Consider the following 132,830-nt stretch of genomic DNA (forward strand, 5'->3'; position numbering starts at 1 on the left):
CTAATCTATAAACCAGCGAGGGAACCATGGGTTCACCAAGAAGGGGCTGAGAGTTCTGTTGGGGCCGGCATCTGGGGAAGGATTCCCTGAGAAGCGGGCATTGCAGTGGGGCCTGGATGGATGAGTAGGATTTCGTGCGCAGGCAGAGAAGAATGGGAAAGCGCATTCCAGGCAAAGCAAGAGCCCCCGGCAGCTGGTGTGTGGCCGCCAGAGCATGGCTGCATGTGTGTGTTTGGGGGAGAAGCTGTGAGTCTGGAAAGTTAGCTCGTGTCCAGAGAGTGTGCGTGGAGGGCCCTGTGTGCCAGGCTCAGGGTCATCCTTCAGCCCGACTGCCTCGGGAGGCTTTTGAAGATTTATTTAATGCTTTATTAATTGGATGCTTTTTATTACACAAGCCCTCATGACCACGGTAGAATGTGCAGAAGAGGCAGAAATGTATAAAGGACAAAACCCCAGAGATACCAGCTGGAGGGGGCCTGCAGGTTTTCAGGGAGACTCACCTGGTCTGTAACTTTTTCTAGCGGGCTGCTAAGGCCGGGGACTGATGTCCACCTTTAGAGAAATGCCTGGAAACATCCCAGAATGGGGGCAAGAGGCCTCTGGGACTCCGGAACAGAGGGGCCCAGGAAGCCCGACCAGTCAGGCAGGCTGTTACCAGCAGCCCCGCCCACGACACCCAGGCTCCCCCGCAGGGCAGTCAGAGGTCACCACCGGCCCGGTCCCCAGGCGGCGGGCACGCGCAGATCCCGGAGGGCGCCCAGGAGGCGGCGGCTCCCGGCGCCGCTTCCGCTGGGGGCCGGTTCAGCGGCGCGGGGTCGCGCGGAGCGGCGGGAGGGCTGGCAGTGCCTGACAGCTGTGGGCCGGCGGCGCACGGTGGCGGCGGAGTCGAGGCGGCAGCGGCCGGTGCAAGGTGTGTCCGGAGGAGGGAGGGAGGTGGAAGGTGCGGGTGGGCGCCCCCCCTCCCCTGCCCGGCAGCCAGGCCTGGTGGCGCTTCCTGCTCTCTGGCCTGCCGCGGGGGCCAGTGAGTGTGTGCAGCACATGGAGTTCCGAGGGGTGCGCCCCAGGAGCGGCTGGACTCCCCACCCCTGTCCCCAGGCCCCGCCTGGCCCTGGACCCCCTGATGCTCTGAACCCTCTGCGGACTAGAGGAGGGCCAGAAGCCCCCGGTCTGAGATCAGAAGGGACCTCAGGGACCCTGTCGCCACACCCAGCCTCTTCATTTCACAGAAGAAGAAACCGAGGTTCAGAGTGGTGAAGTGACTTGTTCAGCATGGCAGGTCTGGAAGCCAGAAGTCCTCACCTGGAGGTCAGTGCTGCTGGGAGCCCTTGCAACAGGGCCAGGACAGCAGGCTGTGACCCTGAGTAGAAACAAAGCGCTGGGAGAGACGGAGTCAGAAAGACAAAGAGAAAGAGAACCTCCCAGAGCAAAGGAGGGTCAGGAAATGGGGCGGCACTTCCTCCCTGGCCCCGCTTGAGCTGTGGTCTGGCTGCATGACTCAGCCAGCCTTGCTGACTCTGGCCTGTGTGTGTGTGCATGTGTGTGTACGTGTGTGCGTGCACGGGAAAGCCCTCTGTCTACATACGTCTGTCCACATACACACAGTGACCTTGCTGGGAGTCTGCCCTGGGTTTGGTATCTGAAGAGGATACCAGGGACCCCAGATGACTTAGTTCTGAGCGGCTCCAGACAGCAGGAAAGGCCCGGAGGGTGGGGTCCCCGGAAGGGGGGCGGATCAGAGTCCAGGAGAAGAGCCTAACTCATGAGGCGGTGAGTTCCCTGTCTCTGGAAGAAACCAGCATGTACCAAAGAATCTTTTTATCAAGGCTGTGGGCCTAGGAATATGAAACTTGCTAGGGCAGTGTACTCTGTATAGAATTGGAATTATTTTAGTTTGAGGGTCCAGGGTTCGTGTCCTTTTTTGGGTGACATTACCATGCATGGCCATGTTGGGTAGTGTTTGCCCATCAGAGCTGCTCTGTGCACAGTTTTGGGGGATAAATGAGAGGCTTGTGTCTGCCCTCGGAGGTCCCCTCGCCTCTCAGTACTGACTGGAAAGGGTGATGAATAACGTGATCTAGGGTGAGTTTGCAGGAGGGGGTGGTCACCTCTGCGAGGAACGGGGCAGGTGGCCCTCTGGAGGTGGCGCTTCGGCTGGGCCTTGAGGAGGAGGCTGGGTCAGGGCATTTGGGGGCAGGGACGTCTCAGCAGAGGCGGGGAGGTGGCGGTGTCTGGGGACCAGGGAAAACGCAGTGGGCAGTGTGGTGTAGAATGTTGTTTGGGACGAGGTCGGGGAAGGCCTGGTGTGTCAGGCCAGGGAACTTGCGCTTCTTATTCGGCCTGGGCATTTTGGGATGGGTTCTGAGAAGGGCAGTGAGGTCACTGGGGTTCAGAAGAACTTGTCATTTGGCAGCAATATTTGGGAAGCCAAGGATGCTGTGGGAGGGGAACCCGGGAAGGAGAGGAGGCTGAGCCGGGCTGCAGGGCATGCGGAGAAGGGCAGGACCTGGGATGCTGCTAAAAGGGGCGAGGGTAGGAGGAGAAACAGTCTGTTATAGGCCAGGGCCCATGGTAGGGCATTTCCACCCAGGATCCCATTTAGTCCTCCCAGCAACCTTACGAAGAGATTGTTACTACTGTCTCCACTCTGTAAAGGAGGAAACTGAGACTCAGAGAGGTCAACAACTTGTCCAGGGTCACACAGCACATGAGTGGTGGGGCAGGGACTGAACCAGAGAAAGCTGGAATAGATCCAATCTGGCAGCTAAATAAATGTCAGAGGCCTGAGCAGAGGAAGAGACCATGGTGACGGAGATTGGGGTTCCAGTGCTGGACAGGGAAGCCCAGGTTTGGAGCAGCGTCGGGTTTGGTGGTGATTGGAGATGTGTGAGCCTGTGATGGTCCCAAGCACTGGGATCGGGGCTGCAGTAGTTATGACTCTGCACCCCTGCCTCGAGGCTCCCTGTCATGGGTTTGCTGAGCCCACAGGCAGCTGGGGGGTGGCCGGGCTGAGGGAGTTTGGTGGGGGATCCCCCAGGGATCTGGTAAGTCAGTCGCTGAGTTCACGCCCACACAGAACATGCGTGCGTGCTGTGTCCGTGCTCAGGGCCCTCAGGCATTTGCCACTACTCCTTGGGCGAGAATTCGTTCAGCTTGTCACACTGTCCCAGGCCTTGGTTCCTTCCTGTGTTTCACCCATGAAAAGGGCTGGACAGACCCTGAAGATGGGTTTGCAGAATATTGTGGAATTCCACAAGTGCCTTTTCAGGATCCTAAGAACAGGGCCAGGCCTCTCACAGTGTCAGAGCACCTGGGTGACCTAGGGCCAAGTGTGCTCAGTTTTACAGATGGGGAAGCTGAGGCTTCAGAAGTCACGGTCCTTCACCAGTGGTGAGTGAGTGGCAGAGAGGGTGCTGACCCCTGAGCCCCTGGCCCTCTCCACTGCCATGCGGGGGGCAGCCTCCAGCCTCTCCCTTCATAAAGTCGCCCTGGGTGGGGTTTTTCACAGACAGACCCCCGCATCAGATGGACCCTTTCCAACTGTTATTCTCTTTTTCCCCCTTAAACAGTACACACTCACACCCATACGCAAAATGGAAAACGATTTCCATTCACCCGTCTGGTGGTCAAGTCATGTCTGACGTCTCAGAGGGTTTCCATTTCTCTAAGGGAAATGTGGTGAGACCTAGCTAGTCTAGTCAGCGAGCCAGAAAGCATCCCATCCCCGTGTGCAGAGCCAGGGAAGTCCCCACTAAAGTCGGAATGTAAATGAGGTGGCACCCGTAGGGAAGCAGCGGAGAGAACAGGCAGGAGACCTGGAGACAAAGGGAGGAGAAAAGGAGGAAAGGAAAACTGAGCAAGCTTCCGGCACGGGGCAGAGCTACCTTTGAGGACACACCCTCTGGGGACCTGGTTGTCCGATCCTCAGGCAGCGTGGAGCAGGGAGGTAACCAGGGGGACCTAAAAAAAGACAAGAGCTACCCAGCCTGACCATCCATCCTGCAACCCGTTCACGTTTGAGAGTGAAAGGCAGAGTGTTGGCAATGACGCTGGGACAACGGGCAGAAGCCAGGATGTCCTGGGCGAGTTGTCGTCCTGATGACAGCCAGCACACATCGAGCGCCAGACGTGCATCTGCTTGTTTAAGCCTCACGAGAACCCAGTGGCATAGGCGCTGCTATCATTCCCGCTTTACAGGAAGAGTACATGAGAAACAGAGAGGCAGAGCACCATGCCCAGGGTCACACAGCCAGTAACCGGCAGAGGCAGGATTTGCAGCAGGCAGTTTGGCTGCCCCAGAGCCGGGGCCCACAGCTTCACACCTCACTGGCCCTGGAGGCTTGGACGCACCAACAGCTTTGGCACAGACAACTCCCTGTCCCTTTCCACGACTCAGCTCGTGACCTTTTGGTCCTTGTCGTCCCTTCCCCGCTGTTCTCAAAGGCCGATTTGGCCTGACTTCATCTGTGGTTGAGCCCGAGGTGATGGGGAGGAAGTGCCCTGCAGGTTCTGTCCTCTGCGGCCTCTGCACCTGCTTCAGGCTGGTCTCTCCCTTCTTTCTTGCCTTGTAACCGCTCTGCCCGTTCAGACAAGGTCACGGGGACGGATGGACTGGGTCAGACACAGGAAGACCCTCTTGAAGGCCAGTGTGGGGAGTGGGTTGTCTGCCTGAGGGGACTCTCAGGGGCCACCATCTGGGGGGCTAAGTGACACTCAGGGGCCTCTCCCAGCTTGAGGAATATGAGCTTTTCTTTTGTGACAGATTCTTCCGAGACGTTGCATTCCCTTTGTCAGTTTGTTTTGGCTCCCAGCCCTGGTTTCTCAGAATGTCAGCAGTACTTTCTCCCCTGCCCATTTGTTGACACATCCTGGTCGGGCTGGCGTGGCCGAGGGGGCAGTCACGGGGCAGCAGAGCCTGACTCTGGTGACACTCCAGCGGTTCTGGAAGATGTAGGGAGGAGGGAGCAGACAGGTGTCCCACGAGGCTTAGATTCCAAGGGCCTCTGAACCCACTGAGCCTGTGCTGAAGGCCCTTTATTTGCATAGTAGAGCAGCCCTGTGGTTCATTGGCTTGGCCCCGGCCCTCTGCTCCCGGGACCCCTGGGTCTGTGCAGCTCCGTGTCCTGCTGGGCCGAGAGGAAAGCTGAGAAGGGCAAGACATAGTGCACACACTGTGGGTGTGCTGAGACCTGCCGGATCCAGGATCCAGCGGTTTTTACGCCCGCCTCCCAGACCTGCATTTGCATCTCTGGCCAGGCAGCTTCCTGAACTCCCTTTTTAACTCAGGGGAATAGGAGGCTGGCTCCAATGGCTGAATTACCAGGGCAGACAAGAGGAAAAGCTCCTATTACTGGGCGATTGGCTTATTTTCACTTTATTTACTTTAGAGATCGCTCCGTGTTGAGCTCCGGGATTTGGTGAATGGATGGAGCTTTGCCACACTGAAGCCGTGTAAACACAAACCCTTGCCCGCTGGTTTGGAAGGTTGCATTGGTGCTGAGGTGGGGGAAGGATACCAGCTTCCCGCAGCGCTACACTGATCCAACACAGAATGTCAGGAACCCCCTTCCCACCTGTGCCTTGAGGCTGGATGCCCAGAAATGCACCAGGCGTGGCTGAGAGCTTGGCTCCAGTGGACTCCCTGGACCTTACTGGTCCTTGCCTTGCAAGATAGGTAACTATTATTGTTATTCTCCCCATGTTATGGATGAGAAAGCCAAGGCTGCGAGAACTGGAGTAACGTGCTTGAGGTCATACGGCTCCTAAGAGGCTGAGCTGGGATTTGAACCCAGGCAACCTGGCCCCAGGGTCACGGGCTCAACCCAGCCTGCCCCTCGGGGTGCTGAGCGCCGGGAACAGTTCTGACTCTAACCAGCCATGTGTCGTTGGGATTCACTTTTCTGGCTGGCAGGGGCTGGGTCACCACGTCAGCTCTTGTTCTTGATGGTGATCAGTTGTGCTTTTCTGTCCCCTCTTTGTGTCTTGCTGTCGCCTGACCCTGCATCTGCTCAGGGCAAGGTACTTTATTTCTGGGTTGTGGTTGTCCTGCTACAAATGTGGCTAAGTGTGTTTCTTAGTTCTCCAGCAGGCATTCTTTCTAGCATTTTTATCTTCTGCGCTGTGTCTCTCTGGCACATTTCTTTTTTTGTTGGGGGGAGGGGCTCAGCAAGGCATTTAATTAATTAATTAATTAATGAACTTTTAATATTTTAATTTTATTGGAGTAAGTTGATTTACAATGTTGTGTTAGTTTCAGGTGTACGGCAAAGTGATTCAGTTATACGTATATATATATATATATATTTATATATGTATATTTATTATTTTTAGATTCTTTTCGCATATAGGTTATCACAGAATATTGAGTAGAGTTCCCTGTGCTATTCAGTAGGCTCTTATATATAGTAGTGTTTATATGTTAATCCCAAGCTCCTGATTTATCCCTCCCACCGTGTTTCCCCTTTGGTAACCATAAGTTTGTTTCCGATATCTGTAAGTCTGTTTCTGTTTTGTAAATAAGTTCATTTCTATCTTTATTTTTTAATTAGATTCCACATATGAGTGATATCATATGATATTTGTCTTTCTCTGTCTGACTTACTTCATGTCGTATGATGATCTCTAGGTCCAGCCATGTTGCTGCAAATGGCATTATTTCATCCTTTTCTATGGCTGAGTAGCATTCCATTGTATATATGCACCACATCTTCTTTATCCATTCATCTGTCATTGGACATTTAGGTTGTTTCTATATCTTGGCTACTGTGAATAGTGCTGCTATGAATATTGGGGTGCACGTATCTTTTCAGATTATGGTTTTCTCCAGATATATGCCCAGCTCTCTGGCACGTTTCTTGTTGCTTGTCATTACCCTCTCCGTGAACTATACTAGCCCCTGCTGTGTGGCCCTGTACTCAGGTTTTGGGGGTTCATCTTTGCTCGGGGCTCGGGGTTCTGGTTTCAGTAGATGTGGTGTAATTCTGGGGATGAAGGCAGCTGGAGAAGCAGCAAGGCCCCCAACAGACTTCCACAGGGACCCCTGCAAATAAGAGAATGTATTGAGTGCCTGCCGTGTGCCAGGCACTTTTTCTCATCTAGGACTTAGCATCCCCATTTTACAGATGAGAAAACCGAGGCTCAGAGAGGTAAATAAGTCGTCTGAGTTCACACACCTAGTTCTGGTATAGACACCTCCCTCAGGGACGCCCCACCATGCTGCTTCTCCCTGCGCCCCACGCTGGCTGCCTGCAAAGAGCTGCTCCGGTGGGTGGAGGGCTCTGCTTGGTACCAGAGCTCTGTTAGCACACCTGTATGATCCCCTGACTCCACACCAGGTGAGCTGCCCCAGGCACAGGCCAGTCAGAAATACAGGGGTGGGGAGGGCCAGTTAAAAAGTCTGCTCTGGAACTTCTTTTTAAGGAATGCAATTTTAATACATTGAACCACAGCTCAAATCAGAAACAAAGACGCAGAAAGGAACTGCTAAGGGAAATGAATGTTAATGAAAAAAAAAAAATGATTAGGCCTCCATTATGTAATCACACATTGCAAACTAAAAATATTTTTTTAAACGCACAAGTCCTATTTACTGGAATTAGAAATAGAATCAAAAGCTCTAATTTGTACTGAATAGTGATCATGTTATTCCACACACCACATCTGAATTTCCTGACACTGGAGGGACTAAATCAATGTGGTTTTATTGAATGTTAATGCACCCCCCCCCCCAAAAAAACCCTCCAGAACAAAAGCAAAATGGTTGAACACCTACTGTGTGCAGTGCGTTGTACTGGGAGAAAGAACAAAGGCCACAGTACTTCTTCTGACAGCATAGGAGACCCCTGCCAAGGGAGCAGGACAGACTGTATGTTCTCTAGAAGGACGTGGGCTTTGGAGAGGCTTAACTAGTTAGGCGAGGACAGAGCGGGGCCTGCAAGGATGGTGGAATTCAGCAAATGGGAGTGGTGGGGTCCTGGAAGAATGTTCCATGGGGGGTCTTCAGTCCGTCTTAGTAGGCAGCATCTGAGGACCAGTGTGCATGGAAATTAAACCGACGAAGTTCTGCCCAGGCCGGAAGATGTGCCTTGACCCTCCCCATATTTCTAAGGGTCACCTCCTCCTCTGGCTGGCCTCCACTGACGCAGGTTACCATCTAAAAGCTGTGAGGACCCAGGATGCGGTCCTGGGCCCTCTGAACCTTCCTGCTTCCTGTGGATAGAGGTTGTCGTGTAGAATCAAGCACAGCTGGCCCTGCCTGGCACACGAGTGTCTGCTCTGGAGGGGGGTTCTCTAGAGTCTGCATGGGTGTGGCTGTGTGTTACATGGACCACGCTGCGTCAGGAAGGAGATGGTGATCGGAGCCCCACAGAAGGTGCTGTGGGGCTGAGGGGGAAGCAGGTAGGCCCACCCTCAGAGACTGACTCCCTTCGTACAAACTTATCCACCAGGAAAGCCAAACAAAACAGACGGCAAGGAGAAGCCAGGTGATACCCTTTTAACAATAGGCCACTGTTGATTTCTTTCCTGTCTGCTGCCTCGTCAGCCCTGGTTGGTTATAGGGCCAAAGGCAGCTTTTCACAGTTGGCCCCGTCCGAGGTCTGGTCACAATGGCTGGTGGAGACCTCTCTGCCCCCGCCTGCCCGGGGCTGGGGCGTGTCCCTCACCGGGCAGCGGTGCCACGCTCCGTCTGCAGCCGGCGGAGTCTCTGGGCCAGGCTGTCCAGAGTCACTTTAGAAAGAGACGCTAACTAGCACAGGGGTGGTCATGGCTGACCGTCTCGCCATCACCGGGGGACACGTGTACCCACCCCACTGCCGACGGCAGGTAGCCTGACCTCCAGGCCAACTGAGCATGTGTTTTCTTTCCTGGGACTAAGACACAAGCTGAGTGACCAGCTCCCGTCCTCCGGCCCTGCCCCATCTGATGGGGTCCTGATGCGGCCCTCCTAGGATGCAGTTCTAGAACTCAGTGCCGGGGGCCAGAGCCGGCAGGTGGGTGAGCAGCTGTGCTTGGTGGCAGGTTCGTGTCGGGAGGAGCTTCTCCACGTGCTGGTGGTGGGCCTGGGCTGCCTCACTGATGAAATAGCTGTCCTTCCCGTCTCTTAGGCAGGTCATGACAGTGGGATGAAGCAGCGACAGGTGAAAGTGCGTTTACGTGGGGCTGCTTATATTTTTTTTCAACCCAGTGGTTTCCATCCATTCATCAAGTTGGGCTTAATTAACCATTTGCTTCGTAGGTCATCTAACAGGTCCACGTGGTGTCAGCTCAGGCCTGGGTGCCTTTTAATAGGGTGGCCCGCACAGTCCAGTTAGGGCACTGAGGCTTAGCCGGCGACCTATATTCCAGAACTCTCTGGCCCGCCGAAGCAAGACCCTCAGCTGGCAGTGGGAAGAGTCGGGCTGCCGGGGACCTCAGGGAGCCTGGGCTCTGCTTCCTTCCAGAGCAGCCTGGAGACACCCACAAATCTAGTGAGAATCTGAAGGCTGGTCGTCTTCAAGAAACCATCCACAGTGTGTCCTGTTGTTCAGAGCTTCTGCCCTCCCTTTGCAAATATTTGCCCAGGCGTGGGGAGAGTGGATGTAACCACGGATAAGAAAGGAAGGAGGATGCTGGGAGTCAGGGAGTGCGGATGTGTGTGGTCAGACACCCGCGGGCTTAACTTGGTGTCGCTACAGTCAGGTCTCGTTCCCGGAGAGCCTCCCGTGTTCGGAGCCCTGAGCTGCGAGATGGGGCTAATCTTACCATCCTTCACTTAGAAGGGAGGAACTGAGAAGCTAAGCAACTCGCTCAAGGTCACACAGCCGGTCAGCATAGAATCAATCCAAGCACGGGCACTTGGACAGCAGAGCCCCCACTCTTAAGAGGGTCAGTCATGCAACGCTGGTGATGATCCTTCACGCGGATGGAGCTCTTTGCCGTGTACACAGCCGTCCACGCTCTGCTTTTAAATCTTTACAGCAGTGAGGTGAGCATTATGCTGGGTATTATATACCTGACGGTGCATAGTAAATGAAATTATGACTGAGGAAACAGTTGGGAAATTGTAAAATGCTCTACAAATATGGAATAATTGTTGACTCCAATTTACAGGTGAGGAAAATAAAGTCAGAGAGGTTAACTGGCTTGCCTGGGGACACATAGGTGACAAAGGGCAGAGTAAGGATGTCAGCCCGGGTCCTAGGACCTCCTAACTGGTGCTATTTCTTTCCTTGACATCATCAGGGAAAGACTGGTTCTGAGTGTATCTGTCCCTTCTCCATCCCCGTGTCCCCTCCCTGCCCGCCACCACCAAATTGGTGCCAAATGAAAATTAGGCAGAGAATCTAAAGGAGACTAAGGTCGCTTTCCTTAGCTTGGCTTCCTTGCCCTAAATGAAAAGGAGAGTGAAGTTAGGGGTGGAGTTGGGGAGGGTATCTGTCAGCACGGGGGCGGGGGGCAGGGTGCAGAAACTGCACGGAGGGATCCTTTGTGTGCTGCTACCTCCTAGTTGGCGGAAGAGCCCTGGGAAGGGGTGGGCAGGACAGGGCACTTTGCCCCCATGGATGGGCCAGCATGTGTTGTATGATCTCATGAAGCTGTGAACACAAATTTATTTTAAAATTGTGAGCTAAGCTGGAATCCAGGGTCTATCCCTGGGGCTTGTGTGTTCACATGCAGTATTTATAAAATAAAGAAATCATAAATATTTTGTCTGAAAGATCTTAGGCTTGCTACTGAAAAGATGAAAAGAAAACCTCTAAAGCATCAGCTCTGCAGCGCAGCCTTTTACGACGTGGAAAAGTGCTAGAATTCTATCTCACACTTGAAGCAGAGGGAGGGATTCTTTCTTGCTAACAACGTCTTATTTACTTGCTTGTTTATTAATTTTTGAAAAGATAAGAAATGAACATTTATTTCACACCTTCTAAATGCAGAATCTATGTTCTGAGCATTTATATGTGGTGGCTCATTTATTCCTCACAGAGACCTTGCTTATGTATTTTTAAAATGAGGCTATCAAGATCCTGAGAGATTAACTTGATTCAAACTTCCCAGGTAGTAAGAAATGACAGCAAGATGGGAGATAAATATGGCTGACTCCCAACTGATGTTATTTCCTCAACAACAGACTGAGAAACTCTATTTTCATTTTCTTTGTTTTCCATTCCTTCTTTAATCTCAGATCTCCCATCTAGAATCTTTCCTCCCATCTGAAATACCCCTTTAAAAAATGTCGTTTAATGAGGGTCTGTTTGTGACAAACTAGAGTTTTATTTATTGGAGAATGTCTTCATTTCTCTTATTCTTAAAGGACATTTTCCTTAAGGCTAGAATTCTCAGATGACAGTTACTTTGGTTTAGCGTGTGGAAGGTATTCTACGTTGTAACCATTGAAAGGGAACTCTTTCTCTTTGGTTGCTTTTAAGAATATGTTAGCCTCTTTTTTCATGTCTCTTAAGCTCCCATATTTTTCTGAGTCTCTGTCTTTCTGGGCTGCATTTGGTAAATTTATTTTGACCTAGCTTCTAGTTCACTGCTTCTTTCTCAGGCTGTATCTACTATGCTATTGTCTGTCCACAGTTTGTGATTTCAGTTATTTAATTTTTATTTCTAAAAATTCTCTTGGGTCCATTTTTCTTCAGATCTTCTTGATTATTTCTCATGGTTTTTTTGTTGTTGTTGTTCCCTGTTCATATTTACCAGCATGTCTTTAATTTCTTTAATTACATTATAGTCATTATTATAGTCAGAACCTGAATATCCCATTATCTGAAGACATGCCTGGCCAGTGAGTTCCTTCCTTTCTTGCCAGCTTATCAGTACTTTTAGAAATATTGTTTTTTATCATTTATACAAGATTTTCAGTGGGAGGTTCCGTCTAAGTACTTAGCCTGCCATAACGTGGGAGATAGAAGTCCAGCATATTTATTTAGTATTGACAAAACTAGGAGAGGGAAAAGCAGTGCCAGTGGAGGTCGGCCTTCTGGACCTAGAAGCCCACCGTGTACTGAAGGCTTCTGTGAGTGCCCCGAGCAGCTCGTGAGGTACCTCAGTGAGTAGCAGTCACGGCGCGGCTCACCCAGCGGAGGTTTGTTCTGTTCAGCACCCACCCACCAAGGACGTGATGCCAGAAGGAGCATGGACCAAACAAGAGGAGGAGATTTTCAGGAGCCGTTTTATCTCTGAGAGTTTCCAGGATGGATGTAGAGAGGACCACGGAGTCCGAGGCAGCCTCCACCTCTCCTCCGCCTTTGCCGCATCGAACCCCTCCATCCTCTTGATCCCACTTCTAAATAGCCTAGCATCCATTCACCTGTACCTACTCATCTGCCTCCGCCCTGGTCAGGACACACCAGCGTTTGTCTGGACTGTAATATTCCCCTAACGGGTCTCAGTGTATCCACTCCCCCTCCTCCCCCTCCTAAATTCATTCCCACAAGGAGCCCAAGTCACCTTTTATTTATTTATTTATTTATTTATTTATTTTTGGCTGTATTGGGTCTTCGTTTCTGTGCGAGGGCTTTCTCTAGTTGTGGCAAGCGGGGGCCACTCTTCATCGCGGTGCGCAGGCCTCTCACTATCGCGGCCCCTCTTGTTGCGGAGCACAGGCTCCAGACGCGCAGGCTCAGTAGTTGTGGCTCACGGACCTAGTTGCTCCGTGGCATGTGGGATCTTCCCAGACCAGGGCTCGAACCCGTGTCCGCTGCATTAGCAGGCAGATTCTCAACCACTGAGCCACCAGGGAAGCCCCCAAGTCACCTTTTAAAAATGCAAGTCAGATCCTGTCTCTTGCAGCCTTTAGGTGTAGCTTCAGTGATTTCTCACGGCTGTGTGGATGGAGTCCCAGGTCAGCATTAAAGCCAGAGATCTCATCCCAGAGAACAAAGCTTAACCCTGCCACTTCCCTGATACCAGAGGAAGGTGGGCCTGCATCTCCCTTAGGGGCCAAGAAAACGTTTCCAGGGTCCCTCCCACGAAGCCCCTCTCCTGTCTCAGTGAGCAGAGGCAGGTCAGAAGCCCACCCCCGCCCCCCTCTGGCAAGGGCCTGCACTTGCTCTGACTGGATGGGGCCCTGAGCTGAGCAGGAGGTCGCTTATTACCCTGAGTGATGAACAAAATTGGCATCTTTTTGGAAAGGAGGAAGGGAAAAATGAGTGATATTAGGCAGGCAACCAGGGTCTGCTGCAAAACCTGACCCAGACCACAGCTGGCAGTTGATTTCAGGAGTCCCAGGAGGAAAATTAAGAGACTTTCAGGGCGTTCTCTATCCTGAGATCTATAATGAGTTACTTGAAGCCAAACTGAGGACACCTTCCCTCTGTGTGTTCCGCCGGCAGGTCCCGCCCTGACCACAGCTGCCCCTCAGGAGACTGGCCTGGAGCTACGGACGGGCCACTGGGCTGCTTGTCAAGGGTGGGGCAGCGGCGACTTGCCACCTCGCCTCGTCAGCCCGGCCCGGGGCTCCACCTGGCACTCAGCGCGCCCACGGCTCTTACTACGGAGAGAGCTGCAGGAGGAGCCCCGGTGTGGCAGGACCCCGGAGACCGGGATCCAGAAGAAACCGCAGGAGAGACCAGTCAAGGTGAGCTGCCCGGACCCCTGCCCACGCCGGGTGTGTCGCTGGACACGAGGCTTCTCATGGTGGGAATCAGAGGCTCCTAGAGGCAGGTATGGTGGGAGCAGCCGCCTGCAGGAAGGCTGGGCCGAACGAGCAGAGGTTCGGAATGAGGCCGCAGGAGAGAGTATCTCTCATCTTCCGTAGCCCCTCTTAAAAACTGTTGGCCAGCTTACCAAAGTGGACTCCCAGACCACATGGCCCTTGGGTTTTCTGCGTGCTGGGCTTGTGGAGGGCTGCAGGAAAGGCTGACTGTCCCCCCAGGGCCTGCCCCTCTGAACAGAAAAAGCAAGTGGGTGAGAGACCAACGTGAGAGCCTTCGATCAAGGGTGGCAGAGGAACGTCACGGACAGCAGTGGGCCTCCGCGGTGGGTGGGCGAGAAGTTTGAGTTCCAGGCCAGGAGCAGGGGTGACAGCTTCTAGAAGTTGTCTGCTAGCCTGGCATTCTAGTTTCCCCAGTTCTTCAGCCAAAATGCAATACAGTAGAAGACGGAGTCCGGATGGCAGCGCAGTGGGGTTTAGTTATGGGTGACATATGTAGCGTCCGCTGGGGGGTGAAGTCACGCTTATTTGGCCACTGTGATGTGTGTTGTTACGTTTTATGTGTCTGTCTTAAATCTTCAGATTGTTGACTCCTTGAGGGCAGGCACAGAATACTTTACTTCTCTTATGTTCTTCACGAGGTCGGTACTCAGTAATTGCATACTGTTTGATTGTTCGCTGTATACCTGTGCGATAAAACGTGATCAGTCAGGGCCTAGAATTTTCATTCATTGGGCAGAGTCGCCATCAGCATCTCCTGAGCACCTAGTGAGGTGGGAGAATGTCAGATGCCTTTGCCACTAGAGCTGGCCTGAGTGTATTCATTCCTTAGGGCTGCCCTAATGAGTGCCGCACACTGGGTGATTTAAAACAACAGAAATGTGTTGTCTCACAGTTCTGGAGGATGGAAGTCCAAAGTCAAGGTGTTGACAGGGCCCTGCTCCCTCTCCGACCTGCAGGGGAAATCCTTCCTGGCCTCCGCCTTGTTCTGGCAGTTGGTCGGCAATCTTTAGCGTTTCTTGGCTTGCAGCTGTGTAATCCACACTCTGCCAGCGTTGTCACACGGTTTATCTGTCACACGGTTTATCCCTGTGTGTCTCTGTCTTCACGTGACTGTCTTCTTCTGAAGACACCGGTCATATTGGGGTACATTCTGAGGTCTTGGGATTTAGGACTTCACTGTGCCTTTTCTTGGAGATCGTAATTCAACCTGGAACACTAAGTGAGCTCTTTTCAGCGACAAGACTAGGACATACACAGGGCCAGGGGTGAATAGTTACTATGTCGCTTGGTGCGGGTGGAAGGAACAAAGAGATGAATCAGCGGGCCGTGTCCTCTGTTCTCTCGGCATCCTCCAGGGAACGTGGCTGGGCCCAGTGGAACACACATGACGCTCTGGCCAGTGGAGGGACGCCACGCTCCTATCGCTGCACCTTTTTTATAGGACAAGTCAGGGAGAGGCCTCAACAGAAGGGAGCAAACAGACCATCTGGGTTCCGGTCAGCCTTAACTGGGAGGAAGGTGGAGAAACCCAAGCTCCGAAGGGGGTGGAGAGTGGCACCCCCTTCTCCTGGGAGAACAGGAGCTCCTGGGCCCAACCAGCTCATTGCCAGGCAACCCAGAGGGGGTTCCAGATGCCAGATTTGAACAGCCTGCTGGTCTTCAAACCCAATACAACTTGGACCCCTTGCTGCCAACTTTCTGCCTCCCGTTCGGGACCCCTTAGTGCAGAGGTTGTAAAGCTGAGGCCAACAGGCCATGTGTAGCCTGTAGATGTGTGTTGTTCACAGTGGCTGGTGTTCACATTGTTTTTATATTATTTTTGGAGTAAGTGCTATATTCACATAGCTCAAAAATCAAATCATTATAGAAAGATATCTAGTGACCTCTTATACCAGCCTCCATCTGCCCGTCCTGCCCCCTCCCCAGTAACCAGTTTTATTTGTTTCTTATACATCCTTCTAGAGTTTCTTATTGCAAAGAAGAAGCAGTACAAGTATACATCCTCCCTCCATCCCATTCTTTCTTACATAATTATAGTATACATACTATACACGCTGTTTTGCCTCACTTTTTTCGCTTCATTGATCTTGGGGATCTTTCCCTATCAGTGAACCAAGAGCTTTCTCCTTCTTTTTCACAGGGGTGTAGTATTCCGTTATATGTATCGCTATGAACGTCCCTCTAAGAACCGCTGCATCCCATAGATTTTGTATGGTTGTGAGTGTTCTGTTGTATGGATGCACCGTCATTTATTCAACCAATCCCTGTTGATGGACACAAGCTGTTTATAGCTGTTTGGTGTTTATTACAAGTAACGTTGCAGTGAATAAAACTGTATTTCGTCCTGTACCTGAACACGTACAACATTTTAAAATTCGGAAATATCTTTGAATGATCAAAAGGGCTGGAAACACTGGGTTCTAATGACTGTTGACAGCTGGTTGGATCGAGTGGCAGCTGTCTCTAAGGGTCCCTAACTGGGGACCAGCCTGCTGCCCACATCCAACGTTTTCTCCACCCCCTCTCTGTCTCTTCCACTAAGGCTGAGCGTTGACTCTCACTGAGCACATGAGGGTGCTCCTTTTCTCATAGTAGATTAAGAAGGAAGGGAAATTGCTCTCGTCCTTATGTCTCTTCAAAGTGGAAAATGAAAGCCAGGGAGGCTGTCTTTTTCCAGAAGAAAGGGAAGGGCAGACGTCTACGTGGATGTGATTCTGCTTCACTTGCACCTGATGGGTCGGCCCCTGTGTGTTATCGTCTGAGCGCTTGAGCGCATCCTTGCCTTGCTAGGCCCCTGCCTTCTTCTCATCTCAGAGTAGGAGGGAAGGAACTCTGCTCGCTGGTCACTTTTGCTCTGCTTGGAGAACTTTAGCTGCTCAGAGCCCAGCAGTAAAAACGAACAAGACAGTCAAGAGTACTGTTCGATGACATATATCATCGCACCAGCACCCCACGAGGACAAGGTATTCCTACTCCTGTTTTATAGACAAGAAAACAGTAACGGAGTGAAGTCGCTCGGCCAAGGTTCATAACTTGTACATGGCAGACCTAGGATCTGACCCAAGAATTTCAGGCTCTAGAACCTGTTGTTTTAGCCTATATATTATGCTGCCTCCAGAGTCTTAAAAAAAGAGGTGTGGTTTACGGTTACACCTCTCACCTTTGTGACTGCTGTCAGTGGTGGCATGGTGAGGACGGTCACGACAAAGAGAACATCTCTGAAAATGGGTGAGATGGCGACACGCCCCGAAGAAGGCGCGTAAGGAGGACGCCATCTTGTTCTCCTGACAAAGGCGATGGCTCATCCTTTGCGGTCCGTCGCACTGTATAGAGAGGAATTGGCTTCATTGCCCCCGAGGGTCTTTGATACCCAGACATCTATGGAGCTCCTTCTGCATGCCAGGCCCTGTGCCAGGCGCGAGAGATGAGACGGAAGAGCCACATCCTGGTCGGAGGGGCCGAGTGAGGACATGTGGACCGAAAGCTGCAGTGCCACCTGGTTACACGGATGTGTCAGGCTGGGTCCTGAATTTCTTGACAAGAGAAACAAATTCACCGTGGAGTAAGGAGGTGGGTGGTTTCCTGTCTTGGGTCCACCGTTGCCTGATGAAGGAAGGAAGCGGGGCCCGGAAGCGGAGGCTGTGAGTTAAGGTGTTGAGCCATCCTTCTGCCCGCAGCCTGGGGGGAGGCTGATGGTCCTACTCTCCCGAGGCCGTGGGCTCCTCGAGACGGCCTCGGCCGGGGTCGAGAGGCGGCCGGAAGGAAGCCTCCTTTCCCCTCGCTGTCGCCCAGCTCAGCTTTTCTCGTTCCCGGTCATTTGTTGAGCAGGTGAGCTGGGCTTACCTCCCTGTGAGGCACTCACTCTCTTCCCCAGTGAAGGACCAGCCTGGCCAGCCTGGGGGCGGGGATGGGGCCAGGAGGGCACAGTTCACAGGCCGCTGTATTGGACTTTTGAAATCACACCCCAGCAGAAGGATCTGCAGGCCGGGGCTTCTCGTCACTGGGACAGCCTTTCTTGGTTTTTTATTGTCACTGTTTATCTTTCATCTCGCCCAAGTTTGCAGCATCTGTCATCTCTGTGGTTATCTTAGAACAATGGGGTGGGGGGTTGCTTTCTATTTATTCTTTCTCGAGTGTGACGCTAACCACAACGGCCTACAGGCAGGGGGAGGGGGAGGGAGCCGGTGCCTCGTCAAACCCTGTGGTCCTCTGTGCAGCTGGGGCTGGTGGTGAAACTGACAAGACCAAGGTGGTAGATGTGCTCCAGTGACCGTGAGGGCTGGGGGCATGTGGCCTGTGCTTCTGTGGACGAGCAAAGGGAGCGAGCTGCTGTCTGGGTACAAAGGAGAATTTGGAGTCCGGACGGAATACAGACAACAGGCACTTCTAGGCCCACAGCTGTGTGGGCTTCTCTGTGCTGGCAGCTGGGTGGGCATTCAAGAGAAGAATCCTGTGTCCTTCTTGTCCTCAAGGAACTTAGTGACAAGGAGAGGAGATAAATAACAAGGATTTACTGTAGAGCCCAGGGAACTATATTCAATACCTTGTAATGGAAAAGAATCGAAGAAAAAAGAACATAGATATATGCATATATATGTATATGTATAACTGAATCCCTTTGCTCTACACCTGAAACTACCACAATATTGTAAATCAAGTATACTTCAATTAGAAAAAAAAAAAAAGAGGAGCAAAATGTACAGCTGACCTGCCCTCTTGGGCCTGTTTCCTCTTTGGAGAAATGAATGAGGTTGAACTTGGTGAGAATTCCTAATGGGGTCGGTGGAGTAGTGCCTCGCTGTGTTCCGTGAGTGGGTGAATCACCTGGGGGTCTCCTTATAAAAGGAACATTCTGATGCAGTAGGTCTAGTCCAAGGCTGAAGATCCTGCATTTCCAGCAGACTCCCAGGTGCTACTGCTGGTCCAAGGACCACAGTGCTTTGAGTGTTGAAGCCCCACAGGGCATTCTGGAAATCTGTGGGGTGGCTTTGAACTCCCGTGTGACTAAGAGATGCCCTTGGCATTGACTGGGTGCAGGTTAGGGATGCTCGTTTTGGTTCCATGTGCAAATCAACCCCATCAGTGAAGAATCGTCACCTGCCCTGCCAAACTCAATCCAACACAAAGAGAAATCAGTCAATACCTTTGACATAGTAGTGTGAAACATTTTCAAAGAAGTTATGCCCAAAGCCCAGTGATTTAGGAGCTGGTTGTTTTGGGACGAGAAGAGAAGCCTAAATGGAATAAAGGCAGAGTCCTGAGGTGATTGGATAATTTCCCCACTCCACGCGCTCTGTCTAGTGTAGAGCATTTCCAAACATACATTTAACTGAAAAGGGTTTCAGTGCAACGTGGAGTTACTGCAAAGGCAAGGGAACCTTTGTAACAGGAGATTCGAGACTCCATCTAACAGACATGGACATGGGGCAGCACATTATTAAGTTAGCAGGCACCTGAGATGCCACCATCGCAGTGAACTTCTTTATAGAAGCTGTTTTTGAAATAGTTTATATTCTACTGTATGTATATGTATAATGTAATCTATCTATCTACATACATATATCTGGAGTTCAATGATAAGAAACCTCTTGCAAAATTTACATATTACAATGATTTCCTTTGGGGTTGCCTGTGTGTTTCACTCTGACTCTGATGTTCTCATTAGAGATCTACAAAACAACTTTTTCCAATCCATCTTCCTCTCCCCTCTCCCTAAAGGAAAAGGATAATGTTTCCAAGACTTTTTTTTTTTTAATTAATTAATTAATTTATTTATGGCTGTGTTGGGTCTTTGTTTCTGTGCGAGGGCTTTCTCTAGTTGTGGCAAGCGGGGGCCACTCCTCATCACGGTGCACGGGCCTCTCACTATCGCGGCCTCTCTTGTTGCGGACCGCAGGCTCAGTAATTGTGGCTCACGGGCCTAGTTGCTCCGCAGCACGTGGGATCTTCCCAGACCAGGGCTCGAACCCGTGTCCCCTGCATTGGCAGGCAGATTCTCAACCACTGCGCCACCAAGGAAGCCCTCCAAGGCTTTTTTAATGCTAAAGACTGAATATTGGGATTGACATATATACACTAATATGTATAAAATGGATAACTAATAAGAACCTGCTGTATAAAAAAATAAATAAAATAAAATTCAAAAATTCAAAAAAAAAAAAAAAGATTGAATATGTGTGCCTACCACCCTCCATGGGTGGAGTTTCCAGGTTAGAGACTTGTTTTCCATGATACTTTGTTCCATGTCTCAGCACGCTGAAGTATATTGCATCATACTTGTATATAAGGCTTAGCTCATTCACAAGAATAATTTACTTCTTTGTTTTCTCTATTTCCACACTTGTAATTTAATTTCGCAGTGAGGTGATTTCCTTCCTGTTATCAGATGCAGACAGGTAAACGGGTTTGTTATTTCTCATCCTAACGTGTTTTATTGTGTTGTCCTCTGCTCTTTTATTTCCTTGTGCTCCTTATATGGATTGTTTAGCCTAACCTTACCCATCACGAGTAGGTATAAACATTGTCTGCCTCATTCTGGGTTCCAGAGCAGTCACGCATGAGTACTTCCTCACTGAAAAAGTTATTATTTTGTTAATAAATGGCATTCCCTTTTCTCCTTCAGATTCCAATTAGAGCTCAATGATGCATATGGGTCAACTGATTTATCTAGGAGTTTCATTTCTGGTGGCGAAGGGGGCGTTTCCAAATATTTGTTATAAAAATGGGGTGTTGATTGGAGAGGGCGGGGCACCATTGGACGAAATGATCTCTGAGGTCTCTGACCTTCTTTGTGCAACATTGAAAAAAACAATAGATGACAGGCAGTGTGATTTGTGAGTAAACTGAAAATCATGCTATCAGTGAAAGTTGGTGTCACCCATGATGTCTGCTTGGATGAGAGGCTGTGAGCCCTCGAGCCTGGGAAACTCTAAGAAACCAAACAACAAAACCTTGCTCCCCTCCGCGACCCCGCTCCTCACACCTTGACCGCACTCAGGATCATGTGAAACTGAATCTCTGGAGTGAGGCCCAGGCATCTGTCTGTCCCCAGACGATTCTAATGTACTTAGAGGTTCTGGTTGTCCCAACTACCAGAACCTATGAAAGTGAGCCTATCAGAAAAAGGTTTTTGCAGATGTCATTCAGCTACAGATCTCCGGGTGAGACCATTCCGATTATCCAGGTGGGCCCTAAATTCAATGACAGGTGTCCTTATAAGAGGCACACGGAGGAGAGAGCCAGAGAGGACAAGGCCGTGTGAAGACAGAGGCAGAGCCTCTAGTGATGGAACCACAAGCCAAGGGACACCGGGAGGCACCAGAAGCCAGAAGAAGTAAGGAAAGGACTCTCCCTAGAGCCTTCGGAGGGAGCACGGCCCTGTGGACACCTTGATTTAGGACTTCTGGCTTCTAGAACTATGAGAGAATACATTTCTGTTGTTTTAAGATACCTAGTTGTTTTTTTTTTTTTTTTTTTTTGCTTTTTTAACATCTTTATTGGAGTATAATTGCTTTACAATTGTTAGTTTCTGCTTTATAACAAAGTGAATCAGCTATGCATATACATATATCCCCATATCTCCTCCCTCTTGCGTCTCCCTCCCACCCTCCCTACCCCACCCCTCTAGGTGGTCACAAAGCACCGAGCTGATCTCCCTGTGCTATGCGGGTGCTTCCCACTAGCTATCTATTTTACATTTGGTAGTGTATATATGATACCCAGTTTTTGATCACTTGTTTCGGCAGCCCCAGGAAATGAATGCTCTGCCTATAGGGTGGATAAAATTTGGTGAGATGGGGCTTCCCTGGTGGCGCAGTGGTTAAGAATCCTCCTGCCAGTGCAAGGGACACGGGTTCAATCCCTGGTCCAGGAAGATCCCACATGCTGCGGAGCAACTAAGCCCATGCACCACAACTACTGAGCCTGCGAGCCACAACTGCTGAGCCCACATGCTACAACTACTGAAGCCTGTGTGCCCAGAGCCCGTGCTCCGCAACAAGAGAAGCCACCGCAATGAGAAGCCCGCGCACTGCAACGAAGACCCAATGCAGACAAAATTAAAATAAATAAAATAAATAAATTTTAAAAAAAGAACCATTTAAAAAAAACTTGGTGAGATGGAGGGAGTAAAGGAGTTTTTCAGAAATGGAAGCAAAATGAATGAAATTGAGAAGGCACGGCTAGAGGTAGAATAGAGGCAGAGTGGCTACCACAGAGGGCTGTTCCTAAGACGAGTGGGAACTCCTGTACAGAGCCCCCCGAGAGCACCCCAGAAGTTGACGATGCCTTTCCTCTCTGTCTCTCCTGGCACATTTCAGGGAATTGCCTTTGCCACACCTCCTTAGAGCACAAAAGGCCCAGGAACCCGGGAAGTGAGTTTGAACTTCCTTCCACAAGCATGGGGGCTACCGAGGGACGCTGAGGAGGGAGCAGTGTGGCTTGGAAGTTTGGAGGCCTGCCTGCCTGGGGTTGCACGGCTCAACACTGGGTCCCTTCTGCTCTCCGCCCCTCCCTGCATTGGGGGTCGGGGGGACCTCTTTCCATGGCGGCTTCGTGAGTTTGAGTGAAGCATTTGTTTCCCAGCCCGGGAGCTCTGGGTGACTTCACCCACATCAGTGGGTGGATCTGCCGACGCCTTAGAAGTTGATCCCTTCTTCAGACCCCTAAATAAAGCTCCATCACTTCTGATGAACCCCAGAGGGACCGTCCTTAGCCCACCGCACTGGAATGAGAGCAGCCAGCTTCCAAGCATGCACAATGCCAACTGTACTTTGTTAATAACCAGCCAGTTATCTTTTGGAGGCATCTCGTGGGCACTGCGTTGAAACCCAGACCCAAACCCTACTTTCTGCCAACAGAAGCAAGGGAAACGTTCTTCAGGGAGCCTGGGAAACCAGAGTCCTCCCTGACTCTTTGGCCAGCTCAGCGGGAGCTGAGAGTGTTTGTCCTGGCACTCACTAATCACGTGACTGGATCGCGTGTGTGCATTTCCCAGGCATTGTTTTGAATAGCAGACTCAGAAAGGACCAGTAGCACGGGAGCAGAGAGGTCACCCTAAGAATGATTGCCTTAGGGGTGGAGGAGCGATTAAATGCTGCCTGGCAGGAGCTGTCCAGGGACTACGGTGCCCTGAACTGGGGGTGGGCAGGGGGGCCTGGGTGGGCTGCAGAGAGAAGCAGAAACGGGAGCAGCCACCCATCAGCCGTGTTGGGGATTCAACGTCACCTGGTGTCCCAGATATGAAGGAAGGGCACAGGAACACCGTCATGTCATTTTGTGGCGATGAATGTCTTTAAAGAAAGCAGGTCACTTCCCCCATGGACACCCCCCTTTGACACTGTGAGGTCAGTGGCTTCTGTTTAACGTCAAGGGCGAGGCTGCAGAATGCTGGGTGCAGGTCGGAAGGCAGCTGCTGACCTCGGGGAGCAATGTTGGGGTCCCCTGGATAGGATGCTCTGGTAGAGGTCATTCTGGGCATCCTCCCGCTTCCAGGAACCCCTGCCCGTTATGGGTTGTGAAAAAGAAGGGCATCTTCAAGTGAGCGTGATGCTGAGGTCAGGGACGGAGGACCACTGCCGCCGCTAAGCCCCCCGGGCGCTGAGCCGCCCCCTCCCGAGCCTTGCTCTCACTGTGATCCTGAGAGAGGGCACCAGTGAAGATGCTTCCAGTCAAGAAGCAGAGTATTCTGAACGCAGACACACAAACTGTTTCCAAACCTCCACCTCCGATGTCGTCCTATTTGCAAGAAAACCGGAGGGATTTTCCCGGGGTGAGTGGAGGACACCCACCGATCTGACACTAACTGGCCCCCTGAACTGTGGGGAGAAACTGGACCCCAGGGAGTCATGCCTCCCGGAGAATCCCTGCTGGGACGGGACGTCTAGGGCTGGCTGCCTTCCCACACGCGGGGACAACCCGGAGAAGGGGCGGCCCCAAGACCAGCCACCGGTCCATTCAGTGGGCAGACACAGGGTGCGACCTCGGGCTGGGCACTCAGGACAGGGCTGAGGATGCTGCTGGGAACGGGCCAAGCTGCCCTCGGGGAGCTCAGGTCCGGCAGGAGAGGGAGAGGTTAACTGATGCTACACATTGTTACGATGGGCTTACACGCTAGAGAGGGGTCGAGGTCCCTGAGAACCTACAACAGTACACCTAGTCTGAGGGTCTTAAAGGGCATCTGCCTCTTTAAGATCTGCCCTATTTACAAATGGACCCTCCTCATTTACAGATGAGGAAACTGATGGGGGACGGGGGTGGGTGGTGGGGTGGGGAGGAAGTCGGTAAAGTTGACCTCTTTAGTCAGTGATCGAGATGGATGGGAAGCCACTTCTGGCTCCCAATTCTGCCTCCATCTCGGCCGGGGGAGTTCGTGTCTGCTGTGGTCGGGGCCAGTTTGACGGACATTGTCAGGACAGCGTCGAGGTCCAGGAAGTCGTAAAGCCCTGCGGTGGATGGGGAGTGGCAGGGGTGCCCGCAGCCCGGGCTGGCGAGGGGCTCTTTCCACAGGCCCTGTTTCTGAGAGGCGGGAGCTCTTCCAAGGGATGGGTGAGTCCCTGTGGAGCTATTTGTCTCTGAGTTGACATCAGAAATAACGAGCCTGCTTGGGAAGCAGCCGAGGCGCGGTCCGTGCCCAGGTGTCGGCACTGCCTTCAGGCTGCCCTCCAGCCTTTCCCTCCCCTCCCCTCCCCACTCTGAGCAGCTGGGCCAGCCCAGGTCACCAGAGCCCCTCACTGCTCTAGTCTCCTTGTTTGTACGAGGTTTCTGTTTGACTCCGTCCTCCACACTGTCTTCAAACTGTCCTGGTTCTCTTACCCTTGGCTGTATGACCTCAGGCAGGTGACTTGACCTTTCTGAGCCTCGTGTGTAAACGAGGGCGGTCGACATCACACAGGGTTGTAAGTGGGATCAGTTAGGACAATGTCCTTGCACCCAGCACAGCGCCTGGCATGTATTAGCTGCCTTAAGTGCGTAAGTTTCTGGAACCCACGATAAGTGCTTATCACCGACGAAATAAAGAATAACCCCCCTTAGCATTCAACTCATCCAAGAAGCTTCTGTGGATTCCTATTCTGTGCTAGTCATTGTGCTAATGCTATGGCTACAGAATGAGTGAGCCAGTATCCCTGACCTCCAGGAGCTAAAAATTTAGTGGGGGATAGATTTGAATAGAACCAAGTGTAACGCAGTGTGGTGAGTGATGTATTAACAGCAAACACCAAGGGCGATAGGAGCACAGAAGAAGGAACTGAGTCCGTTTGGCCTGGCCTCCCAGGTTCCCAGGCCCCCAGTCCTGCCTCTCTCGACGTGAATGCCCAGGCATAGTCTTCTTGCTCGCGTTACCCCAAATCGGCCTCCCCCTGCTGCAGCCTGCTGGGCCATTTCATGCTGCCCCCTTTGCCTGGAATCTCCTCCCCTCGTTTCCTCCCTGCCCAATTCTCCCTATCCTGCAGGGCCCATGTATGTACCCCATCCTCTGCAAAGTCTTCACTTCTCACCAAATCACATTTATGTTTATCCTAAGAAGAAAGATCTGAGAATGTAGCAAACAGTAACGAAGAGAAAAAAATCACCCATAAACCCAATAAACAGAGATAATCACTAGTAACATTGGGGTATATTTCCTTCCCATCTTTTTTTTTTTCAGTACACACTCACACACACACACACGCACACACACTTATTACCTTGCCCCGTTCTACCTCACATTTTAGGTTGTCACGTGCATCTGTCTGCGTTTGACGGTGAGCTTTCTGCGGGCCCAGATGACGTGTCACTCACTTTTTATCCCTGTCCCCTAACCCAGCATCTTGCACTAAGGGCCTCTGTAAATGTTAGCCCACGCACGAGAACTGCCAGGTGGATCCATTTGGCCTTGGGATGCAGCACATGATTATTCTGAGGAGGCAGAAGTGCTGCCCTGGGCTTTGCTGGTTGTTAAAACTCACGTGCGTTCCTCAAGCACCAGCCACTGCTGGCCCGTCAGGCGCTCTGCTGGGTGGCTGGGGAAGGGGATGAAAATCCGTAATGATTCAGCGGCTGAAACACGGGTGGGTGATTTAAGTGCGGTCTGCATCCCACATCGGGTTGAGTTGGAAGCAGCTCTACCCCTGCTATTTGATGGAGGTCCTTTTCTTGCATTAGAATGACACAGTTGATTCTGACCAATCTTTCTTTATTCTTTCTGATCAAAAATAGTGTCGGCGTGTCACCCGGGAAGGTGAGAGTGAGAGTTTTCTTCTCTGAGAAATCAGTTTTGGCTCTAAAATACCTTTGCTCAGATAAAACTCAAGAGACTCTTGAGCTGGGGTTGGAAGTGGAAACGACAGATGCTTCCAAGAAGCTTGGTTTTGAGGGAGGTGGGTGGCATCAAGTCAGGAGGGGACCAGAGGGGAAAGCGGAGCAGAGCAGAGCACACCGGAGGGTTTCACGGAGACAAAGGCAGCAGAAAATGTTCACAGGACATCAGGATCCCTTCAAGGCGTACGTGGAGAACATGGGCGGCTGGAGGTATATTGACTACCTTCCTTTTTGGGAATAAAATGTAGGCACTTCGTCGGTAAAGATGGCAACCGAACCGGAAGAGCAAATATAAGGGCGACAGACCCACTTGCCTCTGAGATTTGTATGTGAATATGGCAGGATGCTTGTTATTTAGATGTCTTTTTTCTTTCAAGGAGATGTGGCAGAGCAGAGGCTATTTCTAGAATCAAATACCTCTGAGGGAATTTAATGACAAGATCAAGGAAAAAGTCTGCAAGGTTTTGGCTTCTGATGAAAAGTATTGAAACCCAAGTAAAATGAAAGGGAACCTTAAGCTAACACATTATGGATATGGGTGATGTGAAGGTATCTCAGCCAGAGAGGCTCTTTGGGGGCCAAAGCATGGAGAGGAGAGTGTGGAAATATTTAGGGCTCAGCCTCTCTATACGCCAGGATGAGACATGAAACTGAGGGGCCCTGGTGGTTTACAAGCTGCAAAAGGGGAGCTCAGGAGCCCGAGGCCCAAAGCTAGGACATTGGTGACGATGGAGGGGAATGTGCTTTGTAAGAAAATCCGAAATCTAGTTTTCTTTCTCTACTCCGCGTTGCTGTGGGCGGTAAAGGGATTTAGTAGAAAGAACTTAGGTTTGGGATGCACTTGATTTGACTCTTGCCATTTGGGGATACGTTCTTAATATTTTTCCCAGACTCAGTGTACACCTGTGTACGACTCCCAAACTGCCCCCCCTCCTCAAGCTGACCTCCAGCTCTGAAAGCTCTCCTCCAGGCCTCACACCTCCCTGTGCTCATGCATTCAGGGCCTGTCCCAGGGGGCTGGGGACGCAGCAGTGAACCGGAGCGACAGAGCCTCGGCTTCATGGAGCTCGTGTTCCTGACCAGGACTGTGCAGCCGAAGTCTATGTGAGCACATGAACTTTCTCACATTCTAGTTGCCACTGAAGAAGAAGGAAAGGAAGCAGGCGAAATTAACTGTATTCACATTTTCTTTAACCTAATATACCCCAAGGTTATCATTTCAGCATGTAGTCAACCTAAAACGTTATTAATTAGACATCGCACGTTCCTTTTTTGGGAACTAGGTTATTCTTACAGCGCGTCTCGTTTTGGACCGGCCACGTTTCCAGTGCTGGACAGCCTGGTGTGGCTCGTGGTGACTGTGTCGGACAGTGTGGCTCTGGGGCTCAGGGGTGACAGTCCGCCATCCCCACCAGCCGTGAACACAGAGAGAAGCGCTTCACTGCAGGCCCTGCTGCTTGCAGGAGGATGCTGCCAGCCCGGAAAGGGGGGCCCCCTCCCTGGGTGCTCTGCCCCTCCCCCCGGCTGCTGATTTCATCCAGAGAGAGGAAGATGCCGTGCCCCAGGGTGCTGCCCTAGTCTGTGGGTTCAGGTGAAGAAATGACACTGAGCTCTCCTCTCTGTAATAATAATAATAATAATAATAATAATAATAATAATAGTAATGGTAATAATACAACTAGTACTTAACGAGCACTAAGCATAGGCCGGGCCCCGGGCTAAGCACCGTATCTTATTATCTTCACGACACCTTTATGAGAGAGATGCTCATATTATCCATGCTTAACAGAGGAAAGTGGCTCAGAGAAGTTAGGAGCTTGCTGAGGGTCACACACGTAGTAAGTCACGGACCCGGGGCTTGAACCCAGGGCTTCCTAAAGCCAAAGCCTGATGCTCTTAACGCAGAGAGAGCGCAGAATGAGATCCCGGATGAAGCCAGCTTCTCCGGCCTCCGCTGAAGGCTCTCTTCCTCTGCTCGCAGGCCTTGGAGATGAAGGTTTCCCCGCGGGTGACTCAGTGTCCCAAGGAGAGGTAGACGGGAGACGTCCAGCACCCTGGGCCTGGCCCTCCACCAGCTGTTGTCCAGAAGCCGTAACTGCTGGCATGTTCTTATGACAAATAAGACAGCACGAGCTTTGGATGCCATAGAGTCATGTCTGTGTTACAAATATGATGTTAGCTGTTAGGCTTAGATGACAAACATCTTTGTTGACTCTAAAGCACCGTGTGAAAGCTTGCTGCCGTTGTTGTATGGTTATTACCATTGTTAGGGTTGAGTCTATGTGGCTGGGTCACTCACCGTAGCCCAGATCACCGCAGCAGCGCCTGTAACGTCAAATGGCAACCAACACGACTTGAGTTGTCTGCCGCCGGTGGGTCCCAGCACCTGGCAGTCTGGCACTTCGCTCATGCATGTATCGCAGTAGAATCCACTGTGCAGGTGACCTAGTTAGCCAGGTGTTCTCAGCATTTGGAGCTCGCCCTGTGCGGAAATCTTCTCGATGTTCAGCCTGGGGTGTCTAGCAGCATGCCTGGCTCTTCAGAGCAGAGCGGGAGAGACGCTTAAAATCCCTCTGACGTGATGGAGCGGCCGGGAAGCCAGCCACCAATGTCTGGAGGAGAAAGGGCCCACAGGCTGTGCTGTGGGTCTTCCGGGCATCCTCGCGGCCTTGCTGAATGGGATGACCTTGAGGAACATCCAGATCCCATTCACTCTCTGAGGCCCACTTTAAATGTCCCCTCCTGCCCTGAAGACTTCCTTCCTTGTCAGCCCCCTCCCGTCCTGTCCCATCTCTAGTGTCCTGTAGTGCTGAAGGCCTGGACCCTCACTTAGATCTTGCATTGTCAGCTACACGTTTTCTGTATGGCCGTGCCCCTTCTTTCTGTGGCTTCTCCCAGTGACAATCCCGAATTGACTTGTGACATCCCTGGTGATCTGGTTGGTAAATTCTGCTTTGCTCCAGAGAGGGTTCCAGGGGCTGTTCCATCGCTGTGAGTGCCCGTGCTGCGCCCCCCACCCCCCATTTTTTTTTTTTTTTTTTTTTTTTTTTTTTACTTTTCGGCCGTGCCACACAGCATATGGGATTTTAGCTCCCTGACCAGGGATCGAACCCACTTCACCTGCAGTGAAAGCGCGAAGTCTCAACCACTGGACCGCCAGGGAGGTTCCCCCATGCTGCCTGTAATTAAGTTTTCAGCCGGCTTTGTGCGCTGCCTCTCCATCCAGAATGCACATCCTCTGAGAACTGTGCTCTTGTGATCTTGGCCTCCAATTAGGATGTCTGCCTGGCTTACCTTGCGGCTCAGTGACAATGTATTGCTCCATGTGGAGGAAGGGCGAGCGCCCTGATCCAAGCAGCTTCCTCTGATGCTAATCATTTGCGTAATACCCTTTACTTTTATTTCACTGCAATGACCATGATTTGTAGTATATATTCACTAACTTGGTAAAACCTCTCTCCTGCACTGGAGACCTTTTCTGCTCTGCCCTGTATCCCAAGACCCACTTCAATACCCCTAGAACCTGGTAGGAGCTTGGGAAAGACTAGTTTAATAATGCATGGATGAGTCAATCAGCTTGGTCACTGCAGGAGAGGCAAAGGCGGTGGCAGGGAGAGGGGCCGGAGCTGGGGTGCTCAGCGGCTTTTGGAGGGCTTCAGCTGTAAAGAGAAGTGAGGTCGGTTACAGAAGGACAGGTGGAATAACAGAAAACACATTGGCCTTGAAGTCAGGGCCCTGAGGGTCAGGCATTTTCCTGTACTGAAGTTTATTTTCTATGTAACCTTGGGAAGGTCTTGTGAGGGTCGAAGGAGGTATTTATTGTGAAATTGCTTTGTAAACCGTAAAGTGGCCTGGAAGGATGCTATTCATCACCCTGAGATCTGGTCCGTGCCTACCTGTCCAAACATATTTCTTACTCATTTGATTTAGCTAGAATAATCCTCTCATTTTTAAAAAAAAAAATATGTCTTTTCCTTTATTGCAAAAATAACACATTGAAATTACAAAAATATTAGAAAATTCAGTGAGGTACCACCTCACACCAGTCAGAATGGCCATCATTAAAAAATCTACAAATAAAAAATGCTGGAGAGGGTGTGGAAAAAAGGGAACCCTCCTACACTGTTGGTGGGAATGTAAATTGGTGCAGCCACTATGGAGAACAGTATGGAGGGTCCTTAAAAAACTAAAAATAAAGCTACCATATGATCCTGTAATCCTGCTCCTGGGCACATATCTGGAGAAAACTATAATTTGAAAAGATACATGCACCCAAATGTTCATAGCAGCACTATTCACAATAGCCAAGACATGGAAGCAACCTAAATGTCCATCGACAGATGAATGGGTAAAGAAGATGCGGTATATATATATATATATATATATATATATATATATATATATACAATGGAATACTACTCAGCCGTAAAAAAGAATACCATTTGCAGCAATATGGATGGACCTAGAGATTATCATACGACGTGAAGTAAGTCAGACAGAGAAAGACAAATACCATATATCACTTATATGTGGAATCTAACATATGACACAAATGAACTTATTTACAAACAAAAACAGACTCACAGGCATAGAAAACAAACTTATGATTACCAAAGGGGAAAGCGGGTGGGGGAGGGATAAATTAGGAGTTTGGGATTAGCAGATACAAACTACTATATATAACCTAGAAACTGCCATACAGTGAAGTAAGTCAGAAAGAGAAAAACAAATATCGTATAATATCGCTTATATGTGGAGTCTAGAAAAATGGTACAGATGAACTTATTTGCAAAGCAGAAAGAGAGACACAGATGTAGAGAACAAACTTATGGCTACCAAGGATGGAAGGGAGGGTGGGATGAATTCAGAGATTGGGATTGACAAGTATACACGACTGTGTATAAAATAGATAACTAATGAGAACCTACTGTATAGCACAGGGAACTCAACTCAGTGCTCTGTGGTGACCTAAATGGGAAGGAAATCCAAAAAAGAGGGGATATATGTATATGTATATAGCTGATTCACTTTACTGTACGGCAGAAACTAACACTGTAAAGCAACCAATAAAAATTGTAAAGCAACATTGTAAAGCAACCATACTCCAATAAAAATTTAAAAACCAAAATAGGTAATCAACAAGGCCTTACTGTACAGTACAGGAAACTATATTCAATATCTTGTGCTAAATAATAATGGAAAAGAATATGAAAAAGAATGTGTGTGTGTATATATATATATATATATTATATATATATATATAAAATGGAATCACTTTGCTATGCACCTGAAACTAATACAACATTGTAAGTCAACTATACTTCAATTTAAAAAAAAAGAAAACACAAAGAAAATTCAGAATAAAATCAAAATAAATCATCTCTTAAGATTATCATCTAGAACTAACACTATTAACATCTTATATACAGCCTAAATGAGTTTTTTTTTGGAATACATATGACCGAAGTTTGCCAGGTGTCAGCAGCTGGGAGCAGACACGGCGACACTCCTCTGTGTCCTCCCAGTGCCCTGGCTTTGCTGACGGCTCTGCCTGGGAAGCCACTAGAAGGAGGCGCCTCCCCACTCTGGTTTCTTCCAGGCTCCCGGGGAGCAGAGCTGGCAGCAGTGCCAGTGAGGGTTATAGAGAGGTGCTCTAGGGGTGGGCTTGTCTTCCTCCAGCACTTTCCATCATCTGAAAATGCTGACTGGGTTTAGAGATTTATTGTTTGCCTCTCTCCACTGGAATATAAGCTCCACGAGGTCCAGGGCTTGCTGGATTTGCCTGTTGCTGCCTCTTTGGCACCTAAAACAGTGCCTGCCCAGAGTAAATATTCATTGAATGAGTGAATGAGCGCACACATGCTGTACAGAATAAGAAGGATTTGATTCGGATGAATTGTGCATATTCTGAGCTGAGCAGAGGCCACAGTCACTGGGGATACCCGTCTGGTCTGCAGTTGCGGCTGTGGCTGGAGCTTCGGCCGGGGGTGACGGATCACCCTGGCCCCCTTGGCCATCACCACTGCCTCTTGCCAGTCATGCCAAGCGTGCACACAGACCCTGTGACTTAGCACGTGGCCAAGGCATTCTGCCAAGTCCCTCTCCAGGCTCACGGTCTCAGCATCCCCAAGCTGCCCCAGGCCAGGAGCCCCATCCTCTCCCTGTCTCAAAGCCTGGTCCAACCCCAGCATCCTCAGCTGGCTCTCCTCCTGGGGCCCTTATGCTCCTCTGACAAATACTCTGCACGTCTCACTTAGGTAGGGATGCCACAATTCTGCATCTCTGTCTTCAAGGGTGAGCTTCAGTGATGCAGATGACATTTGTGGGTTGGATGCAGAAAGCTTCACAGCTGAGAGCTGGGGTTTCTGGAGGGGATGTCTAGTTTGCCCTGAGGCCACCCCCTTCTCACGCACAAGGGTCTGCCCTCACTGGGCTGGGCACAGTCTCCAGACTCCCGTGGCTAAGCAGACAGCCTACTGCTACCCCTCCTCCTCACCTCCTCGTCCCCACAACCTGGAAGAGGATAGGACTGAGTCCGTTTTCTTCTGAGACATTGCAGCCCTATTAGGAGGGGCTTTTTCTGCCAGTTTTCTCTAAATTGTCATAAAATTGTGGCCCCAGTGGAAAGTAAGGCGTTCTCATCTCTGTGTGTTTCCTAGGTGGGATTTGAGTCGCCGGTAGCAAAAATGTCCCCCCAGATGTGAGGATTTACCCATCCTCTGAAGAGCCAGGACCTTTATCCACATCCCACAGCCCTCAACACCAGGCCCTGTGCTGGTGCCTCTGATGCTGTGTTTAATATTCATGAGGATTGTCTGTGGACGCTTAGATTCGAGAAACCGAGTTCATCAGACTAGCCATTTCTCCCAAGCTTTCTTGAGCACAGCTTCTTTCTCTTTTTTCTATCTTTTTTCCCCAGCTTTGTTGAGATGTAATTGACACATATAACATTATAGAAGTTTAGGGTGTACAACATAATGATTCGGTGTATGTTTGTGAATATATGTGAATTGAATCCCACACTTACTTAACATCCATCACCTCACATAGTTATAATTTTTTCTTGTGATGAGAACTTTTAAGATCTGTTCTCTTAGCAACTTTTAAATATGCAATAGAGTGTGATTAGCTAGTCACGCTGCTGTACATTACATCCTCAGGACTTATTTATCTTATAAGGGGAAGTCTGTACCTTTTGACCCCCTGCACCCATCCCCCCACCTCCCACTGTTGGCAAACCACCAATCTGTTCTCTATATCCACGAGTTAATTTTTTTTAAGATTCCACATATAAGTGAGATCATACAGTATTTCTTTCTCTGTCTGACTTATTTCACTAAGCACAATGCCCTCAAGGTTTATGTTGTCACAAATGGCAGGAATTCCTTCTTTTTTATGGCTGAATAATATGTGACTATCTAATTTCCCAGCACCATTTATTTAAAAGACTGTCTTTTCTCCATTGAGTATTCTTGTCTCCCTTGTTGACCGTATATGTGTGGATTTATTTCTGGACCCTCAGTTCTGTTCCATTGGTCTATATGTCTGTTTTTTATGCTGATACCATACTTGTTTGATTACTATAACTTTATAATATAGTTTGAAGTCAGGAAGTGTGATGCTTCCAGCTTTGTTCTTATTCCTCAGGATTGCTTTGGCTATTAGGGGTCTTTGTGGTTCCAAACAAATTTTTCGATTTTTTTTTTTTAATTTCTGCAAGTAAATGTCATTGGAACGTTGATACGGATTGCATTAAATCTGCAGATGGCTTCGGGTAGCATGGACGTTTTAACAATACTAATTCTTCTGATCCATGAACATGAGCTATCTTTCCATTTATTTGTGTCTTCTTCGTATCTTTCATCAGTGTCTTATAGTTTTCAGTGTACAGATGTTTCACCTCCTTGGTTGAATTTATTCCTAAGTAGTTTATTGTTTTTGATGCTATTGTAATTGAGATTGTTTATTTCTTTTTCAGATAATTCACTGTCAGTATATTGAAATGCCGCTGAGTTTCGTGTGTTGATTTTGAATCCTACAACTTTGCTGAATTTATTGATTAGATCTATTGGTTTTTGGTGAAGTCTTTAGGATTTTCTATATATAAAATTATGCCATCAGCACACAGACAATTTTATGTCTTCCTTTCTGATTTGCCTGCCTTTTATTTCTTTTTCTTGCGTGATTGCTCTGGCTAGGACTTCTAGTACTATGTTGAGTAGGAGTGGTGAGAGTGGGCACCCTTGTCTTGTACCTGATCTTAGAGGAAATTCTTTCAACCTTTGACCATTGAGTATGATGTTAACTGTGGGCTTGTCACATATGGCCTTCCTTATGCTGAGGTATGTTCCTTCCATACCCAATTTGTTGAGAGTTTTTGTCATGAATGGATGTTGAATTTTGTCAAATGCTTTTTTGGCATCTCTTAAGTCGATTGTACAATTTTTATCTTTCGCTCTATTAAGGTGGTGTATCACACTGATTGACTTGTATATGTTCAACCGTCTTTATAACCCAGGCATGAATCCCACTTGATCATGGTGCACGATCCATTCAATGGTGCTGTTGAATTGGGTTTGCTAGTATTTTGTTGAGAATTTTTGCATCTGTGTTCATCAGGGATATGAGGACAAAGTTGCTTAAATATTAGATGACAGAGGTCTGTCCCTCCCCATTGGGGAAGTTGGTGAAACAAGTGGATATCACTTAAGTTTGTTTAAAGGAGGCCTCTGGAAGAGGAAGCTTGTCACTTTTCCTAGATCTTTTTGCCCTGCAGTTACACATGGGCAGAAGAGCCTGGAGCCTTTGCTGGCCCCTCTCCACGAGGAGCTGGTGCCAGGCACTCACTTCTCGTGAGAGTCGATTCCCCGTGGAGCATGCCCGCCTCTCTGCCCTTCTTCCTCTGCTCTCCGCCCTTCCCCATAGCAATGGTGAGGATACGTCTGCGTTTGTGTACAACATCACTGTTCACTTTCATATTCAGTGTCCCATCTGACCCTCCTCCCATGGGACAGGTGGGAAACAGTTAGTTCTGTGTCCACCCTAATGCCCCTAGCTCTTAGCTCTCTACTCTCAAAGCCCCTGTTTCCCCTTTGATCATGACGTTCCATCTGCTTTGGAGACTTGGCAGGGAAGGATTGGAACTCAGGGGAACTGGGAGCACGTATTTAATAGAAAACACGTAAAACATTATCATTCGTGCTGAGTCGAGAGAGCTGACTTAGGTTGGGTTCCCTGGAAGCAGACCCCGAGAGAGGGCTGACCAGGCAAGTGGTTTATTAAGGAAGCGCTCCAGGAAGACCTAGTAAAGGAGTGGAACACAGGACAGGAGAGGGGAGAAAGCCAGAGTGTGATGTGGGGCAGGGTTCCAGGTTCAGCCTGGCCTGACAAAAGTGTAAATCCCAGCTCAGAGTCTTCCCCACTGAAGCAGGGAAGAATGGGTTTCCCTGCTTCTGCACCAGCAGGTATTGGCTAAGGGCTATTTAGGGGGGACTGGAAAACTTCAGACACTTCTGGCTCTGTCCATGAGACAAAGCAACTCCAGAAGCCCAAGGATGTGTCTTCTAAGAGTCACAGGCGCAGGGAGCTTAGAACAAAGGCGGGGACGGTGGAGGGGTGGGTAGTGCACAAATATTGGAGGGGAAGTGGGTGGGGCATCCATAGTGTCGCCTTGGTAACTGCATCCGTAACTGTGTCCAGCTGTACCACTTTGCAGCTTCCTCATCTGTCAAACAGGGATCGTGTTAACTTTACTTGCCCATATCATAGAATGATCGCGAAAACAAAATAAAATGAGAACAGGGGGCCCAGAACCATGTTGACAATAATCAAGACATTATACAAAGCCAGGTGCCGTTATTGAATCATTCTCTTCCAGGCCCAGAGGATATATTAGCTCTTGGTCTCCGCTCGTCTGTCAGACATCAGCACTGACAGTCTTGGGAAAGAGCTTGTTCTGTTGGGAAGAAAGCAGGCACGTTTTTAATGTTGGTAAATTTTGCAGCAGTGCCTTTAATATATACCAGCCGCCTTGAAATACGTCTGATTAACCACCAGATCTCACTCTGAGCCTGTGTTTGGCTTTGATGTACTCATCTGCAAGGAAATATTGGAAAGCTAATCATAATAGGACTTAGCTCTTGTAAAACACCTTTTATCTTCAAAGTGGTTTACAACCACTAATTATGAGACGAATTAGTGTGAACAGCAGTCGTGTCGCGGAGACCCCCAAATCATGATCAAGGCCTTTAACGCATCTCATAATATAGCAAGAGAAGCGTGAATGGTGCTGCTGAATATTAGTTGTCCAGACTTGGAAGACTTATTTTATAGCGGTAGAGACAGCTGTTCCCTGTCTCCCTTGAGGCCAGACAAGGAAATTGGACCTAATTCAAGGAAAAAGGAGGCAGAACATAGCGGTTGAATAAGCCACAGCAGGCAGAGTGGTGAGTTGCCCTCTCAAAGGTGCTTCTGTACAGCTGCCCCTTTAAATGGGCTGGTGGGGCATGTGGCCTTCCTGGTGGCCTGTGGTGGGTGACATCACACCATGAGGTCCCCTCCCGCTGGGCCATCAAAGGTAGATCATATCTCTTCAGGTAGTGTTTTTTTGTCGTTGTGTTGCTTTTTTGTTTATGAGTCTGTTTTGTTAGAATTGTATCTGGGGTGGAGGAGGCCAGTTTGGGTTCCATAATGATAAGAATAATAACAGTAGCTAACACTCATAAGGTACTACCCTTGCCTTCGTTGTACAGGTGAGGAAAGCGGGGCTCAGAGAGGTTGAGTAACCTGTTTGTGGCCGCACAGCCAGGGGCTCGGGGGCTCTGGACTTGGACCTGATGTTCTTACCCACCACAGTAAGAGGGCTATCAGAGAAGAGGTGGGACTGTCCGAAGCCCCCCAGCACTGTTGAAGAAGTAAAGAACAATCTGATACAGAACAGGGAAAGACTCCTTTCCAGACTGGCCTGGCTCCTGTGCTTAATATTTTTATCCTGAGCAGTGGTTGGGGAAGAAGCAGCATCTTTGTTCATCTGTCTCACTGTCCTGGTCCCGCCAGAGGGTCTTCCCAGGGCTGTGGGGTGTCGGGGGGCCACAGGCATGAATGTCAGGCAGGCCACCTGTGAGACCCTCAAGCTTGGGAAAAGCACATTTTCCCAGGTACTCAGATGGATTTAAAATGGGCCCCGCGCTGTAAGCCTAGGGTGGGGAATACAGTTTAAAGAGGTGTCTTCACCTGTGCAGACCGTGCTGGGGATTCAGAGATCACCCTCTCGGGAGGCCCTGGGCAGAAACATTAGCGTCACAATTTCTTTCGTGGTGAGAGCTGACGGTCGGTAGCTTGACTGTGGCCACGGTGGGAATATTGACACCATAGAAATAGGCAGAAGCTGCAAATCGGGGTTCTTCCCCACCCACCCAGGGGGACTGATTGTTAAATATGGCGGTGTCTTTTTTTCTAACACCACTTCTGACACCAAATGTGTGTCCTAGGATCCAGTTCAATTCTAACACTAACACAGACCCCACAGGGTAAAGGCTTAGTCCCACAAGACTGTCCCCATTCAGATGCCAGCTGCAGGTCCCAAGTTGTTACCCTGTGCTCCACGCCGCAGACCTGCAAGCCCTGTACTCGCCCAGCCTCAAAACCGAAAAAAGAGCCTGGAGACGGCGACAGAGACATCGGTGGTTTATTGAACAGGGGATTTTACATGTCGGAAGCAAAAGGGTCCTGGAGTGACACCCCGCCATGCACGGCAGACGGCAGGCAGGACCTGGCAGCGGTGTTCACTCCCAGGGGAAGAGGGAGGTTGCCAGTTGTAGAGGGGATTGACATAGGTTGGCCCATCAGTTGGTTACCAGGAAAACCAGCAGAGGGATACACCCCTCAACACCCCTTTGATCAACTATCATAGTGGAGACGCTCTGATCTGAAGATGAGAACGGTCACTAGCTGGGGCTAGGGGCAAGTGCTAGGCATTTATTGATTAGGCTGTATGATTAAGAGGGAAGGTCAGTCATGTGAGTAGGTGTGGGTGCAGCAGGGACTGGTCGAGCAGGGGATGTACAGAGAGCAAGAGAACAGCCACCTTGGGGGGCCTCATCATACACCCCCATAAGTCTGACCGACTAGCTGTAAATTCTGAGTTTCCCACAACCCCTCCTCAGGTTCAAAAACTCTCTAGCGCACAGAGCTCAGGAAGGTGCCTTACTTACTATTACCATTTGTTATGAAGGATACAACTGGGGAACAGCCAGAAGGAAGAAATGCCCAAGGCCAGGGAAGGTAGGGTATGGCATGGGTGTAGCACCCCCTAGACCTTCCACGGGTTCACCAACCCGGAAGCTCCCCAAGCCCCGTCCTTTGGTCCTTCTAATGTAGGCAGAATCGATTAAATCATTGGCCATGGGTGATTAACTCAAGCTCCGGCCTCTCTCTCCTTCCTGGAGGTTGGCGGTGGGGCTGAAAGTTCCAACCTACTGTGGACAAAAAAATGTCACCATTTCAGTAAACAACAATGTTGAGACCATCAAGCTGTCGGCCACTGCAGCCACCCCCAGCCGTGCACCCTGGGGTGATGCAGGATGGAGAAAAACAAGATACTGGCCCTAGATATTTACGATGCGTATGAAAGGAATAATTTCAATGAGCCCAGACTCTTGCATCTTCCCATACATAGAAAAGTCCTAAAATCATTAACTTGAGATGTCCGGGTTTTGTGATTAGCAGTCATCTTTTGATCTTCGACTACGAGTTTTATTTTTCAGCAAAAACTCCTATGTATCCTGGCTCCTTCCTTGCCTCTTTGGAACAGAGAGATCTGAGAGGCTGCCTTCCCGTGCTAGGGTCCTCAAGAGTGTCCTCAAACAAAACATAATTCTCAACTTTTAGGCCATGCATTTTTTTCAGTCGACACTTCTAATCACATGGTTGGTTCCTCTGGCCACCAGCCCCCATTCCTGAAACCCACCCAGAGTCACTCCTTAGCATGAACTCAGGTGTAGTTGAAAAGGGGCTCATTGTAAATAACAAAAGACCCTGCTTTCATTCAGGAAATCCTGAGGGTTTTAGGAGCTCTGCACCAGGAACTGGCACAAACACCAGATAGATATTTTTCCTTGTACCACCAATACGTTCCCTTCTCAGCCCTCACTCTCAGTGGTCAGTTAGGAAGCCAGCACACACTTACTGAGCACCTGTTCTATGCAAAGTACCAGGCTGGGAATTTGTTCATTTAAATGATCAAATATCAATTTCACACTTACTAAGATTTATTGATAGGGCTTCTGCTTTTGCAGAAGAAATAAGACATATCATGTGCACTTGAAAATCTAGCCAACTGGATCAAGCTGGGTGTTCTAATGCATAAAGCATGAAAAAAGAGTAAGTACTCAGAGGGACAGAGGCCAAAGCAGTCCAGACCAGGGAGTCAGGGAAGACTTCTCGGAGGAGGCGGACTTAGAACTGGGCCCTGAAGGCACATACAAAGCTGAGAGTTGGCACAGACTGTGGAGTGTTCTTACAGGGAGGGAGGACGAACTGAAAACTGCCCTTCATTGAGTCCTAGAAAACAAACGCAGCCCCAGTATGCCTCTGGTCTTCTCACTTACTCTCAGGGGTGGTAAGTTCGAGTCCCAGCTCTTCTTGATGTCTCTGGATGTGTCACGTAACCTCTTGGAGACTGAGATGTTCATTACTAAAAGAGGGAAAAGACAGCCAGTCCTGACAGCTTCACAGGATCACTATGGAAATGGGATGATAAAAGTGAAAGTTCTTTTTAAACTGCGAAATATAATTAGCATCATTATGAGTTTATATGTCTTTCATTATTTTATCACCTCCCAAGGAGTCATCTCACTATCAGAATTTCGAACTAAAAAGAATAATACTGAAAATGCCCTAGAAATTATTGTAAGAGCTCACACTTACCAACCACTTATTGTGTGCCAGGCATCGTTTCCAAGTGTTTTACGTGTTTTTACGTTGCCCGGTCCTCACAGGAAGTAGGTACTGTCACCTGCTTTTTTACAGATGGGGCAATTGAGGGTTAGGGCCTGTGTGGATGGCATGTGGGTGGCCCAGAGCCTCTCCTTCCCCCACGTCCTATGTACCAGATGCTTTTGGTGGCCTGCCCTCATCACAGTGGGAGGACTGACCATTTCCTTGTCCTGTGGCCACTTCCAGCTGCTGGCCTCTGTCCCTTTGCCTGGGGGCTTTCTCCAAAGCCATCACCCGTGGCCCACTGGAGCGCTGGGGGTTAACACCCTCAGGGGCAGTCTCCCCATGACTGAGGGGTTGACATACAAGTAGCCTGACCCTTACCCCTGAGGTTGGATCCTTGAGACCTGTGATCTACCCTCGAGTTCCTGGGAGGCCCCAAGCCCCAGCAGCTGCTCGCCCGTTGTTGGCTGGAGAAGGTGCCTCTCACAGGCTGCTTCCCTTCCCACTCCCTGGACAGTGTTTCCCGTGTCCCTTCCAAACAAGCCACTTTCACCCAAATCCCTGTCTCAGGGTCTTCTAAGACACCACCAGTTAGAAGCTGAATTGTGTCCCTGAAAGGTATGTTGAAGCCTTAACCCCCAGGACCTCGGAATGTGACCTGATTTGGAAGTAGGGTGATTATGAATGTAATTAGTCAAGTTGAGATGAAGTCATTGAGTGGGCCCTTAATCAATACGACTGGTGATAAGACAGGAAGAGGATGGGGGCAGACACGGGAGGGGAGAGGCCACGTGATGGAGAAGGCAGAGCTCACAGGAGAGATGCAGCCGAAAGCCGAGGACTCCAGGGTGGCCGCCACCTCCAGACGCTGGGAAGAGGCAAAGAAGGATCCTACCTGGAGTCTCAGGGAGCACCGCCTGCTCTGAGACATCTGGATTTTGGACTTCTAGCCTCAGAACTGTGAGAGAGTAAGTTTCTGTTGTTTAAGCCACCCAGTTTTTTGTCCTCTGTTGCAGCGGCCCTAGGAAACTAACACACCTCCTGTCTGAGGCCCTGATTCTTCCTTAACTTGCTCCCTCCCAGGGGTCCGGTAAGACCTGTGAGCATCTCACGTCCTTTCCTGGTGCAGCTCCCTTTCAGATCCTTTGCTCAGCAGCCCTCCCGTGTCCTCACAGCTTGACACGACTGGCCCATCTGCCTCTCTTTGACACGGCCAACGCGGAATTAGTGGTGGACACGTGGGGTACTGCCACATATAGAATATTCCTCCATTGGAGCCTGGGTGATTAATGGGATTTGAATGGATCCTGAAGATGCTTTGGGGCTCTTGATTTCCTAACTGTCTGCTGCAGGAGAGATTCAAGGGGGATCAGGGTGACTTTCAAGTCGGCCTCGGGTGTGGTGTGCCTCAAGGTATCAGCCATTCTCCAGCTCCGTGGAGCCCAGGGTGAGGGGGAAGGGAGCTTAGGGCCTTCAGAAGGGATTTAGGCTTGGTCCGTGAACATTCTGATTACAGCAGTTACTAAGCTGTGAATTACTTTGGAAGTCTGGGAAATGTTCCTGGAAATATTTGAGGGCTGGATAATTTCCATCTGTGTATAAAGGCTTTCATGGAAGCATTCTGGAGGGAGAATGGCAGTCTGCCGGCTCTGATAGAGACGGGCAGATAAAAGTGGGCTCTTTTTTCCCTTTGTGATGGTGATGGCCTTCGCCCTTTGCCTCTGGAACGCATCGCACCATTTTCCCTTTTATGAGTGTACTTTCTGGTGGCCTAAAAAATCTTGGAGACAGAAAGCTGTGTCCAGCCGGGGCCCAGGGCATCACAGGGCTTCATCCAAGTGTGAGGCAGCCGAGCCCATCACAGGGCTTCCATTTTATTTTGAAATGAAAGTAGAAGCACTTCTGTTGTTTTGTCTTCCCTTCCACTCGGAAACCCCACAGATGCTGTGGGAAGATTGCAGGTCAAAGCCAGAGGAGAAAGGAGGCGAACTCATAAAGGGAAATTGTCTGCAGGAGGGACTCTGCCCTGCTCCCTTACTTTCCAAGTTCATTTAGCTCCCTACACTCAGGGACTGAGCATTTTCACAGGGAAATTACTTAATTTTCAGCCATTTCCGGCTTGCCAGAGTTGAAGATAAGAGGAAGAAACAGGATCCTGGGAATAAACACAGTAGGCAGGCCTAGATTTGCAAGTCCCGGGGAATATGAGAAGGGTCTGGCTGACCTATTCTTTTTTTAAAAAAATAGATCTAGTCAACTATTGACATGCAATAAACCACACATATTTAAAATGTATAATTTGATGTTTTGATACATATTTGTATCTACATGTATGTACATTTGCGTATGTGTGTCTGTCTGTATGTATATGTATATCTCCATGAAACCATCACCACAATTAAGATTTCGAACATATCCACACCCCCAGAAGTTTGCTCTTGCCCATTTGTCATCCCTCCTTTTCACCCTCCCCCACCCTCCCTTATCTCTTTCCTGTCACTATAGGTGAGTCTTCATTTTTTATAATTTTATGTAAGTAGAATCAAATAGGATGCACTCTTTTTGTCCAGCTTCTTTCACTCACATGATTATTTTGAGATTCATACAGTTTGTGGCTTGGATCAACAGTCCCTTCCTTTCAAAGCTGAGTAGCATCCCTTCGTGTGTTTATACCACAACCTTACCAGTTCACCTGCTGATGAACATTTGGGCTGTTTTTGGCTACTACAAATAAAGCTTCTGTGAAGCTTCATGGACAAGTCTTTGTATGGACTTTTATTCTCTTGGGTAGGTAATACTGAGGAGTGTCATGACTGGATCAGATGGTAGAAGTTTGTTTGACTTTTCTAGGAGACTACAAAGTGTTTTCCGAAGGGATTGTACGTTTGTGTACATTCCCACCAGCGACACATAAGTGTTCCATCCTGTCACCCCACATCCTTGCCGAGACTTGGTCAATCTTTTTCATTTCAGACATTCTAACAAGTGTGTATTGGCATTTCATTTTGGTTTTAAGTTTCATTTCCCTTATGACTAATAATGATGAACATTTTCATGTGGTTATTTGATATCCACATATCTTATTTGGTGAAGCACCTGTTCAAATGTTTGTCCATTTAAAAACAACCGAGTTGGGCTTCCCTGGTGGCGCAGTGGTTGAGAATCTGCCTGTCAATGCAGGGGGAGACGGGTTCGAGCCCTGGTCTGGGAAGATCCCACATGCCACGGAGCAACTGGGCCCGTGAGCCACAATTACTGAGCCTGCGCGTCTGGAGCCTGTGCTCCGCAACAAGAGAGGCCGCGACGGTGAGAGGCCCGCGCACCACGATGAAGAGTGGACCCCACTTGCCGCAACTAGAGAAAGCCCTCGCACAGAAACGAAGACCCAACACAGCCAAAAATAAATTAATTAATTAATTAAAAAAAACAACCGAGTTGTTGATTTTCTTTAAAAATTTTTAAAATAGGTGTTTTAAAATAGTGTTGTTTGGGCTATCTATTTCTTCTTGAGTGAGCTTTGATATTTAGTGTGATATTTCAAGGAATTTGTCCATCTCATCTAAATTGTCAAATTTATTGACGTAAAGTAGTTCATAATATTCCCTTATTATCCTTTTAATGTCTGTAGAATTTGTAATGATGTCATCTTAAATTCCTTTTACTATAATATGTATCTTCTCTCTTTATTGATCTTCTTAAAGGCCTAGCTTTTAGTTTTGTTGATTTTCTCCATTGTTTTTCTCTATGGTTTTCTAGTTCATTGATTTCTGTTCTGATTGTTATTCTTTCTTCTCCTCACTTTGGGTTTAATTTACTCTTCTTTTTCTAGTTTCTAGAGGTAGAAGATGAGGCCATTGGCCTGAGACCTTTCTTCCTTTCTAATATATGTGTTTAGGGCTATAAATTTTTTCCTGAGTACTGCTTTAGCAATATCCTACAAAATTTGAAATATTGTACTTCTATTTTCATTTAGTGCAAATTATTCTTAAATTCCATTTTCATTTCTCCTTTGAGCCATGGGTTTCTAGAGGTATGTTACATAGTTTCACATTTGGAGATTTTCCAGAGGTTTTTCTGTTATTGGTTCTAACATAATTCCATTGTGGTCAGAGTACATACTTTGCATGACTGAATTCTTTTAAATTTATTGAAACTTGTTTTGTGGACCGGAATATGGACTGTCTTGGTAAATGTTCCATGTGCACTTGAAAGTGTGTTCAGGTTTTGTTGGGTGGATTGTTCTATAAATGTCAAGTAGGTCAAAATAGTTGACAGTTTTGTTCAAGTCTTCTGTATCCTTACTGATTTCTGTCTTCTTGTTTTATTAATTATTGATAGAGGGATAATGAAATCTGAATGTGATTGTGGATTTGTCTAGTTCTCCTTGAAGTTCTGTCAGTTTTTGTTTTATGCATTTGCTTTCTGCACCTGTTGTTAGGTGCATATGTGTTTAGATTGTTTTATCCTATTGATGAATTGCCCTCTTTATCATTATGAAATGACTTTATCTCCATTAATATTCTTTGTTCTATAGAATCCACTTTGCCTGATATTAATATGCAGCTTTCCCTTGACTAGTGTTAACATGCTATATATTTTTTCAGTCTCTTACTTTTAACCTATTTGTGTCTTTTTTTTTTTAATATAAATTTATTTATTTATTTATTTACTTTTGGCTGCGTTGGGTCTTTGTTGCTGCGCGTGGGCTTTCTCTAGTTGCAGCGAGCGGGGGCTGCTCTTTGTTGCGGTGCGCGGGCTTCTCATTGTGGTGGCTTCTCTTGTTGCAGAGCACGGGCTCTAGGTGCACGGGCTTCAGTAGTTGTGGCTCGTGGGCTCTAGAGTGCAGGCTCAATAGTTGTGGTGCACGGGCTTAGCTGCTCTGTGGCATGTGGGATCTTCCCAGACCAGGGCTCGAACCCGTATCCCCTGCATAGGCAAGCGGATTCCTAACCACTGCGCCACCAGGGAAGTCCCCTATTTGTGTCTTTATGTTAAAGAACATTTCTTTTAGGCAGCATATAGTTGGGTTTCCTCTATTTAGGGTGTCTGTCAGGCGCCACCTGGGTTTCCCCTTCCTGTGCCATGAACTGAAAACTCTTTAGGCAATAATGGGGCATATTTCATTTGTTTCCCATCTCTCAGGAACAAGGCTTAGACTAGAGGGAGGCAAGTGTGGGCCCTTTGGGAGCAAAATTTAAAAAGCTGGTCACTCTCAGATACACAGCTTCGAGAGTGAAATCCTCTTCTTGCACCTTAAGAAGACACTCTCAAGAGTGGGAGTACAGGGTTAGGACCTGAGACTCGGCACCTCTTAATCTGATACTTTAGGGGCCTCCCTCCGCTCACCCTCGTCCCAGCCCTGCTGTTCACTAGCCTTCATTGCCTGATATCCAGTGTCTGGAAAACCATTTAAAAAAAAAAAAAAATATATATATATATGTATATATACATCTCATCTGGATTTTGGGTTATTTCAACTGGGAGGGTAAATCCAGTCCCTGTTATTCCATCTTTCTGGAAACAGAAGTCCGGACTTGCTCTTTATGAGATGAAAATCCCATATAAAGAGCTTCCTGACCGAAATAAAATGCTTTCAGGCATCCCTGCAAAGAATTTACGAAAGAGCGATCTTCCTTCATTCAACAGAGAATCAATGAGCACTGACTTTATACCATCTTTGGGCTGATGCCTGGGGTTAAAATCAAATAAGAGGTGGTGCCTCTCTTCTAGTGCTCATAGCCGACTTCTTTAGAACTGTGAGATTGCCTCTTTTATGCCATGCATCGCCTGTGACATGGGCCAGGGAAGCTGGGAGCCAGAGAAAGTCAGACCTAGAACGGAGAGGTCAGGTTTACTAATTCCCAGGCACAGAGTGGCTCTGGGGCTCTCTTAAGCTCACACAGCTGGTCAGTAGTAGTGGATTGCTATGCACTCTATTTTGAGGGCTATAGAGGAGGAACCCAACCCCAAAGACCTTCCTCCACTGCCAGTCACCATGACTGAAATCCCACCATTAGAGGGCGAGGAAATGGGTAAATGTATATAGAGACCACGGTGTGGGGCCTGACTCCAAGTAAACACTCCAGGAATGGAAGCTGATCTATCAGCATCTGTGCTCTTGCCGTTGATTTAAATCGGGAGAAATTCTCTGGCCACCTCCTTTCAAGCTGGAAATGTCTGTTTCTCTTTCCCCCTTCTTCTCTGCTCTCTTTGATGGGCTGGCTGATCTGTTAATGATCAGGGCACACTTCCCCTTGTTCCGAGCTTGTGCTGATGAAGAGAGAAACAGGCACTGGTGAGCGGTCCTCTGCTTCCCTCCCATCCCCTCTCATCCTTTTCCAGCCTTCCTGCATCCCTACCACGCCCACTCCTCTCTCTCGTCTTCCACCTTCAGGTTCTGAAAAGACTCGAAGAAATTGACAGATCTGGATGGCCACCCGCGACAGGAGAGTGGTCTCCAGACCCCGGGGGCCTGGCTGGGGGCACCAGGGGAGCGGGGACTTCCTGGGCTCCCTGGACGACCTGCCGTGTGAGGGGACCCAGGAGCTGGCACTGGCACAGCTGACCATGCTGAGGAAGGCACAGGAGTTCTTCCAGACCTGTGATGCCGAGGGCAAGGGCTTCATCGCCAGGAGGGATATGCAGGTAAGAGGGTCCCGGGTTGCACCTGCCCACCTGGAATGCCACCTGGAATGCATGGGTCTCCCTTTCTTGGGCTGGGGCCTGCCCCACGGGAGGTGACGTCTTTAACAGAAAAGATGCCGTCAACTCTGTCCTGGAAGGAGGCATCGGCCTAAACGCTCCTGGGAGCTAGATCTCCTGGGTTCATTCTTTTTCTGGCCTTCACTTGGTGTCAGACTCGGGGGCTATTTTCTCTGAGTCAGTAACTCCCCAGAATTGTGGAAAATGGTGGCAGCAGTATAAGAAACTTAAGTGAGACACGGAGAAGAACCTTCTGGAACAAAGGTGGAAAGGCACTGCCTTGTTACAACACAGCTCCGAGCTGTGCCCAAGCCCCCCCCACGAGGTGCCATGGCTCTCAGTCGGCTCTGTCACGGTGTTACTGAACCAAACTTGGATCTGTTCGCCCACGCACAGTGAAGCCGACCTACTGACCCCAGGTTGTGGTGACAGAAAGGGCAGCGTTTATTGCGGGCGCCAAGCAAGGAGTCCGGGCCAGCTAGTGCTCAAAACACCTGAACTCCTTCAGACTTCCCTGGCGGTTCAGTGGTTAAGACTTAGCCTTCCAGTGCAGGGGGTGCAGGTTTGATCCCTGGTCGGGGAGCTAAGATCCCACATGCCTCAGGGCCAAAAAAACCAAAACATAAAGCAGAAGCGGTATTGTAACAAACTCAATAAAGACTTCAAAAATGGTCCACAGTAAAAAAAAAAAAAACACCCGAACTCCTCAGTGGTTTTCAGCAAATCATTTTTAAAGGCCAGGTGAGAGAGGGGAGTCCCGGGGTATGTGATCAGCTCGTGCACAGTTCTCTGGTTGGTGGTGGTACCAGGGCGGTATCACAGGGGTTCACATGATCAATCCTTAGGCTCCAGGAGGGCTGGGGGCTATGTGCTCGTGGTCTTCAAGTAGTTAACGTCTTCCATTTGGTGGTGGTTTTAGCATCTGTAAAATAACTCAGGAAATGTGCATCAGATACTATTATCTAGGTCCTCCAGAGAGGAGCTAAAGCAGAGGGTACAGGGAGGGGTCTGACCCGCGAAGGCCCCGTAAGGTCCTGCTCGGTTACAGCAGCGCTGGCAGCCACAGGCAGTGTGGAAACAGCAGAGTGTGGCCTGTTGCCAGACAACTTTATTTACCTACGCTGAAATGTACATTGTATGTCATTTTCATGTGTCACCAAACATATTCTTCTCTTGATACTGTTTTCAACCATTTAAAAATGTAAAAGCGATTCTTAGCTCTCTGGCTGTACAAAAACAGGCACTCGGTCCCATTTACAGGGCGGGGTGTGGTTTGCCCACCCCTGGTCTGGTGCCTTCCCAGTGTCTTCCTTAAGTCTCTCATGCTGCAGTCATGATTTCACCCCGAGAATAAAGGAAGCGTGGGCTGCACTGGACCTCTGACAGCATCTCTCCACACCGCCCTCCCATCACTCGTACGTCAGGGGCATTTTGGGGAAGGACACACAGCTGCACGAAGGGGAAGAAGACCCTCGATGGGCAGGTTTTCTCTTTTAAGGCTGGTTTTTCAGAGTACACTGAAGTTGGGCCATGAAATGCAGACCCTCGTTCGTTTCCGTCCCACCTCCACTCGCTGTGTGAGCCTCGCGGCCTGGAGGCTTGTGACCTGGATGGAGCACCGCAGGCCTTTCTCCCACCAGCCCCACGGGGTGGAATATTCTGGCTTCTCCCAGACTCTTCCCCGTCCAGTAGGTGCTGCAGGATTTGAGGGGAAAGACCTGGGAACAGTGGTACCTTAGCCCACAAGCGGGCCTGGGCCTCTCTAGTTTTCAGCAATTGACACCTGGTAAATTTCTGCCCCTGATACTCATCCCCAAAGCCTCACCCCACCTAGAAGTCCAGCCTAGGTGTGTTTCGAGAAAACCTCGACAACCCCAGCCTGGGAATTCATAGTTGTCCTTCACAGGCCTGTAGCCATGGTGCTTGTAGGAGTGGTTTTAATGGCATGTTTCATTTGTGCTTGTCCTTCTAGAAAGAAAGAAAAGGGAATTCTCTTTTATTGAGGGTCAACCGTGGGTCATATGCACAGTGCAACTCAGCACTCTCACTGAATATACCCCCATTAACCTGCACCGAAGCCCACTCTTTAATGAAGGCCGGGAGAGGCACGGTGAGTTTAAACTGTGAAGTATCAATTGTTCAAGAAATCCTTTGCGTTGGGCTCGGAATGAAGTCAGAAGCATCAGGTCCCAGAGACACCACGGCAGCCTTGTTCCCTCCGGCCTCATCCCCGGTCCAGACAGCGGGAGGAGGGCGGGCCATCCCACCAGCTAGTCTGTTGGGTCCGTGGCATTCAGCTCTGCCGGCTGCAGTTTCCTGAACTTTCTGCGTGCCTGTGGACGGCGAAGCATTGGAAAAGTTCAGCTCTTCAAGCTGAGAGAATGATATCACAAGAGAACAAAACGCGTCATCGAAGGGCCGCCTCCCTGCCGCTTCCACGGTCATGTCTGGAGGAGGATGGGCTGGAAGGAGATTTGGGAAGAAAGTCACCCTCTTGTTGTCCCCCCTGGGTTCCCTGTGAGGCCCACGTGCCCTTGGTTCTCCTGGCAGGACTGAGGACATCTGCCTGCTGCTGTCACCCCCGCACGTACCGCGGCAGCCGGTGGCTGGCCCCTTGGTCCTGGTTACCAGCCCCTTTCTCACCCTCGGCTCCCAGCACGGCCTCTCGGGACCCGGAGAAGAGCTCACAGCATGCACGCACACCCAGATCCAGATGCCGGGAAAGGCCTGTTAAGGCGGAGAGTGGCTGGGTCGGGGTGGGGCGCCTGGGCAGGAGGAGCCGGCGGGGAGGGGAGCTGGCACAAAACCGCACACAGTTGCCACCCTCTGAGGGAGGGGGAGGGGCAGGGCTGCTCCCCTGGTGCGGTCATTCTTCTTTCTCCTGAGAAACGGAAGAAATCCACCTGCAGGGGGTGAGACAGGCTCCCAGCCATCCGAGAGGTGGGGAGACCCAGGCATCTGAGAGGTGATCGGAGGGCAGCAGCCGTGGGCAAACAGACACCCTGACCGAGCAGGACCACAGACGGAAAGGAGCAGGTCCCCAGGGCCGAGGCCAGGATGCAAGCCGCCCTGAGCTCGGGTTGCGCAGGAGCAGGTCCTGCTACGGGACGTTGGATGGATGATACTGAGCTGTGAGCGCAGAGTTTAGGCGGAGGTTGGAGGGTCTTCAGCTCCACCCATGGCCCCACAGACCTCACTCCCTCCTCCACAATGAACCCCTCTGTGTGTCCCATGGAGATTATCCTAGGCAGAACTGGGGTGAAGATTGCTTTGCAGGGAGGGATCCCCTAGAGAAACAGAGTCGTGAGCCACAGGGTCCCTAGTGAGAGGCAGAGGGACACGGGAGGACCAGGCTGGAGAGGGCGTGAAGGGACGCCTCCAGTTGGGAGAGGGAGATGGGGTCAGGTCGGGCAGGAGATCTCTGAACACCAGCAGCCTCATACACCCTGTTTCCCTGATTTCTTAGAGGAGTGTAATGATTATTACCAATGCCAAGTACCCACTCTGCAACACTGCCTGGAATTCCTGGATTAGCCAAACTGTAAAGAACCATCCAGGAGTTGGCCAGCCAGCCAAACCTGGCTCGCTCGCTGTTTCTGTGAGTGCCGTGTAATTGGAACAGAGCCGGCCTCTTTCCTTCTCATACCATCCACGGCGGATTCCAGGTTACAACACGGACTTGGGAAGCTGTGACAAAGGCCCGCAAAGCCTCAAATATGCATGATCTGGCCTTTACAGGGGATGCTAGTTGACTCCTGATTTAGGTTAACAAAGAGACTCTTAAAGAATTTTGTGGTACATTGCCCTGAGTTTTAATCCTGAATCTGCCACTTACTAGCAATGTGAATTTGTGTAAGTCTCTTAAGCCTTCTAAGCTGTAGCCCCTCATTTGTGAATTATTTATAACTAACTCCCAGCGTTAGAAGAGAATCAGGCGCGTGTGTACATGCAGAGCACTTAGCCCCAAGCTGGGACCTGGAAATCTCTCCATAAATGCTCACTGTGTGTGTGTGTGTCATTGGGGGTGGGGGGACTTATACCCCGAGTCTTAACACAATTCCTAGTGTCCTCCACTCTGTGATGTTTCTAAATTGTGGTAAAATACACGTAACAAAATTCCCCATCTGAAACCATTTTTAAGTGAATATTTCAGTGCTTTTCAATACATTCACATTGTTGTGTAACCCTCACCAGAACTCTCCTTATTTTGCAAAATAGAAATTCTGTCCCCATTAAACACTAACTCCCCATCCCCCTCCCCCAGCCCCCAGGACCACCATCCTACTTTGTCTCTATGGATATGGCTCCTCTGGGGACCTCGTATAAGTAGAATCGTACAGTCTCCGTCCTTTGGTGACTGCCTTATTTCACTTAGCAAAATGTCTTCAAGATTCCACATGGTGGCACATGTCAGAATTTCCTCTCTTTTTAGGGCTGGATAAGATTCCATTTTATCTATTTACCACATTTTGTTTATCCATTTGGCCATTGATGGGTACTTGGGTTGCTTCACACCCTTGGGTGTGAAACATGTTGCTATGGAGAGGGACGTACAAATGCTCTTTGAGTCCCTGCTTTCAGTTCTTTGGGGTATATACCCCAAAGTGGGATTGCTGGATCATATGGCAATTCTAGTTTTAATATTTTGAGGGATCCCACGCTGTTTCCGCAGCGGCTGCACTGTCGTACTGGGAGGTCAAGTGCAAGTCATCTGTCTGCCTCAGAGATCAAGAAGGGGCATTTCTGCTGGAGAGGGTCCCTTCCATTCGTCTCTAGCTGGTGCTGCACTTGCTTGTGTCCAGTCTATGTAAGCAAGGGCACTTTGGCTTCTTAGAGGACATTTGGCAACGTCTAGGGACATTCTTGATTGGAATGACTGGAGAGAGAGATGCCACGGGCATCTACTAAGTGGTGTCCGGAGATGCTGCTAAATGTCCCGTAAAGCACGGGACAGCTCCTCCCCCACCTCCCTCTCCAACAAAGAATTCTTCATCCCGAGATGTCAACAGCGCAGAGGTTGAGACTCCCGTCTGCACGCGGCCGTCAGCCTGAACCAAGCACATCAAGGCACCAGGCGGAATCAAGGTAGATCCCGCCTCTGAAGTTCACAGTCCCATCCTGAAGATGTCTGGTGCGTCTGGGCTCTACCGCAGGGAAGAGTGTGGTTGGTGCTGGGAGAAGGGTCTGAACAGGAGGCTTTGGGAGCCTGGAAAGAGGGAGAGATTAATCTGGCTGTAAAGGTGGATCTCCTGGTTTTCTCTTTAATGAGCATTTCCCTTAGATGCATTTGAAGCTGTGCAACCCTTGGCTTTAAGCTGCACGAGGCATGTTGCAGGCTGGCGACCAGGAAGGTAGAGGGTCCGGCTGGGGTGTAGCAGGAGACAGCGTTTTCCCCTGGCTCTGGGAGCCTGCGCCCTCAGCATGGCTCCTGCAGGACTGTTTCCTGTTCCACGCCCCAGTTTATAAGACCTCGCCGAGCATCCCTGGGTGGGGGACGGGGGCTGGTCAGGATCTAGAGTGGATGGGGTCTAGGCCAGTGCTCTGTGGACAGGAGTTCAGGACCGCCGGCTATCACTCGTAGTCACTCGTTTATTGATTCACTTGTTCAACAAGCATCTAAATACCGCCTGGTTGTCAGCACTGGGCTAGATCCTGGGGCCATGACAGTGAACAAAAATGAACGGGGTCCCTCTTCCCAGAGCTTCCAGGCCACTGAAGGAGCAGACATTCATCCACTAATCGCATCCATCAGTATGTAAAGTACAAAGCGAGGTGAGACTTATGAACGAAAGAAATGTGTTTGGGGGGTTCTGGATCACTGGTCTAAGCCGGGGCCTGCAGAGCCTTCCTGAGGAAGTGATGCAGGAATTCAGGGTTCAGAGGAAGCAGGAATTTAGAGTGAACTGGAAGGCGGTGGAGGGAGGCCACGGTCGGAGGGAGTGTGGAATTGTAAAGAGCCACTGGTTGGGCTGTGGGCAGAGCGAGGAGGGCGAGCCTGTCTTCTCCCTGACTCCCTCCCCCCTCACCTGCTGTTCCAGGTGGGAGTGGGAGACAGGATCCACCCGTGAGGCGGGATTCTGGAAGGCTGGCACGGGTGGTGCTGGCTGGGCAGACTTTTGGTGGCAGGGGTGGGATAGCAGTGAGAGAAAGGAATTAAGGATGCATGGATGCACAGAGAACCCTTAGCTGACAGCGGAAGCCCTGAAGGGGAAATTGCTTCTTTATCCCAGCCTGGCCTCCACTGTGACTTTAGGCAAATCTCAGAGCTTTGCGGGTTGTCAGCACCATGGAATGAATCATCGCATCCCTCTCCACCTGGCTTGGCTCCTTTAGTTAAAAATGTAGACAGCGCTAGGTACCCAGGGGACAAGAGCAGAATAAGTTGGTTTTACGTGGCTCTGCAGGCCCAGAGAAGAAAGATAAATAAGAGGTAATTATGGTTATTAAGACTAAAGGATTTTTCAGGTAGGGCCAATAAAGAGAGGTTGAGGCATCAGGCATGTGCCGTTTGCAGAGAAGGCTGGAGAAGCCCTCGGTACTACTTTGCCGGGATGTGAAGAGGGAGTATGACTTGGAGGATGTCATATTGCCCTCCCCAGCTTCAGTGACAGCAAGAGCAGGAAGCCGGTTTGAGACAGAGACAAGGAACAGGATTAGAGCATGGGAAGGACTTGGGGTCAGAAGTGCTGTTGGCTTCAGGGATGGCGCCTGAGGCGGGCTGTGACCTGGCTCTTCCTGGGTGATGCTGACAAGAGCAAGGGTGCCCACGTGTGGGTGTTTTGGGCAAGAGGCGAGTTGAGGGTCCCACTGACTCTGCAATTCCTTTCAGCCCCTTTCTGGGTCCGGCACAGTGTGAGAGACCACATTTTAGAGATCGCATTCAGGCGGAGGGTAGGGAGGGGGGCAGGATTATCCCAAGGAAAGGACTGGAATCTTGGGTTTTCACCCTACCTCCAATGTGATGCCTTTGGCTTCAAATGGAGCTAATGAACTTCCTGCTTGCAAACTTGACTCCATCCTCACCCTGCATTCTCTGCCTTTGGCTTTGAGACCGCTGGTTTATGGATTGTGGATAAGCCAGAGATTCTGCTGTTTGCTCAGCAGATGCACTTCTGGAATCCTTGCACACACTCTCACTTACCTTCCTTTTTAAAAACCTCATTCCTATGTAATTCAGTGATTCTAAACGGCTCCCACATCATCCTGTCTCCCCACATTGTAATGCATCATCGTCTCTCTTAATGCAAGTACCTGCCAAATTAATCGTTATGGCTTATCAGCTAGAAGGGTGCCTGAGGGTCAAACCGAGTGTCTCACAAGTTACGTTATGGGCTTTCAACACCTGCCAGCTCTTTTTGACTGTTCAGATGGGCGTGTACCTTCCTTCCTGTGGCCCCGTGGTCCTCGTCTTCAGCTGTCAGTCACTTCCACAGCGGCAATTTTGTGCAGTCATCCCTTGGGGAACTGGGAGGATGGGGGAGGGTCAGCTGGGCTGTAATGAACTCCCTTGGGGAGTCTTCACTGGGAGGTTTTGATTATTAGGGTAGAAGAGGGTACTTGCTTCAGCGATGCAAATTAACGTTGGCCTGGGGCCACCGGTGCATCAGGCGGAGGCCAGAGGGAAGCATCCGCAGCTCAGCCACTTTGCTCCTCATCCATCAGTGTCTGCCCTTCTCTCCCTACGTGGTCCGGCGCAGCCCAGGACTCAGGTCCAGTGACCTCACACCCCATCTTGGCCAACTCCCTTTTACAACACAATTCTGTTTTGTTTTGTTTTTAAGTTTTTTTTTTTTTTTGATGTGGACCTTTTAAAAAATCTTTATTGAATTTGTTACAATATTGCTTCTTTTTTATGTTTTGGATTTTTTGGCCGTGAGGCATGTGGGATCTTAGCTCCCCAACCAGGGATCGAACCCACACCCCCTGCATTGGAAGGCAAAGTCTTAACCACTGCACCGCCAGGGAAATCCAACACAAATACTCTTCTCCGTACCTTAAGCCAGTGGCAGTTCATGTCTTTTCAGGAAGCAGTTGAGGGCCAGCAGGGAGCAGGAGTGGGGGGCAGGCTGGTATGATGGGTGTGTGTCACCCAGTGGCCTTGTCCAGCTTCCCTTCAGACCTAAAGGACCATAGTGTGTGTCCACAGAAACTGCAGCCCTGGGACATGAGTGGCCTCCAGCAGGGAAGGCTTCTGAGAGTGTGACCCACACCTGCATGACAACAGGCGGACAGAGGGAGGGGCTTGGGCAGAGCAGGTGAAACCAGAGGGGAACCTGGCTATGCCATTCACTCACTGAGTGACCTTGGTGGGTCAGTGGCCTTGGTGGGGACCTTCTGCTCCCCCCTTTCTTTCTCTACCTCCCTCATACTTTTTACTGAACGTTTTCTCTGTGCCAGGCACTGTGCAATATTCTTTACATTCATTATCTCATTGACCTTGACCGCATCGTGTCGTGCAGGTATTATCCTAAACAGGATTCAGTCCCATGCAGTTCTGGTCCTTTACAGCTGTGAACAGTGCCAGCTTTGAAGTCAGACCTGGATTTGATCCTGGCCATGTCACTTACTGGCACGGGCAGGTCATCTAACATCATGCTTCATCTGTAAAAGGGGGATAATAATGCCCACTTCAAAGAATTGTCATGAGAATTAAATGCAAACATATATATAGTAAATTATATATAAATATAGTAATAAATATACACATATTTACTTATAAATCATCCAGCAAGTTGCCTACCACATGAGTAGGCAACCAAGAGATGGTGGGTGTCCTAATATTGAGAGGAGGAGAAGGGTGGTGAAGCTTCAGAACCCGGCTTCTGGCTTTTGTCGGCGGGGGCGGAAGGCGCTGCGCCCCTGGGCAGCCGTCCGTGATGAGCAGTGTTAACCAGCGGGTCTGAATCGTTTTCAGGGGCTCCATAAGGAGCTGCCCCTCAGCCTGGAGGACCTGGAGGATGTGTTTGATGCCCTGGATGCTGACGGCAATGGCTTTCTGACCCCAGCGGAGTTCACCGCTGGATTTAGTAAGTTCTGGTGGATGCTGGGGCCCCAGGGCATGGGTTGGCCTAAAGCCGTATAAAGGGCATCCCTGCCCCACCAGCTCTGAGGGTCCATGGAGCACAAGCTCTCCTGCCTCCTGAAGTTTCCAGGCCGTGGGTCATTTGGTCTCTTTTCATGTGTCCATCTCCACTGCTCACACCACTGCCCCCTCAGTGCCCACCACGCTGTCACCGCCAGGTCCCCTCCTACTGGAAAATGGCAAGGAACGGGCAGAGAAGCTCTGGCAGAAAGCTCAGTTTAAGAGGGGGGGGTCTGAGATGGGATTTCCAGCCTGTCCGTTTCTGCCGAGATACCAGTGGACCCCAGAGTGGGAGGCTTGTATGGCTCATTTCAACCTGAGTGTGGCCGAGTCCTCCAGGTTGAGGGGCAACAGCTTTCAGAGGAATCTGTAAAGGGTTTGAATAGACCAGGCGTTCTCAAGGTGACCAGGAGGAAAAACAACTGAGATCCATGAACAAGATAAAAAAAAAAAAGAAAAACAGATACACCATCAGATCCAATACTGATCAGGTATTGATTAGAACAAATACGGGTCAGATAAATCACCATACATCTGCCTCCTTCAAGGTGCCAGGTATTTGCTTGGCAGTATCTGATGCCTTTCCTGACCTTCAGGAATTTGTAACTGACTTGTAAACGTGAAGCACAGTGATGCCGGTGGCCAGGATGACTGGGTGATAACACAGAGCATAGGCAAGCTGGCTGCTGGAGTGCGATGGGGGGAAAGGTCTTGTTGAGAGAAGACATCAAGGAAGAGATGATTCTAAGCCAGCCTTTCAAAGACTAAGAACCACCAAGGTGCCGTAGTACCTGCCATGCTCTCTGCCTTTCCCAGATTCTAGCGTCTCTGGCAGAATCTCATCCAAGTAGGAAAGACATAAAATCCAGAGCCTGGCATCCAAGGATCTTTGCTACAGGGAGTCTGGCCTCCCCTTTTCTCCTCTCAGCTGAACCTCAGTTGATTCCTGGCAACTGAGGAAGCAAAGGTCTTCCTGGGTGAGTGTTGCCTAATCCAGATCCTTGTGCCCGTGCATCCCCCAGGTCACTTCTTCTTCAGCCAGAATAAGGCAAGTCAGGAAGATACTGGTGAGCACCCGGCCCAGCTCCAGGAAGAGAAGGTGTATCAGACCAGAGGGGATGAGGAGCTGAGTGACATGGACAAAGATGAGGAAGCCCAGTTCCAGACGCTGATGGACAGGCTTGGAGCCCAAAAGGTTTTGGAAGAGTAAGTGGCGACTGTGATTTGGGGGATGGAGCCCAGCCTAGGGGCAACCTCTCCATCCGTTCTGTCCAACCTTAACGCCTACTAAGCCCTCAGCCAAGCCCTGGGTCCCTGCTTCCAGCTAGGCCAGTGGCTCCGTGCAGCCTGCCCTTGGCAATGACCTGTCTGCGTCAGGGTCGAGGGCTCTGCCTCTGCTTTTTACATTATTTTCACGGGAAACACTCCTATCCCCTGATCTCCCACACTCCTTCCTCACCCCCCTGCTGTCCATAATCAGTACAGTCCTTGGCTTGGCCTTGCTCCCTGAGGGCTGCCCGCCCATCAGAGGGCTGTGCAAGGGTTGAAACCCTTGAGGGTTTCGGCGCGTCGCGCCTAAGGCTTCCTGTCACCATCAGCTCACCAGCATCTCCACCGCCGCTGGGTCTCCGGGGCTGCAGTGCGTCCCACGTGCTGTGCTCCTGCCAAAGCCACCTTACACGGACGCGTCTGCGCATCAGATCCCTGAGCCGAACCAAACCTGTTCTGGAAGCCGAGGTGGGAGGTGAACCTGTTTTTACCAGCCCATCACTTGGGTGATCAGTAACTCAGCTGAAAATTTTAGGTGGCTGCAACTTCAAACCAAACTTAATACCCCTATTTTTTTTTTTCTTTTTTGCAAAAAGTGTTTTGTAAGAAAGAGACGCATAGATGTAAACGCAGAGACCTTTGCCATTAAATGAAATGAAATCAAGTGATGTTGTAGCTAGTGGAAACCAGAGAGTGGCCCGAAAAACATGGAACAACTTCTGCCCCTTTGCCATCACCTTTTGCCTTTTTGTGTTGGGGTCTCCAGGTCTTGGGTTGGGTGTGTGTTTCATGAGTGAGGGGCAGAATGGCCTGATGGTTGGAGCTGATATGTCTGGAGTTTGGGAAGAAGAAGACTGTGGAGGAAAATGATAAAGGGGAAGCAAGAGGGAGGGGCCTTCACACAACATGCAGGCCAAGAAAGTATGTGTAGCTCCCAGCATCTTTTAGGTTGTGGCAGAGTTGAGACAGCCTGGCAGAAGCCTGGGCAAGCCAGAGGGGACACTAGCTCCACTTCTCCAAGGACAAGAGGCCAGAGCCCAGTGACCATGCCCACGACCCCGTGAAGGCTCGTCCTGGAGGAGGGGGCAGGAGAGGGCAGTGTGGGCGAGCCAAGGCACTGTCATGAAAGAGAGGCGTCTCTCTGCCCACCCATCACTTCTGGGCCACCGCCCTCCTGGCAGGGCTCTCAAATCAGAGCTCACCAGAGGTTTCTCTGAGGACGTCAGTCAAAGGCCCGCGCAGGGCCGAGCCAACACGAGAGCTCCTGGAGAAGAGAAGGCTCTGGGGGAGGTTCCAAGAGTGGTCGATAAAAACCGACGCACAGAAGATGGTGCCCGGCCATTGTCATCCTCCTTGAAGTTAAACAAGAAGGAAGTGGGCTTTTGCTGCAGCGTGAGGGAAAACGGTCCAGACTGCAGGACCCCAGAAGAGGAAACAGAGGAGGCTGGAAAACTTCAGAGGTCTTTAAAGATCTCACCGACCAAGATGATTTGTGTGCTGTTCTGGAAGCAGGGAGATGGATGATGGATGGACTGACCACCCAGGACCCTTTCTCACCCTGCACCCCTGTATCCTTCCAAGAGAGTGGCCTTGGCTTTGTCCGGAAGTGGTAGACAGAACACCTGGGCTCCCAGCTTTTCTCGGTGCTTCGACTGGCTGAGTGATTTGGCAGCTAATCGGCCTTGGCTTATTTTTCATCCAGTGTTGAGAGACTTATCCCTTCTCCAGAAATCTGGCGGGGGGGGTGGGGTGGTGATGTGGCCATGACTAGGCGGTTCAGATAGCTTTGGAAGAGCGTCAGGTAGGTCTGCAAATCTCACTGGAGGCTCTCACCCTAATGGTTCTCTGCCAGGCTCCAGCAGGAACCCAGGGGATGGGAACAGACAGACCTCGGCCAGCAAGGTGCATTTGATTTTATAATGCATTTACCTTATGAGGGGCAACCTGCCACAGTGATGGGAAGTCATCGTGGTATCTCCCAGAGACCCTTTATCTCTGAACCCTTTGTGCAATCCCCATTGTATCTACAGCCCAATAGAGCCACAGCCACAGAGTGTTCTGTATGGGAGAAAATGGAAATTATTCTGGGAAACAGGAGGCTCCTTATCTCCCCTTCTCTCGTTTCCTAGATCTCTCATGTCATCCAGATCAGTGCTAGGTTGTCAACAAATAATAAATACTTGTTGGGTTGATGGATGGGAGGATGGATGGTGGATGGATGGATGGTCTAGATGAGTTGGGGGATGTTTGGATGGAATGGAGCAAGGGAAGGAAAGAGGGAAGGAGGGATGACTGGATAGATGATCAGATAACTGACCAGAAGTGGGTTCATTTCTCGGTGAGCCTCTTCTCTGCTGGGTGTGGAGAGTAACATTTACACCCCAGGCACATTACTAACATGGCACTATCAAGTATCACTTTTGAGTAAAATTTCTCAGATATAGTGCTTGTTACACAGCACAAGGGATTTTATTCTTTATCCTGAGGGTCCCTAGTTGTAGCTACCTTCAGATCAAAGGGGTTTTAGAATTTAATGAGGGAAATCAGGTCACCCTCTGGCTGTCTGTTTGATCACTGGCTGTAGACTGTTGAGTTTCTCCAGAGGCAGAGCAGGTCCATGGGTATGCCGCCTCCCGGCCCTCCCCTCCCTGATCACCGTGACCCGTGTGTCTCCTCCACTGAGCGCCAGCCTGCCTGTTGGGGAGGGAGCGGTTCTAGGCACGTTCCTGTGTGTCTGTGCCTCTCTGCCGGCCTCCGTCCTCCCCACTCTCCACCCGTCTCTCCGTGCGTGCACACACACCTCTCAGACCTGCTCCGTCCCTTGCTCTCTCCTGTCACCACGCCCGCTGCCTCCAGGCCCCAGTGGGCTGCTGCATCTTCCCTTCCTCTCCCTGCGGTGACAGCTGCCTCCTGCCATCCAGCAGATGCCACGTCCTTCCCCCTCAGCTGTGAGGCCCGTCCTTCCTGGGGCGGCAGGCTCGCTCCTTCTGTCCTCACGCGCGCTGGGCTCCGGTCCTCCCGCTTCCTCCTGGCATTTGGAGAGGCTCCTGGCCCGCGGCTCTGTGTGCTCCCCGCCACCAGCTCAGCGCGGGAGACAGAAAGCAAGGCTGTTGAGTGTGGCCATTAGGAGGCCAGCGTGACTCCCGGCTTCATCACTTCCCAGCTGAGTGACCCGAGGCCACTCACCTCCCCCCTCTTCATCCGTCCCCTCACCCGTAAACGGGGGTGTTAGCGGCACCTGCCTCACTGGAAGGTCAAATGAGCAAATGTGCATAAAGCAGCCAGCATGCGGCAAGCGCTCAGTAAATGTCAGCCACTGCTGCTCCTTACTGACAATGAAAATGATGCCCTAGCCATTGGCGTCACACCCGGGACCTCCGTGTGTCCCGTGAAGCCTCACGTCCATGTTCCCACCCTAATGCTCCTTTTTCTCTCACAGTGAAAATGACGTCAAGCAACTCTGGCTGCAGCTGAAGAAGGATGAGCCTCACTTACTGTCCAACTTTGAGGATTTCCTGACCAGAATCTTCTCGCAGCTCCTAGAAGCCCACGAGGAGAAGGACGAGCTGGAGTGCGCCCTGAAAAAGTGGGTACCAGTCTCAGCCGCCCTCTGTACAGACGCGTGCAAACTAGACACACCTCTTCCGTCTCCTATTCGGTGATGCCGCCTTATGACCATCTGCCAGAGCGGGGGCCAGGCCCGGGGCTGTCACCGGCTATCTATTTCTAAGCCCTCGCTCACATTTATTAGGCCCTCGCCATGTGCTAGGCACTATCCTAAATTCCTACACAACCCATTTGGATATTTGTCATTATCCACAACTTACCAATGGGGAAATCAAGGCACTGAAAGGGGAAGTAACACGCCCCCAGAACACACAGTGTGTAAGCGTAGAGCCAGGACTCAGAGCAAGATGGTCTGGTGCCCGAGACCCATTAGAAACCACTCTGACTGCCCCGGGGCAGTAAGGCCCCGGCCTATGGGACCTACCCCCATCTCTGGACCAGACCCCGGCCCTCCTGCCCTCTCACTCCCATCATGGTCTTAAGTTTCTCCTGCTGCCCTCTTGGCCCCGGGGTCTCTCCAGATATTTAGTGCTTTCTAGAACTCCTCCTGTACTGGAGGACGCCGCACCAGGCAATGTGCTTGGGCCCTGAAGAGGCTGCTTGGGAGCCAAGCCCGAGTTGGCCAGGCCCCGGGCGCCGCAGGTGCGGGCCCGCCAGGTGGGTGTCCCTTGGCCTGTGAGGACGAGTGTGCCAGCAGGGTGCTGTGCTTGTGCACACTCATCAGCGAACATTACAGCAAGGAGCTCGATTTTGTGACCCACAGGGTAACTCAGGACAGCTTACCGTCCTGAAGCCTCAGCCAGAACGCAGGCTGGGTGGGGGGCGAGATCGGAAGCACCCTGAGGAGGTCCTCCCCGGGCCCCTTGTCCCACCCGGAGATTTGCTCATGTTCCATAGGAATCCTCAGCGATTCCAACAGAGACCACAAGAAAGCACACAAGCCCCTAATTTAGAGAGAGATCACCACGTGTGCGGACCGCTGCCCACGCACCACCCTGAGCTCCCTTTCATCTCATGCCTCCTCCCCATCAACTCTAAAATAACTTGCTGAGGCCCACTAGGTATACACAGGTCTGGAAGAGGACCTTTAGGACCCTGAATTATGAGAAATTGTGGCCGTGTGGTGCTGGAGGGAACACGGTCGGGCTAGAGGAGTGTTCAGAGCATTCTGGGGCGAGGCTCCCAGGGCTGGGAGAGAGAGGGGTTGGGGGTATACGCTATAGAATAAGCTGAATAAGCTTTAGCTGAATAAGCTGTGAGTCAGAGCTGAGTCCAAATCTTGGTTCTGCTGCTTACTAGTTGTGTGACTTAGGCCAAGTTACTTAACCTCTCTGAGTTGCAGCTTCCTTATGTGTATGATAGGGACGGTAATACCCGTCTCATAGACCTGTGAGGATTACATGTCAGCATTTAGAACAGTGTTGGCACTTAGTAAGTATTCGATGAACGTTAAAATAATAACATTTATTACTATTTTAAATAAGTATGTCTGTGAGTCTTGGAGGATTTGCCTGGCTGAAGTGGAGAGTTGGAGGTGAAGTATAAGGATCCCTTTATCCTTCCAGATGACACAGTGTAGAGCTTTGCTGTCGAAGTCTAGTCTATGGATCAGAAGCTTCGGAATCACCTGGAAGCTTCTCGGGAATGCAGAGCCTCAGGCCTCGCCCCAGGCCTACCGACTCTGCGTTTTAACAAGATATCCAGGTGTCTCTTGTGTGGATGTGAGAAGCAGGCCCAGGGAATCAGGAGCTCTGGGTCAGAGTCACGTGTGGCTCTCCAACCAGCTAGCTCTGTGACCTTGCTGTGGTCTCTTGGCCTCTCTGAGCCTCAGTTTTCCCACGTGTAAAATGAGGCTTATTTTCTGCCCCTCACCACCCTCCTCTCTGAGTCCAGCACTGATCACCCCAAGGGGCCACAGGGAAAGTTAGGGGGCACCCCCAGAGGGGACGGCTCCCTTGTTTCATAAGGAGACGAGGGCCTGAATGCCTGCAGTGACCCAGCTCGGGGCCCAGAATCTTACCTGCAGGGGGCCCCTCTGCTGGCCTGCACCTCCGCAGGGAGAGACTTACTGCAGAGCCTCTTGGGCCATACATCCATCTCTAAGTGGCCTCCATTCGTGTTTTTGTTCCAATTTAATGATGGTTAAAAAGTTCTTGAGCTGAAAGTCAAGGTCACTCTCAGCTGCATGGTCGAAACTAGCTCAGCCAGGAGTTCCAGCCCTCTGTGCCCATCTTCCGTTCATATGCCTGCCAGCTACCCCTGCCCCAGGTCAGCTGATGGGGTCCACTCCGGCCGGGGGGCTCGGGTGGGCTCGGGGGTCACTGAGCTCTCTGGCAGTCCTTTTCCCAGAGACCTGTAGTGAGCAGAGCACTAAAACAGGAGACAGGAGAAACCTGAGGTCCTGCCCAGGCACTGCCACTGACCAGCTGTGTGACCTCAGGCAATGTGCTTTACCTCTCTGTGCATCTGTTTCCTTACCGGCAACATTCGAGAACGGGATTGGTGTTGTTCAAACTTTCTGATTGTGACTGGCCAGAAGACACGCGCTTGACTTTGCAGCTCCCACACACTTGTGTGTGTGAATAACTGAGACAAAAGTTTCATGAAATGTGTGCACCCTTGTGACATGTGATGGGCTCTGAGGTCTTCTCTTAGAGTCTCTTGTGTTCTCTTCTCTTCTGTTAAAGAAAGAAAAAAGGTTGTTCACATCTTGTTTCCGGGTTCTACCTGGACCAGGGGATCCCTGGAGGTCCTTGCAGCTTAGAAGTCAAAGAAAAAACTGAAACCCCAATGGGATACAGAATAGTTAGATGGGAGGTTTTACAAATGGCTCAGCATGAGGCTAAGTGATTCTGGGACATCTAGGAGGCGAGTTTGGGGGTCTGGGCTTGTTTGCAGGAGGGGCACACTCTGGCTGGTGAAGGGAGAGAAAGGAAGGTCTGGGGAATCGTTTGGCTCGGGCTGCAGTCTGGGGAACCCTGACTGTCAGAGCATCTCCCAGGCTCCGCCACGAGCAGGCTGTTCAGCCCAGGGGTTAACGCGTCACTCCATCTGGGAAATGAGCGCTTGTCCCAGAGAGGGCGACGAGACTTGACTGCTGTGCGCAGCCCAGGGCTGGGCACCAGGGTACAGCCGCGTGTGACTAGTAGCTGGCACGTGACGGGCACTTACTCTGTGCCAGGCTGAGCTGAGCCAACGGAGCACAGTGTCCCCGTCTTTGAGGAGTTTATGATCACACCAGTGAGGCAGAGCTGTAAAAATTCTGCCGCAAAGCCGACCAGGAAATCCCCGTGCTGTTGAAGCACCTGACAGCGTGGCCATTGGCAGCAGTGGCCTCAGCTGCCTCCCCCTTTTCCGAACCACACACCTCGTTTCTCTGTCCCACGGGGCCCAGAGACTTGCGACCGACCTGGGGGGAGTCCTGGTCCCAGGTCCGCAGGCTGGCCGTGTCCCTCAGGGTTACAGTTCCACTGCAGTGAGTGAGAAAGGCCCCCCTGCAGCATCCTCCAGGGTCACCTCCAGCCTCTAGGAGGGAGGAGGATACAGCGGGGGCAGGGCTTGGGCTTGACATCTTGAAGCTGATGTCCGGAGGCCCAGGCTCTAGGGCAGTGTCAGAAGCAACTCCAGGCCTTTCCTCCCGGCCTTTCCTCCCAGCCGTGGATTTTATTTTCTGACCCTGCATATCGGGAGCAGGGGAAAGAGGCAAGCCTGGGGGCCTTCAACCTCCCACCCTCTTGCCTTTGGGACGGAAGTTGAGAAAACCTCAGATCTGAGTTAGACTCTGGGTTCAGTGTTTGACGCTGGTGCGTGTGCACCGAGAAGCAGCCACGGCCCGGCGGGGTGAGGTGGGGGCCAGGTGGAACGCAGGGCCCTGGGCTGGTGCCCAGCTCGTCTGCAGCACCTCCAGAGTGGACTGCATTCCCTCCACCTCCCTCGGAGGAGGAGGGGGTCAGATTGCAACCGAGCCGCTTTTCTCTGTGTGCACCATGCAGAGGCTTGGTGAACCTTACATTTTACCATGGGAGACATGGTTTGACGTGAGGAGGAACTTCTGGCCGTCAGATCTACGAATTCCTTTGCCACTGAAAGCACCCTGCCCAATTATGTTGATCTGGAAAAAAAAAACTTGAGCTCTCCCCTTGTAGAATGATACTGCCTGGAGGCAGCAGGAACTTCAGACCTTTCACCAGTAGGGGATGCTGGGGCCCTACTCCAGGAGGGCCCCGTTGCCTTGGTCTAGGGTGAGGGCTCCAAGTCTGCGCGTATAAAATACCCCGAGGGATTCTGACTTTGGACCAGAGTTGGAATCTGCCGGAGGAGTTGCCCTGGTTGAGTTCCTTACCAAGATCTAACCCAGAGGATGGGGGTAAGAATGGATTAGGCTGTGTCTGGGGAGTGCTTTGAGCTCTTTGAAGAAAAGTGCTTTCGAGATCAAAGGCAGCCCTCTCTCAGTCTTCTGCAGCTCAATAGCCTGTTCTGCATCCTCGGTGGACCACCCTTGGCCTTGACAAGTTTCGCGATGCTCCCCACACCCTCATTGGCATCAGTCCCTCCTCTGCACAGTCTTTCCTCGTCCAAATGATTCAGGCCTCGGGCAGTTTCTCGGGAGCATGGGGGGTGGGGCTCTGGGAGGGCTTCGCTTGCAGCTCCCACCCAGCCACTATGCTGCTGCTTTCTGTCTAGACCAGTTTTCCTCGGCTCTGCAAGGGTGTCCAGACCAAGAGGAAATGTGTCTCACAACCTGACAGGCAGCCCAGCTGTGATCCCGGCACCTGACACAAGCCTGAGAACTGGTGTTCTGTGATGTGTGTGTGTGTGTGTGTGTGTGTGTGGGCGGGGAGGTCATCATTTCCTTGTCCTTACTTCCAGGTAGGGCAGCAATTAAAGCATCGTACCTATGGCAGGTGGCCCTTACGTACCACTTGTGACGAGTCTTAGCTGTGTGGTTCTTGAATGTTAGCTTGTTTCAGAATGACCAGGGACTCTTGATTAAAGAGTAAATTCCTAGGTCCCTCCTCCAGGGGGTCTAAATCAGTGTGTTTTGCGGGCAGGGGACCCAGCAATGTGCATCTTAGCACACGTTCCCCAGGGGTTCTGATGCAGGCAGACCCCAGGCCCCACTGAGAAATGCTGCTCTAGCCTGTTCTTCCAGAAGGTACCAGCCTGCAAAAGGCACGCCCAGGAGCCCTTCCAGTCTATAGTTCCACTCCTGTTCTCAGAGTGGAGGGAAGTTCTTGGGGAGGGCTCTAGGCCATACGGCCACAGCTTAGTCACGCACGTGTCTTTTTATTGGTATATTATTATCAGAGGCAGAAGCACATTGTTAACTTGGCCCTGAGAGCAGACGGAAAGGTGAGGTCGATTTGTGCTCTGTGTGCACCGCGGGCATGATCTGTAAACTTGACTGATGAGAAATGGTTTGCTTTACAGGATGGGATTAAGCTGCAAAGTTGGTTTATACAAGGCAGCAGAATCTAATTAGGGAGAAACCATCCATCTTGAAAATCCAATTGGCGATTTTACAGCCTTTGCAGAATTTTCTACAAACTCTTATGTTTGCCTTTCATTCACCTCTACCCTAATTGTGTGGGGCTGTGTGCATGTGAGAGAGAGAGGGACAGACAGAGACAGAGACAGAGAGGCATTAGAGAGACTGAGAGAGACTGATTTCAGGGGAACAAGGGAACCCTAAGTGGGTTTTTCTAGTAAGAGCCTCCCTTTGCAGCCGGAGACCGCAGTTGCGTGGGGAAGGCGGGAGGGGGCAGTGGTGAGTCTGAGTCCCTCATGACTGTTCTCATCCCCACGGCAAAGCTGGCGGAGGCTGAACTTGCTTCCATTTTCTTCTCCGGCAAATAGCAGACTCATTGAGATGTTTCTGGCCCAGGGTCTTCACTCCGTGATCAGAGCATGAGGGGCAGGGGCGGGGGAGACCCGGGAAAGGGGGCAACCTCCAGACATTCGGCCCCATTCCTCACCCCAGGGCGTGCTCACTCCACAACTGACAGATGCCAGATGGAATCTGGATGCTGACGATCCTAAATGCAGAGGTTTGGAGTTGTCAGTTTTGTTTTGTTTTTTTTCTTTTCTTTCCTTCTTTTTCTTTTTTTAAAATTTTTATTGCCATATAGCTGATTTACAATGTTGTGTTAGTTTCAGGTGTACAGCAAAGTGAATCAGTTATACATATACATATATCCCCTCTTTTTTAGATTCTTTTCCCGTATAGATCATTACAGAGTACTGAGTAGAGTTCCCTGTGCTGTACAGTAGGTCCTTATTAGTTATCCATTTTATATATCGTAGTGTGTATATGTCCATCCCAATGTCCCAATTTATCCCCCCCGCCCTTTCTCCCTCTGGAAACCATAAGTTTGTTTTCTACATCTGTGACTCTATTTCTGTTTGGTAAATAAGTTCTTTTGTATCTTTTTTTTTTAAGATTCCACATATAAGCAATATCGTATGATATTTGTCTTAAAACTGTGGAGGCTGGGAGGGCAGCGTGGTACTGTAGATGCACATGGGGCGGGAGTTGAGGCCTGGATTCTTCCCCCACTCTGGCCCAGGGAACCAGGTGACCACACACTGGCCACTTGCACTGCCCCGACCCTCACTTCCTTCACATGGGATACAGGACACTTGTCTGTGTTGGGAGGGGAACTCTTCCTCTCTCTGCATCTGCCTTTCCCCAGGCTTTGCAAACCGGAGTCCTATGGATCAGACCACTGTCGGTCCACATGGAAACACATGAGATCAGAGCGACTGTTCTCCAAGGCCACTGGCCATTTCTGAAGCTCTGCTTTGAGTTCAAGCTTCTGAAATTTATCTAAACCGTAGAAGAATGCCATTTGTTCTGTTCAAGGTCAAGACCATCCTTTCATTTAGGGAAGGAAGACGCTACTTTTTTTCCTGGAATGATTTCAGCACACCCTGCCTAGAACCTAGAGGTGGGACCAGATGACTTTCTGAGACCCTTTGTTCCTAAGTGAAGGCAAAGGACAGAGGGAACAGGAAAAAAATATGTTGACCAAGTAATATTCTATAGCAGAAAGGCTCGGCCTGTGAGCCGTCAGCTGGAACCCCGGTGGAACTGAGTATTAATGCTCTGCTCTAGCCTGGCACCTTGACTCTCTGTGTGCAGTGCACTATGTGAAGCTTAATTAATTTCCACAGTGCCTGTGGGAGGCTGGCAGGGAAAGTCCTGGCTCGCCGCAAATTCTCTCTGAAGGCCTCTTTGAACCTAAGCCTTGTATTCACACGAGCATCTCTATTCCCAGCCCTTTTTGCTTCCCACGTGTCCCATCCTTAGACCTCCAGTACCCCTGATACCATGCATGTGCACACTACACACACCCCCCCCCACACACACACACAGAGTCATCCTTCTGAGAGGTGCAATCCACCACAGTCAGACGTCCTGGGTGGCATTGCATCCTCGAGGTCACACCTGGGCCTTTCACCCTGGCTTTCAGTAGGTTCCATCCTTTCCAAATCCATCACTACCCTTGCAGCATCCTCAGTATATAATTGTTCTCCTTCCCCCCACTGTTGAAAATCTCCCTTGTCTGGACTCAGCCTTTCTTAACTTTTCCCCTGATAACTCTACACCCGCCCCACTGCCGGAGCAGGTAACTTCCTCCACTTAACTCAGCCAAGGCTCTGTGGTCGCAGAATTATGTCAGCTGGAGCTCAGGAAGGCACCATGGGGTGGGGTTGGCACCGTGGGGCGGTGTGTGGCCTCTTCTGCCTGTTCCTTTCCTCCACGCCACTTACGTGTGGACTTGGAGTTCATAAATGCTGAATTCCTGGTGGGCAGAGACCATTCGGTAAGTCTAAATTATGTTACCCAGAATGTTGTTTTATGAAGTAGTCAGTCAATACTTGTTAACGCTGGTGGTGACGTAATGGGTCTGCTAGACATTTCCACATGCATGATCTTACTAAGTCCACATGATTTCTTTCTTTTTAAAAAATTTTTATTGGAGTCTAGTTGATTTACAATGTTGTGTTAGTTTCAGGTGTACAGCAAAGTGAATCAGTTATACATATACATATATCCACTCTTTTTTTAGATTCTTTCCGCATATAGGCCATTACAGAGTGTTGAGTAGAGTTCCCTGTGCTATGCAGTAGGTCCTTACTAGTTACCTATTTTATATATGTGGTGTGTATATGTCAATCCCAATCTCCCAATTTTTCCCTCCCCCCTTACCCCCTGATAACCATAAGTTTGTTTTCTCCATCTGTAACTCTATTTCTGTTTTGTAGATAAGTTCATGTGTACCCTTTTTTTTACACATGACTTCTTTCTAATGCAGGTATTACCATCTGGTTTTCCAGATACAGAAAACCTCGAGCTCATTGAGGTAATGTGACTTGTCCAAGGCCAGAAAGCTTATAAATGTCAAAAGCAGGATTTGAACCAAGGCCTTCTCACTCTGGGTCTAATGAACTTGGAGCCAACTGTAGGTGTCAGCAGGGGGTTAAGACCTACACTACCCTGGACTACGCAAGAGAGGCTCCCCAGCTATCATAGTGAGACAGAAAGGAGAGGATAAATAATTAGTGCTCATGACTCTTACTCACTCTCCCTGGCTCCTTCACACATATGTCCCCCATCCCCCTGAGAACTCGTGTCTCTTTCCCTCCCTTCTCTTATCTATCTCTTCTCTGTCTCCTCCTCCCTCTGTTGTTCAAAATAACTAGGCATAGATATCATAGAATGAAATCATTAGACACTGCCCTGGGGGAAGGGAGAGTTTTCAGAGTGGTTAATAGAAGACAGGTTGCATATTTATGCTCACATGTAATTAATTAATAGCTCAGAGAGCTCTATTACAGACAGTTCTTCTTGTCGTGTTCAACATGTTTACCAATGGCATAAATTAAGGGCGATAAGGAAGAATATTTTGTAGTAATTAAAAAAAAAGGTCCATCCATAGAGAAGATACAACAAATATAAACCTGTATGTGCCAAACAACATAGCAAAACGCAAAAAGCAGAAACTTAGAAAAACAAAGAAAATTTGATAAAAACAAGACTTTAAAAGAGTTTTAGAAGACTTCAACAAACTTATCTCAAATTTGACATATCAGTCAAGCAAAAAGCACATCAAATATACAAAATATTTGAAACCATCAGCCAGCAAGCTTGATTTAAGAGATGAATGTGGAGTTCTGTGCCTTGCAGTAGAATACACATTCTTGTTATAGAACTTATGTAAAAATTGACAATATGGGGATACAAAGGAAAGGCTAATAGATTCCAAAAAGTAATCCCTACCAATATATTTTCTTACTATAATACAATAAAACTAGAAACCAACAGTTTATATATTTTTTAAAATGCTCTTCCTTTTTTTCTTTTTTAAAATATATTTATTTATTTATTTTATTTATTTGGCTTCACAGGATCTTCCTCATGGCACACGGGAGCTTTAGTTGTGGCATGTGGGCTCCTTAGTTGCAGCATGGGGGCTTTTTAGTTGCAGCATGCAGGATCTAGTTCTCTGACAAGGGATCAAACCCTGGCCCCCTGCACTGGGAGCTCAGAGTCTTAACCACTGGACCACCAGAGAAGTCCCTAAAATGCTCTTCTAAGTAAATCTCAGATAAATTAAATAATCAAAACCAACATTATAGGTTATTTAGATTACATTATGATTGAAAACTTAAAATATCAACAAAATTTGGAAGGTCATTGAGTACACTGAGCCACCAGTTGGGATCCATTAAGATAGTGACAGTTGAGAAAGATGGACTGAATCTAACAAGCATAAAATCTAACAGAATTACATTTGAGATCTTGCCAAAATCCAAAACACCAATGGCAAAAGCACAAGGTGGGAGAGATATGATTCAGTCACCCCATCTTTTTCTTTGTTTTTTAAAATAATTAATTAATTTATTTTTGGCTGCTTTGGGTCTTCGTTGCTGCACATGGGCTTTCTCTAGTTGCAACAAGTGAGCTTCTCATTGTGGTGGCTTGTCTTTGCTGTGGAGCACAAGCTCTAGGTGTGCGGGCTTCAGTAGTTGTGGCACATGGGCTCAGTAGTTGTGGCTCATGGGCTTATTTGCTCCGTGGCATGTGGGATCTTCCGGGACCAGGGCTCAAACCCATGTCCCCTGCATTAGCAGGTGGATTCTTAACCACTGTGCCACCAGGGAAGTCCCTCAGTTGCACCATCTTTAAAACAAAAATCATCACTCTGCCATCAGGTTTAGGGGTTTTAGTCGACAAATGGGTTCAGCATTCATCAACTGTGTGATGTGACTGCCCAGAAGAGTGAATGTGCTCTTAGGCTGCAAGAATAGGAAGGCAGCAACTAGATCAAGAGAGATCTAATCCGCACCGATCAGACCTCATACACTGGGCATTCAGTTTGCGACTCTATGGCTTGAGAAAGCTCAATTAGAGCCCATTCAGAGAAGAGTAAAGGGGATGGTGAAGGGACTTCCAAAAGAAAAAATTCCACGTGAGATATGGCTGGAGGAAGTGGAGAGGCATGACTGCAACCCAAGGCTACTCCTTGAAGTCTTAATGCTGTTTTTAAATATACGAAGGGTTATTACACAGAGGCAGGATAAGGTCATAGAAAGACACATGTCTATGAGCCAGAACAGTCCATAGATGAAAGACCTGCTTAGAGATCCAGCGTTCCCTCTCACTGGAGGTGTTCTAACCCAGTCTGGGTAAATACTTGGTGGAGATTTTGTGGCGAGGATTTTAACACTGGAAAAATAGGTGGTTGGATCAGACAAGCCTTCCAACCCCGAAATTCTTCAACTTCCCTGGAATCTGGTATTTCCCGCCATGTGGTCCACCCATGGACTTCTGAGTCTGGTATCCAAAGTCTTAAATTTATTTCTTACAGATTTTCAGCATTAACATTTTGAGCACAGGCTCTGTGGGTGACATCAATGTCTGAGTGTTCATAACCTAGTGAAGGCAGCATAAACCCAAAGGAAAGAGTAGTTCAGGACTTTGAAATGTTCAAATAAAGACATATGGTGTCCTCCGAGGTCAGAGAAGGGGGTCAGTGTGTTGGAACAGACAGGGTAATACTCATGGAGAAGACTTCAAAGTCTGTGTTTGTGTGTGTCAGGCAATCTGAGTGGTTTTAGAAATTGAGGCAACAAAGGGGTGTATGATAAGCAAACATAATCAGTTGTCTCTTTCCTCTGATGGCAGAACATGGTAAGCCCGGCTGGAGCACCATACACCATATGCCCAGATCTTTTGAGAGTGTCTCTAGCCATTGTTTCTCCCAGAAAAATAATTTCTCTGCAGCCCCTGCTCACACACAGCCTGCATCTCTAATGGATCGCTCCGACAGAAGGTTTTATTGACTAAGCTTTCTGTTCTTCATCTTCCTGATTGCTTCTGACCCTTTCCAAACCTAGCAACCCTTTTATTCTTGAAACAAAGACCCTCCTCCCCTTGGGGAGTGTTAGCCCTTGCCCCCCTCAACCCATGATAATAATTACGATAATAAATAATCCCTTACATCCATTTAGGACTTTGCAGTTCCAAATACCTTGCGCACCTGCTCTCTTGTTTGGTCATCGAGATGATGCTGGGAGGAACCGGGGGTACAGGTGCTACTTTGGGATCGGAGGAGGTCTTCTGCCCTCTGAGCTGGTTTGGTGATGGGAGTGGTGTGCACAGCACCTTAATGATCTCATTCCCGGGGCTCGGGTGTCCGGCCCTGGGTCAGGGCTCATCCTCTGAAGTCATTCAGGCCTTGGCAGCCTCCCAGGATGCTGGCCGGTTTTGTTCAAGAGCGTTTGCAAAGAATGAGCTCCATGTCTGATCCAGGGTGGGCCCAGGATGGCTGATGCCCGCCTGCATCCCAGGACTTCTTTGTGGTGGGCGCAACCTTTGTGATGAGGGCTGGGGGTAGGTGCCATTCAGAGGCTACATCTCTCTTCCCCCCATTGGTTGGTTGGTTTGTAGCAATTTGCAAAATTACTTACTTCACGACCAGCAGACTAACATGTGAGCACGAGAAGCATAGAGTTTATTAATTTAATCCAATAAAGCTTCAAGTTAATATAACACATTTAATGATAGTGTAGAATTAATGCTCTGCATGGTTATTAGGCCTAAATGGTACACAGCTTATATGCATGACTGTAATTAGTATTGCTTTAGCAGCGTCAAATCCATTTTTAAGTTTTTCTCATATCACTTTATTAGTTCCCTGGTACTTATATAGTTGGAATCACCGTCTCTAAAGTTTTCCTGGATACCATTTACCACGTAGCATCGGAATTTCTTCCAGCACAGGAAGATAATTCCAGGCACCAGGGGAAGACCATCTTTGTCTCTGAAATTTCCTTTCCACTGTATCATTTCTGTCCCTGAGGTGTCCCTATGCAACAGCAGGTGCCTCGGCTCCTTATTTCTTGCCAAGATTTTCTTGTAATTGTTATGGGGTAGCTAAGAACCAAAGTAACAATCCAAACATTTGTCATTTACCAAGAAAAGAGTTCTCACTCTTCACCAGAAAGACATTTGTTACTCCTGGGATGGGAAGCCCAGTGCTGAACACAGAGCCTTGGCTTGGCGGAGTCTTGGAGAGCTGTGTCCTCTTGCTGAGCGCACCCTGGGCCAGCGCCGTACTCACTCAGAGTCAGGTTTGTGGCCTTGGGGATACAACCAAGAAAGGGAACTCAGACAGGTGAGTGGCCTTCACCATGCAGATCCACACCGGTTCCCTCGTCTGGGTCAGCTCTGTGGTTTCCGTAGAATTGGAAGGATGCCAGTCAAAATGGCAGCCTGTGCAAGTGGTGCCAGGTTCCCCCAACAGGTAGCGAGTGAGGAAGGGGCAGCCTATGGGCTGTGGTGCAGCCTCGGGCGGCGGGGGAGGCCTGGCGCTGGACTGGAGTTCCAGGGGGACTTAGGGATACAGGGAGGTGGGAGTTTGAATGACGGAAGGCCCAGGGGAATGAATGCTTTCCTATCCTTGATGATTTCTTCCGAAATCTCTCTGGTACCTCTTAGAACCGAGAACCAGGGCTGTTTCCTCGATTATAAAAGCCTCCTTCGTTGAATAAAGAACGAGGGAGTGCCAGCATTTGAGTTTAGAACAGCAGGTGCCAAAACTGGCAGTAGGTGTGTATATTACAGGTTCAAAACAGACCTGGGGAGCTATGACATAAGCCTGCTTGCTGGAGCCTAGAGTTTCCTTAACAGGAAAGAGGGCAGAGAGCGAGAGGCAGAGAGGGCCTCCCATGCCCGGTCAGAGAAGAGGCGTAAAGATGCAGTCCCCTGGGAATGTCACATGTGATCATCTCCAGTCTTGGTTCAAATGCTAATACTTGGTCCTTCCCATTTGAACTTGGGGGAGTACTTGAAGGAGGATCTATTACTGGGAGAGAAGGAGGAGCCATCCCAGGGGTGACCCACAAACCTTGTCCCCAGAGCCTCATCTGTCTTCATCTCCACGTAGGAGCAGAGAGGCCAGCTACTTACTTCGTGTCCTGCGGGGCTCTTCAGAGTAGGAGGGGACGCTGAGAACCCAGCGTGTCACTATTGCCATCAGCATTTAACCAGCCTCGCCCTTCCCATGGCCCTGTGCCGAGGTGGGTGAGCCCTTGGACAGGTGTGGCCCCCTTCCTTTCTAGGGGCGTCGTGATGGTGGTGGTGGTCATCACCTTGCAGCCTTTTGAGATCCTGTGAGAAATGAGGGCCACGCAAAGTTCAGCACATAGTTTCCAGGAGAGTACAGTTCAGATGGTGCTGACGGAACCAGGTAGAGAGAAAGCGCCCAAAGTGGGAAAGACATAAACCAAGAAACCAAGCAGAAAGGAAGCCCACACCGCACACCTTTATGCTGTCGGCAAGCATAGGGGTCAGTGGGCGATAGGATGGTGAGTGTCACAGAGGCTGGGTGGATTGGTGCTGAGATAAAGCAGAGGCAGGAAGATAGAGCCGGGGACGCTCCCCGGGGGGGCGTGTGGATCATCTGGGAGGGACAGCTGGGAGACAGGAGGATGAGAGGGTCCTGCCGGGCCTCAGTGGTCAGCTGATCCGAGGAGCTGACCCTGCAGCCTTGGCTGACTCAACTGCCATGGTCACCCAACCACCCAGAGCTCCACTGGGGGATAAAGGCATCTCCTCACGCTCTCCTTTTGTCACCTGTGCAGGAAAATTGCTGCCTACGATGAAGAAATCCAGCACCTCTATGAGGAGATGGAACAGCAAATCAAAAGTGAGAGAGAGCAGTTTCTCCTGAAAGTAAGAGCCCATTCCCGGGGCTTGGCTCTGCAGGCCAGGCTGAAATACCACCTGCTCTGACCGTGCCCTCTCCTCAGCCCCGGCTCTAAGATTGCAGCGCCCCATGGCACTATTGATTTCCTGTTTCCCTGCTTTGCTTATTTTTTTCAAGGCCGTTGTCACCTTCAAATATGGCATATAATTTACTGGTTTATTTTTATTGATTGTGGTCTGTCTCGTCCTACTAAGATGCAAGCCCCAAAGAGCAGGGATCTTTACCTTTTATGTACTAATGCACCCTCAGCACCTCCACCGTGCTTGGAGCACAGCAGGCAGGCGTTCAACAAGTATTTGTTGGATCAGTGAACGAATGAACAAGGAATAAATGCAGAGAAGGTTGGAGGGGCTTTACCAGTTAAAGCAGCCTGAAGACTGGCTTGATGCTGGCTACTCCTGAGACCTCCATGGCAAGCCTGCACGAATGCGACAGCCCGTGCCACTCCACGCCCAGCAGCTCCCCTCAGGGGACCCTCATTAGAGCCCATGCTTCCCATCCTTTCCCCTTGGAAACCTAGACATTTTAATTCCCAAGACAGCTCAAGTTCCACGCTTCTCGGATTCCACGGGGGAAGATGTAAAACTCACATTCCTGCTCCTGGTCTGGCGCTTAGCCTTCCACCAAGCCCTGCAGTTTGTCTTGGGAGCTCAGAACTGGTGAAATCCCTTCCTGTTCCAGGCTAAGCAGGATGCTTTAGGGGAACATATTCACCAGACAGAGCTACAGGAAACTCCCTCTTATCCATTTTCGGATTATCCACGTGTTGGGTTCTCAGCAGAAAAGTCTTGGATCTTGAAAGGTGGCCTCCTGTCTTAGTTCGGGGCCATTACAAAAATATCATAACCTGGGTGGCTTATAAACAACAAACATTCATTTCTCACGGCTTTGGAGGCTGGAAGTCCAAGATCAGGGTGCCGGCGTGGTCGGGTTCAAGGAACAGCCCTGTTCCGGGTTGCAGGCTGCCAACTTCTCTGTGTCCTCACGTGGGCAAGCAGGCTCTCTGGGGTATCGGACAAGGGCACTCATCCCACTCCGGTGGGCTCTGCCCTCGTGACCTAATCACCTCCCAAAGAGCCCACCTCCTTGGGGCCATCTCCTTGGGAGTTAAGTTTCAACGTATGAACTTTGAAGATAGAGACCCCATCACCTGCTGCCTCTCAGCGCTGAACCTGAGCCGCTGTCACATCCCTTCCCTGCTCCTTAAGGCAGGTTGCCCTAAACCAACGTTTCACTTTAGGCTGCCGATTATCCACACCACGGCCCCGTTTCTTATCACAGATGCCCTTCCAGCCGAGAGGGCGTCAGAATGCTTTCCAGAATAAGCCGGTTGTGTTCTCCACCCGGAGCCCTCTGGAGGCTGGGCAGTATTTCCAGACCTCCCCCTCGCCTTCCTTTTTATAGCGCTAATACATCCTGGCTGACCCCGCCCTCCCCTGACTTCCAGCGTTAGTGAATGCGAACACGGCAGAGAGAACTCGGAGCTCCTCACCGAGCGGACCCTACGGGGGGTTTCTGAGAGCATCAGCCTGACCCCCGCCGCACCCCCTGCAATAGTAGACCCGCTCCCTTTACCCCAGTGGCTTTGTGCACAGAGGGGCTGAGTTCTGGGGCGGGGGCAGGGGGCGGCATTCGGCCCTCTCCCCGCAACCATGACTACAGGTCAAAGGTCATAGCTAAGGAAAGATGCTGCTTCCAGAAGCAAAAGGTGGGTCAATGCCTGGGGACTGGGCGCGGAAAGAGGTGGGGGGAAATTCCAGGGCAAATCTGCACCAGTTGGGGGGTCTGACCCCACTGTCGCACCCCCCCTCCCCTCTGCTCCGGCTCCTCCCTTCTCAAGGCCTCTGAGCCCCAGACGCCTGTCAGGCTCAGCGCTGGGATGTATGCTGTTTGCGTACGCGTGGGAGCTGTGAACACGTGTTCGGCTGTGCTGTTAAGCCTTTGGACGCGCAGGCTTGGCCTGGCCACCGTGTGAGGACGGTGGTCTACAGTGCATGACAGCGTGAGAGGCTGCAGCCTCTGGCCAGGGCTTGGAGCTCGACATCTCACTGGCCGTGACCCCCTCAGCACTCTGTGCCGGGCAGGGGCAGTAAGACACTCCGTCTGGCCTTCGTGGGGCTGCCGGCATCAGCTGGGGGTCCTGGAGCTGCTCGCCCCATGCCCCGCCGGCGGGATGGAGAAGATTCCCTGCAGCAAACGTGGGGAGCAGGGGCTGCCTGGCGTACCCTGCCTGCACCGTCAGGTGTGCTTGACACGAGGACAGTCACGGGCTCACCCCGAGCCCCGCCGGCCTGTCCTAAATGGGCAGGGGACGAGGTGGCATCCCCAGAAGAGGAGCCGAGGAAGAGCCCTGGGCTGGGACGGGGGCTGCTGCCCCCTCACTCTGCTGCGCCCAGACAGGCCGCCCCCTAGCGCTGCCTCTCACCACCGTCCTCCTTGGGACGGAGTCGTTCCGCGTCACGGAAAGCCCGGGGGCTCCCGTGGTGAGTTATACGGAGGCTGTGACGCTTTCTTCGCTTCCTGCCTGTCATGCGCCGCGGCCGTGCCTCGGGCAAGCAGAGAGCTGCAGGTGGTGCGGGTAGTTTTGTTTCCCAAGAAACAGCGACGTGGAAGAAAACAGCAGGGAAGCTGGGCAAGGCAAGGGCTGGACCCCACGTCTCCCGCTGCCCACTCAGGGGCCTTACACCAGATCAGGCTCTGGTGAGAGCATCAGGTCCTGCCAGCCGCACACTTTCCTCTTTGTCCCACGACCAGGCCCCTTCCCGCTTGCGTCACTGGGGTCTCCGCATCCCTCAGTGGGGAAGGCTGGTTCTAGGGCAGGAGGGAGGGGCTGTGGAGCTCAGGGCAGAGACCCCCCCCCGGGGGCTTGGGAGCCCTCCGTCCCAGCGGGGACACAGCGAGGGCCTAGACCCGCCTGAAGGAGGAAGAAGTGGGGCCCCAGTGTTTTCAGAGGGAGGGCAGTTTAAAGGATTGAATGACTGTGCCCAACATGGACAGCATATCCGAGCCGGAAGGACATTCCATCTTCCAGTGTACAGACGAGGAGCCTGAGGCCTGAGATTGCAGCTCAGCCCCTGTTCTGTTCCCCGTTTGGTACCCGCCCACTATCCGCCGCTGCCTCTCTTGTGGGAGGCGGTCGTCCGACATGGTCGTACGTGGTGGGAGCTGGCATTGTGTACACTCTCCATCCGCCAGGGCAGGCGGGTGACCAAAGCCCTGGGATGTTGTGGGAAGACCCCAAAGGATGGGCGGGCCCCTCCCTGCTATTGAGCAGGTTCAAGGTGGGGAAAAAAAAAATCTCCGTCCCGGTGCATCTGGGTCTCACGTGTCCTTCTTCCTGGCTTGGCAGGACACGAAGAGGCTCCAGGTCTGCAGTCAGGAGCTGGAACAGAGGCTGTTCTCCAAGGAGCAGGAGCTGGAGCAGCTCATTCAGAAGCAGAGGCGGGTCTGTTCTTGTCCGTGTCCTCGGAGCACCTGCTTTTCACTCCATCCTCTCCTCTGGCACCTGCCCACTTCCCCTGCCATTCACTTAAGGACTCTGTTTTCTTAAATCTGAGAAGAACCATTTAGTTGTACAAAAGAGAGCATTTGAAATCACAGGTGATCCCAAGATAAAGCCTTTACTCTCCTACGCCTGGTGTTTAACTTGGAAAAATTGCCAAGAATTCTCCCAAGTATCCTCCGCAGACATCGTGGTATAATTATGCCCAGGAGCCACCAGAATGCCAAAACGTTACTTTGTTTCCTGCATCCTGTGTGAGAGATAAGGGGGATGCTGCGGTACGGAGGTCACACACACTGGTATCAGAGGGGAGGCTGCAGATCGTGATGTCTTCCTGCCAGGATGGCCAGGGATGCCTCCAGCTGGAACAGCAGGTTGACCAGGACGAAGGTCAATGTGTCCATCCCCTGTCTTCCCGTGTGTCCGCACAAGGTGCCTCAGCCTCCTCTGGGACAGTTCCCGTCACCCCGCAGGGTGGATGCAGACACCAGACACACCCCTGCTGCACCTGAGTCCCCAGAGGCAGGCTGGGTGGTGTCCCAGGGTCCATCCGCTGTGGCCGGGAGCGCGTGGCTCAGGACCCCAGGGAGACGGGTTACCTAGGCAAACCTCGCGCTCGCCGCCGCCTCTCCAAAGCAAGGGGCTCGTAGGAGAGAGGCCCGGATGCCACTGGCCTCCTGTTTTGTTTTGTCTGGTGCTGGAAGGCATCCAGCCCTGGACAGACCCGGACACATTGCTTCCATTTGAATAGAGAGGGATATCTTTAGCAGCACATTAAAATACACTTGAAGACACCCCCATGCTAAGGCTGGAGACGGTTCCACTCCTCTGAGTACCCAACCTGTAGATTTTGGTTTCTCTCCTGCAGCAAGACGCTCTCACTGCCAGCTGCCTCCCCCCTCCCCTGCACAGTCTACCTGGCTTCTCCTCCTCTCCCTCCTCCTCACTATTATGCATTAAGTTCTTACCAATTAGATTTATCCCTCCAGTGAATGATTGCCACTCGACTTAATTACTGCATGCTTGCCTGATTACTCAGGGACCTCTTGAGAATCACCCAAAATTCCTTGTTGTTGCTTCCTCCTTCTCTTACTGGCCACGTTCATTAAACTGAATTTATTCTTCCTGCCTCCAGAAGCGTGTATGTGTGCATCAAGGGGCACAACAAAGCTGACTGAGGCTTGAGGGCCGTGAGGGGCAGTAGCATGGATTCCCGCCCACCGAGTGGAGGAAGCAGGGCGCGGCTGGGAAAGGCCAGCCTGATGGGGGGGGGTGGTGCTTGCTCATCGCTCCCCTCTGCACAACGCCCCCGTTCCTTTCCAGCTGGAAGGCCAGTGCACCGCCCTGCACGACGACAAGCACGAAACCAAGGCTGAGAACACCAAGCTGAAGCTCACCAACCAGGAGCTGGCCCGGGAGTTGGAGCGGACGTCCTGGGAGCTGCAGGACGCCCAGCAGCAGCTGGAAAGCCTCCAGCAAGAGGCCCGAAAACTTCACCAGGAGAAGGAGATGTGAGTGTCACCCTTGTGCCCTCCAGATCCGTCCCCTGCTGTGAGCGTGTCAGCCCGCCCCCCAGACCCTTCTCCTTGCTCATAACATGGGGATGGGGCTCCTTGGTCCCTGGGACCTCTTCTAACCTTCTAGGGTTCTGAGACTATGAAGCAGACCAGTTCTGCGCCAAGCACTACCTAGGATTGACAAGAAACGTACAGCCTCGTTCTCAGAACATTTATTATGTGATTAGAAAGACGTTATCCAACCAACAAATAGGAGGCAGTCTGGGGGAAGATCCTGAGTGAGTGGAAAGACCAGACATTGCCTGTCATGGTTCAGAGACCTGGGAGAACAGGGTGGGCCAGGAAGACTTCCGAGGTCAGCATGTAGTTCGACAGGGCGTGCGACAGTGCCCTGGACGCTTCACCCCAGCTCTGCCCATTTTTTTCCTTCCTCTTTTTCCTTCCTTTTTCAGCCTTCCTCTGTGTGGGCAGCCCCACATCTTTGGGGACTGGTTTGCTGATAAACTACTTTAGGTGTCCAGCCATTGGGTTCAGCTTGCTGGGTGAAGGTGCCCCTGGGACCAGTCCAGGGCTGGGTCTGCACCTGAGCCAGAGAAGTCACTGAGGAATCGGTCTCAGGAGTGTTGGGCTTTGAGAACAAGGGCTCTCTGAGGCCCCGGAATCTCACTTGCTTATCTGTTCATCCATGTACCAGGGCATTCATTGGCGGATTCACCTCAGCAACATTTGTTGAAAGCTACTCAGTGCTTTCAACATTGTCCTGGGCACTTTTTATGTCGAAAATCTGACATTATCTCATTTGAACTTCTCAGCATCCTGTTGTGCCAGATACTGTTGTTATCCGCTCTAATTTATGGATGAGGAAACTGAGGGTCAGAGGTGTTAAGTACCTGTCCCGAGACGCTTAGAGGGTCAGAGGTGTTAAGCACCTGTCCCGAGACGCTAAGAGGGTCAGAGGTGTTAAGCACCTGTCCCGAGACGCTAAGAGGGTCAGCGGTGTTAAGCACCTGTCCCGAGACGCTAAGAGGGTCAGAGGTGTTAAGCACCTGTCCCGAGACGCTAAGAGGGTCAGAGGTGTTAAGCACCTGTCCCGAGACGCTAAGAGGGTCAGCGGTGTTAAGCACCTGTCCCGAGACGCTAAGCGGGTCAGAGGTGTTAAGTACCTGTCCCGAGACACTAAGCGCTGGACACACGCTGCTGACTCCCCACAGTGACAAATGAATCAGCCGGAAAATCTGTGCCCAGCACTAGGACTGGCTGCCCTTCACTCACTCGCTTGTTCAAGGACTCATGTAGTCATTCTGCAAAACCTGGGTGCCTGGTCCTGGGTGAGATAATGTATAAAGTCTGATTTCCAAAAAAGGGCAGTCTTACCAATGCTTGATGTTTTACGTGTGTTAACTCTCTTTGTTCAAAAGCCCTGACTCTGTCTGACCGCTGGCAAATCGTTGGTGCATCAGCCTAAATCAAATTGTTCTGCTGTCTGGCTCATGTGTGGTGTCCTGTACTGTTTGGGAATGATCTAGAGTGAGAGGGAGGGGATATGTTTGGATTTGGAGTTTTACCCTCGGACGACATCTCCAGTTGAAAAATATATGTCTTCCCAAGCAGCTGACTTAAAGTAAAATCAACCCCTCCATTCCAAGGCTTGGATGCCCGGTGGAAGGACAGGATATTTCATTGTAAACAAGCAAAATCAGTTCCTCCGCATTGAGATCAGGTCAACCAGGCGCTTAACTTTATAAACAGAATTAAGGAGTCAGGCTCTTAAAATTCAATCAAGTCCTGAAAGCAAACATCTGAAAGGCACAGGCCTGAGAACGGCAAATGGAAATGAGCCCCGGAGCAGGGGTAACACATCACAGTGTGAGGATTAAAATCTTTCTGAAGTCTTATCTTAATTAAGCAAGCCAGGGACACAATCTCCGGAGGCTGGGAATTGACAAAGAGGGAAGGAGGGTTAGGAGGGAGAGATAAATGAGTCCAGAACCTTCACGACTTTTTTTTCAATAAGAAGCTTGCAGCAGCGTGTGCAGCCGGGGAACCGGCTGGAGCCCAGGAGAGCGTGTCTCGTCCAGAGAGGCCCGGAGAGAAGGGCAGGGAGAGGCTTAGCTAGTCCTCCGTAGAGCAGGATCCCAGACCAGCAGTACCGACAGGACCTTTGTGCTGGAACCCACCTCTTCATTTCACAAATGAAAAACGGAAGCTCAGAGAGGGGTAGTGAGCAACCCGCACCCACCCAGCTAGTTAGTGTCAGAAAACAAGGTCAGAGCCTCGTCCTCCTGATACCCTGTGCTTCCCCGATGACGTCCAGCTGCCGGATGCTGCTGGGAGGGGGGAGAGTGGGCCTCTAGACCAACAGACCCCGTCCTGTATCAGCTGGAGTTCTGAACGGACAAAATGAATTTTCCTGTTCTCTGAAGATGCCCAAGGAAGGAGAACTAGATTTTAAAATCAGATAAAGAAGGCGCAGTCAAGCAGGGGAGACAATATAAAGACGAAGTTCGGCTGGAAGGCAGTACCTCTGTCTGTTTTGTTAATTAACTTGTATCTGGGGGAGAGGTGGTTTATGACAAGGCAGGAAATGTGGCAGAAAGAGGTGCGCCCCCCACCCCCTGACCCCCAGCCTCCCGCCACCCAGAGAGCGCCAGTCACGGCTCCTTGTGGATCCTTCCAGAGTGTTCTGTACATGTGCGCGCGCACACACGCACACACACACAGACACACAGAGACGCACACACTCACACACAGGCACACACACAGATACACACACACACTCACACACACACAGACACACACAGACGCACACACACACAGGCACACAGATACACACACAGAGACACACACAGAGACACACACACAGATGCACACACACACAGGCACACACAGATGCACACACACACAGGCACACAGATACACACGCAGACACACACACACGCACACACACACATACACAGACACACACAGACACACGCACTCACACATACACAGACACACACAGACACACACACGCGCTCACACACACAGAGACACACAGACGCACACACTCACACACAGGCATACACACAGACACACACACACACACACACACACACACACACACACTTCATTTACAAAGCGACAGCACACTGTTCTACGTTTGCCTGCGTTTTTCACTTGATGGATCCTTTGGAGAACGCTCCATAGTTCTTTCTTTCTCATAAAAACACAGCCAACAGCCCTTCCTTCCCAGCAGCCATAAACCTCTCACCAGTTACTACTGCAAAATGGCAAGTTCTGTTCCTTTCACTTCACCTGTTAGCCAGACATAAACTTGTAGAACATCTAGGTTAGAAGGACTTTCAAGGTCATTTTAGTCAAATATCCAAGTGTCTTTTTTTTGCAGAAATGCTTTTCCATTTGTTAACACAAAAAATCTATCTGAATATACATATGTGTGCATGTTTAGAGAGATGTGTGTCCGCTAGACAAACAGACGTAGGTTTGCACCGATACATACCACGTATGTGTGTGTGTGTGTGTGTGTGTGTGCACCGTGCCAAGGTCCCTGGTGCCTTGTAAGCAGGGCCAGAGGAGGCTTGGAGTGAGGTCCTCTGTGTTGTGGAGGAATTGGCCCCTCGGTCAGACACCGTGAGAACCCGTTAGGTGAGGTCTCCGGTGTGAGTGACCGGCCTCAGCGGGGAAAGCCGTCTGCTTCCGGCTGCCCCAGGAAGAAGCAGGACCCGGGATGGGGGTGGCGGAGCCCCAAAGCGGGACGCAGGCAACCTGCGCTCCCCGGGTACCAGGCTGCGAGCAGACAGCTGCGCTCACCTGGTGCCCATCGGAGCAGAGTCCCGGACGGCGTTTAGGGACCCAGCTTGGATGATGGGGAAGACACTGTTTTCCCTCCAGTTGACATTAAATATAATTGGTAATAAAATGTTGGGAGTTTGCAGCTCTGCAGGAGCCAGAGAAGTTCTGTTGCTTAATAAGCATTGTCTGAGGTGAACTTGGAATTTGAGACAGTCTGTTAACTGTCGCAAATTGACTTTATAATTCTGCTATAAAGGGGAAAACCCCACAGATCCCGCTCAAGGAATCAGGCGATGGCGAGCCTGACGGACGAGTCGTGTGGCCCCAGCAAGCTCGTGGTGTGGTGGATGGGCTGCCCGCGGACCGTCCTCACGCAGCTGAGCCTGTGGACAGTCCAGACAGCCCCGACGGCCCGTGGCAGTGACGCATTTACTAGGCTGTGGCTTGGAAATATGGGACCCTTTGCAGTAAGCTTGGGGGAGATTTAAAATCTCTGAACTGTGGTGCAGAGCACAGAGGGAAGGATGGAAGCAGAACTGTGCAGTTAAGCAAGGTTTATTTTCCAACATCACCCCATTCTGCTTTATTTTTTTCCTTTCTTCTCTGAGTGGTGCTGGATTCCTCCCTAATCCCCCCTCCCCCCTTCCGGCTCTCTTCCTCCCTCCATCCCTGCCATCTTCCCTCCCCGCCCCTCCTTTCGCCCTCTCTCTTTTTTCTCTTCCCACTGCTATTTGTTGACTGCACCTCCAAGCCAGCCACTGTGTCGAGGATACAGATGTAAACAAAGCACACACAGCCCCCTGCCTCGCAGCCTGAGTTGCCCTCCAGCCACCCTCTGTATGTCTCAGCTTCTCTCTCCCCTTTCTCAAAACTCCTATGATTGACACGCTCACACTGTGATGTAAATGACGGATTATGATTGATACATTAAATCTCTGCTTTGTAGGTAGAGATAAGAAATTTTAGTCAAAGAAATGAATGCGCAACAGTGGAAATTCCAGATCTCTGGGAACAGATTGGAGACTGTTGAGGGAAGGTGGGGAAGGAAAGATAGGTCTTCAATAGCTCCTGCAAACAAACTAAACTAGCATGGGGGGGACGGGGGGAGGGAGAAACACCAGCTCTGCACTCACACTCCGAGGTTGGGCTGGAGAAGAGCATTGATTCCGATTCCCTGACCTCTGGTGGGGGCAGTGCAGGACCACTGGGAGCCTGAGAAAACAGTGCAGTCATCATCAAGCTGTATCCTTGGGACAGGGAGTTGAGGGTCTAGATTAGGACTCTGGCTCAGTCCTGGGTTGTCCAGGGAGAGTTATCAAACCTATTTGACTGTGTCTATAAAACAGGGATCATTTCACCTTCCAAACAGGGTGTCTGAGACGATTTGGTGAGACCTGGCTATAAGCCCTGCACAAGGCCGTGCTCTCCAGCGGAAGGCCAGCCCGGGCACCACCTTCCAGGTCCAACTTCATCACTGCCTCGTGCCCTGGTAGCACACCCTCCCCCCCATGTCACTCATCACTGCCGTCTTGCATCCCCTGCAGGGAAGTGTACCGCGTCACGGAGAGTCTGCAGCGGGAGAAGTCAGGGCTCCTGAAACAGCTGGATTTCCTAAGGTGCGTCCGCATCCCAGAGCCTTGGGTGGGAAGGGGCACCCCCAGAGTTTTCCCTGCCTGCTGAGGGAGCACCCACATTTCCCTGGTCCCCAACATACTGTTGGGCAACTGAGCACCGCCTCTCCATTATGTTTGGTCCGTTTACACAGGTGCCCACCCCCCTCTCCAGTTTGTACCTCTGCAGGCAGGCGCTGCCTCCTTCTGCTTGGTGCCTGGCACGGGACTTGCTCAGGTAGGAGGAGAACTGAATTCATGGAGCATCTAGTCCATGCCAGATGTAGTATCTCCTTCATCTTCAACAAAACCTGGGAAGTAGGGCAGCTGTTAATACAGGGGTTAGCCATCAAGGAAGCTGATATCAGAGAGAGGGAGTAATTTACCAGAGTGACCCAGACGCTCGCTGCCAGGGCCGGCACTGAGTCCACAGCTGGCTGATGATCTTTCTTCTGCCGTATTCTGTTCGTGTTTGTTGAATGAGTAAATGAATCACAAACAGAGCAGCAAGAAGGGCGTCAGGAGTGTCCTCAGCCTGTTAAGCTACCTGTAAATTCAAAGCTCATTGGTTTGGTTTGGATTATCCCCCCAAAAAAACAACCAAACCCAAACGGGTGTGGGGAAAGATGGAATGTTCAGTTTCGTCTCTGAGGTTTCTAAGTTACTATACTTGCTGCCTGTCAAACACTTCTTGGGGAATAGTGATGGAATTTGGGGCCTGATTTTTAAAGTGCGGGTGGGTTTGAATTGGGTACCTTTGGAAGGTTTTTAGGTTTTGTTTGGTTTTTTTTTTAATTTGAAAGCAAGGTAAGATCACTGCATCTGGCATCTTTGATGCCAGCAAATAGAAAAGTTCTTCAAACTGAATACATTTCAGATTTGTTTCCTTCAAGATGTGATTCCAAAGGCCGGGGAGATGGAAGTGGTTCTTAGTGGCCAAGTTCTAATCCCTGTGAGAGAAGGTCTGGATTCTCAGGAAGGCTTTAGTGAAGGCAGAGAATAAGATGTACAAGAACGAGTTTGGTTGGGTTTTTTCGCTTTTTCTATTGTACTTAGAAAAAAATACAGGGGCAGATTCAGTGTGAAGGCGCAGGGGAGTTTGGCAAGGCAGCACTCTGCCAACACTTGTGGGTCTTTTTCGTGGAGACCAGCGTCTGTGCAGAATCCCAGCCTGAACCTTGCTGTGTGGTCCCTGAGCCAGCTGGGGAGGGCCCGGATGTGGCGGGACAGCCTATGGCAGACTCTTCCTCCGCAGTGAGATCTCCGGGTGGAGACAGAGAGCCGGGGGAAACGGGCATCAGGGAGAGAGAGAGAGCTGGGAGCAGGTGGGGTGGGAGGACAGCGGGAATGGGGGGGGCAATTGGGACCACGGCCGGGGTGTGACCCAGTGGCGAGGGGCTGCCGTCCTAAGGGAAATGGGGGCACAGGAAGCAGTTTCAGGGCGCTTGGTAGGAACGTGCACTTTGGAGCTGGAGCTGGTTCCAGACTCAGCCCTGCCCCTCATCACCTGTGCGACCTTGAGCAGTTGTCCACCACCTGGACATGCCTGTGTCACAGGCTTCCTGGGAGAATTGGCTGACTGGTGCGCAGCCGTCGCTGCAGGGCAGTGCCATGAAGGACGGAGGACACACGTACAGAGCAGAACATTCCCTTGCCTATCGGAGCCTCTGCACGGAGATGCTCCAGGAGACAAGAGACGAAGGCGTGGCTCCCCGGGGCTCCCCAAGTCCTCACCCGGGTGCAAGGCTGCTGACGCCACTGCCCACAGAGGGAGGGTCCTTGTGGCAGGAGGAGCTCCCTTCGCTCAGGGTTTATAAGATACCCTCCCCGCACCCCGTTACTGCCCCCACGAGCTTGTCCTGAGGCCCTGGCTGAGTGCCTGCCTGCCCATCAGATGTGTAACTGGTCCAAAACAACCCCACACGTGTTCCTGCTGTTTCCTGCAGGACCTGGGGACCGAGGCCGTTACCCCAGCCCGCCTCTGGTCTAACACGCAGGGTGCATGCAGCACACGTAGCCGAGTGCCTGCACACAGTAGGCACCAGAGCACGGCCGCATTGCAATGACAAGGGCCAGACCGCCGCCGTGCCCTCTCTTCCCCTTCAAAAGTGCTGCTGGTTCTGAGGCCACTGGCCGGGAGAGTCAGAGGGTCAGAGAGTCACAAAACTGGAAAGCACCCCGAAGCCACCTGGCCATCCCCTTAACCTCACGCTTTGGTACATAAAGTTCCCACCGTAACCTCGAGTGCATTCTGCGGTTGCACCGCGTCCCCAAGGCCACTCAGTCCCCCACTGAAGCCCTAACGCCTCTTCCCCATCCTCACGGCAGCCAGCGCCATCCTGAGACCTTCCCCCTGTGCTCCGCCCCCCACCTCTGCCTTCACTGCTAGCCAAGGCCAGCCCCCAGCTCGTGCTCTGGAACTAGATCCCACCTTCCTCAAGGGCTACTCCCATCTTTCTTCTCTCTCTCGTCTATTGTCAGTTTTTTCTCTTTGGGAGAGATGGACAAATGTGCTAGAATATTTCTTGTCTAATATCTCTTGTCTCCACCGGCCCATCCAGCTACTTCCCATTTCTTTCATCACTTTCAACAGAACTTTCCGAAGAGTTGTTTCCATTTACACTCGGCCGTCTCCATTTCCCAGCCTCACATTCTCAACCCTCCACCAGGCTTTTTCTCCCACTATTCCACCGAACCTGGAACCAATGACCTCCATGTTGCTTAAAATATGGGCCAGTTCTCAGGGCCCCATCCCCCAGCACATCACTCTTAGCACAGCGTTTCTAGGACTCCTTTTAAATCTTGAGTCAGGTCAGGACACTCCTCGGCCAAAGCCCACCCCCCATGGCTTCATATCTCATTGGGATAAATTCAAAGTTCTGACAATGGCCCACAGGCAGGGGATGGCAGATCCCCACCTCCCCCATCTTTCCTCTGACCTCACCCTGAGCATCCGCTCCCTCGTCTCCGTTCCCCTGGATGCACACCACGTGTCTCCCAACCCCAGGCCCTGCCCTTGCTGTTCCCTCTGCCTGTGATGCTCTTCCTCATCCCTGCTGGGCTCTCCCCTCCCCACCCCTTAAGCCTCTGCTCAGATGCCACCTCCTCAGTGAGGTCTTCCCTGACCACCCTCCATCTCTGGCCCTCTTTATGCCACTTCTTCCCCACTTTATTTTTCTCAATAGCAATGAAATACAAATGCCCTGGGGGCAGGAACTTTTTCTCCCATTCCTTGGCGTAGCCCTGGCAGCTGGAGCCGTGCCCGGCACACACGGCGGGCTCAGGGAGACACGTGTGGCATGCAGGCACGCATGAATGAAAGGTTTAGAGAAGGGGGGGCAACAGCAAGTTCAAGGCGGAGCTGGAACACCTGGTCAGCTCTGTGGAAGGCTCCCTTAGTGATCAGATGGACCAGTGCAGGGTCCTGAAGGGCCCTGGGTGTCACAAGGCCATTCTGTCTATCCCCCTGCCTCTGACCTGACTTACACACAATTACCCTCTGCCCTTAGCCACAATCCCTAAGGAAAGTGGTTCCACGCCCTCCCCGGGCCTTCCATGCCTGGCCTTCCTCTGTACCCATCTGACCGTCAAACCAATGCTATTGGGTCTGTTGACTGCAAGCCCCATGTTTGAATAGATTCCCCTTTTCCATCCACAGGGAAAGGAACAAGCATCTTCGGGATGAACGGGACATATGTTTTCAGGTAATTGGCCAGTGCCCCCTCCCCTGGGGGAAGACAAAGACTGGGGTCCAGTGGCAGCCAGACCTGCGCTGGGACTGGCCCAAGAAGATCCTGAGGCTTGGAATCTGGTCACTCCTTTGTGTGGGCAGGACGGTGGCATAAGATTTTTTGAAAATAGTCAAAATTCAGGTTGACCTATAGGGTCATAGTGTGTTAATTTTCCGTGAAGTGACACACTTTCCCCTTGGCATCACGAGACTGGGATACTTGGGAGGGTCCCCCATTTCTTGGATGTAGAAATGATCCTTCCATCCACGAGACGGTGCAGTTGAAACAGCACCATCGCTTTTAAACCAGAATGCTCAGTTTTTTTCTTCATTAACATTTTGATCTCTTGATGAAAAATTTTCATTTTTACACTGTCGTAGAAAGAATTTAAAATGTATATTTCACCATTTACATAGTTGATTTTATGTACAATTGTTTTTACCCTATGGGGACTCATGCTTCTCTGAACCTGAGTGCCACACTTACATACTTTCCCAAATAGCACGAAAATCCTGTATTTATTTAAAGAATTTCACTTCCGGCTGCATTAAACAGAATCTAGGATTTCTCATTCCCCTAACATCCTCCCCTTTAGACAGTAGCTGTGGAAGCTCTGAAGGGAAGAAAAAGGCGGGCAGGATGGATTGATGTGACAGTCTGATTATCAGGATTATCGCACCATGAATTTCACGTGTGTCCTCAGGCAAATCATCAGCCTCCTTGGACCATGACCCCAATCATCACATGAGGAAAGAGAATCTCTATCCTTTTCTCCATATTGTAGGGATTTTTGTGTATGTGAAAAACTCTTGGAAAGGAAGGTCTTGCGCTGGACCCTCAGCTGTTCAGTGCCCTAAATGCGGTCAGTACACGGCAGCTAGTTTGCCCCAGATTCGGTGCAACCTAGTTTATAAGTGCAAATCCTTTAGGGACCTTGTACATCACAATGTCTTTTCTACTACTGGCTGTCAGCAACATGTCTCTGCCACCCACCTGTGTGTACTATCAGAGGAAGACTTAAGCCTACACATGTTTGTTTGATGGTGGTAATGGTTATAATTGTTTAAGAAGTAACACTGAATTTGTTTTAAAACTTCCTAACAAATGTCACCTTAATCCCTTGACCTCGCTTCCCTTCACCTGCCAAACTCATTCTGCTTTGAGAAGGGAATGGAATGAAGGGAATAAGAACCCTCGTGGGGAATAGAAGAAAGAGGGATAAAATCATGTTTATGCCGAATCACGATTAAAGATTAATTTGGGATGACGGCCATACCTTCGGGGGCCCTGGGAGCACTGCAACCCCTCTTGTTTCAGGAAGGATCCCCAGGAACCATGGGGCTGGCTGGTTTATGAGAGATTCTTCCTGTGATCTAACCCCCCCCGCCCCCCCTTATCTGGAAGACATCTGTCAGGGGGAACCCTGGCGAGGCAGGTGTAAGCCCCCCACTCCTCCCAGTCTCTCCATTGCAGATACGGGAGCAATTTACCTACAGCCAGCCTACTTCCACGAAAGATCTGAAATACCCTGTCCTAGCTTCGTAGCTGTGGACAAGGCACTGGGTTCATTGATCCTCCTATCTGGGGGTTTGGAAATAAAGAGGGATTGAAGCCCCACTGAAGAGTGTGTGTGATTTAAAGATGCACAGAATTTTTTCTGCCCATAAATATTTTTCCTATGCATCCCACATTTAGCTTGTCCTCTTGCAAATTATCACTACTCCTGGGAAGGGTAACCTGGCAGACCCCAGGCTCGAAACTTTGATTAGCTTATTAGACGGGAGATGGAGGAATTATGGTGAGAGATGACAGCAAAAGGAAAGAGTGGGTGAAGGCTAGCTGGGAGCCCAGGCCATCACTTGCTTCCTTTAGAGTTTTATTTCAAGCCTGAACAATGAGGTGGGGAAATTGAGCCCTTTTCTGCTCCAACGTTGGGACAAATCAGTAGGCGCGGATCTGAGGGCATTTTGTGTTTCTACAGAAAGACAAGGCAACCAAGGCAAACACAGCTGCTTCCAAGGCGAGCCAGAAGCAGCGATCTGGCTCTGTGATCGGCCAGTACGTGGATGGCAGAGGGGTGCGCAGAAGGTAAGGCGTCCCCGATGGGCTCCTTCATTGCCTGTTCCTTGGTCTTGCAAGGTTGGGAGCAGGCTCTGAGCCCAAGCTGAGTGCAGATTGGCCCTGGCGGGAAGCCTGGGGTCAGCCACTGTCGCTCCCCCTGAAGCTTGGAGGACGCGTGCTTTCCTGCTCTGACATCTAGGTGCAGGGCAAGCACTTAGGACAGGCCGTTGTCTCCTGACGCCGCCTCAGGTTCCTGCCAGGGAGCGCTGAAGAGGGGCTGCAGATCAGCAGAGGGACAGAGTGGGTGGGAGGAGGAGGGGTCAGAGAGAGGGAGGGAGTGCATGCTGGGCCGGGCTCTGCTGTCTGTTGAGCAGAATGGATGCTCTCGGTTTTCCAGGGACAGGAATGCGTGAGTCTGAAGGGTAATTAGAGTGTAGTACGGAATCTCCAATCGTTGAAGTCCTTTACAGATGAGAATGGGGCCTGTACCTGACAGACTCCTTTCAATAATTCATATTTAATTAACTCAGGGATAACATGCTTGGTTGTTGTTGGACAGCACACGATTGCATTTAAGTCCCCAGAGGGGTGGCCCATTGCTCCCCGAAGGAGGCTCGCCAGCCTCCCGCCCGTACCCCTGCCCTGTCTTCTCTGGGGCGCGTGCTTCATCCCATGGATGGCCACAGAGAGGTGGAGGCTGCCAGATCCCCAAGTATCAAACCCGGGACAAAGTGTGTGAATTTGCTCATCCGGGAGACCCTGAGGACAGCAAGCATGACATAGACAGGTATGCCAAGCGGAGGTGACCTGGGGATGTCGATCCACTGATGGATCAAGACCTTGCACCTGACCATCATGGATTCCTCTTCTAAATAGCTGAACCAGGAGACACAACATGGGAGCCAAATTCCTGCAGCAACAGTTCACCTGTTGGTTCCTCGGAATGGAATATGTGCTTCCAACAAGCAGAGACCGATTGCCTACTCTGTACCTGACATTCTCTGAGTTCTGTGAAGCCTCCAAATATCAATTAGACACGAGTCCTGCCCTTAATATCCATTATTGAGTGCCTGCTGTGTGCAAGACTCAGTGCCGTGTGCTGGGGACACAGGGTGAACAAAATAGACCCCACCTCTGCTTTCATGGAGCTTATAATTGTGTGGAGGAAACAGACGATAATTGATGAGTAATCGATAAATTGCAAACCCCGAATTCCCATGCAGACTTTGTCAGAGGTGACTGCTCTCTGCTCCTGGTACATAGCATTTGGTGGCAAAACCGAAAAGGAGCTTAGTCATACTAAGCGGAAGGTATTCCAGAACGTAATAGTGCTTGAGAATTTCCCAAGTAAGAAGCTTTTGCCAAGAAACGCTTCATTTAGGGTCATTTCTTTGTCCATTTCTTTTCTAGTTGCAAGGCCTTTGAAAAGCCATGCTCTGCATCTGTGCGTGTGCATACTTGCTCACAACACGTGCTCACACGTGTGCACTCGTGTGTGTGAGCAGAGTGAAAGCAGATGGGAACACTAATTGTGTGCTAAAGTGGCTAGGCACTTAGTAGGCTCGTGAGAATGTAGAAGAAATTTGTTGGAAAGATGACAGTCAGTTTCTGTAAAACGCTGACTTTATAAATAAGTGTAACAGTCCTTGAATTGCTACAAATCCTTTATTTTATATCAAGGGATCCAAACTAAGTCAGCACTTTTGTGAGCAAGCACTATACTTTAATTTATCTTTCAGAAGTGTAGAGAGTTCAGAACAGTGATACTCGCATTTTTTTCTCTTTTTTTTCTGTTTTTGGTCCTTAGGGGCCAGAAATGCTAGAAGCCGGGGGACGGGAGTTGGGGCAAAGTGAAGGGGCTTCCCCTGTTCTGCATATTCTGTGTCCTTCGCCCACTTTCGCCTCACCCCCGCATCCTGCTCTATTTTCTAATTCTCGAGTGTGTGTGTGTGTGTGTGTGTTTGTTTCGATTCTGGACTCAAGTTCCTCCCCGTAAAACAATCCTCAGCTTGACTTGTTCGTAAAGGCCTGAGAAGGGGCCGCACCAGGAGGGCCCGTGGGGCCTTTGCTCGCAAACCTTGGGGACACAGCCCGTGCCCTGGACCCACGTCTGGTGCCCGACTGCTGCACACCTCCTGCTGCTGCTCCTTGTTCTGGATGCTCAGGTGCTTCTGGAAGCAAACGTGCACTCAGGCCTCGGAGGCCACTCACTCCTGATCCTAAGGAGGAAGGAAGGAGAAGCGGGTGGAGGGCTTCCTTCCCACCCTGAGCTGGTGGTGGATGCTTGCCGTGCCGGGGTCCCTCCCAGAACAGTGGTCCCCCTCGCCTGCATCCCCGAGGGCTGCTTCCCTGACAGGTCTGGTTTAGGCACTGGCTTACTGGGGAGGTGGGCAGGGCGGAAGGGTGAGGAAACAGGCCTGGAGAGTTGGCGTCTTACCTGGGGACACACAGCTGGTAGGGGCTGGCATGGGACCAGGGCAAAGGCCACCGACTGTTAACCCGGGATGCCTTGTTTCCACATCTGTTATGCTCCTTTCTTCACGCCTTTACTTCTCCTTTGCGGCACTTCCCACAACCTGGAACAGTGTAGCGAGTGCGTCATGACTGCTCTAGCCCTGCTGAGCCAAGCGCTCCACGAGGACGGGCGCTGTGTGCATCTGCTGCTGGCTGTCATTAGCTTAATACCTGGGAGCCAGCATCCCCTTCACCTTCATCATCATCCCCTTCACCTTCATCACCTTCACCTTCACCACCTCTGCCTTCATCATCATCCCCTTCACCTTCATCATCACCTTCACCTTCATCATCATCACCTTCATCATCATCCCCTTCACCTTCATCACCTTCACCTTCATCATTATCCCCTTCACCTTCATCATCACCTTCACCTTCATCATTATCCCCTTCACCTTCATCATCACCTTCACCTTCATCATCATCACCTTCACCTTCATCATCATCCCCTTCACCTTCACCACCTTCGCCTTCATCATCATCCCCTTCACCTTCATCATCACCTTCACCTTCATCACCTTCACCTTCATCATCATCACCTTCATCACCACCTTCATCACCTTTACCTTCACCTTCACCACCTTTGCCTTCATCATCACCTTCATCACCTTCACCTTCATCATCATCCCCTTCACCTTCATCATCACCTTCACCTTCACCACCTTCGCCTTCATCACCTTCACCTTCACCACCTTTGCCTTCAGCATCATCACCTTCATCACCTTCACCTTCATCACCTTCACCTTCACCTTCACCACCTTCACCTTCATCATCACCTTCACCTTCATCTCACCTTCATCATAAGGACATTGAATGAATGAGCTAAGCAATGCTGGGTCTGGTTTTCCCTTTCTTGGCTCCTCTCGGCCCCCAAAAAGTGTGCTCCTCAACTATCTGTTTGTCACAGACCCCCAGCTTCCATTCAGATACATTTTACGATATTCTCCCCAATCTTCATTCTTCTCCAAAACAGCCAGTCAGAGGAGGAAGAAGAAGTGTTTGGCATCCTGAGGAGGAGAAGCTCCCTGGGCCTGAGTGGGTACCCGCTTACAGAAGAGGGGCCAGGGACCGGGGGTCTGGGCCCCCGGCCGCTCCGCAGAATCATCTCCATTGAAGAGGACCCGCTGCCCCAGCTGCTGGGGGGCGGCTTTGAGCAGCCACTGGGCAAATGCCCGGAAGAAGGGGAGGCCTCCGACCAGGGAGTGGAGGGACAAATCGGGCCGTCCCGACCTCTGGGACTCACGCCTGCGTCTCCCCGAGGGCAGCCCGTCGGAAAAGAAACCCTGTCTAAGGTAAGGGTGCATCCCACGCTGGCTTGTAGGTCACTCCGTGCCTTGTTCCTCGAGTGTGAGCCCAAGAGCCCCAAGGCCACTCAGGAAGCCAGACTCAGCAGGCCTGGTGATGCACCAAATTTGTGTCCCTCGGGTACCACCCTTCTCTGCTCTGCCGAGTGTCATGATGGAGACTCGGGGGTCTGGGGACACTCCTAACAACTTCTGTTGTTGGCCCCTATGTGTTTTTTTCTGATTCAGATTCTGCATTTATAGAGTAGGACAGAGCCTCTGCTGGGCAATTAGCGTCAGCTGTCACATGCTTTAAAAATGGTACCTCTTCTGGTCCGTTCTGTAACCGCTCCCTGCAGGCCAGTCCCTGCTGGGGAAGTCTGTGCACCATTGCTTTTCCCTCGGTTCCTAATCAGCTCGCCTCCTGCTCCTCCCGGCGGTGTGACCCTCCACTCCCACCCTCCGTCCCCGCGCCCCCAACCAGCTCTCCCTGCTGAGTTCTCCGGGAGGAAGCCGCAGGGACCGTCCTCCTCTGGATCACTGCAGATGCTCCTCACCTTGTCTGTGACCCAGGCCTTGGAATTGGCTCCTCAGCCCTCCCCTTGCCCGCTACTGGACCCTCTAGAACAGTTCCCTCACCCTGTGGCGGCCTTCAGAGCTGAGCGGTCCGAGTGATGCGTTAGCATGTGTGCCAGTGAGCCCTCTCCAGCCCCTGCACAGGGACTTCTTGGCCTCGGTTATCATTCTTGGGCCTGGATTAAGATTCATGCCTACAGACCACTCCTCTGGAGGGCCCTGGGCCAAGGGAGGGGGGAGAACTTGGTGGGTGGGGCCCTTGGTGGGTGGGGCATCCCTCCTACACCCCCTTGTACATCCCCAAAAGTGCACAGACTACACTTGCTGGCAGTGGGCACAAACAGGGCTTTAAATACCCCACAATAGCTCCCCAAATGTGAAAGAATGTTAAGAGGTCCACGGGAGACGGGGTGAAGGGAGAGGCTGAGCGTCCGTGTCTGCCGTGGCATCTGATCCTCGCAGTTGTCGGATGAGGGGCATCAGAGATCTGCTCTCCCCTTAGGCAGGTGGGGAAGTAGAGCACAGAGCGAGGAGGCCCACCCAGCCTGCAGTGATGGGAGCCCAGCCTTCTCACCCACCGCTCTGCATCCCCACCGGCTGCACCGGGATGCGCTGCCGTTTAGCTGGGACGGAAACTGCAGCAGAGAGGAAATGCATCTGCTGGAAGTCAGTCACACAGCAGCCTCAACAGAGGGTCCCTTGCAAGGCCGCTGAGCCATCAATTGGTACCAGCTTTCGGGAAAGTAGTTCGATAATAGGAATCAAGAACTTTAAAGGTCCGCCTCCTTTGAACCGGCCCTCCTACTTCTAGCAACCTTTCCTAAGGAAATAACCAAAATCAGACAAAAATTTAATTCAAGAATGTAAGTAGGGCTTCCCTGGTGGCGCAGTGGTTGAGAGTCTGCCTGCTAATGCAGGGGACACGGGTTCGAGCCCTGGTCTGGGAAGATCCCACATGCCGCGGAGCGGCTGGGCCCGTGAGCCACAACTGCTGAGCCTGCGCGTCTGGAGCCTGTGCCCCGCAACGGGAGGGGCCGCGACGGTGAAGGGCCCGCGCATCGCGATGAAGAGCGGTCACCGCACCGCGATGAAGAGTGGCCCCCACTTGCCGTAACCAGAGAAGGCCCTCGCACGAACCGAAGACCCAACACAGCCAAAAAAATAAATAAATAAATAAATAAAGTAACTATAAAAAAAAAAAAAAATTAAAAAAAAAAAAAAAAGAATGTAAGTACATAAGAGCAACTAATTGAAAAAACAACAATAGGGACATAAATTAGACTATATTAATTTAATAGAATGTTATATAGTGCTATTAAAAATCACATTTTTGGAAAACTTCAGTGACTCAGAAATATTTATATATAATTTAATAACATAGGAACAAATAGAAAATTATACATAAATTTATATTATATATAATAATATGAATAAAGTATACATAGTATATCAGATTTCTCTCAAAAAACATATATTGATTCATCTATATAAAAAAGAAGCCTGGGGCTTCCCTGGTGGCGCAGTGGTTGAGAATCTGCCTGCTAATGCAGGGGACACAGGTTCGAGCCCTGGTCTGGGAAGATCCCACATGTCGCGGAGCAACTGGGCCCGTGAGCCACAACTACTGAGCCTGCACGTCTGGAGCCTGTGCTCCGCAACAAGAGAGGCCGCGATAGTGAGAGGCCCGTGCAACGCAATGAAGAGTGGCCCCCGCTTGCTGCAACTAGGGAAAGCCCTCGCACAGAAACGAAGACCCAACACAACCAAAAATAAATATATAAATAAAATTAAAATGCAAAAAATAAATAAATAAAGAGCTATTCTTTAAAAAAAAAAAAAAAGGAAAGAAGCCTGGAAGAAATGCATCCAAATAGGAATAGTGACCATTTCAGGGTTGGGGGGTAAATTATGAATAGTTATTAATTTCCCCTCTGCTAAGTTTCCTAATTTTAGAAATTAGTATGTATTACTTTCATTCTTTAAAGCTTAAAAAAAAAAAAAACAAACAGCGGTGGGAAGGAGGAGGAGAACAGACCCCCTGACTTGCCAGCGGAGGGAGACTTTCTCCAGCCCCTCCCCACAATTTTGTTGTCTCACTGTCGTTCCCGGGCAGGTGGATTGTCCCCCGGGTTAAGGGCAAGAACTGGAATAGCTTCGCTGCTCCTGTGAGGTGGGTCCTTCCCCCAACCGAACCATCACCGGGTTGATTGCATCCTGTCTTCGGAATAAGCGTCCTGCGGGAGGCGGGGGCCAGGGTGAGGGGAGCGCAGAGCGAGGTCAGCCACTGCCTCTGCAGCCAAGACCAGCTCCTCCCACCGTCCCCGGGCCTCGGGTGGACCAATGGCTGCGCTGAGCTTTAGTCTCAAACAAAGGACGAATGGAGCACGAGCCTGGCAGAGAGTGGCGCTTGTGCATTGCAGGAATAAAGAGACTGGGGCCAGGGCAGCGTTTCTGAGTGTGGGTTTCTCTTTTTTTTGAAGTTGGGTTTAAATTCCTGTAATTGACCTTGAATTCCCTCCTAAGTACAGCATGGAATTGATTTCTCCCCAAAAGGCTGTTAATGGCTTTTCTCTGAAATTCAAGTACTGCTAATATCTGCTGCTCCTCCACTATGGTATTTGCTCAACGAGAGGAGCTAATTCCCCCCAAATCCACTTCCAAACAGATTCTAACAAGCCTCCTCATCTGGCCTGGCAGTGCTGGGCTGGGCCAGAAGGCAGGATTTGGGGGAGCGCGCGGCTTTCTGGACTTAATGACCATTCGGAGGGAGGACCCTGTGCTGGTCTTCACTCTGCCTCTCACTCACGCGGCATCCTGGAGCAAGTCCATTTCCCGCTGGGCTGTAGCGTGCCAGAGTAACAGGCAGGCCAGTTCCCAGTCTCTTCCGCTGCTGGCTGGAGAAGCAGCGCCATGACTGTGTTCTGGAAAGTTCTTCCCGTAGCCTGGCATCTTGGGATTTCCCAAGCTACTGAGTGGAGACTGTCTTGCCTTATTTCCAGGGCAGGCAGGGACCGTAGATGGAAGGTGAGCTGGGACAGAAGGGCAGCATGCAGGGAGGCGAGCGTGTCCTCCATCCGGTCTGGGCTTTCAGTGACGGGGCAGAAACGAGAGGCCCGGCCCCAGCCTGGGATGCTTCTGCCCCCGAGTTATAGACAAGCCGTCTTTTTCTCTCTCCCCTTCCCCTGCAAACACCCCACCTTGTCCTCCCCACCCACCCTCTGCAGAGAATCTCTGCTTCCCCCTTAAGCCCCAGACCAGAGCTCCCCGCACCCCAAAACCCTGGACTCCTCGTCCGTGCTCTGGGCACTGGGAACATCGTGCCGTGACTATCTGTACACGTGGCCGCCTTCCCTCCACCACACACCCGGCCCAGCACAGGGCCTGCAGCACAGCACGTGGGCAACAGTGGTGGAATGAAGGTCTCTCTTCCCGCTGCTGAAGCTGGAAGGAGCCTCGGTGCCCCAAGCCCGAAGCTTCCCGCATCCAAGGCCCGACCAGCCTCCCCAGTGCTGGTTGCGGGTCCCTTTCCGGACAGGTCAGGGGCAGGGATGGCAGGCGGCCGTCCCAGCATTTGACCCTACTGTCTGTCTTCCACAGGAGGAAGGTTCTGTGTCCACCCCAGACCGGCTCTTCAAGATCGTGTTTGTGGGCAATTCCTCCGTGGGGAAGACGTCCTTCCTGAGCCGGTTCTGCGACGGCAGTTTCTCCCCGGGTTCAGCGGCCACCGTGGGTGAGTTCTCGGCCCTGGGCTGGACCCCAGCCCACCTCTGGGAAGGGGCGGCTGTGAGAAGGGTGCGCAGGGAGGGACTTGGAGCCCCGTGGGAGGGGCCGAGGGCTGGGCTGGTAGGTGAGGCCCCCCTCTGCCTGGTGCTCCACGGGGATGGGACCACGAACGGTTCCTGTGCCCAAGATGAGGGGCTCTGAAGTTGGCAAAGGTGGACTTCTGGCCCTTTGTCCCCTCTCTGAGCCTGTCTGTCTTCAGTCATCCCTTTCCCACTTTCTCTGTGTGTGTGTGTGTGCGTGCATGCACACTCGTGTAGACGGGCAGGATGGAGGACAGTGCCTTGGGGGCTTCTTTTACCCATCAGGTTTCCTCCTCCTGCATCCCGGGCCTGCTGGGTGACAGCGGGAGTCCATTGTGGACGCTCGTTAAGCTCAGCTACTAATAGCTGATCAGGGCTTCATGCGCCTCCATTATTATCTCGGGCAATTCTGTATTTAGATAGGAGCCTTTGCCCCTTCACCCAGAGGTGCTTCTTGCATTGGAGTATGTGGTAAGACCCAAGGGCATATTGACCGTTTAGTTTCTACCAAGGTGAATCACTCGAGCAAAAAACACAATGAATCCTTTGGGTGCCTTCTATGTGCCCTTTAACCACGCTAGGTCAATTATATTAAAAATACATTGATATGATCTGAATATTTCCCATGGGTTTTGATATTTATCATTTCCATCTGTCTTCCCAACAACCCTGAAATGCAAGCATTGCCATCAGCCCAATGGACAGACCAAGACACTGAGGCCCAGAGAGGTCCAGAGGCGGGTCCTCATTCCCACCAGCTGGTTGGTGCTGATACTGGTCCCGACCCAACCCCACATGCGCCCCTGCTGTCCCAGCCCACTGTCTCCCTAACAGTATTGTGCTGTGCGTGCTCAGAGCCCAATTTCTGCCACAGGAGGCGGACAGAGGCTGGCACAGGCAGGGGAGGCTGCTAAGGTCCAGTGGGGCATCGGAAGTCCCGGACCTTCATCTCAGCTCTGCCACTGATCAGCTGTGTGACCTCGGGAGAAGGTGTTTTCCTTTTCGGCTTCAGTCTTTCCTCACCTGAAAAAAATGAGAGATCTGAACCGGGCCAGCCAAGACTGCTTCCAAGCCCAGGGCTCTGTCCAGACCACCTCTGACCCCTGGAGGTCTCACAAGCTGGCCCTCCAAGACAATCCGAGACAAACTTTCCTGCCGCAGAGCCTGCCTGGGGAGAGTCTGGTCTCTTCCTCCAGGATAACCTGACGGGCCCTTCCTTCCAACTTGCTTCCTACAGGTGGGTCTCTTCCCACGACTGTAGGCGCCCTGTTCTTACTGCTGAGCCTTTGCGGTTTCCGGATCCGGAGCCCCTCCTGCCCCACCCAGAGAATGGGCGCATCCCAAGGTGAAGAATCGGGACTCTGATGGCAAGACGGCCCAGAAGAGCCTGGCCTCGTGCGGCCGGAAGGGATGGCTAGGAGTGACCCCCGTGTGCCGAGTGTGGTGACACAGGAAGCAGCGGCTGCAGAGCTGGACTGGCCCGCCCTGGAGCGTTCCATGGGGTGGCCGCAGAACCACCCCTGAGGTCACAGCGCGGGCACAGGCTGTGGGAGCAGGGGAGGGATGCCGCAGCCCCCAGGGGCGGCCGTCCGGCGGTGCACATGGTGCCTCTCCTGTTGGTAAAATCAGGGAATCGGGGTCTGCTTACACCTCCAACTGGTGCCCCCGAGATGGAAAGCTCTGAAAAAGAGAAAATCAGACTAATTTGCACTCCCCAGGAGGCCAATTATGGAAACACCTACAATTTAGGAAGGGGAAAAATATCAAAGTTTCCAAATCTGGAACGCCCTTCATCGAGCTGTGCAAAACGAGCCAGAGCAGCAGCTGCAATTAGCCTCCCCGGCACACGTGTCAGGGAGCTGATGTCACACCAGCCGCCTGGAAGATGCTCCCTTTAAAGACACAGATGAGCCACCGAGTCCTGGGCTCAAGCAGGCCAACCCCTGTCAAGCACAGCAGCCCTGGGCGCTCAGCACAGCGCCAGCAGGGGCGCGGTGGTGCCTTAAAGCTCTCCTCCATCACCGAAGGGCCTTCCTGATCGCCCAGCCCCTCATGAGCACGTGACCTGTCCTCCACCTTCGGCTTGTGCGCGGTGTGGCTTCCACGATGCAACAGTTTGTCTCGGGGCGCCCCTGCCTTCCCCGCCTTAGCACCAGCGGATCCCTTGTAAAGCAGGTGTGTGGGCCCTACAGGTGTCCTGGAGACATCAAACGATGGCGCTTGCAGAACGTTGGAGCTCATTTTGTCAATGAGAAGAGTGGCTGCCAGCGGCTAAGGCTCTAGAACCCCGGACTCTGAGTCCAGAGCTTTTTCCGAGGCCCTGCCTTGGTTCATGGCCCTGCTTTAAACCACGGCCCGCGGCCCAAGGTGTTTCTTCTGCCCTCTCCTGGGCACCAGTCCGTTTCCATCCCTCTCCTCGACTCCACAGAGAAATCCCGAGAGCTTCCCCTCCGGGACATCTCGCTGGCACTCCCCGCTCCCAAGCCCTCCTGCTTGGAATGACCTGTCCTGTCCAGAAAGGTGAACGCCGCCCTTCCTGGGGTCCATCACCCACAGCTCTGACCCACACATCCCACACACAGCACACTCCACGGTGATGGGGCCCCCGAGGTCCAGTCCTCACTCAGGAACCACTGGGGTTGCAAGTCGGGGGTCACCTCCACGTGTTTGCTGAATGCTACAGCTGGACGTAAAATCATGGACACCCAACTTCCCTCCAGCACCCCCGTCACACCTCAGTTTACAGATGGGGAAAGTGAAGCCTCCCAGATGGGGTGAAGTCACGTCGTCGAGGTCACACAGCTGGTCAGAGGCAGGACTGAGGCAGGAACGTGGGGTCTGGGCTCCCGGACCGTTGGAATGGGTGCAGGGGGGGGTCTCAGAAGTCCCTCTGGTACCTCATCACTCTGTGCAGCCTCTCCTGCTGGACGCTGACTCCCCGTGTCCTCCCAAACCCCACACATCCCTTGGGCTTGTTCGTCTGCTTCCCGGCCTGCGGGTCTGAGGCTGCAGGGAGGGCTACCTCGTGGACCAGCGGGGACTCGCCAAGCTCCTGGTCCACCAAGCTCCCTGCAGGACAAGCTCCCCGTCCTCCAGCAGAGCGATTACCAGTGAGGTCGAGGGACCCAGCCGTCCCTCCACCACCTGCCTTTCCATCAGAGAGAGGGCTCATCCTCGGGGGCTTCAGATCAGGCCCCGAAGGTGTGATGACCGCGGCTGGCTTTCCCCTGGGTTGTTATCAGGCTGTGGGCAGCCCCCCGGCCTCCCAGAGCACCGATGGGGGAAGCCCTACCGCTTTAGCTAAGAAAACACCCTTGGGTTTGGTTCCCATCTGTTCTGATGGGAGCATTTAGCCTTGGACTTTCTAGGTGAAACGAAGCTGCCAGGGGCCCCGTGCCCAGGGTACAGCTATGAAAAGAGCAGTGAGCCTCAGAACTGGGTTTGCAACTCGCTGAGCCTGCTGACCAGCTTGGGCAAGGCTGGGCTCCTGCTTCCTTATCCTTCTATGGTTTGGGACGAGAAGGGGGGTGCACGTGTGTGCACGTGTGAGTATGGGTACGTGTGTGTGTGCACATAGCAACCTGCACATGGATGTCCCAGGGGAGCGCGGTGAAGAGGGAGAGATGGCACATGGAAACTGGGGATACCAAGCATTCTACCAATGGGACACGTCCCTCTTTTCGTTACCCAGACACGCGCATCCTCTCTCTGACTCTTCTGTGAGCCCAGGGCTTCTGCAGTCCTGCTAACATTCTAGGAGCAGATGACCCTCCCATCTCTCCTCCCCTGCCCGGCCCCTCACACACTCGCCTTTGCCTGGAGACCATGGCGGGGATGCCCTTTTCCATCGACTGCCTCTTTGTTGTCTGTCTGTCAGTCTGTCTGTCTGTCTCTATCTGGCCAGGCTGCTGTTGCTGTCCCCTGAGCCCTCCAGAGTAAGGACCCCAGAGGCTGGGCCTTTTAGAGGTTGGGAGGGGATGCCCTCTGGTTCCAAGATCTGATGCCTTAAGGGGGAAAAACGTTTTAAAACCTGGTTGAGCATCTGTGAACATTCTCACAGGGTGTAGGAGGGAGGAGTGTTTGTTATCAAAGCACCTACATTTAGGTCCTCTGTCTGAGGGCTGCTGTGGGGTCCACAGTACATCTCCCTGCCCTGCACCCTCTCTCTGGGATCCATGACTCCAGGTAGGGTCACAGCTTCAGAGGGAGGATTGCAAGTGGCCTGATGGCTGGGATTAGGAGCTCTGATTCCATCTCTAAGGGGGATTTGCCTCTGATTCCCTCCCCCACCCCTTTTCTTCTCTTCCGTCCCTCCCTCCACCTGCCAAGCCCTCCCCTCCTGCCCCTCTCCTCCACCTACCTTCTCATCACCACAAGGGGAGTCTGAAAGTGTGATCCATCCCCCAGGGATATTCGGATTTTACTATGGGAACTTTGAAAAGGGTTCTAGGGAGAAAGAAGAAAAGGGAGGGAGGGAGGAAGGAATCTGAGGACAGTCTTTCTGTTGCTCCATCTTCCCAAGGAGGGAGTAAATGATGATTCTTTGCGTTGGTAGATTGCTTTTCCGTATGTGATCTCATTTGATCCCTAAAGAGGGTCTGGATTACACTGCAGTGAAAAGCCTGCGGTTCAGAGAGGCTCCGTGACTGGATCAAGGTCCCACAGCCGGTCAGCGGCAGAGACAGGACCAGAACCCAGGTCCCGGGCCTCCCGGCCCAATGCTCTGTCCCGGCCCACACCACCTGTCAGGAGCTGCAGGGGGAGGGCCGCCCCTCGGGCTGATGGGATTCCAGGCTGGGGCGTGGCTTCCGGACTTGGACATGATGCTCGGCTCCCCCCGCAGGCATCGATTACCGCGTGAAGACCGTGAGCGTGGACGGCTCGCGGGTGGCCCTGCAGCTGTGGGACACGGCGGGGCAGGAGAGGTGAGGACACCCCCGCCTCCCGGGTAACCCCGCCTCTCCTCTCCCCGCGGGGGCGGGCTGTGGCGGCAGAGGAGGCCGCGCACGTGACCCGGCCCTTCGCGCAGGTATCGCTGCATCACCCGGCAGTTCTTCCGCAAGGCCGACGGCGTCGTCGTCATGTACGATCTCACAGCCAGACAGTCCTTCGTGGCCGTGCGGCCGTGGCTGAGCAGCGTGGAGGTGAGCTGGGGGCCTCCGGGCGGCCCCTCTTCCTGGGCCCGCTGCCCTCTCTGGACACCTGACTCACACCCCACCTTCTCCGGGAAGAAACCGGTTCAGGCGTCCATGCGTCAGTCCACCCAAGTGCCCAGCACCAGGCTGGTTACTGGGGACCCAAAGGTGAACACGAGAGGTGCGGTCCCTGCCCTCATGGGGGGAGGGACGACTGTATACTAGAGCTGGGAAGAGGCAATGCAAATAGTCTGGGATTAGTAGGGATGGATGGAGAGAAACTTAAAGAACTACGCTTTCTGCCATTAGTAGGGGGCTGTAGTTTCTAAGGCCCCTGTTTTGCAGAGAGCCTGGGATCTAGCCAGGAAGTGAAACGTCTGGTTGAATTTGAAGATGGTGGTGGAGGTGAAGAAATGTCAGAGGGTCTTCATTGCAGCTTGAAGCATGAGTTGGGCCATTCTGCAGAAAGCTGGGCCGAGCACTGCGTGACTGGCCTGTTCCTGCCCGGGGTAGGGCCGAGAAGCATCGCCTGAGCCACTCCCCAGGGGAAGCTAAGCTGAGATGGCAGATCCGTCTGTGGTTAACTCAGAATTATCCATATGCGGATGGGGCTTCTCTGTATATAATTTGTAGTTTGCGTTTTCCTGCTTTAAAATTTTAGCAGAAGGTACAGGTAAATTTTAAATGATGATTCCAAACTCAGATGAACATCAGGATCACTTGTGAAGCTTTCAAACAAAACAGACACCAGGGCCCAAAGAGAATGATTCAGGTCCTGGAAATCCAAAAAACAAAAAAAACCAAAAAAAGCAAAAGTCCCCCAGGTGGTTTTGTTTCTCAGCCACCATGGTTTCCAGCCTAAACAAGTGCTTCTCAAACTCTAATATGCATGAAGCATCTCCTGGAGACCTGGTTAAAATACAGATCCTGGGTCAGCAGGTGTGGGCTGGGGCCTGAGATTCTGCATTTCTAACAAGCTCTAACAAGCCAATGCTGCTGGTCCAGGGACCACACTTTGAGAAGCAAGATTCTAAATCCTTTTCAAAGATGTTTGTGTTCCTTCACCAAGGATTCGCGGGGCACGACCCACGTGCCCAGCCCGCGCCACGCGCTCTGGAGGACTCGGTGTGATGCACCGATGCAGCGGCCCCAGGGCTCTGCGAGCAGGTGCTGGAGGCTGTGTCAGGTGGGGTTGTGTGTTGAGGATACGGAGCCGTGGCATCATCAATGCAGTTGTTCTCAAGATTCTTGAAAAGCGAAGTCGTTATGCCTTGGCGACCAGCCATCAGAGACAGTCAGGTGTTAGATTAAAACTTGACACCTTGTTGGATCGGAGGGGAACTGAAAATAATCAGCACTTGATGTTTGTGGCTCACCTTGAATGTCCATAGCGCTCCCCGTGTTTCCGCCTTGCCGGGAGAAGGGAGGGTGGAGGGGGAGCTTTAATAACAGGCTTTGGGTTCAGAAGCCTTATTGTTAAGTGAATGGTGGCCAGCTGTTCCCAGCGCCCCTTCCCCCACCAACCTGAAAAGCTGTACCCAAGGAAAGGGCTGAAATTGCCACGGATTATACACGGCAAAGACTGACTCCTAGGTTGTGTCGGGCAGGAACAGCTGCTGGGGAGGCGTGGAGTTCCCTGCAAAGGACATTTTCATCGTCCCAGCCCAGCCACCGCCTGGCCGTGAAGCGTGGGCCAGTCACTCCATGAAGGGGTGGACCAAAGGGTCTGGAAGGTTCCTCCTGGCCCCCGCATTCTATAGGGGCTGGTACTTGACCCTCTGGGGGGCCGGGATGGAGCAAGTGTGTGTGGATGAGAGAACCCTGCCAGCCCGGAGGGAACCAAATGCCTTGGGCACAAGAGAAGGGGCGACTGCTCTGCTTTATGAGGTGTCCTGCCCCACCCCCCCTCCTCTCCCACCTCGGCACCTTTACCTGGCCCGCAGGCCTCCTGCAGAAAAGACCCAAGCGGGGCCCAGACACACTCTGTGCTGATTCTCCCGCCATTTAGCTTTCCTGTGCACTTCCAGGAAATCAAAGCAGTTAGACCTTCCTACCAACTCAGCATCCCCCACCCTCCTGACCACCAAATCTCTGCCGCGTGGTACTGGTCTAACCAGTCCCATCTAGAGGAGAAACTGGTCAGGCTCTAAGGGCCCCATGTTTAGACCGTGAGGCACCCTGGACATCTGAAGACGTTGGGGCCTGTATCAGGTAGAGAAGATAGGATGTGGTACAAGCCCAATGGGCTGGTATTTCTCCCGAATCCAGATGTTTGGTCCGCAATGTCTGCAGTCCTGGCGTGTTAACATCTCGTTTGGATCTTTCTGTCATCCCAAGAGCACTGTCCTGTTAGGCCTATGCATCAAGGAAGTGGCATCGGACCCAAGTCATCAACCAGCAAGGCCAGTGCCTCTGAGCCAGAAAAAAAACAGGGAGATTAATCTCACATAGCCTCTTGTTTTATAGTTCTGCAGCTTTCCTCTCCCTTCCTGGATGGCTGACTGGCTCTCACTCTGTGATCTTTGTCACCGGTGACAATGTACAGCACACGGCAAAAAATAGCAGTTTGATTTTTTTTTTTTTCCCACGTTCCAAGTTGAGCTCAAAGTGCCGGCAGTTGAGAACGAACTACGCAAATAAATCTTGTTTTGACTCATCGTCCAGGGGGGCGGATAAATATGGAAACCCCCAAGATATAATTTTGCAGTCATTTTCTTCTGAGCATAAATGCATGCTTTAATGTGCTGAGAAATTTTTTTGTTCTGCCTCTGGAGAAATAGCAGCACTCGCCTGGCTAAGTACTTTTTCTTGCCTCCCAGCAAATAGGTATTCACACACACACACACACACGCACATGCACACACATACACACGCACATACACACGCACACACATACGTGCGCGCGCGCACACACACACACACACACACACACACACTGCAACCAACCAAATGCAACAGCTGCACGTCCTGAGCTGAAAGCCAACCCTTGCTCTGAGTTGACAGCTCCTGTAAGTGAAAATCAGAGACGGGGAATCTTTTGAATTTCAACAAGTCTGTCTTCCAAGAAGTTCAAGTTCAGAGAAAGGTAACTGAAGTGGTGGAAGGCGGAGAGGCTAGAGGGAGGACAGAAGCCAGCTCTGGAGCCCACCTCACAGCTCAGGGATCCGGGTGGGTCCCACAGAGAGACGTGGCAGAGCCGGACAGAGCCTGGGCCTCCTGCACAGAGACTGTGGCCAGCCCGGGAGCTGCCCTCTGACCTGGTGTGCCCATGGGACTTTAGCAACACCTATAAAAATGTCTGCAGACATTGGGTGGCCTTAGACTTAGTCACCAAAGGAGGTGCTCTTTGGACTTTTAAAAGTAAGTGTGGCTTCATCTGGTGGATAATTATGAGCCTCTTTGTCCAAGCAGTGGGCAGGCCAACACCCTCGTTAAGTAGGTGAATGGTGCAAAGTGTAGGCAAAAAGCTCAAGTCTCGAGGTTCAAGCCAGAGAGGACCATGAAACCCCCAGCCCAGCCCCAGTGCCTCCTGTGTCGAAGGGTGACCTGGGGCCGGGGTGAGGGTGCCTGGCTGTCTGCAGTGGGTAGCACACGCCCTGGCCTTATGTGTGTTCTCACTTATTTTTGCCACGTCTTTGGAGATAGGCCTAATTCTCCTACATCAGCACAGGCCAGGGCCCTGGGAGGGGACACGAGGGGTCCAGAGAGTTTGTATAAGAGGGGAACGCTGCAAAGAACAGAAAACCACCGCTCCAGCTGGGGCCTGGGCTTTTTTTCCCTGCTCCTTCTAAGCTCTTTTATTTTTATTTTTTTAGCCAGGAATCACTTTAGGAAGGAAGGCGGCCTCTGCTTTTCCAAGAGGCAGCCCTGCTGCTCGTGGTGCAGGGCCCAGATGCTGGGCTGACTGTTCCTACCTCATCCTATCGGGTCATTCAGGACCCGGCATCCCCTTTGCAAGGGAGGAACAAGCCATCACCCGTAACAAGTAATACCAGATTCCAGGCTAGAATCCCACCCTGGGATTTCAAGTCTGATGCTCTTATTTTCAGAGCATTTCCATGTCAAGAAACCCCACCAGCCTTAGTCATTCCTCACACATCCATCTACAAATATCTCTCGCGCGCGTGTGCTCCAAATAGCAAGTCTTTTGGCCCATATTCCTGCTTCTTCCTCTTTTCTTCCTTTTCTGTGAAAAGCTCTCCGCACAAGTTTCTGCGGCACAGCACGGGTGGGGGACGGGGTATTCCCGGTACCCGCAGTCTGGTCAAGAAGGAGCCTCAGGGTCCACGCACGTAGCCGTCAGTGGGTTTCTCACTCGCAGATAACTGGAATATGGCGAAGTCTACCCAACACATCCACCACCATGTGCATAAGTCAGTCTACTTCTGAAGGGTCAGAAGGCACTGTGAGATCTTGGGCCTCTGAGTCATCGTTACGAACGTTCATTACCATCTCACCACGAATATGTGGAAATACTGCCTTTAGAGAGTTCTGGTTAATGAGACACTAAATAGCAGGGAGGTCATTAGAAATAAGAATTCAGAGCCAAGGATTAGAGAAAGGTGGCCCCGTATACTAAAGGGTGGGTCCTCATAACGCTAACTTTGTTGGATGTTCTTTTGGATTCTCTGAGCTTTAACATTCTCATTTAATACATGAGAGGTTTTTTCACTGCTGAACTGCAATAAAAATGAATGTGTAGATTGAGGAACCACGGAGGCTTCATTTCGAATGTGATGCTATTTAAACCCGAAACAGGTGACCTGTCAGATGGACCATGGACATTTATTTGACGGGGTCTAGGGTAAAGCAGCCGAACTGTTGGCGAAACTAGCCGCCGGCAGGCTTCTGGTGTCCCACGGCCTTCTCTACTTAGTGAAACAGAGCTGCAGTGAATACCTATTTATTACCAAATTATGATTAAAAGCCCCTAATTAAATATCTCCCAAAGCAAAAATAACAACCTGTGTAAATGTGAACATTACCATATTGACTCACTCAGTAGCTATGCGTCCTGGGCCCTTGGGGTGCAAAGACCCTGGGGTGCAGGGACCCTGGGATGTAGGGTGCAGGGACTCTGGGGTGTAGGGACCCTGGGATGCAGGGGCCCTGGGGTGCAAAGACCCTAGGGTTCAGGGACCCTGGGGTGCAGGCCCCTGGCTGATATGACACAGGACACAGCCCCTGGAGGAGTAAGTAGGGTTGAGCCCTGGAATAAACCTGTTCTTCTGGCCCATGAAGTGCGACTGCTCTGGCCCCCGTTCTTCCGGATCAGGGCTCCTTCAGAGCCAGGGCACCCAGGACGGGGGTCCCCATGGGGTGACCTCCAGGGAGGCACATGACAGTCATGTATCACGCGCTGTGGACCCAAGACCGTGACTCGGATCTGGACCCAGCCCTCGGGGAGCTACGTGCCCAGGTCAAGGCCGCCGGAGGTACGCTGCTGACCGTGCAGCCCCTGGACCACCTCAAAAGCCCATTGAGCAGCTCCTTGTTCATTCTGGTCACATCGATCGAGTCTGGTCACTTGGGAACGCCCTCGGGGGCTCCGTACGGGCACCTATGGTGTCAGCGTCAGCTATGCCCTCATCCTGCTCCCAGTGCCAGCTCACGGGGAGGCTGCATGTTCCAGCCAGGACCCGAGGAGCGGGGTAAAGGGTGGTCCCTGCGCTGAGAGGGCTGGGAGGCACCCAGAGGCAGCCTTGAGCACCTTGCAGAAGCCCGGCAAACGGGGGCTCTGGGAGATGGTGGTCCCCTCTGTGCTTTGGGGTGACTCTGTTATCGCCGGCCTTTTGGCAGCAGGGGATTCGCAAGCTAGTTTGTGTCTTTGCAGCCAGTGTTTCCACCTGCCCTTCCCGGTTCTCCTTAAGGATGCTTCTCTCAGTTGGGGGATTATCTGTTCTGCAGGAAGCTGTGGGAGACCGCATTCCCCTTCTTCTGCTGGGCAACAAAGTTGACAACGAGAAAGAGCGGGAAGTGCCGCGGGGCCTGGGAGAGCAGCTGGCCAAGGTGAGGGGCGAGCATCCCCCTGGGACAGGGAGGGACCCCGAGGGGAGTCGGGCATGTGCCCAAGAGCCGGTGTGGGAACCTTCTCTGGGAGCCCCACGTGGAACTTTCCGCAGAGAACTTGACTCAGGTGTGGGGAATTTCCCAGATTCTCTTCCTTGGAACTCAGAATTATGAATCCTCAGATAGTAGGAAGTTACTTATTTCAGTCCCCTAGCTGATCCTTGAATCCCATCATCTGTGTTTCCCTACTTGGTTGCCTTCAGGGATGAAATACTCACTACCTGTCGGGCAGCGTGCTCTTCCTTGGGCAGCTCTGTTAGAGCATCCATCCTTCCTACCAAGACTGAGCGTCAAAGCTGCAAACTCCAGATAAATTCAGGGCAGGCACTGCAAAGCTGACCATTAAAATAAGCATCAGCCCTCTTGCCCAAGCAGGGAACCGTCGCAGCGTGATGGAAATCAGGCAGCAACACAAGCCATGCTCGCTCCTTGGCTTCCTCTACTGCCTCAGAGTGGTTTTCGGGGAACTGTGTGTCTGGGGAGATAGGGCTTCCCAGCCCCAGGATTCCATAACTCTCAGTGTGCTTGCTCCAGACAGGGACTCAGGACCTCAGAGGCTAGGAAGGCAGGCACAGGTGGTGAAACTCAAGGGAAAAAGGAGGAAGAAAGGCCCGCAGCTGCACGTCCACGGGCTGCATCCACGTTTCCCAGCCCAAGGAGCTCTGAGCACAAAGGCTTTTGCATTGCGTTTGGCAGAAAAAACCTGACCGGAACCGATGTGAGGCTATTTATGGGTTTTGTTTACCTCACTTTGAACAAATATTCAAATATTTCACTGAAGAATTATTAATATATTTGATTATAGCGTGCTATCCCAGATCCACAGAGGCTATTATATAATATACATTATAGATAGGTATTCGCTTTATAAAACTCAAAAATTCTGGATTCCAAAATACATCTGGATCCAAGGTTTTTGATTAAGGAACTGCAGACCTGTGTTTTTAGTTTATCATCCCATTTTCTTTTCTTTCTTTCTTTCTTTTTCTTTCTTTCTTTCTTTTTCTTTCTTTCTTTCTTTCTTTCTTTCTTTCTTTCTCACTTTCTCTCTTTCTCTCTTCCTTTCTAGTGAAAAAAAAAACCTGTGGCTCCGAGAAGTTAAGTGATTTATTCAAATTATCACCTGGCCCCAGGGGTGGGGTCGGGACTCGAAGCTGGAAGGCAAATCACGTCTCCCAGTTCTAGGTCCTGTGTGCTGCCCGCGCCCACACAGAGCCTTCATCCTTCCACAGATGGAAGGGGAGTCAGGGCCCAACCGAGGTGTGCAGGGACAAGACTGGGTGAAGGCAGAGGATGGAGCTGGGCCAGCGCTCGCGGGGCCTCCTGACCTGCAACCGCAGAAGTGTCTGCACTCAGCTACCCGACCCCCCAGGGCTCATGCCAGATGCCATTATCATTGTCATTAAGGAAGCAGCAAACCTGTTAATGGGAGTGATAAGTGGAATAAGATGGGCCTTGGCCATGACACCCATACCTCCACTCTCACCGTCCAGCTTCGGCGCAGCAAAGTGATGGACAATTGTCCTGTGGCGCCAGTGCGGACGGCATGGGCAGCCGGAGTATTAATTAACTGGTGTATGAATTAACTGTGCCCGTGTCCTGGGGCAAGCAGGCTGCTGGGAGCCCCGCTGTGACCTGAACAGGCCCACCCGCCGTTTGTACCCTCCTGAGCCTCAGTTTCCCTGCCTGTAAAGTGGGACGGATGTTGCCCACCCTGGCCTCTGTGTCTCGGCCTGCATCACAGGCTGGCGTGAAAAGAAAGGAGCCCGTACATCCCGGACAGCAATTCCAGAAAGTGTAAAACACGAAGGCAGCAGTGTAGGTCCTGTTGTTTTATAGTTGTTACGGCTCCCCTGAGAGATAGTTCCGGAACCTACATCAGTCAGGGAGCACAAGGGACAGAAATCAACCTGGTACAGAGTGGGGAGGGGACGACACAAGGAAGTGAGGGTGTGGTAAGTGCAGAGGGGCATTCTCCCACGCCCCCCATGGCTCCCTCCAGCCCCCACCCCCATATTCTCCTTCATGCCCTCTGTTCTCTGATTCCAGAAGCACAACCTGATCTTCTACGAATGCAGTGCCTATTCCGGTCACAACACCCAAGAGTCCGTGCTCCATCTGGCCAGGTAAAAGACACCACTCACCCGGTCCCTCTGTCCATCTGAGCCGGTCCCTCTGTCCATCTGAGCCGGCCCCTCTGTCCATCTGAGCCGTCTGGGTAGAGCGGCTGGAGGCCTAGGCCTTTGTGTGGGACCCCAGGGGTGAGGGACAGCCCTCCGAAACACAGTGACAAAAAGAAAGCCTCCTTGCCTGTCACCCCGCCCGCCCCCCAACTGCAGTCTTCTTTTTTTTCGTCAAAATCCATTACCTATTTTTTTTTTTTTTAACATCTTTATTGGAGTATAATTGCTTTACAATGGTGCAGTCTTCTTCTGAGCCTTAAAGGCTGCCTTTTTCCCAGGGATCCTCTTTTTAAATGCAAATGATCCTGGGAAAGGTCAGATCAGAGGCCCCTCAATTCCCCTGGCTAATATTTTAGCAGGGATTAGTTGGCAGCCAGCTGGGTTATACTGTGGGCTCCTGGGGGAGGGGGAGGGGGACCCAAGGAGAGGGGCTGCGATGGGGGACGCAGAGGCACCCAAGAGGACAGCACTCAAGAGACCGGTCCCGTAAGTCTCTGCCTGCACTGAGAGTAAGGAAACAGAACCACACAAGCCCCATTTCAATCCTTGGGCAATTCACTCATTCATCCATCTAGGCATCCGTCCACCCCTCCTTCCGTCTGTCCATTCATCCCTCCCTCCATCCATCCCTCCATCCATCTATCCATCCATCCAGCCGGCAAATACTGACTAGTGCTCATTTTGCGCTCAGCCTTCATCTTGGGGCATCTAAAAAATATTTTTATTTGAGTAACTAAGAGCCCAGGACAACTTCTTCAATGCACTGGAGAGGTGGTGGAGTTATGGAAGACCTAGGGAGTTATGGGGAAAATTCTAGGGTTTTCTCTGCCACTGATTCCCGGGGCAAGTCACCCTGCCTTTCTGAGCTTTGCCCCCAGCAAAGGAACATCCATCGTACTTTCCCTGCCCGCTCGAGGGTTGTTGTGAAAATCAGAAGACATGCTTCAGGTGAAAGCTCTTGGAAAGTATAAAGCAGGGATAAGATACTTAATGCTATTTTTAATCCTTCACCTCTTATAGTTAATCTGGAGCTGTGCTCATGCGGGAAGCCCCACCATAAAGTTAATAACCAATAAATATAATTTTTGAGCCTCTGCTGTGTGCTGGGTACTGTGATAGGCTGCAGAGACAAAAGATACAGTCTCTGCCGTCAGCACCTCACCCTCTGCTGAGGTAGCCAGCACAGAAGCAGTGCATTACACCCAGTGATGGGGCTAGAACGGAGAAAGGATCCAAGTGCTGTCAGAGCATCAGGAGAGACTTCCTGGAGGAGGTGTTATGAAGGACCCATATTGACTACACTCTGGCTTTACAAATTATAGTCGTGCACCTGTGCTCACTGGGGGGAGACTTGCAGGACTCTCTCTGATGCTCTGGGGAGGCTGGGTCCCTCCTCATGACCCAGATGGCCTGTAACCTGAGGTGCCTAGCAGCTCCTCTGCTGCTGACACTCTACCTTCCCCTCTCCCAGGATCCTCAAGGAACAAGAAGACACAGTGAGGGACGACACCATTCAGATTGACCGCCCCGCCAAGAAGAAAGCCTGCTGCGGCTGATACAGGCCCCCTAGGACTCCCACCCAGGCCTGAGGCCACGGGGCCTACCCTGCCTCCTGCACAGATGCCCTCACCAAGGCCCACCCAGACCTTTATCCTTGTCAGCGATGTCCCCCACCCCAAAGGAAGGAAAACACAGCCCGTCAGGAAAGCTGTTCTTGGAGCATCTTGGGGTCTTTCTCCCCCTTCTCTGTCTAGACCCAGTTGCCTATTCCTTTCTTTTTTCTCCCCCCAGCTTGGTTTCCTGGGGAAACAACAGATGAGCTTTTCCAGAAAAGCCACCACGTGCCTTTCCCACTTCCCTTCTCGCCCCCTGCCCTTAGGAGCCTCGGCACTGAGGTTGCCATGGCAACTGAGCAAGGCAGACTTGCTGCTTCCTGTAGGCCGAAGACACAGCACTGGGGCAGCTGGTCTGGCCTTGGGGCCTGTTCTCTGGATGGCAGTGGGATACCCTTGGCATGTGCTTCGTGGACGTTGAGACGCCCGCGGGTGTTGAGAAAAGCACACTGGGGCACCTGCATCCTGTCCCACCCTCTCCCCTCAGTGGTCCTGCTCCTTCCCAAGCTTCTGGGCCCCTCCTCTCTCAGCAGCCACTGTTCCTCCAGTATTTGTCCCCTTGGGGTCTCTGGAGCCATGCCTTCCAAAAACCACAGCCTTTGCTCCCCGCCGGCCACCCAGACCCCTGACGCCAAGGTGGAGTGTGGGCGATAGATGTACGCCTGGGGTCAGGGAGTGGGCTTACTAACTGCTTAACTTTGACTAGGAGATGAAAACCAGGGCAACAAAACCATCTGTTGCTAAACAGAGAGGCCATGTCTGAGGGTATAAATAAGTATATATAGCTATGTAAAAGCCATTTTCTAAATGTTTCTCAAAATAGCTCTTCAAAATTGGTACATGATGATTAACAGGGTAGATTGACAGGCAAGCAGGGAGGCCCAACACCAGGTCCACAGTTACTGATTTCACTTTATGTTACTTTTTTCTAGAAGGCTCTATTTTTTTTTTAAAGTGTGGCTGTGATGTTGACATTTTGCTGGGGTTTGAGCGTGAACAGAGGGTAGCTGTCGGCCTTGGCACCCCTGTGAGGGCCCCGGCACAGGGCACTTGGATGGAGGGGACTGATCTGGGCCCGTGTGTGGGCCCGTCCGCTAGGTGGTGAGGTCCCAACCCCTGGCAGCGCTCCAGCGTCACTGGCTGGTGTCCAGGGGGTTGGCGAGGGCACTCTTGCCCTGGCTGGGAGTTTGGATGCAATGATCATAAATATCACTGCCGATGACCATTCTAGGGCTAGACCCAGGCCCCCTGTAGGAAATTGGGTGGTGTCCATGTGCGGTGGGGCATGCAGGAAGGAAGGGAGCAGGAAGTATCCACAGGCCTCCAAGAAGATGATTCAAGATACCTGCACACAGCCAGCCTGACCGTGGGGCGGGAGGGAAAGCCACCGGCCAGAGCTCCCAAGGGTATTCCTGTGGCCTCCTGCCCAAACCAGCCTCAGGGTCAGAGCCCATGGGCCACAAGCCAGCGCCAGCCGCCGTGTGCAGACTTTCTCTCTCGTCCAGCCTTTGTAGGCCCCTGGGAGCCCACAGAGGTGGGGGACAAAAGCCAGCACTGAGCACCAGGAGGGGCCCAGGATCTTGGGCACGCCTGCTCCCTCCCGGGCCCCTGTCGCATCCGTAAAATAAGGGGTGGGCTGTTTGATGCTTCAGGTTCTTCCTGCTCAGAGGGCTTGTGTTCACTGTCTAACTTTTGCTGGCCCCCAGTCCAGGTGTGAAGGGACCCACAGGAAGCTCCTTTCCCTAGGAGGGGGCACTCTGATGGTCTCACTAGTGGGATGGGTCACCCGGGAGTGGCCCTCCAGTGTCTGTGTGTGTGCATGTGGAGGGCGGGTAGAAGAGAGGGGACAGCATGGAGAAAGTGAACAAGCTCTCCGGCTTCTGACAAAAAACAGAGATGTCAACGGGACTCATGGGGCCAGCAGGCTGTACCTGGGGCTCCCCAAGCCCACAGGTGCCCTTATCCCCAGACACTAGTCCCTGGCTTGGGTTTCGAGCAGGGTGAGCTGACCCTAGTGCCTGGCCTTGCAGCATGTTGGGTAAATCCCCACGAACCCTCAAAGATCCAGGCAGAAAGAGGGGCAGGAAGGGTCGTTAGGCCTCTGCTGCTTCCTGCTCCAACCCCACCTGAAAAAAAAATGGCAGAGGGGGACCTCAGAGAGACTCTCAGAAGTTCTGTGTCCCTGGGTCTCAGCTGCCCCTTCCCTCTCTATTCCTTTGAAGCAACCCCCGTGGCCGCCAGCCCGGCCCAGAGCCTAGCACAGTGTGTCAGAAAAGCCTCCTAGCTCCACCCCCTTGCTGCGGGAATGACCCTGAGCAAGTCATTTAAGCAGGTTTCCTGTCTGTCTGTAGACGGGAGGTTTCCATGTCTACCTCACAGGGATGTTTAGGTATCACGGGAGGCAGTGCATGTGAAGTGCCCAGAACACATAGGTGCTGACAAGTAGGGGATATGGTCATTGTCAAGGTCGAGTTTCTGCCCAGACCCCTTGCCTTGCCTCAGTTGCAGATTTAGCAGCAGCTAACACTAAGCGTCCTCCCATAACTGGGAACCGCACAGACACCACCTCGTTTGTGTGCCTGCTTGTCCAGCCTGTTCCCCCGGCTTCTGAGCTTGTGTCCGGCATTGCCTCTTGGCCCTGCCCGTCTTTGTCCTGCGGGTTTCCTGGTTTTCCAGTCGGGCCCACGCCCCACCACTCTCCCTCCCCGCCGTGGTTCTCCCGGCCTCAGCCCGTTCCCGGTGCTTACCCAGGGATGCCCTGTGCTCGTCGGGCATGCTCGCTCCCGATTCCGATTCCTTGGGCTCCTCCCGGGTCTGCTGCTGCCTTCACCCTGAGTGGCCACCACGAGCTCCGTCACCAAACCAACAGCCCTGTCACTTTGCTCCTTGTCCCGCACTTACTTCCCCTCACAGCCCCTCTGGGGTCTTTTCTGTTCCTCTGTGATACCCTGACTTTCTCCCACCTCTCCCCGCCCTGTACTCTTTCCCCAGTGTTCATACCTCCGCCCAATCTTGGACTCCTCTCCCCCCTTCTCTCCCCCCGGCCCACAGGCGGCACCTGCATCCTCCATCATAAATGGCTCAGCCCTTTGTCTCTGTCATGAGTGGTCACTGCTCCAAAGGGTCTTAAGCCAATTTCAGCTAAGGTGTTAATGCCCATGGTGTTCAGGGCCATATTTATATTTTAACAAAGAACTCTAAAGGAGACAAAACTTTAACTCAAAGGAATAAATCCTTAGTGCTAGACTATTAAGCACCATAATGAGTCATGGGGGTGAAATATTTAGGACAGAGCTGCTTCTCCTGTACTCCTCTTAAAGATCTCAGTTTGCTTCATGTACTTTGGGGCTCTATTTCTAAGTTCCTATATATTTTTAAAAAATTTTTATTGGAGTATAGTTGATTTAAAAAGTTGTGTTAGTTTCTGTTGTACAGCAAAGTGAATCAGTTATACATATACATATATCCACTCTTTTTCAGGTTATTTTCCCATATAGGTCTTTACAGAGTATTGAGTGAGTTCCTTATGGTATACAGTAGGTCCTTAGTAGTTATCTATTTTATATATAGTAGTGTGTATATGTCAATCCCAGTCTCCTGATTTATCCTTCCCTTGGTAACCATAAGTTTGTTTTCTACATCTGTGACTCCTTGGTAACCATGTTTGTGTTCTACATCTGTGGCCTCTATTTCTGTTTTGTAAGTAAGTTCATTTGTACTCTTTTTTTCAGAATCCACATATAAGCGATATTATATGATATTTCTCTTTCTCTGTCTGACTTACTTCACTCACTTGTATGTTTATAATTGTTATCGCTTCTTGATGAATTGACCCTTTATCATCATAAAGTGTGCTTCTTTGTCTTTAGTCACAATTTTTGTCTTAAAATCTATTTTGTCTGATGTTAGTACAGCCACTCCAGCTCTTTTGGTTGATACATCTTCCGCATGATGTATCTTCTCTATCCTTTTACCTTCAACCTATTTGTGCCTTTGAATCTAAAGTGGTTCTCTTGTAGACAGCATGTAGTTGGATCATGTTTTTAAATCTTTTCTTCCAGTCTCTGCTTTTTAATTGGAAAGTTTAATCTGTTTATATTTAATGTGATGGGTAAAGTATGATTTGTGTCAGCCATTTTGCTATTTCTGTTCTATATTTCAGATGTCCTTTTTGTTCCTCTATTCCTCCACTACTGCCTTCTTTTGTTGTTTGTCTTAGTAATTTTCTACTGTACAACTGTAATTCTCTTGTAATTTTATTTACTATGTATAATTTATTTGTTTTCTTGGTGGTTGCCCTGGGGGTCACCATTAATATCTCAATTTACAACAGTTTGGATTAATAATGACTTAATTCCAATAGTATAAAAAATTTGTTCCTGTATAGTTTCCATTCCCCCCTCCCTGTTATTATTATAAATTACATCTTTATACATTTTATGCCCATCAACATAGATTTGTATTTATTGCTTTATGCAGTTGTCTTTTAAGTCAGTAGAAAGGAGTTACAAACAAAAAATACATTTATATCATCTTAATTTATTTATGTAATTACTTTTACCAGTGCTCTTTATTTTTTCATGTTGATTGAAGTTGCTATTTAGTGTCCTTTTATTTCAGTAGTATTTCTTGTAGGGCAGGTCTGCTAGAGACAAACTTTCTCAATTTTGTTTATCTGGAAATGTCTTAATTTATCCTTTAGTTTTGAAAGATAGTTTTGCCAGATATAGAACTTTTGATTGACAGGGTTTCTTCCCCCCGGTCAGTACTTTGACTTTACCATCCCACTGTTTCTGGCCTCCATGGTTTCAATGAGAAATCAGCTGTTCATCTTATTGAGGATCCTTTGTATGTGATGAGTTGCTTCTTTCTTGCTGCTTTCAAAGTTCTTTGTCTTTGTCTTTCAATGGTTTGATTTTTATGTGTCTAACAATAGATCCCTTTGAGTTTATCCTACTTGCAGTTCACTGAGCTTCTTGGGTGTATAAATTAATGGCTTTCATCAAATTTGGGGGGTTTTTGGTTATTATTTCTTTAAATATTATTTTTGTTCCTCTCTCCCTTTCCCTTCCTTATAGAACCTGCTTGTGCATATGTTGGCATGCTTGATGGTGTCCCACAGGTTTCTGAGGTTCTGTTCATTTTTCTTTCTTTCTTTATTTTTTATTTGTGTTCCAAAGACTGGATAATCTCAATTGCCTTATCTTCAAGCTCACTAATTCTTTCTTCTGCCTGCTCAGATATGCTGTTGGGACCCTCTAGTGAGTTTTTCATTGTATTTCTAGTGAATTTTATTATTGTACTTATCAACTCCACAATTTCTGTTTGATTCTTTTTGATAACTTCTGTCTCTTTATTGATATTCTCTATTCGGTGAGACATTGCTCTCACACTTTTCTTTAGTTATTTAGACATGGTTTCCTTTAGGTCTTTGAACATATTTTAAATGGCTGGATTTAAAGTTTCAAAGAACTCACACTGGTAGCCATCTGCCCTGTGCACAAATCAAGCTCTGCTTGCCATCCCTGCTTTCCTTCTCCCACTTCACACAATGTAGCCAGGACTCCGGTCTCATTCCTTAGCCCCATCCCAAACCTCCTCCCCAAAGTCTTTCTTCTCTTCTAGATTGGAGGAGGGACCTTAAAATCAGAAGTTGTTTAGATCTGAGAAACCCTCCCCTCCACCTTGAGCTTTTGGCTGCCCTGCTGGAGATGAGCTTCTCAAGGAGGTGTCCAGTTCCCTGGGGAAGTGAAGGGAGGCCAGAAATCCTCAGGCAGTGTTCCCCCTCCTGCCAGGAATCCAGACGTTCCACAAAGCTTCACTCACAAGGGATAGGTGTGGGAAGACTGCAAATCAGAAGCTTATTTAAAAAGCAGTTTAATTACTTCAAAATAATGAAATCACAGCATATAAGCATACAAAAACCAAGACTTAGCTGTCCTGTTGCTGACTGGACCTAGGTTTCCTGCTATTTCTCCTCCTATCATTCTGGGGAACAGAAAGTGGTTCTACAATTTCCAACCAATTCAGTCAAAATCCGTAGTCATTAGTTATTCGCTCCCTCCTTATCCCGGGGTGTGTGTTGGTGGGGTGAGGATGGAGATGGTTGGCAGGATACAGGAGCTTTCTAAACCTCCCCACTTCCCTAACTATTAACGTTTCTATTAATAGACATGCTAATTATCAGCAGCAGCAGTAACAAAGAACATCATAACTCTACCCTTCGCACAAATAGGGCACATAATCTAAGTGCCCTGTTTAGGAAGGACCCTGCTAGAAGTGATGGGGGTTGGGAAGCCGAATGGTGCTTGGCAGAGGACCTGAGATCAATGTGGAAACTGGGGAGCGCTCGTGAGGCTGGGCCATTTATCATCCTTGGGCAGGACTGGGTCAGGTCCAGGGACTGATCCCCTCCAAGGGCTGGGGCTTTATCAGGGCTTGGGCTCTGATCCAGAAGTGGTAATTGCAGGCCCTTGTCACAGCACCAGGAGATTCCACTCCCCAAAAATAAGGACTCCTAGGTCCAAGGAGGCCTGTGCTATCATAATGATTATGACTGCACCCATCTGACCTATAAAAATAAATACTACACATAAAAACACTGCGCTACTAAGCAAAAATGCCCAAAGAACATGGAGAGAGAGGATGGAATCTTTTTTGACTCAAAAAGAAGAATTAAAACATGTGCTCAAGGGGCATAAGAATGAGTTTGGGTCATGTGATTATGGAAGTAGGGTTCAATGAGCAGGTGTAGAACTAGGTCACGGGCAGAGGGTTGGGGTGATCCAACATCCAGTCCATGGGTTGCCGGGCCGTTCTGTAAAGTTTGGGTGTGGGGTTTATTTATACACAGTGTCCACGGACTGATCCCCTGAGGGCACAAACATTCACCTCTGTCACCTCATTTTGGGCACAGTGTCTGGCCAGCAGTGTTTGCCTAAAGGTCCAGTTAAGAGCAGAGCATCGTGTCTCGAGAGCAAGGCCCACCACTTGGTGGGTCATTCGGCTGGACACCTGGACCCCTGTGGCCTAGTAGACCCATGGGGTTTGCCCGCTGGCTCCAGTGTGGAGCTGCTTCCGGCTTTAACACAAAGTGCTGAGGACCGTTCCAGCTGCTGCAGTTTGATTGCCTTTCAGACAGTGTGAGGCCCATCAAAGTCTCTGTCTCATCACCCTGCAGCTGCCCCGGCTCCCACTGGCAGCTCGACAGCTCAATCTGACTTGGGCTCCATGCCTCTGAGCATTAAAAGATACTTCCCTGCCCGGCCCTCTTCTTTCCTGGTGTGGAACCAGCCCCCTTCACCCAGGCAGTGCCTCTCCCAAAGGCTTTCTCTAGCCCCTAAAGACCTGTGCAGAGGGAGAACCTACACACAAGTTTGCGGCATTGGGCAGAACCTGGACCTGCTTGATGCTCTGAGCCCCAGCTTCCCAGGCTGTAAAAGAGTTCTCTCTGCCCGACTACCCTCACCAGGCATGTGTAGGTCAAATGAGAACCCTGGGAACAGGGCTTAGTCAACTGAAAAGCTCTAGGCAAACTAGTAATCACATCTGTCTCCCGTGAAGAGACCAGAGCAAAACACAATAGGCAAGAGAGGAAATCCCTCAGGTCTTGGTACTTGGAAAAGCTGGGGTCTCAGGCAAGAGCATTTCCCATTTCGCTAGGCTAATAAAACAAGGAAAACCTGCATTCCTCCAAGCTAGACACTTGGTCTAAGAACGCTCTGTGTCTTCCCCCTCTGCGTTGAACGTGGACGGCGGCCCGGCATCCAGGCTCCAGGCTCCCCCTGGCAGGGTTCAGGTCTCATTCACTTTTGTATTTACTAGGGCCTGGCACGTAACAGACACCGGATGGGTGGATGGGCGGATTTAAGACTTTAGCTACCAGACTCCTAATCGAACCATCTTTACCCGCATGGTTTATGAAACACTTTCACTTTGTGATGAGGCACAAGTTCTGGCCTTGGAGGGCAGTGAGTGATGGCTGCACACACTGTTGTGAATGTACTTAATGCCTCTGAATTGTACATTTTAAAATGGTTAAAACTGTAAATGTATGCTATGTCTATTTTCCCACAATACATTTTTTGAACAACCTCTTTCACAAACGTTTATGTTCCATGAATGAGTGAAGGATGGATCCTCTTCAGTGCCACCACTGAGGCTCTAAAACACCCGATGTTTGTCTTGGGCTGTGTCAGGAGATGAGGGAGCAGGAAAGGAAGACCAGCTTGCTGACAGCCCTTGAGCTTCAGGGCACTGAGGGGAGGAAACACCTAGAAACACACAACTATACGTTGACGCATCATAAAAACACCGAGACAACGACCCCAGGCTCCCCTCCCTGCAGGGCCCCGAGCCAACTCCCCCAGCCCACTCTGCCGGCCTTGCTGCCCCTGCCCACCTGTGCACACCTGTCTCTTTAGGAGTTTGGCGCTTCTCCCTGGAGACAAGCTCCTGGGGATGAGGGGACCTCCATACAGGGGAAGGCCAACGGTAAGCGTAGCCTGGTCCCAGAGCAGGGGCCAGAGTGGGTTGAATGACAACAAAATTGAATGACAGAGTCTTTTGTCGTTCCTGGAATTTTGTTGCATTGGAAAATATGCATTCCTACAACAGGAAATATGTTAGTTTAGCACCCAGAAATATTTTGGTTTTGCAGAGATTTATGGGGTAAGTTTATGGGAAGGAGACTAGGCACCGGGCTGGGTGAGGGAGCTGAGTACGTCTTCAGGGGTAAGGGGCTGACTTTGGCATCATGCCAGGAGGACAAGAGAAGAACTAGTCCACGCAGAGGATGGGGCTTTCGCGTCATCCCAGGGAAGTTTACCCAGTGACTGCTCTCCAGCAATGGCGCAGGCTGCCACGTGAGGTACTGAGCTCTCCGACACGAGAGGCATTCAAGCAGGTGTTGAGGTTCTGCTTTAAGGAATGCAGGTGAGAAACTAGATACCATGAGTTGCCAGGCCCTCACCTCCAGCCCACGAACCCCAAGAGTTTAGGATTCTTCTGAGCTGAGATCGAAGTGAGAGTATGTAGTATAAGTGTGTGACAGGGAGTCAGGATGGGTTAAACCAGGAGGTTCCCCTGGACCAGGAGAATGTTGGACCAGTTCACATCTCGAGTTCAGTTTCCCACTACCCCTCTCCCCACCCCCGCAGCCTGTGTCTCCCTCCCCCAGTCAGCGGGGAAGGCACCTGCCTGAAAGCGCCCCAGAGAGCCGTGCTCCTACAGCTTCCCTAGCGCGGGGAGAGGCGCTGGATTCTCGCCAGTGTCCTGCCAGCTCCTCCACCGTGGCAAGTGAAATTGCCAGCTTCATGCTGCAGATCTATTTAAATCAGCCTTTCACGTCTGATGGATTTAAAAATATGCTAGAAGTCAGCATCTTGAATACAAGAAACACAAACAACAAGCAGATGAGGCTGCGTTTTCCTTCCTCTGTGCCAGCCCCGCCCTCCTTCCTCCCTCCCCCTCCCCTGCGCCCTCCCAGAGCAGTTTTCATTCATGGGGCCCATTTCCCCCCTCCCCACCCCTCCCCTTCTCTCAATGGCATGGAAGTCTGCAGCCTGAGCGGTGTCTGGGCGCCCCTGGGGTCTGGGTTCCCTCCTCAGCTCATAGGAGACAAGGGAGACCACCCCACGGGCATGCGGGGCGCCCTCACTCCCAGCTCAATCCCTGCCTGGCCAGGGGGTCATCGGCATTGGCCGTTGCGTGCAAATGCAGTGCCAGGCTGACCCCAGAGCTGGGCTCACCAAGCCCCCTCCTGTCCCAGATGAGGAGACTGCAGCCCACTTCCCTGGCGGTCACGGCCAGCCTTCCCAAATGTCCGCATTCTGTTTTCCAGGAAGGCTGTTTGCTCTCTCCAGAGCCCCACAGCTGCCGGTAAGCCACCTGTGAACACCTCACAGGCTGCTGTCACAGCAAGGGGTCACAGTCTGTGCCCAGATATTCTGGAGCCTCGGCCCACTTTGGTTGATCTAACCCAATTTTCTCCTGCTGTAATTTAAGCCATAGTCCCTCTAATCTCTGAGCGTCATCGCTTTGAGGCTCGATGAGCAGACCCCGCAGCACGTCCTCCATCTACAGGTAGGCGGCCAGGATTGCAGGGATTACAGTGGTAGCATCTGGAGAGCTGCTTTCCCGGAAACGACCCACCTACCGCTCCGCCCCAGTTGCACAAGGAAGGTGAGGCTTCCAACTTGAGGTTCTCAGCTTTGGATGCCCATTGAATCACCTGGGGAGTTTTTCTTTATTTTTACTATTTATTTATTTTTGTTTATTCTCCTTTTACTTGTTTTATTTATTTTGTTATTTTAAAAAGTAATTTTAAAATAATAACTTTTTTAAAAGATAATAATATTGTGTTTCTTTTGGGGGGGGGTTATTGTTTGGTGTCTGTTTAGTGTTTGAAAGTGTTCCTTTAATTTTGTTATTTGACCGATAATACACTGGTGGATTATTTCTTTCAACACACTTGGTTGGTAAGTACTAAGAAAAAAAATAATACCAATCCTTGTATTATTGGACTCCCCCCACAAGAAATTCTTATTTAATTAGAAGTTAAAAGACCTTTTAAAAAATTGTTTACTATTACCAATATTATCAAGGGCATGGAGTAATAGAAAGTGAACAACCCACCTGTGTGTGAACTTGTCCTCAGATCTGCTCTCTCGTGCCTCTGTGTCTCCACCCACAATCTTCCCTCTGTCTGGATTCCTTAAGAGCATTTCAAAGGTTTGCCTCTGTCCACACAGCTGGTCATGAGCGAAGCAGATGGCCTAACAGGGTTCTGAGACCTCCCCAGTACTGCATACCCTCTAATTACCAGGCCTGGACAGCAGTCAGTGTAGGTGATCCCTGCACTCAGGGGGAGAGTTGGGGCTCAGGTGCTGCACCCCATCATCCTATGTCTGTTGGTCCACAGCACGTACCCGAGCGCACGTGCACACACACACTAACACACGAATCCACGCGCTCCACCTATTCCAATTTCATCCCTGACTCCCTTCCCAATCGTCCTACTATTACCAACCAGGGTTCTTGGCCTCCTTAATCAATCGAAATTGACCAGAGGCCAGACAGGAAATTCAGGCAAGGCTCTATTGGGGCCCCTGCTGCAGCAGGGAGAGTGAGAACAAACAACAGGTTCCCTTGCTGGCTCTCTCCCCAAGGTGGGGGGCAAGCTTGTTTCTTATATGGGATGCGGGTAGGGGTGTGTCCAGGGGTCAGGCCGGAGGGGCGGCTTAGGTGTTTTGCCCACCCCTTAGGTGGTGTTGTGTGCAGGGGGCATGTGCAGTACCCTGCTTTTGCTCCAGGCTCTTCAAAAGTGGCAGTTGGGTTTTTTGGTCTCTTTGTATCTTTTGGTCCAGAATTTGCCCCAACTGAGCATGCACTGGTTATTTTTAGTCCCGTACAGTTTCTTTGTATTTTGTTGCTTGAGGAGAGATATGTCCAGGTGCAAGTGTTGCAGCAAAGCGTACAAGGTCCCAGCAAAGGGTCCCAGGTCCCAGCCTGTCTCACTACCATGATGGTGTGTACAAAGAATGTCAGCTGCCATCTCAGTGAACAAAGGATGTTGTGGCCATAAAGCTATCAGCCACTGCAGCCCAACTGAGGGGATCTCAGGATGGAGGAAAACAGGACACTGGCCTTAGATAGTTAACTAACATATCAAAGGAATGACTTCAGTGAGCCCAGACTCTTGCATCTTCCCATACATAGAAAAGCACTAAATTCATTAACTTGAGATGTCTGGTTTTGTTTTTTCTGCTTTTTTTTTTAGTTAGCAGTAATCTTTTGATGTTCCAGTACCTGTTTTGGGGGTTTGTTTTGTAAAAATTCTTATATATCCTAGCTTCTCCCTTACCTCTTTGGAGTGGTCCCTCAGAGCCATCTGAGGGGCTGTCTCCTGGGCTTCAGTCCTTAGTAAGTCTGCCGAATAAAACATAATTCTCAACTTTTAGGTTGTGCTTTTTTTTTTTTTTTTTTTCAGTTGACAATGTCTTGAACTACTTTCCATGAAACTTTGCATACGTGCCATCCTGCCAAGCAATACGCTACCCAGGGGCTCAGAGCCAGTGAAGGAGCTACTAGCAAAGAGAGGGCTGGAAGTGAGAGAGTCTGTGCAGATGCTGGCGGAGGGGAGAAGTGAGCAGGGTGAAGCTGCCCGTGGGTTTGCAGGGGGGGGATGGGTAGAGGCAGCCGGGTTTTAACACAGGATTTAATCAGGGTCTGAGAACTGAAGGATAAGGGGAAGCCCTGAGGCAAAGGTGGGAGGGGAGGAGCCCAACTGTCAGGAGGAGGAAGCCGTTTGGGGTCCAGCAGGGCTGCTGCGAGGCTCATGGGCTGGAGCAGAGCGAGGGAGGAGGACTCTGGGGTGGGGGACGTAAGCAGAAGAGGCCGGAACTTAAGAGCCTCCCTGGACCAGAGGCTTTTACATATCACCCGCAGGTGACAAGGAGCCATCGGAGGGTTTCAGCAGGGAGTGGCGCTCAGATTTGCCATTGTGCTCGAAGAGGGGGGAGTGCAAGGATGAGGGCAAGACTGGAGGCCGGAAGACAAGTTAGCATCTGTCACCCTGGTCCCGGAACACGGCAGTGAGAGAGGCCAGGTGTGGTGAGGAGAGGGGCGGAAGGAAAACCTCAGAACCAACCAACCTCAGCTCTCGCCGTGGTCCACACGTGTCCACTAGCCGCCGTGCCGTCAGCCTTGGCCTTCCCAAGGTCCATGTGCATCCGGACTCCCCAGTACGTCCCCGCCCCGTACTTTAAGTCATTAAATCTCCAACTTAGTTGAATTTTTACTTGACATTTTTCCAACTAAATCCAGAGAGTCTTAGCAAAGGGGATTTCTCAGAATTAAGTTGGGGCTTGGGGATTATACACTGCAGACCTCAAGCCAGAAAAATTAAATTTTGTATCATCCACTGCTTGGAATTGCCCAGGCCACAGTTCCCTCCACGATCAGGAGTAATCAAACCTAGCTGTGGTCTGTGGGCTGGAAGAGAGTAACAGAAAACCCACGAGTACCTGGCACTTCGGAGTTGACAAGTCTCTTCTGTGACACCCTCCGTGGACCATTTTCTCTCTGTGGAAGCACGAGGAGCTCCTCCAGAGCACAGCTGGGACTCATCCAACCCAGGACCTCAAGTCCGGGGCCAGATCGCTGCTTAGATGTGATCGCATCTACTGGTCATCTCTCCCAGCCCTCCCCTGATCCCCGACGCCTGCCCAGCACTACTTCCCCCTCTGGTCCCCTCACCTTCTGCAGAAGCCCACCCCTCCAAAGGCGCACTCGTTAGGAACACACTGTAGGAGTGATGCTTGAAGGGAATCTAATCAGAGATAATCAATAGGCAATATTAGCAGAGCTGAATTAACACCCCGCTGGATGAACGTCACCCAGCCCTGGCCAGCTGGCAGCCGTATCCTTAATTCCATTTCTGCTCAGTTATTAAAATGATTTTCCAAGAGACAGTCCCAGCTCAGCAGAGTCACAGACTAATAACGGAGCCGAGAGCCTGGAGGGACCTGGCAGCCTGGTCCCCACCGCCCACTCTGCTGCATGTTGGCAAAGTCGCCGTGATGTCATGCTGCAGTCCTGGCGGGAACTTGTTTCCCCCTCGAGCCTTTATTTCTCACCCTGACCCCTGACGGCCCAGCAGCCGTTCTACTCTCCCCACTAAAAAGTCTGGGGCAGGATCTCCTTGGAAAACTCTGAGTCCAGGGTCACAAAGTAAGAGGCATAGAGTCGCAGAAGCAGGAAATCACAGCTTCTTCAGCTGGGTGGCTCTAGGCTAGCACCTTCCTTTCATAGGTGAGAACAAACACGGAGGCCTAGCAGGGATTGTGCTGACCATAAGCCGTCATCGGCTCATTTGGCAAATATTCCCCAACACCTAGAAGACCTAGGATGGGCGGGGTCTGTACTCGACACAACGCAAACACAAGTGAGATACAAACCTGCCCTCCAGGAGATCACCATCAAGGGAGGCACGAAAACAGACGCTGACAATACGGCAGGGTACCACGCCTGGGCACACATCCGCCCAGAGACGCCGGGAGCCAGGCGCGGCTCCGCGGGGCTGTGTGTCCCAGCCCTGGAGGACAGGTCAGAGCCAGTGGACCCAGGTCAGAGCCACAGCTGCAACCACAGTCGTGACAGCAAGCCCACGCCAGCTCCCCTCGTCCCGGGCACGGGTCCCACTTAGCTCCACCGCCGTCCTCTGAGGAAGGTGACAGGTTACCGCCAGTGTGCAGGTAGAGAAAACTGGGGTGGAGAGGCTGCAGGTCACGCAGCCGGGAGGTTATGGGAGAATCGGGGTTTGAATGCGGTCCTCCAGCCCGGAGCGTGTCCACTGTGCCTCAGGCTCCTCCCACCTGAGGGGACCGCGGGTCCTCCGTGACGACACTGCGGGAGCCTACCACCACGGGCAGGTGTGCGCTCTGGGTCCAACTGCACCACGTGGCAGGTGGCGTGAGTCCCATTTAACAGCCTGAGGTCCCCCAAGCCCTGGCCCTGCTCTGACTTGCCACACCATCTCTAATCCGGGCATCCTCAAGCTTCCTTCAGAATCTTTTCCAGGCAACGGTGGATCGTGTGCCCTTGGCCCCAGGAAGCAAGCACTCTGACCCACTGTGGGCAGAGGCTTTGCCTGGAGGGGCTTCTCCCTCCCAGGGGCGCCTGCACATTCTTGCCTGGGACCCTCAGCTCTGAGAGCAGGGAGCTACCGTCTCACTGCGCAGGATGCGTTCCCGGCCGTCGAGTACTATCTCATCTAACCCTCGCAACAGCCTGGGACAGAGGTGTGATCATGATGCCATCTAACAGGGAAGGTTTCACACGGGAACGAGCAATTCCAGCACCTCGCTGCGGGTCTCAGCCACTGGCTGCAAGAGCCAGGCTACAGCCCCAGGCCTGTTCAGGCTGGCTGAAGTTCAAGGTGTCATCCATGACTGTGAAGCTGAGTGGGAGCCTGAGAAGCCTGTGTCTTTGGCTTCAAGCTCCATCCAACCGAGCTAACCAACCGTGGCCAGAAAGCAATTGTCATAACATCAGAAACCCATTACGACCCATGGAGACTCTGAAAGATGCTTCAGGAATACGCTCTGTGAGTGGAAAGTGATGCCACGCATCACGGTCCCCTGGAAACAGCCGCCTGGGGCTTGAAGACAGCTGAACTATCCCGGCACACACATCGGCCTGGTGCGGACCCTACGCGCCCTCCTGCCTCCCAGACAATTACATCCCCTGAGCCGTCCTTGTGGGAAGGACAGTACGACCCGACACCAGAAAGGAAGATGCAAACCATCTCAGAGCTGCACAGATTGCCCCTTTGCGCTTCCCTGTTGGGGAGAGGCAATCCCACAAGGCAGCCATCTGAACCCCGGCCATTTTCCGCACCAGCATCCGGAGACGCCTCCTCTCCATCCTCCACCCGGGGCTCCTAGGGGTTCTGCCGGGTGTACTTTGCATGTACATCTTCTGTGGCTGATTTTCTGAAATAGGCAATAAGTTAAGTCTATTGCCATTTTCCAGGGGAAGCGACTGCCAAATTGAGTTCACTAGCTTGAGAGCACGTGTGGCCTGCAAACCTTGTCCTGTCACTTTCCTGATTAAAGCTCCAGTGTCTTCTCAGTGACCGAGGAAAAAGTCTCCTTGACATGGCCACAGGCTCTCGACCGCGGACCCCGGCTGCATCCCAGGCCTCCCTTCTCCCCGTTCCCCCAGCCCCGGCCTTTTCCTTTTCTCTGCTCTTCTTTTCACACGTGCCTCCCTGTGTGGACTCCTTTGGGCTGGGCCTTCGCACCTGCCGTTTCTGCCTACGCATCCCCTACCTCTCTCTCCCTTACTCTCCCCTCCTCTTCTGCTTTTTCAAGTTTCCGTTTAAAGTCATATCTTCAGAGAGGCTCTCTTGATCTCCTAACAGTCTCTGCTCCCTCGTAATATGCATCACTCTTGTGGAGCATCTGTTCCTGGTGTCTGCTTTGTTCTCTGCTCTATTCCCAGGGCCTGGCATAGTGTCTGCTCCCCAGGAGGTACTGAGACAAGTTTATGGAATGAGGAAACTGGAAGAGGCTCCTCACGTAGCTCTCCTGGGTCCAACTGGGACCAGAACCGGAGCCACTGTGTTGAGGATGGCTCGGCACCCGCGCCTAAGCTGGGAGCCACCTCCACGTAACAGGTGGAAGTGTGTCTCCTTCCCCTGCCAGGTGGGTCTTCAACGTTTGGTGATCACACAGGATTCCTAGACCACACCTTCCTTCCCGCATAGCTGTTCTCCTGGGAGACGCACTCCTGGCCCTGAGCACAGAGAAGGACCCTCTTGTTCTGTTCTTCTCCCGACTCACCACGCCGTAGTGGCACATGCCTCTGTCACAGTAATGACGATTTGTGACAGTGGAGTGTTGGCCGGTTATTTCCTGTTCAGTGTAGCCAGACAGCTCTGGAGCATTTCTGTGGCTGTTACTGCAGTCAAGATGGGTTTGACTGGTCTTACTGGTCCCCGCCTCCTCTCTCTTGCTGGTTCCCAGAATGTACTTCTGAGTCTCTCACTCTAGCCATCAAAGAGAATAGGTGTCCCCATTATAGAAACTGAATATGTTATTGACCCAAACCAAATATGACTTTTCCTGGGAAAAGCAGCGTGAGTTGAATTCCAAGGTGAAGTGAATGCTGCAGATTCCTACTGTGCTTCTCCAGGATGCAACTCAGGCCCTAGGCCAGCTGGGTCTCAAGGTCACCAGGAGGTTCTTAGAAATGCAGGTAGAGAGAGCCACAAGGGAAGGCCCTGCCCAGAGCACCCCAGGTGGGGCTGTGGCATCTCAGTAATTGAGGCGCTTTTAGTTCTAATGGAAGGCCACATGTGTCTTGGTGCCAGGCGGTCGCTGCCTGCCAAAGGGCTGGGTGACAAACATCAAGACCACAGCAAGCCACGTGGGAAGCCTTTAACGAGCTAATGAGAAGAGCCACAAAGCAGGCCGCTCCTGCCCAAGGCTTTTGGCAAAACTCTACACGTGTGTCGCCTGCAGTGCTGTCCCCGAACCCTGGGTCTCAGCCTGCAGCCCCAGGGCCTAGGCAGCTGCTGACCGTGGGTGGCAGTGCCTGCTGCTTCCCCAGGACCTTCAGAGGCCCACGGGCCTCAGGCGCTGGCACCCAGCCGTGCTTCTCACTGACAGGGTTGGAATGCAGGCAGAAACGTTATTACTATAGTAACCATAACTGGAATTTCCACTGTACTTTCCATTTCCAAACGTGTTTTCTAGTTCTTTCATTTCATCCGTGTTACCTCCTTTCAGTCTTACTTGGCCCAGACTCACGTGGTTAGTTAAGCGCCAGTGCTGGGATTCGACCGGGTCCTTTGGCTCCAAACCTCCGTCATGTGGCAGAGTTATCCAGGGATGGACGCTTGCCTTGGGAGGTGGGGACCGCAGGGGCCTGGGTCCTTGACCCAGCACCCTAGGGGTTTCCTCTACCCCGTGTGCTCTGGCTTCTCTTGAGGCCGAGTCATTGGCTACAGCCTAGAGGTTGGTAAAGACCCTTTTCACTTCTGTGGTGAGAGATGACCTATCGCTAGGGTACAAGAAGGGCTCCGGGCCTTCTCTGAAAGTGACAGGCTGGGCCGCCGTGGGCAGTTTGCGGAGAGCAGGGAAATTCAGCAGGGTCTCTCTCTAGAGCAGATCAGGCCCCCCACCACCACCTGGACACAGCTGTGTCCCCTGCTGAGGGGGCCAAGACTGCAGGGGACGGGGGAGAGGTGGGGTGGTCAGGGAGGACGGCTGAGGGACCCCGCTTCTCAGTTCTGGGGCAAGCGCAGGCCCCGCCCACCCAGAGACTGACCAGCCCGCAGTGCGTACCTGGAGCCCCAAGGGCAGGGACGGTGCCGCAGACTCTGCTCTGTTACCAGTGCCTGGAGCCCATGCCGTTTCCAATACACGTTTGTTGGCTGAATTTCTGCTCACTGAGCAGGCTGTGTCTGAGGCTCAGCTGAACATGGGCTGTTTCCAACAGGACGGGGGCAGAGCGGCCTCGGAGGCTCTGGACGTGAGCCGGGCACATCCGGTGTGGTCAGACAGGTGTGAGGTGATCTCCCATCCCCAGGAAGCCAGACTCCTCCCAGCGGTCACAGGACCACAGGCCGCGGGTCTGGGCCCCACACGCCCAAGCGTGTAAGGTAGGATGCGTCACAGGTGGGGCTGCGCTCAGAAACCAGGCCTGCAGGGGGCAGGGATCCAGAAGAACCTGTCTGTAGGAAGAGGGCTCCAGAAACCAGGCTGGGGACCCTCCAGGTAGTCGAGACGGGGGTTTGTGAAAACAAGACGGAGCTCCTGTCCTATGTGGGACCTGGGACTTAAAGGTGGGAGACGAGGCAGGGCAGAAGCCCAAGGATCTGAGCTGGCCAGTAGGCCAGGGACAGGCGCTTGACCAGGTGACCGCCCTGAGGCATGGGGATGGGCTGAGAGGTCTGGCTTAATTTCATTCCGTTACTGAGGTCTGGAACCAGGCTGGGCCTATCGGTGCAGTACCAGGTGTGGTGCCCAGAGGAGAGGAAGGCTGCCGAGAGGGGACCAGGTGGGGCCTGGCAAAGGGGAGACGGGCATCCCCCGAGGGGCACAGATCGCAGGGACAGGAGCCTGGGGGTCCTTGAGTAGTTCCAGGGCACGTTCCGTGGGAGTCAA

The 132,830-nt window shown here is 51.3% G+C and overlaps 1 protein-coding gene across 5 annotated transcripts; it reads left to right on the plus strand.

The window, feature by feature from the left end:
- The first annotated feature begins 795 nt into the window (after nt 1–795).
- Nucleotides 796–114,380, plus strand: CRACR2A (calcium release activated channel regulator 2A). Of its 5 annotated transcripts, none has more exons than XM_057556481.1 (20): nt 808–910; nt 5,385–5,671; nt 13,314–13,558; nt 46,266–46,516; nt 55,488–55,599; nt 56,678–56,861; nt 60,364–60,510; nt 74,643–74,733; nt 78,117–78,212; nt 79,593–79,780; nt 85,123–85,194; nt 88,847–88,892; nt 90,901–91,007; nt 94,468–94,786; nt 98,951–99,083; nt 104,000–104,081; nt 104,186–104,300; nt 110,199–110,300; nt 112,410–112,486; nt 114,015–114,380. In XM_057556481.1, the coding sequence occupies exons 4-20, from the start codon at nt 46,301–46,303 to the stop codon at nt 114,097–114,099; spliced, it is 2,172 nt and encodes a 723-aa protein (XP_057412464.1). In that variant the 5' UTR covers nt 808–910; nt 5,385–5,671; nt 13,314–13,558; nt 46,266–46,300; the 3' UTR covers nt 114,100–114,380. The 5 variants fall into 5 exon arrangements, with proteins under 5 accessions (XP_007170280.2, XP_057412464.1, XP_057412467.1 ...); XM_057556482.1 differs by lacking the exon at nt 808–910 and adding an exon at nt 1,641–1,767; XM_007170218.2 differs by lacking the exon at nt 5,385–5,671 and having other exon boundaries at nt 796–910.
- Nucleotides 114,381–132,830: the final 18,450 nt, after the last annotated feature.

The sequence above is a fragment of the Balaenoptera acutorostrata genome, chromosome 11, assembly GCF_949987535.1.
Source record: "Balaenoptera acutorostrata chromosome 11, mBalAcu1.1, whole genome shotgun sequence".
Taxonomy (NCBI): domain Eukaryota; kingdom Metazoa; phylum Chordata; class Mammalia; order Artiodactyla; family Balaenopteridae; genus Balaenoptera; species Balaenoptera acutorostrata.

Bases quoted from the DNA above. Each gene is read 5' to 3' on its own strand.
- CRACR2A (XM_007170218.2), top strand. From the start codon at position 46,301: ATGGCCACCCGCGACAGGAGAGTGGTCTCCAGACCCCGGGGGCCTGGC. The intron at 79,781-85,122 runs GTGAGTGTCACC...CATCCCCTGCAG, and splicing joins CTTCACCAGGAGAAGGAGAT to GGAAGTGTACCGCGTCACGG. The intron at 94,787-98,950 runs GTAAGGGTGCAT...TGTCTTCCACAG, and splicing joins GAAAAGAAACCCTGTCTAAG to GAGGAAGGTTCTGTGTCCAC.